This window comes from Aythya fuligula, chromosome 3 (genome assembly GCF_009819795.1).
Source record: "Aythya fuligula isolate bAytFul2 chromosome 3, bAytFul2.pri, whole genome shotgun sequence".
Taxonomy (NCBI): domain Eukaryota; kingdom Metazoa; phylum Chordata; class Aves; order Anseriformes; family Anatidae; genus Aythya; species Aythya fuligula.
The window spans coordinates 118,535,687-118,659,572 of NC_045561.1; the positions used below are offsets into that span (position 1 = coordinate 118,535,687).

A 123,886-nucleotide genomic window follows, 5' to 3' on the forward strand; every position below is an offset into this window, starting at 1 on the left:
CCTTTGGAGGATGCAGGCCTGAGCAGCTCCAGGAGAAGGACCTCAGCTCTGTGCTGATGTCCCAGGATCCCGGGACAGGAACAGCCGGACAGACTGCCACAATGCCCAGGACATCCCAAATCAACAGCCCCAGGAGGTCATACAGCAGCCAAGAAGAGGAAGCATTGAGTGAGCATCCTCTTGTGCATCCCTCTGGAGCCCATGGTGCTGCAGGAGGTTACCAGCGTGAAGGCAGGGGAGGCAAAGGAAGGGATGGGCAGCAGCTGGGGCACACCAGGAGATGTGCTGAAGAAATCCAGATTCTGAAGGAGCAGGGGCAACAGGACAGGGGACACACAGAGAGTGTCATCTGCCTGGATGTCCAGAACAGCCCCAACAGGATCCCTCACCACAATGGCTTAGAAAGGTAAGGCTGGGATAAGAGAGAGGGTCCTAACATGGAAAAGCAGTTACTGAAAAGGGAGAAAGAACAAATGGTGAATTGTCACCATGGAAGGAAGCCTCCAGGGAACACCCCCTGAACACTCAAGATGGGAGCTGTGGTGGTGGCACTGACCGGTGGTAAGGGGCTGCAAACACCGCGCACGGCTGTGGCAGGATGGAAGGAGACCGGCTGCTGAAAGGGCAGACTGCTCTGCAAAGTGATGCACACCCAAAAAGCAGGCTCAGCCTCATGCCTCCAGGGATGAATATGACGCCAGCTCCCCAGGCGAGACCTTGGGGTTGTAAGAAGCAGGTCCACAATGGCAAAGATGTTCGAGCCAGGGAGCTGGGAAGAAACGTGTCTGTGGGGCAGGGGAAAATGTGCACGTGGCAAGGGTTTGCTGGGCCAGGAGCACGCTTGCTGGAAGCATCCTGCTTTGTGAAGCCTGGAGCAGACGGAGCTTTCTCCCACCTGAGTGTGGGAGCAGAAAGGAGCCACCAGCACAAGGAGCTCCTGCCCCTGCAGCACCCCCACCACCAGCAGGAGCACTGATTCCCACGCTGGGCACTCACATCTTCAACACGTGCTGCTATATTGGCTGTGCCCTCTGCTAGGGTCTGCTGCCCTCAGACTGGAGACTTTGTTTATGCAACTTCTATTATGTTATTTCTATGCCAAAACCCGCTGGGCCCCAGCACCGCTGCTTACTCCTTGGGATCAGACACGTGGGTTTCATCCGGACTGCAGCCCACGGCTCCTTCAGAACAGCAAGCAATAAAACACACACCACACTTTGCTCCATTGCTGAGGGCATCCAGATGCTTTTTAAAGCCATAATTTCACCTGTCTTGTCTTTCTTTCTTTCTTTCTTTCTTTCTTTCTTTCTTTCTTTCTTTCTTTCTTTCTTTCTTTCTTTCTATCTTTCTTTCTTTTCCCCCCCTTTTTTTTAAGTGTATTAAAAGAGCCTCAATTAGATGACAAAACTGCAGGATATGCCAGTGGGCAGGGTTCGGTCTTGATGCTCCCCCAGCTCTCTCCTGTGGCTTTGCAGCCCCATACCCAAAATCTGGCCCTGGTGCTGCAGAGGTCACCTAGCACTGCAGGAAACAAACATGCACACATCGCTGTGAGTTTTGTCTTAAAAAGCCATCATCCTTCCAGCTCCCAAGGAAAACAGGAATAGGAAAAAAAAAAAAAAAAAAAAGAGATGAACAGAAGGGGAGGGAAAGGAAAACCACTACAAGCTGCAGCTCAGCTGGCTCAAATTGAAACTGGGGCCCTTAATCCACAAAGAAACATCTATACGCAAATCCCCCTGCTGCTATTTTTGCCTTCCTAAAACTAGTGTTAGCCCTAGAGTTGGCAGAGTCATTAGTCATTAAATAAGCAACCGGCTGCTGTGGCCACAGGGGTGTTTCAAGCAGCCTTCTGGCAGGGTGCTGCAGACCAGCAGGGACACGGTGGGGTGGCAGTGAATGGGGACGGGGATTGGGACACCCTTGGGCACCCATGCTCCAGCACAGCCTCCGTTACCATTGCCAGGCTGCTGATCACAAGTCAAAGTGGTGAGCAGGTGAATTTGTTCCCCAGTAGTATTTCTGGAGCAGAAGAGAAAAATATCAGTCTTATAAATAAACCCAATAAATGCTCCGAGTTGTACAAAGACATCAAAGGTGCTCCCAACAAGAAACTCACACCGAGAGCCCCCAGCTCCCCAGTGCCCTGAAGCTCCTGGAGTTTCCAGGGCTCAGGCAACCCCATGGATGCTCAGAAAAATCCAGGGGTGCTCAGGCAGCCCCAGGGATGTGTGGGCAATCGTAGGTTAGGGTGAAGCTCAGGCAGTCGTAGAGAGGCTCCAGAATCCTCCAGATGATGCTTGGACACAGGCTGCTTAGTGATGCTCAGGCAAATGCAGTGATGCTCAGGCAGCCTCGGGGATGCTCAGGAGCTCTGAGTGTTTGGGCAGCCGGAGAGAAGTGGGCACAGGCACGAGGGGAGCGCCCTGCTGCGGTACCATGCATGCAGACAGCACAGCTGGTGTTGCCTCTGCACGTCCTCCCAGGCTGTGCTCTCCAGCAGTTTCTGCGTTCTCCACCCTCCCACGGTGACCAAATCCACATTGCAGGGCAGCAGGGCTGTCCCCAGGGCAGGCAGACCCTCGGGGACATGCGGCCACCCTGCAGCTGCAGCAGTGCCCTGGTCGCTCCCATTGCTGCGAAAAGGAGCTGCCAGAGCTCCAAAACTGCAACTGCTGAGTTTGGGGCTTCTCCTGGGGGGGAGACAGCCCCAAAGGGAGCCTGGTGCTGCCCCCTGGTGAGATTTGGGATTAGGAGAGGTGAGGTTTGGGATTAGGGGAGGTGAGGTTTGGGATTAGGGGAGGTGAGATTTGGGATTTGGGGAGCCATGCCAGCAGGGACTACAGGAATAAAAGTACAAACGGGTGCAAAACCAGATGGCACAGCATGAAACAAGCTGTGGTCCACGCAGGGGAGCAGCAGGACCTGGCCCCAGCCAGTGCTCCACTGCCCTATAAACTCGGGGTCCCCAGCCCCCTGCAAGCCCCAGCCCCCTGCAAGCCCCGGCCCCCTACAAGCCCCAGACCCTGCTCCTTGCAGAACAGAATGGGCAAATTGGGAGCAAGCCCCCATCACCCAGTAACTCCCCTGTCACCCACCACGCTGGCACCCTCAGGCTGCCCTGGCTGTGCCCCAGACCCTCAGGGGATCCGAGCACACGAGGGGTGCCAGGACCCCATATGCAGCCGGGCTGCCGTGCGTGGGTACAACAGGCTCCCAGCAAGGAGTGGGAAGCCTTCTACCTCGTGCCCACAGCCAAGGCTGCCTCTCCTCGCTGTCTGGGAGGCAGCAGGTCCCTCAAGCACAGCCACTCCAGTGGTTTCACGGCTCCAGCCACGTTTATTGAGGCCCTCAGCCCTGCCCTGCTGCTCTGCACACCCTGCCAGCCCCGGGGTCGGAGGCAGAGGATGCCCCGGCACCTCCTTCGTGGGCTCCCCCATCAATGCGCTGCTCCTGGGCACAGCCAAGGAAGGTGTTGCACCTCTGTGTCCCCTCTCTGTATCCCTCACACCCTGGGCTTGCAGCAGGATCTGGTGGCTGGGTTATTGCCACAGGGCTCCCCACACCCTGCAGGGCGCAGTGGCACCTTGTGGGACCCGGTGTCACCCGGCAGCGGGTGGCTCAGGGGGCGAGGGGCGAGGACAGGCTCCTTCTCCTCGCACAGCCCTGCCTCTCCAGCCAGGTTTGGGTTTTTCTGGGGGACACGGTGGCCTCGGGACTCCTTCCAGCACCGCTTCCATGTCGTGTGCTTAATTCCAGCCGCCGCTTTGTCATCCCATGGCATCGCCTCCCTGCTCGCAAGCTCCTGTCCGCGTCACTCTGAGGACAGAGGTGACCACAGTCCATCTGGAGGCACCCCCGGCGTCCTCACGGCCGGTGCCCCCCGTGGATGCGCTAAGGGGGATGCTCACCCCCGGCGATGCTCAGCAGCTCCTCCAGCTCCTGCTGCAGCCGCAGCCCCAGCAGCTCCCGCAGCAGCTCCCGGCGCCGGCTGCGGGGGGCGACCCCCATGCGCCGCAGGGTCCCCTCGGTCATTCGCAGCAGGGCCCGGCCGCTGACCCCGTGCTCGGCCGCCAGCTGCACCAGGTCCCCGTCCCCGCACCGCGCATCCAGCCAGGCGCACACCTCCGGCACCGACCACTGTGCTGGGGGCCCCTCCGAGACCTGCACCGGGAAGAGAGGGGTGAGCTGGGGTGCCCCCTCGCACTCCCAGCCCGTCCCTCCAGCCCCGTGGGGGATACGGGGTCAGGCTGGCTGCTCCATGCCCAAATTCCACCCCTCCCCGAAATGGGACCCTTCTGCCATCCCCGTGCCCATGCTGGTGCCGGTGCTCACATCCCCGTGGGGTCTCCCGTTCACCCCCGGGGACACTCCAGCCCCCAGCCCCCAGCCCCCAGCCCCTGCCCTCGCTCACCTCAGCCAGCGAACATCCCTCCGACAGAACCTTGGCACCATCCTGCACCTCGGCACCATCCTGCGCCTTGGTGTCCATGTGGGGGTCCGGCAGGGCGTGGGGACAGCTGGGGCTCCCTACAGAGGGGGCTGCAAAAGCTGGGGTGAGCACAGCCCCCTGCACCCCTATTCCACACCATCCCCTGGGGTGTGGTGGCTGCCCTCCGCCAGTGCAGCCCCCTCCTGCCCACCCAATTCCCGTCCCCCCAGTTGGAACTGGGACAAGGCCCCAGCACCCATCCTGCCGCGTGGGCGCATGGAGCCGGGCACACCCGGGAAGCGAGACCAGCCCCAGCTCCCCACCACCTCCGCAAGCCCCGGGGGGCTCCGGCGTGCCCTGGCACCCCCAAGCCAGCCCGGACCCCTTCCCCAGCCCAACGTCCTCCTCCCCACTACCCTGCAGCTCACAGCTCTGCCCTGGGTCAAGCAGGAACACACCGCACGGGAAGCAGGAGAGCAAAAGGAACCTTTGCCCGGGCGCTCCCTCTGCAGGCACCCCAACAGCACCCAGGGCTGCCAGGGGCGCGGCGGCTGCTCTGCGAGCTCCAATCGTGCTCCCCCTTCCTCTTTGCCCTACCCCAGCCCTGGCCTCACCCTCCCCACACAGCTCAAGGGGTTGGCGAGACCCTGGCCAGATCCAGACACGAGGTTTTCCAGGGGTTGGAGGAGGGCAGAGCGGGGCAGCATCCTTACCACAACCAGGTGCAGGAGCTCTGCAAAGGCTCCCCCCTCTCCCGTCCCCGTTAGGTGCAGAAGGGGCCCATCGCAGCCCGTCCCACGGGGTAAAAGCCCACACACAGATTGACGCGGGGCGCACCGCAGCAGCCTCACCTCCAGCGCGAGCGCCAGAACAGGGCGAGCCCCGAGGATGAGTCACATCCCGAAGGGCTGCAGCCCTGCCCCTACCTGCAACAGCCCCCGCTGCCCGTGCCCCACTTCCACGCAGCCCCGGGGGGGTCCTGGGGCCAGCTCAGTGCCCACGCAGGCAGCTCCAGGCTTCGTAGCAAAGCGAGCACCCAGACATCGCTGTCGGGTGGCAAAATATCTTTAAAGGCTGCTGAACCCAACACATCCCGCGAAGTAGGAGTGCACCAAGCTATTAAGCAACTTCCAGGGGTGGGGAGAAAAAAGAAAAAAAAAAAAAAAAAAGTCTTGTGCATCCAGGTAGACGCAGAGCTGGCAGGACATTGACGGAGCCCTGGGAACGTGCTCCTACGTGTGTGGGAACGCCGGGGATTTCAGTGGTCCGCTTCACACCGTCCTACCCCAGTGGGCTGGGAGGCACAGAAAGGAGGGTGGGGATCAGTGCCTGGTCTCCATAGCACCTCTCCCCATCCCCAGACCCCAAAGGGACCTCTGCCCCTTGAAGCTCTTGGTGATGTGGACGCCCCCAGCTACCCAAATGTGGGCAGAGGGATGGATTTTCAGCCACTCTGGCTGCCCAGCATGCTCCGACCGCTGGGACACCAGGTCCACGAAGCACACGAGGTGTTTATAGAAAACCAAAGTGCTGCCCCTGCTCCTCAGCTTCCCTCCCACCCACAGGCAGCTCAGCACAGAGCAGCAGCATTGCACAAGATTTCCAGCCAGCACCAAGCAGGCAGCACCCGCCGTCCCACCCAGCTCTTATCTCAGCTTTGCCTCCACAATTGCAGGGCTGCTCAGCAGCAGGTGGCTTGCAGAGGCAAGGTTCCTTCCGTACAAGGGAGCTGAAGATTTTTGCAGGGTGTTTTGGAAGATTTCTGTAGTACCTGGCATAGCCCAAGCCACCATCATCGTAATAAAAGCGTGAAAAGATGAGGGAGGAAAATGACTCAGAACATTAACCAAAAGGGCAGGAACAACAATCTCATGTTCCCAAAATCCTGGGAGAATGAGTCTGCAGAACCGATGTTTGTTTGTCACCAGCTTGTTTCTGCCCAAGTGTGTTTAAAATTCAGAAACAGGGACAGGATAACACCAAAAATGTGGAATTAGGGTGCACAGAGAAGCAAGGGAGAGGGAAAAAAACAAACAAACAAACAAAAAAAAAAAAAAAAAAAAACACCAGCCAAACTTTTTTTTTCCTCCTGGTTTATTGTGGCAAACATCAGCGAGACTCAATTCTGAGGCAATTTGCTAGTTCCATGCTACGTTACCCCACATCTCAGCCTGCCGACATTCAGCACTTTGTGCATCTCCTCACCTCTGAGCTTCATTCTTTGTACAGCACTTGGGAATCATTCTTTTTTTCTTTTCCAGGGAAAAAGAAAATAATAAATCTTACTTCCTGAAGAATTACAGTAGAAATCAGACTGGTTACAAGGACCTCGGAGACACTAAGAGCCACATTAACTTTTATTTTCCTCGACCTGGAATACGTCTTAGAGTGCGTTTTTTAGCTGAAAATTACCAGCAGTGTAGCTAAAAGGTATTTACAAAGGCCACCAAAAATCCTTCCCAAGAAGGATTGTTTGTATCTTTTTATTAGTGCATTGAAATGGCATTGCCAGGCACAGAATACTCGTTGATGAATACTCGTTCAGCAGTCCCTTGTCCCATTACTGAGGGTAGAGCTCCACTAGCATCGCGTGCCCCTAGAAATGGAGAGAAAAAGAGAACAGGCACAGAAAGGACTGGGTATTACAGGCAGCAGTCAACAGGAGATGCCCACCTCCCGCCCATACTAAAATAAAGGTGAGGTGGGAGCCCAGAGCTGATTCACGATCAGATTTGCTCTGGCAGCTCCGTGCCAGCACAGGGCAGCTCCAGGTGCCGAGGCAGACCAGCACACCACGCTGCTCCCAAGGCAGCCCCTAAAGCACTCAGCGAGGGGCGAGCCAGGGCCAGGCCCTCGGGTTACCCACAGAACTACCCCCAGGCAGCACAACGCTCAACCAGGGCTCCCATCCCCAGCCTGATGGAAATCAGGAACATTCCATCTCCCACCCATTTTTCTTGTAGACATCTTTCTTCCCAAGATTGGAAGGATGAGCCTCGCAAGCTAAAATCTGGGAAGGTTTTGAGAGCCAGCACACAAACCCCTGAGGGCATGGCAGAAACCTCTCCTTCCCCTGTGTATCCCACAGGCAGCAACACGCTGCGTCCCCACTGCCCAGGGACGATTCTCCTGCTGGGCTGGAGGGACGAGCAAGCAATGGGGGAGGAGGGAGCTTTTAGGGGAACAGTGGCAGACCACACGGCATCGTTACCTGCCCTCCTGCAGCACAGGCAGCAATCAGGCCGTACTGCCCTCCCTCCTTCTTCAGCCTGTGGGCAGCAGTAATCGCAAGGCGGCAGCCAGTGGCACCGAAAGGATGTCCCAGCGAGAGGGAACCACCCCAGGTGTTGAATTTCTCCAGAGGAGGGGCTCCAACCTGCAGGGACACAGAGGGACACGCTTAATAATCGCCTGTCTGGAAGGAGGCTGCGATGATACCGAACCCCCAGAGCCAGCCTGGGCTGCTGGGAAGCGTTCCTTAGCACGTGCGTGGGCCTGATGATGGCACAAAACCACACCAAAAGTTTTCCTGCTTCACTCCCAGCCGGGCAGGTCCAGCCCGTGCTGTCAGAAGGAATAGAGGAGCTCTGAGCCCCAGCTGCTTTGATTCCTGTCTCACCAGCTGCTACAGCTCTAGGTCTCCACCTGCTGGCACTGGGAACGCCTCCACTCCCACAGAAACTTCTGATTCACTGACCCAGAAGCTCGGGAAACATTTCAGCCCCTCACAGAGCACAGCAGCAGCTCTAGCCACAGCGTGGAATCCAACAGTGCTGAGTGTAAACGAAATACAGACAGCCTGGCTGTGTGCTTACCTTTGACTTCCTGCCCATGTAGTTTTGTGCAAACCAGTCCGAATCCATAGCTTTCAAGTTAGCCAGTATCTGCCCCTGAAAGGGAAGGGAAGGCAGACTTTGAGGAAAATCCACAGATAAACAGGAGGTGCCCCAAGATCAGCTCCAGCCACAAAACACAGCCAACTGAAGAAAGCATTTTACAGGAGCAACTCTGCTAACCAGCATTAACTCAACCTTACAATCACAGACCTTAGAGATCACAGACCTTAAAGATCACCCAGTTCCAGCCCCCTGCAGGGGCACCTCCCAGCAGCCCAGGCTGCCCCCAGCCCCATCCAGCCTGGCCTTGGGCACTGCCAGGGATTGGGCACCCCCAGCTCCTGGGGCAGCCTGTGCCAGGGCCTCACCACACTCACAATAAAGAATTTCCTCCTTATATATAATCTAAACCTACCCTAATTAGTTTAAAGCCATTCCCCCTTGTTCCTTGACCTCACTCCCTGACACAGAGTCCCTCCCCAGCTCTCCTGCAGCCCCCTTTAGGCACTGACAGGCCGCTGTGAGGTTTCCCCAGAGCCTTCTCTTCTCCAGGCTGAACAACCCCAACTCCCTCAGCCCGTCTGTAGGAGAGGTGCTCCAGCCCCTGGATCATCTCTGTGGCCTCCTCTGGACTTGTTCTAATACTTCTGTGTCCTTCTGGTGCTGGGGGCCCCAGAGTTGAGCGCAGGGCTCCAGGTGGGGTCCCATGAGAGCAGAGCAGAGGGGGACAATCCCATCCCTTGCCCTGCTGCCCCACGCTGCTGTTGGTGCAGCCCAGGGTAATCCTCAGCCTGGATTTGTGCTTGGGATTGCCCCAGCCCTGGTGCAGGACTGGGCCTTGTTGACCCTCGTGAGGTTCACACAGCCCCACCTCTCGGCCTGTCCAGGTCCCTCTGCATGGCATCCCTCACCTCCAGCGTGTGGGCTGTGCCACACAGCTCGGTGTCATTTAGCTAGAAAGAGACACTGCCCAATTAACAAGCCACATCACCAAATTAACACATCCTAACCCACGTAGTCCATGACCTGCAGAAGTGGTTTCCTTCATACAAGGCTCTTGGTGACTTAAGATTTTTTTAACGTGGTTTCTTGAAGAACCTGTACTCCCTTGGTGACCTCAAGCAACATAAGCCATCCTTCCAATGGGTTGTGTCAGTGCATAAAATGTTGGTTATTAACTGTGTATACACACCACTTGCAGATCTACATTCAGGGGAGATCTTAACAAGTGCTTTCACCAACACAGAAGTGAAAAACCAGAAGTCTGTCTGCAGAATGGCATCGTACAGCTAGAGGGAGCCTTGGTGTTCAGAGATACTTACAGCAAAAGCTTCGTGGAATTCAAACACATCAATATCAGCCATGGTTAGGCCAGCCTTCTCCAGCACTTTGGGCGTAGCGTACGTTGGACTGAAAAAGAGAAGAAGAGTTTAGAACCAGGAGTCACACACGAATACATTTCCTCCCATCATCATTCCCGTTTTTCCACAGGAAGCCACATTACACTCCGTCTCCCTAGGGTGCACAATATGGCTCTCTGCCTTTCCCACTCTGAAACACAGCCCCAGGAACCACCCCCAGCACCAAGGAGCTGCGACACCCCCCAGCTAACCAGGGCGGATATTTGTGCCACAGCTGCCCTCCCGCGTTAGCCACATCCCCTGCCAAGTCACACCTACCACGCCAGCTCTCACACCTTCATGAGAAGGCACGAAGAGAAAAAACAAAACAAAACCAAACCCACAATGGCAAGTCAAGGCTGTTGTACAAGTACGGGCTGCTAGGGGAGGCCGTTCCTCTTCGCCACCTACCCCAGCAGCAGTTGGTCCTTCGGATCCTGGGACACGTACACAAAGTCCCTGCAGAGGAGAAATGCTGTTAGCAACAGAAGGAGGAGAAGGAAATGAGAACAGGCTTTAGAGCCCACACACAGCAGCCCCTCTGTTACCTTAGGTAGGCCTTTGGCTTGTAGCCCATCGCCAGAGCCTTCTCTTCAGACATGATCAGCATCGCCGAGGCGCCGTCTGTCTGCAACAGGCAGAAGAGCCCAGTGAGGTCTCTGCCCGATGAGCGGGCACACACCGGGCACAAAAAGAGCCTGGCAACCCTGTGGAGCAGCCCCTAAGAGACACCCAAACATAACCAGGGCCACCAGGCTCTGCCACAGCACTCCAAGATGTGCAAAGCTGGCTTTGCTGTTACAGAATCACAGAGTTGTAGGGGCTGGAAGGGACCTCTGGAGATCATCAAGTCCAAACCCCTGCTAACAGCAGGTTCCCTACAGTTGTTAGGGCAGGAAAACATCCAGGCCACTGCGTCCCCATTGCTCGCCTTGCCTAACTGAATCCCCAGCTTGCACTCCTGTTTGCCCGAGCAAAAATTGTTTTGAAAACAAAAACAATCCAGTCCCCAAGTTCACTACAAAAAAAATCTTAAAGCATCAGGTGATAGCACAAAGGAGACAGCTCATTCCCACAGATTACACCAGCTGAGTCCACGTGGCTGTGGAGGCAAAGGGCAAAGCAGAGTTTTCCCGGCTGGCTCACGAACACCTTACCAGGAAGGATGAGTTGGCAGCTGTGACAGTTCCATATGGTTTGACAAAAGCTGGCTTCAGCTTGCCCATCTGCTCCATCGAGGAAGGGCGGATCCCATTATCCTTGGTAACCGTATCTCTGCCTGTTGAAGTTTAAAAATAAAGTTCAGCAAACAAGAATTTGTGTGTCAGGACTTCAGAAAAAAAAAATCAGAAAATTCTGCTTTTTATGACACATTGGAGGAAGAAAAAGGGAAAATCCATTTGTGGTATCAATATAGTTAACATGGCTAAAAATATCACTTGAAGCTGCTTTACTTTCTCTCTAAAGACAAAAAAAAAAAAAAAAAAACATGAAGTGCTGCAGTCTATTTACAATAAGGAAAAAATACCACACAGAAAGCCCAGCTGATAAAAAGACCTTAAATAGAGATTATAAAGCCTAAATTGGAGAGCTGGATCTAAATCTGTATATGCTTATGTGCCAAGTTCTGAGGAAGTGAGAGCGCTGGCAAGAACCAAATACATGCATCTTCAGCTAAACTGACTGCTTAAACACACCAGCTAACAAAAAACACCAATTCTAGTACAAAGACAACACGAAACTCATTCAGAAATGAAGTACAGAGTGGAAGTGCCCCAAATTAAAGCACCCAGACCATGTCACATCCAAGCAATGACTGTGAGGCCTGGTGAACTGTGGTCTGGTAAGTGGATCATATTTGTGGTGTTCCTACCCAGCCCTGATTCATCAGACCAGGATGAATCTGTTGCTTATTTCTACTTGTTGTTGACAGCTTGGGGTATAAAAATCAGTTCTGATTTTCCTTGTTCTATCATCACATTAGCAAGGATACAAGATGGGTACTACAAAAGTGAGATATGCAAGGAGATGTTTATATATTCAGATAAGCATCTCTAGAAACACGCTCTTTTAGTAGCCTTCCAGGGAGCCAGAGAGGGCGTACCAAGGAGTTAAAATCCGTAACACACATAGAATGTTATGAACTGGTCCCCAGTGCTTCCTCTCCTCTTCTAAATAAAGCCCTTCCTTATTTAACTGGTGCATACTAGCAGTGAAATGCGTGTGCTTTTACCTGGCACTTTGAAGGGTACCACGTCGAGCAGCAAGCCTCCGTCCTGGGCTTTCTTGGCTAGCGTGTGCGAGCGCAGGGCGTACTCGTCTTGCTCCACACGGGACACGGCGAAGGCAGCAGCCAAGCGATCAGCAGAGTGCCCCATGGTCTCGCTGGTGGAGAACTCTGCCACAGCTGGGAGCTACAAAAATCAAATAAAAATAATGTCAGCACACAGAAACGCCTCTCACTGTAGCAGTTAAAGGCAGTTTATGAAAGACCACTGAGTTCAGAAGCTGGTTAAGACTCGCAGAGTCAGTGAACGAGGCCCTTCCACTCCTTCAGCAGAGCTGTCAATGTTAGAGCTCGAGAAGAATCCTCACTTTCAAAGCGTATGATTTCAGAAAAAAAAACAGATAAAGTGAGATCCAGGTTGCTGCTAAATCCAGGGGTTCAGGAACCACGCTGGATGTGCCCATGGTGCTCTGTGAATGTCACAAGGGCTCCCCAGGAGGGGTGACCGGACCTTTTGGGCCAAGATTAAACACCCCATCCTGGGCCCTTAAAGGTTTCTGTTAAACACCTCCACAAGCAAAGCCAGAAACAGCAGGTGAGTGCAGCTCAGCTTTTGTTCTTCCAGCAGCACCCAGGAAATCCCTGCGTGCCTCTAAGTCTGCAATTTTAATAAATTATTTAGACTTTGGATCTCATCTCTGCTAGGTGCACAATGAGCTTCCCTGCACTCCAGCTAAAGGAGCCCAGGAGAGAGACACACAGTTTTCTTGTGAAGAGTTTGGTGGTGTTGGAGAGAAATGCTCTTCCTTCCAACCTCCATCATGCCGTAATTCAGCTCCCTCACGACCTCAGAGAGAGGCAAGGGTGGCCCCCTCTACGGCAGGCTCCTGACATTAACCAGCAGGCTCCCCGTTCTCATCGGGGCCCAAACGTGGGAACTGAAGACATTCAGCACCTGGCAGGACGTGGCTGGGAACAGCACTCATAAGGCAATATTTAAGAGGTATTAATCAAACGGCAACTACGTTATTGTCCTAAGGATGCGCCTTTCCTGAGCATGTCACCTCATTATTTAGGAAACAAGAATTCCTCCGATGCTTCACAACAATGCCATGAGCTTTGCATTGATGGAAAAAAGCTTCCATTTTCCAGTCTCCAGTACACAGTTTGGCTAGGAGCCGCAGAAAGGAGGAGGAGGTTTGAAATGTTGAAGTAAATTAGGTTTCCTGAAGACCAACGTGTAAGAGGACAAAGTGAAAACAAAGAGGGGAGTCACAAATGCTACAAGCTGCAGCAGGCAACTGTAGCTTTAATGTAAATCACAGAGGATAAATAAAGGAGATAAAGAGGAGATAGAGGAGATAAAGGAGATAAAATAAATAAAAGAGAGCCACAGGAAGCCACCTTTGCCTTTTTTAAATCCACGTATGTTCTCCAGTGAAGCTAAAAACTTACCTGAGCCAACTTGATTCACACCTCCTTATAAAACAGTTTAAGTTTTAGATTAGTAAGTTTTAAGAGTTTCTAATAGTGTCTAAATGCCTGCAAAAAAGTACCTCAGGAGCAAAGTAGTCAGGGCGAATTTTGGAAATCAGAGCGAGCTTTTGGCCCAAGGTCTTGGCTCGGTTCAGAGTGAGCATAGTCTTCCTCATCTTCCTGCTGTGACGAATGGGAACATCCGACATGAGCTCCACACCCCCTGCTACGACCACGTCGCACTGTCCAGCTGCGATCAAACCCACACCTGCAGAAGGAGACAGACTTTGCCGTGAGGAGAAGCAACACTTACCTCATTAGTGCCTAGGACACCATATTTTATGTCCTTCTCCAGCCTCCGGCTTTGGCCAAGTGAGACAGCATGTGCTTAACTGAGACAGAGCAGGACAAACAGACATTTTATGAAGCACACTAGTTTTGTAAATTTGCTTCCTCTTTGCCACACACAGCATGGGAGAAGAGCACTCCCAGTGATGCAGGAGACCAATATTTTTTTCTCCTCTGTCCAGGCTTAATCAAAGATGACAGCAGCCTGAAAGGCAGCGAATTCCTCATCAAGATTTAGTCTTTACCTCCCAAGCTAACATGGATACTGAGCAGAGGCTGTGGCTGAATGCAAACAGAGCCAAGCTATCGCAGGTGCTCAATTTGTAGTGCATTTTGTTAGTTCAAAGTCCTCCTTCTGTTCCAGGATTTCTTTGCCTGCTTAGTGATGTTCACTAAGCAGCACGAGCTAGCTGAGGGACGGAGAGGAGTTACCAAGTCTGGTTTCAAACCACAGCTTGCTCTTCTAGTCAACATACCTGTGGTCATAGCCTGATTCGAAGATATGCAAGCCATGGTGACTGTATGGGCTGGAGTTTTGTCAGAGAAACCAGCTCCCAAGGCAGCCTACGAGCAAGAAAGAACGACTGTTAAAACCTGCACCTTTTGCTCCACAGGGTCAGATCTGCCTCCTGCCCAGCAGGACTAAGCTGAAAACAAGCACCTCAAGGACTTGTTAGTGTTAGGTCAGAGGCTGGACTAGGTGAACTTGGAGGTCTCTTCCAACCTAGATGCTTCTGTGATTCTGAGTTCCCACTCAGCCAACTACTGCAGCAGCAATTCCCCTCCCTGGACTCTGGAACCAGAGAAGGCAGCTGCCCCCCTCTCAGGGCTCTCAGGCTGTGCAGTCACCAGGGACAAACTAATCACACACCTCATCGCTTCGAGAGAGCTTTCAAGCACCTAAGGTTGTCTTTGCTTCACATTATTTGCAAAAGGTGGCACGTGAAGAGTTATTTCGAGCCCTCGGTACAAGGCGCCGCGAGTTCCTTCCAACAGGACAGAAAAACATCTGCAGTTCAGCCAGCAGTCTCGTTTGACCCAGCACAGGAAAACCGCTCGCAGCGAGACCTTCCCTAGTTGAGACGTGGCCAACTGGTTTAAAGTTCACCACTTGTTCCCAAGTTAAAATTAAACCGCGGCCTCATCTGACTGGCAGGTGACCAAAGCAAGTATTTGCATACACAAGGCTCAAACTGCCGATGGAGCTGGGGAGCCTCATCATCTCCTCAGCCCTTCCAGCTCTTTACGTAATCGTTTTGCCGGCTTGCAGAGAATAACAGAAAATCACATGCCACATCACATTCCTGTAGCAGACCGACCTCCTTCCGCGTACAACGCGTGAGTTGGGTTTTCTGCCTGCCAGAAGAAAGGGCAACTAAGCTGCTGCAAATCGTTCAAAGGCTGCCTCTGAGCAGGCAACTGAAATAAATAGGTACAAAGCAATCCATCACAGCATGCTCCGGGCCTCTCACCTACTTTGGCCATACCAGCCTTTGAGTCCAATCGGTAATTAGAGCTGAGTGATCAGCAGTCATCAAGAAAAGCTGCCCTTTCAGGCAAGAATCAAGCAGAGGCCTCGCAGCATTAAAAAATGCTTGATACTGAGCAGATTTCAACAAGGGGCAGGGCCCCATACGGTTATTTGTCTGCCAATATTGACCCAACTAGTTTATATTCCTAAAACTAAGTTACACTGGGCTTTTTTCTCAAGGGCTTGTAGTCTCCATTCTAGAAAAATGAAGAATGAGAAGAAACAGTGCACGCAACCCACCTCTCTGGCAACATTGCTCGTTTTCACTTCCTGGATCACCGTGCCGTACACAATGTAATCGACAACATCCTTCGGGACATTGGTCCGGTTCAGCAGGCCCCTAGGGAGAAGACAGAAGCAAGGAGAATTTGTACCGTGCAAGCAAAGGCGTTGTCACAAGCCCCCAAACGTCCATCTGCCACCAGCTTGGCTGGAGAACACGGCAACGACGGGGCTGTAGCTGCCAGAGGTCCAGAGGAAATGTTGTGTGCATGGATATTTAATGACAAGTGCCACTGACCACAGACTGCAAATAATCGTAGTGGTATCACGATGCTTTATTCCCTGATTTCATGAAACCAGTCACTGTCTCCCTCCAGGTGCAGCTGTCAGTACCCTCCCCAGTTTGGAGAATTGTGGCACCCAAATTGTAGGAAGAAGGCCCCAGAGAAAACAGAGCCCATTACACAGGTGTAGGAACACGTGAAGCTTCCATGGAGATGCAGAAAACGAGCAGTGCGTTTTCCCAGCTCATTGGGAAACACGTTGCATAATTTGCTACAACATCCTGGCAAATATGGCAAGACAGGAAATTCCACTGTAGTGATTAAGGACAGCGGGATTCAGACAGCTTCATGCACTGCAAACCACCAAATAAAAATGAAAATACAGGCACTTCCATCAGGAATTTCTCTCCAGCAGCACTGTAGCCTCCCCCCACCCCAAAGCCCAGGACACAGCCCCCAGGCAGCATTAGCACCCTGCCTGCCAACCACAGCAGCCTGCCCTGGCCAAATGTGGCACTGAAATTCAACGTGACTGCACCCAGCCTCCCAATCCTTCCTCAGGCCTTGAAATCTCCTTTTCTCCCCGGTAATGCCTTCTTTCTTCTCAACAGCACTTTGCCCTGCGCCTGAACAACAAAAATCCCAGTGCTAAGGACACGCAGCTCTTGTCAAATCGCTGCAGAATGCAAGGGACAGGAAGGTGGCGGAATGAGCTGGCTGCTCTTCTTGCCAGTTCTCTCTCAATTGCAGACGGTTTTTCCCTTGAATTTTAAGCGCACCTCAGGAGCAGCCCCTGTATTTAGAGAACTGTGCAGGTAGAATTCAAATGAACTAGTTGTTCAAGCGAGACAACAGTGAAACTCCCTGGAAGTTTTACTCACACCCATTGCAAACCCTGCTGCTCCAGCCACCTACAACGGCAGCAGCCGAGCAAGAAAAATTAAGTATTGCTAAGAGACAAGACCAGACAGCTCTGCGTGTGCCACTGTGCCAGCACCAGGACCTCAGCAGCTCTACGAGAGCTTTCTGGGCTCTTTTAGCATTCCGTGTACTTACTGCAGTGCTGCTCTGGCTAGGTCATGGGGCATGAGATCTGCGTATCTGGAAGATAAAGAAGAAAGGCAGAAAATTAAGGGCAATCTTCTTCAAACCATACTTTTTTCCATAAAGACAGGATAACCGCCAGCAACCTGTCATTTCTGGGCTTGTAGGCATAAAAAATAATTCCGTTAAGATGACAAGTAAGGCAACTTTTTTCAAAAAAAAAATGATTCTACTGTTAACCAAGGGAGCGGGCATTTCCTTATTTTGTACTTACGAGGTGCCAGACTGCAAAAACGGAATACGGACGCCCTCCACCACAACAATATTCTTCACACCACTTTTGGCTAAGGTCTTCTTACTCTTAGGCTGGACAGCTAAAAGAGAAGCATACCTAGCTGTTAATGAGAACACCATCAAGCTTCAAGCTGTTAAAATTGACAGAAAAGTACAGAAAATGTTGTCTTTTAGTGCATACGTCAAAAGCATTGTAGGTAGGACACCTGGGCTGTGATCTTTTCTCTGTCTGGTTGATTACATGGTCTGTAAAAGTGCTTTAACAACTCAGTATTTCCCTCGTCAGTTGAGGGATTCATCTGCAGCTACACCGAGGCAACAGCACAGCTGAGAATCGAGGCACAAACTCGTGGTCTCTGTTACCACCAGCAAGAGCAGTGCAAGAACAGACACCTCTGAAAAAGCTGCACAGCTTCCCAAACGAGTGAGGCAGACCACATTCAAAGCCCTGCAGCCAGAATAAGGCCTCACACAGCCTCTCGCTGGGGTGCAGTGAGCACAAACAACCCGCAGCTGCTTGCAGATGTGCTCTTACTGCACGGTGACAGGGAGATATTTCATGACCAGTCAGCACAGCTCAGGAAATAACCAGCTTGCACTTCCCTGGGAAGTACAGTCACTGCAGGTAACTTGCTGCTTTTCTTTAAGGCCTCCTGGGATTTTGGGGTCAAGATAAAGCGGTGTCCCGATGCACCACCATTCAACAGGCCGCTGCCAGAGCTCTTCCAAAGCAACGATTAAGAGAATTCAGTGAGAATTTCCTAACACAATCAGGCCTGCACGTCTTAGCAAGCATTTACAGCAACATGGGGCAGCTCCATTTAATCCATTAAAGCACAAAAACACATTAAAAAAAAAGCAATTAAATCCAGCTAAACACCGTGCTCAACGAAAGCACAAGTATGAAACTCCTGCATTGTTCATGGGTTTTACAAGGCTCTCTGTACAAAGCCAAGGAGATAAGGGGGAGCTACTGTCTAGGTTCATTTCCAAAATGCAGGCAGCTCAAAGACACAGAGCTAATAACCCGTGTAACGGTGCAATCAGCAGCTCCACTGAGACCTGAGCCTCTTACTGGTCTCACTGGACATCAGAGCTAATCTCACAAGCTTCCCCTACTCGGGGACAACCCCACCCCATCCTGGGCAAGAGGTCTGGTTAAACCTCAAAAGCCTGTAACCTCCTGGCTTAGCTTTTTGGTTTAGACACCAGAAATCGTAATCTATCAGGTGAGGACACGCTGGGAGCTCTGCAATGGGCACAGCCACTGGGGGCGAGGGGCTTTCAGGTGTTCGGGGGGCTCCACTGCAGTGCTCTGCCTGAAGTTTTACTTGGTGGCACCTTCTGGGGGGCACTCTCATTCTACTGCTGGCTGCACTGAGATCTGTGATCTACTGAGATCTGCTTCTGAGATCTGTGCAGGATGAGACAGGTCTGGAACAGGGAGGCAGCTTCCCGACCTGCCTGTTAGCACAGCCCCACACTGCGACGCCTGGTGCCATCACCTTACCTGCAGCCTGCAACTGTGGGGAGCAGCTGAGCGACCGAGCGACTGAAAAACAAGGAAAGGAAAAGGAGAATCAGGAGAATCTGTCAAATCTTAGGTGTTAAAAGCATTTCCAGCTTCTCTAAGAAATATTAAAAGTTAAAAAGATAACATCACAGTAAGACAACGGCATGCACCTACACGTCTGTGAGATATTTTTTATTTCACTCTGTTCATAACAGAGGCATAGTTCATACTGCCAGGCTAACACAAGATTCCTCCCACACTGCAAGACGTGGGCAGGACAAACATGTCAGCAACGGGATCAGCTGTTTAAAAAACAGATGACAGCGGAACAAAGATTCAGCTACAAGCATCCACTCCAACTCTAAAATGGAAAAAGGAACTTTGTGACCCCCCAGTTCAAGCTTTTAATAAATGCAAAGATACTTACAGACCCTGGCAGCCCATGCTGAGGAAGCAGGGAGGTTTCGGATGGCATGGGTCAGCATGGAAGTCATTTTGATATCTAGAGGTGGCAGAGACCGCTGTTAGTCCAATCTGACCTCTTCAGAACGACTCCAGAAGAAGCAGTCTGCCTGCTTCACGCAGCCAAAAAAGCCGAGAAAGGGAAGGTGATCCAAGGGCAGCTGAGAGCAGCAGCAGGGAGAACCTCTTGCTGTTACTTTCCGAGCAGCATCTAAGAGACGAGGAGACTGGCTTGTAACTGTGGCCTGCTACAAGGCAAATAAACACTGCTCTCCCCAATGACCCAGCCCGGCACTATCAGCAGCCAGGGCAGCTTTCGGCTCCCCCCTCGATAACCATTCCACCGCTTCCCCCTGGAAAATTGTCCCGGTGCCCAGCCCGTATCACTGTCAGCGTGACTCTCCTGACACCCTCCCCTTGGCACCATTTCTCACCACTGCCCCTAATTTTAACCACCGGCACTAACCCAGTAACTGGGTGAATCCTCGGAAAATGAGGGTTGGAAGAGCCCTCCAGGATCATATCATCCATCCATCCCCTACCACCAATGTCACCCACCAAGCCACGTCCCCAAGCACCACGTCCAACCTCTCCTCGAACACCCCCAGGGACGGGGACTCCCCCACCTCCCTGGGCAACCCGTCCCGGTGCCTGACTGCTCTTTCTGACAGAAATGTCTCCTCATTTCCCACCTGAACCTCCCCTGGCACAACTCGAGGCCATTCCCTCTGCTCCTATCACTATTTATCTGTGAAAAGAGGCAAACCCCCAGCTCCCTGCCCCTGCTGCCCCATTCCCTCATGCTATCAACACTCCCCCTCCCCAGAGACCCCCCAGAGACCCCCCTCAGCCCCTCACAGCCCCCTCATTTCCCCCCAAGCCCCCCACAACCCCCAGGGCACCCCCTAAAGAACCCCCCCACGCTCTGCCCCGCCCCTGCCCACCACCAAAGCTCCCAATATCCCCTCACGGACCCCCTCACAGACCCCGGAGCCCCCTCACGTACCCCAAATCCCCTCACGGAGCCGCCCCCTCCCCTCAGCAGCCCCGCAGCCCCCCCCTCTTCCCGGCCCCACCGCCCCCACCTGAGCCCCCTCACCCCAGCGCCGCCACCACCTCCCCTCAGCCAGGACCCCGCTCCCGCCCCGCCTTCAGGGCTGCCCCACCGCGCGCCTGATCACCGCGCCCCACCCCGCCCCTCTCCCGCCGCGCCCCCTCCCTTCCTACCGCTGCTCTCGGTAGCTCGGACGACGATCGGGGCGCGGCGGGGCTCGGAGGCGGAGAGAAAGCGGCGGGAGGCGGCGGTTTCTGCGGCTCCGGGGACAGGCGGCAGCGAGGGGCAGCCTCAAAGGAGGAGCAGGGCGGGGCGGCGGGCGCGAGGCCCCCGCGCGGCCTCTCCCTCATTCGACCTCGCGCGCAGGAAGATGGCGGCGGCGGTGCGCGCCATCGGCAGCCTCGGGCGCTTCGCGGCCGCCGCCAAGCACTGCCCGGCACCCAGACCGCCCCCCGACGGTCAGGGGGGGACCCGCGGGAGGCGTGGGGAGGGCTTGGGGGGGGCCGTGAGGGAGTTGTGAGGGGGCGGGGGGCGCGTGAGGGGCGTGGGGGGGGCGCCGTGAGGGGGTTGTGAGGTTCTGGGGGGGGGCCGTGAGGGAGTTGTGAGGGGTTGAGGGGGTCATGAGGGGCTGGGGGGGGCCGTGAGGGGATCGTGAGGGGTTGGGGGGTGTCGTGAGGGGCTGGGGGGGGTTGGGAGGGGGTCGTGAGGGGCTGGGGGGGTCGTGAGGGAGTTGTGAGGGGTTGTGGGGAGTGTAGGGGAGCCGTGAGGGGGTTGAAGGGGTGTGGGGGGGGTCGTGAGGTGCTGGGGGTGGCTGTAAGGGAGTTGTGAGGGGTTGGAGGGGGCGTGGGGGGGCCATGAGGGGTTGGGGGGGGTCGTGAGGGGTTGGGGGGCGTGGGGGGGGTCGTGAGGGGTTGGGGGGGATGTGGGAAGGGTGTTGGGGGGCTCAGATATGCGTGGGGGGGGGGGTCCCAGAGGAGCTGCGAGGGGAAACAGGGAGGGGTGGGCACGGGGGAGATATGGGGAGGGGGGCGTGGGGCTGTGCGGCCATGGGGAGTGCAAGGGGGGATGTGGGGAGGTGCCCCCATGGAAGAGGGGAGGGACACGGGGGGGTTGCTTGAAGGGGGGGGGAACACGCTCCTCGTATGCATGTCCGGGGGGGCTGCAAGGCTCTGAGGAAGGTGGGGCAGGGGGCGCCTGAGGAGCTGCTTGGGACCCCGTGGTTGTGTTCCCCCCCCCATGGTTCTGTGTCCGCTCACCTGTGGCCGTGTCCCCACCTGTGGCTGCGTCCCACGCTGGGGTGTGGTCTCTGTGTTCCCCTCAGGGAGGGTCTTTCACGCGTCCCCACCCACCCCCGGTTTGTCCTGGGGGGGCTGTGGTGTCCCCACGGGGCAGGGGTTGCTCCCTTGTGTGTTTTGGGGATCTTTGTATGGTTTTGGGGGGTTTCCGTGCTTGGGAGCAGTCACAAAACTGTAGGATCAGCCAGTCCCGACCCCACTGAGGGGGGAGGGCTGCGGGTGGGGCTGTCCCCAGCCCCCGAGCTGATCCACGGGGGGGGGGGGGGGAGGCTGTCCCCGTGTCCTTCCCCGTCCCCATGGGGGTGTCCCCGTGTCCTTGGGCTCCTGGTGCTGCTCTCCAGGCGTAGCCAGGGGAGGGGGCCGTGCGGCTGCCCCCCTGGGGGAAAACTTCATCCTCGGGGGCCCGTTTGTGTGCACCTGAGGGCAGGGGGTCCCTGCGTGGCCCCCAGGAGCGCTGTGCCTGCAGAGCCCCCAGGATCTGCTCCAATTTTGGTGTGCGAGCATCTCTGCTGGTCACCGATGCTCCCCCACCCTTTGGCACTGTCTTGGATTTACTCTGGGAGCTGGGACACGATTCCCTTGTCTGGGAGATGTGTGCGTGCAGGCTGCTCGTGTCTGCAGAGCTAATTAACATCGCTCGCCGTAATTAATGGTGTTTTTCTTGCGCGTTGTTCTGCCAGGCGGGGTGCGGACCTGGCTGCTGGAAAAAGGTTGGTTTTTAGGTCTGTGCTGCGTCTGAAGGTCTCTGATGCCAGGAGGGGTTTTCTGGAGCGTTGGGTGTCCCCTGCTCTAGGCGTGGAGTGAATGAAGCAGCAAGAATCAGGCCTTTATTCCTTTATTCACAGGTTTTAGTCCTAAAGCAGATGCCAGTGAAAGGGCAGAATCGTGCATCTGGCCCGCAGCCGTGCCGTTCACCTCACGATTACCAGGGAGGGTTTCCTGGCTCGTGGTTTGGGATAAGGAGGATGCCAGTTTGGGGTGTGGAAGGTGTTTTCCCCAAGTGTTCTGGGACCTAAAACAAAACTTTGTCACTCGGATATTGAGCAGCTCTACCCAAACACCACTGCTGCTCCCAGAGGAGCTTCTATCCAGAAGGTAGCGAGATTTTTCTCAGTCTCGCCCTTGATTTTCTCTTTCCTGCTTTGTATCTGTTTTGCTAAACCTGAAAGCAAAGTGGAATTCCAGGCTTAAGGCTTTTGTGGAAGCAGCCTGGTCAGAAGTGACTTGAAAAAGGGAAGCGTCCACTCACTTTTTTGTTTTGAGCTGGGTTTTTTTGTATAAAATGTCCCAGTAAGCACCCTGGTCAAGGTGGGAGCTGGGGAGAGCTGTCGCTGCTTCCCTTCCTCGTCCCAGCTTTTCCAGATCCTGGGTGTGGAAGGAGAACGTGATCAGCTCTCTGCAACCGAGCTTTGGCTGATCTCCTTCCCGTGCTGTGCAGCAACACAGGATTAAAGCGATTACAGCTCAAAAGAGGCCAAGTGCTTGTGTTCTCCCCAAAGCGGTGGAGCCGTGGGGCTTTTATTGGGCTAAAACACTGCCGTTGAGTTAAAGGAGCATTTTATTTTGCTGGGGAGCATCTCTCAGCAGGGGACCCGCTGTCAGGCCACGCTCAGCTCTGGGAAAAGGAGCGCCTGGGTTCAGAAACGCGTGACTTGAGCGCACCCAGAGCTCAGGGAGGTGCACGCTGAGCACAGGGGCTGCAGCTTGGGAGCAGAACCCAGCTCGCTCTGTGTTTATGCAGTGCACATGACACCCCGACCCACCTGCTGGGACCAACACAGAGTTTCCAGTCCCCGCGGCGTGGCACCGCGTCTGCTGGGCTGGGGGAATGGAGCACAAAGGTCGCTCCCCGCTGCCAGCGCTGGAGGCGAGTGGAAGGAGGGTCAAAGTGCAGAGGAGCCGGCCCCGGGGTTGTAGGGAGGGAAGGTGCCTGCTGGTGAGGCGTTTTAGGGTTTTTTTTTTTCCCCCTGCTGGACTTTCTGCCTCCTTGCTGGGACAGGGTGGGTTTATTCCTGAGCGTTATCAGCGCCGAGCAGCGAGCTGGGTTCTGGGTTCCAGTTGGCAGAGGAGCTGTGTGCTGGAGAAGTAGCATTCCTGCCACATTTCGTGTTCCATGCAGCTTTTGGCAGTGCTTCAGCCTGGGTCGGTGTCAGAGGATCCTCTCGGGCAGGATCAAGGTCACTTGAACAGGGCTGATCCGTTTGTGTAGTGGGAGGTCACCAGGAGAAACAGCTCCTCAGCAGAGCAAGGAGCTTTGGGATTTATGGGGCAGGACAGTGGGATTTATGGGGCAGGACAGTGGGATCTCACTCGTCCTGTGGTCTGAGTGCTCTGAAACAGGATGAGTTTCTCTGGGTGCTTCCATCTGTGGTCACTGGAGGTGGGTTTAGTGTCCAGCTGACAGCACCAGAGGAGAGGGTGAATATTTTGTGTGCCCCTTCTTTGTTGCTCACCAGCTCTTCCCTGGGGTGTCAGTGCCTGGGGTGGTGCCGTTTGCTGGCACAGGAGCGTGTTTTTGCACAGACATGGCACAGCAACCGTGTTGGATCTGCCGTGACCTTAACTTGTAGCCATGAAACTCCCCCAAGTGCAGCAGGGCCGTTGCTTTGTTGTGTTGGACTGCGTGCACTGGTGGCAGAAAACCCCCGTGTGCCGCCCACTCCGTCTCCTGTCGGCTCTTTGGGGAGCAAGCTTTGATTTCTGGCCTCGGTTTGGCATTGCTGCTGTTGGGAACTGCAGCGTGGAAGCCCTGAAGGTCACCTCAATAGCGTGGAGTCTGCTGAGCTCTGGTGGCGGGCACGGGTCGAGCCGTCAGAGGGAGCTGGCTGCTGCTCAGGGCTTCCTGTAGCACGTTCCTTGGCAGCCCAGGGGAGTTCAGAGGGGACGTTACCAAAGGACACGAACGCTGACATGGCTGAGGATTCCTTTAACATCTGCAACGTCTCTTCTTCAGGTTATGCTTGCCGCAACATCTCCACCTCCACCGCTCTTCAGGGTAAGCACAAAGTTTCTCTGTGCGAGTCCATCCCCTCCCTGGAAGCCGCTGGCCACCAGCTGATAACACCTTCCCCTTTGTTTCCAGCTAGAACCCACGTGAACTACGACATCAAGGGAGATGTGGCCGTTGTACGCTTCAACACGCCGAATTCCAAGGTACTGCTTGAATTGGCTGGAGGAACGGCAGGAGTTGTGGTAGGGCAGAGGGGGCACTGAAAATGCCATGTTCAGATTAAGGACCTTCCTAACCTGCAGCCGTCGAAGTTGTGAACAAAGAAATGGGAGCATGAGCGTTTGGGTGTTTAAAGAGGCACCTGAAAAATACCTGGTGGAAGGATTTTGTATGTACCAAGATAATTCGTTTTAGCAGCAAAAGGTAGCCCTGAATCTAATTAAGTTCTTGGACTCGAGGTGGTTAAGGAGATTGCTAGTTATACAGAAAAAAAATAAAAGAGCAGAAGTTTACAGAACCCGTGTTTGAGGTCACAAACCCGCTGCTGGTGAGGTTAAGGAGGGAATTCTTACTTGAGGACCTGCTTCAGGGTCTCATCTTGGAGGTTTTCCTGCCCTTATTCTGACACAGGATGAACTAAGTTCTTCTCCATCAGATCTGGGCTCCACGTGCGTGCCCCGGCAGCGTTAGAGTTGTGCCAAGCAGTGCTCTGGTGTTGGGTGAACTCCTGGGTGGGCTGTTCCTTTTGTCTGCAGAAAGCAAAAAGAAAAAGCTGCAGAGCTACTGTTCCTCCTAGCTTCAGACAGACGGGAATATGCATTCAGACTTGCAATTGGCTTTGGCTTTTTGTTGTTGGTCTGTCTTCCTGGCAAGCTTTCTGATAAGTTTCTTCATGCCAGTGCTTAATCAGAGGTTGAACTCCACCACAGGCTCCTTATTTACAGCGTGTGTTTGCTGCCTCCAGGTGAACACTCTGTCCAAGCAACTGAGCGCGGAGTTTACCGAAGTAATGAACGAGATCTGGGCCAATGAAGCCGTCAAAAGCGCTGTCCTCATCTCTTCAAAGCCAGGCTCCTTCATTGCTGGAGCAGATATCGAGTAAGTTTGTGGGTGTTACAGGTTATTCCCATGGAGCTCCCTCAGAAGCCCAAAACCTGGGGGCCGTGGCCTGGTGAGCTGCACACACCGAGCAGTTTGTCACGGCCACCTCCCCGGGGTGAGGCTGAGCGTGAGATCCATGCGCACAGCGTGTGCAGCTCGCTCAAATGAGGTTAGGGCCTTGACAAAGCAGAGTATGGCTGGTCAGGAACTCGGTTGGGTTGTAGCACTTGGGTCGCTCCTTCCTGCGTGCTGGGGTGCAGCCAAGGAAAGTTCCCTTCCTGGCTCCAGGGTTAGCATTGTGCTTCGGTCTGGGACGCAGCAAGAGCAGATAATTTACATGCAGAACTGCATTTAATCTGGGGCTGAGCAGCTGGCAGCCTGCCGGCACGGCCCCTTCGTTAGGCAGGATTTGGCTTTCTGCCACGCCGAGTATCTGAGCGGCCTCCGGGGCTGTTCAGCGTGGGTAACTCCCACAGGGTGTTGGGGACCCGTGTGGGTGCTCTCCCTGGGACCTGGAGTGCCACTGGCTGCTAGTCATGACCACAGGCAGGGCAGAAAAGTCGTTTAAAGACATAAAAAGCCAGAAAGCTCTCAGCAAGGTAAATTACAAATCAGCTTTTTAAAAACTTTACCTCTTCCTCTGCCCTGATAAAGGCCAGACACTTGATGCAGGTGGGAAGGAGGCGGTAGCAATAGCAGAGCAAAAGGACAGGCTGCGTGTAAGAGGTGCTGGGCAGCCTCAGTGCTACAAGCCTGCAAAATTGGGCCTGCCTGGCAAACACCATCAGCCTCCATGGGAATAATTGGCAGAGGGAGTATTTAATTGGCAGAGAGCAGCATCAGAGCCTCGGCCATCTGCTTCTCTAAAAAGTGATCCCGGGTTCCCCCTCCACCCTTCCTGGCAAATGCTTTGAGGCTTCCTATGACCCTTCCTCCTCTCCCCCCAAGGCTTTCAGAGCTCTGACACAAGGAAGCTCATTCACTGCCTGCAGGCACAGAGCAGTGTCAGCCTGCAGTGACTTAACCCACCGAATTTAGTAGTCTTCCTGTGTCGTTCATTAATGTGAGGCTGTGGGACTGAATAGCTCCCGCCTGTCTGTCAGTCGCTGGAGCTTTGTGGGAACAGGGGAGCAAACTCCTTACAGCACTCTCCGTTTCACTGCTGTTTTCTCAGTGCTTTTCCAGTTCTGATCAGCCTTTCTGCCTCACTGCAGCATGATTGAAGCCTGCAAGACTTCTCAGGAAGTGACTCAGCTCTCTCAGGACGGACAGAAGATGCTAGAAAAAATTGAGCAGTCTCCAAAGCCCGTAGTTGCTGCCATCAGTGGCTCCTGCCTGGGAGGAGGACTGGAGGTATTGAGCAATTCTGGGTCTGCCGGGCAGCAGTGAGAGTTGGTAGCACTGGTTCTCTAAACTATCCACGTGATGCCCAGAGGACTTCTGTGAGAGGGATTTGAGACCTGACGTGGATTCGTTACATCCATTCAAATGAGTTTGTGGCAAGTTAATGGGTTGGTTGTGCCTCAGAGCTCTGCGATGCTAATTTTCCTACTTCTGTTGAAAGAGCTAGTCACGTACAAATCCGTGTGGGCCAGGCTAATATTGAGGTGAGAGCATCCCAGGGCACACAGGCTGTTTCCAGCAGGCGTTGAATTGACATTGATGCTGCTGGCAGAGTATGTGCTGGAAATGATTTCTTTTTGAGTGAAAAGAGTCTCATATCCCAGCAGTTTCTGTTCTTTTAAAAGTTCTTGTGAGAGGGATGAGTGTGGGGAACCTGGCCAGGCTCCACCCTTGCCTGCATACCCTGCCCCATCACTTGCCACTTCAGCTGAGGGCAGCGTCTGCTTCGTAATCTCCACTCAGTGTTTTGTAAACTGGAAGGCTCTGTGGTAATCCCTGGAGCAAAGTTGTTGTTAAAATGGAATAACTTTATGGGAATGGAGTCTCTTCAGCTCCATTCTTATTTCTCAATCACTCGCAGCCTTTTATAAAATCACAGTGGTGATTGATCTGGACTTGGTGATCCAGTGATAAAGCAGTATCACAGCTGTAAATGGGACCCTGCCTTCAGTGCAGCAAATGACTCTAGCCTTTAGTAGTCTAGATGAGATTCAAATTAATTAATTAAAAATTCAAATTAAACCTAGATAAGGTTTGAAAATAGCTTGGCTCAGATTGCTACTTTCACATTCACATCAGTAGCTGCTTGTTGCTGTTGGCCCTGGGTGCGTGCCTCTTGCTAGAAGAAGCTTTGAGCACAGAGGGAATTCGGGCAGCTGAATTGGAGACTTGGGGTAGGATTAGGAGGAAAGCTGAAGCAGGGCGTACAAGAGACCTTTGTGATGGAAGCCCAGTTCTTCTGTGGTCTTTCACGGGAGAACCTTTAGTTTTCCCTCCCTTTTTTAAGGTTGCCATTGCCTGCCACTACAGAATAGCAACAAAGGACAAGAAAACGATCTTGGGAACACCTGAAGTCTTACTGGGACTCCTGCCAGGAGCAGGGGCTACTCAGCGGCTGCCAAAGATGGTAAGTAGGAGAAAAAATTTCCTCAGCAGTCCTTTCTGCTCATGGCGTACTTGTTTGTTTAAAAATCCCCTTTCTGCCCTTCCAGGTGGGACTTCCTGCTGCCTTTGACATGATGCTGACGGGGAGGAACATCCGTGCTGACAGAGCGAAGAAGATGGGCCTGGTTGACCAGCTGGTGGACCCGCTAGGTCAGACGTGATGCCCCTCAGTTGTTAGGAAGCCGATCTACTGCCTGTTGGTTAACCTCTCCGCCTTGGTGGGTGGAGAAGCCATTGATGCCACCCGCAGTCAAGGCAGGGCGTACGAGCTGTGAAGTCCTTGTGAAGTCCTTGCCGTGCTCTTCAGGGTTGTAACCTCCCTTCCCACCTCAGAAGCATGTGTGCAGGGACCTTGAGAAGTCAGGCTGAAGCTAAATTGAACAGGGAAAGGTTAGAGCAGAGGCGACGGGCCTGTTGGCTCCCTTGCATAAGCTAATTATACAGATTAGAACCTGCATTCCTCGTTTATCATGTCAGAGGGACAGATTGCGACCCATAATGAAAGAATAGATGACCAATGCCTACAATTACGCAGCCTGCAGATGTTAATCTCAGTGACAAGATCTTGAAAAGAAGCCAACCCCCACGGCTTTAGGCTGTCTGAATTGCTATAACTGCCTTTCAGTTGGATGGAGCAATTCCTTGCGGATTGCAAACCAAATCACACTTCCCAGTGCTTTTGAATTTAAAGAAAATAAATTTTAAAAATAAGTGCTGCTGTCTACCCTGAGAAATGCAAGGCAAGCTCTATTCTTGCTTATAAGATGGTTCCATCGTACCCAGGCTTGAGTTAAAATCTGCTGAGTAAGCTTTACTGCTGTATACTTGCTTAATTGTGAATTCATAGAACCATGAAGGTTGGAAAAGCCCTCCAAGATCATATCATTCATCCACCCCCTACCACCAATGTCACCACAAACCCATGTCTCCAAGCACCATGTCCAACCTCTCCTTGAACACTCCCAGGGACTGCAACCCGTCCCAACGCCTGACTGCTCTTCCTGAGCAGAAATGTCTCCTCATTTCCCACTTGAACCTCCCCGGCACAACTTGAGGCCGTTCCCTCTGCTCCTATCACTAATCACTAGTTACCTTTGAGCAGAGGCCGACCCCCAGCTCCCCACACCTTCCTTTTGGGTAGCAGCAGAGAGCAATAAGGTCTCCCCTGAGCCTCCTCTTCTCCAGACCAAACACCCCCAGTTCCCTCAGCCGCCCCTCGCAGGCCTTGTGCTCCAGGCCCTTCCCCAGCTTCGTAGCCCTGCTCCAGGGCCTCGATGTCCTTCTGGTAGTGAGGGGCCCAAAGCTGAACCCAGCACTCGAGGTTTGGCCTCACCAGAGCAGAGCCCAGGGGGACGATCACCGCCCTGTTCCTGCTGGCTGCACTGCTCCTGACACAACCAGGATGCCCTTGGCCTTCTTGGCCCCCTGGGCACACTGCTGGCTTGTGTTCAAGTGAGCATCGACCAACACCCCCAGATCCTTTTCCTCCGCACAGCTTTCCAGCCACTCTGCCCCAAGCCTGTAGTGTTGCATGGGGTGGTTGTGGCCAAAGTGCAGGACCTGGCACTGAGCCATGTTGAACCTCATCCCCTTGGCCTCTGCCCATCAACCCAACCCCTCCAGATCCCTCTCCAGGGCCTGAATTATATTTTAAGAGCCCGCAAATTTGACTTTTTATATCAGTGATCACTTTGGCTTGCCTAAAGGAAACCTGATGTCAATGTGTTACAAATCCTGACTCAAACCAGATGAGGACATAGGAGAAGCACAAAAATGATATGCAAGCATTAGAGGCATCTCTTGTTCATTCAGACAGCACCCAGTGCCAGAAGGCTTTCTGCTGAGTATTCTTATGTTCATTCTCAATGTCTGGGTGAAAGCAGCTTTAATTGAGGTGGTAATTTAGCTCGTTAGGGAAAGCTTTGAAGGAAAGAGACAGCATTAATCAGGAGGCAGTTCCATGAGGTTCAAGCGGTTCTCTTTCAGTAAGGGTATCCACAACATTGTCTTGTTTCACTTAATGGTGTGCCCAAATCTGGTTCTGCTTTATTTTATGCCAGGTATTAGTAGGCAGCTGGAAGCTCCCCTGGTAAGGTTTCTACAACAGTTACGGTGCTGAGTCTGGCTAGGTGTTAGTAGGTAAAGCAAGTGAGAGATTTCTTGTACCTGAGGTCAGAGGTTGAGGTTTTATTGACCATAATCTACAGAGCAGGTAATTTTCAAGGCCGTGGTGTTGGGTAACTGTGTCTGTATGTTTAATAGCAACAGCGTTGTCGCATCTCAGTTGTGCAGGTTTTTATACTATGCAGGGACGTAGAGGTGCAACAAGAGGGAGAGGTGGCTGAGCACTTTAGTTCTGTTAAGGTAGAAGTGGTGTTGGCAGTTACACATTTGGCATCTTGGTATTTGTGAATAACACCACGGATATTAAATGTCTTGTTCACCAGAGCCAAGAAAAGTCAAAGGGGGGTGAGGGGGAGTGGGAGCAGTTCAAAGGAGTGCCCTGTTGCTGACTCACCCTTGCTTCCCCACATGAGCTGTATCCATCAGCGATAGCTTCTGTGTTTCCTCAAGACTCTTCTTCTGTTCACAGGGCCAGGTGTGAAGACCCCAGAAGCACGAACAATTGAGTACTTGGAGGAGGTAGCCATTGGCTTTGCCAGAGGACTAGCCAACAGGACTGTGTCTGCCAAAAGATCAAAAGGGCTAGTACAGAGTAAGTCTGAGGGCACCACAGCCAAATCCCAGGGGACTGCAGTGGGTAGAATCCAGCTTTGCTTCTCGGGGATGTGGTCACGCTCCTACTTAACTCCATCATCAAAACAAAGTTATTTGATGGTGCAATTGCCTCTTGAGCCGGGTGGGCTGGTAGTTAAAACTATTGCAGATATGTAACGTTCACAGCTATACTCTTTAACTATTGGCTTAGTTATTTAAAAGCTGGTTGCTCATGTAGCACCGCACTGAGACATGTTTTGTCACGTCTTACAGAGATAACAGACTACGCTATGGCTCTTCCATTTGTGAGGAAGCAAGTCTACAAGACAGTGGAGAGCAAAGTTCAGAAGCAAACCAAAGGACTGTACCCTGCTCCGCTGAAAATCATTGAGGTAATGCCTGCTGTGAGGCATCAGAAACTGCAGAGGAGAAGGAGATGTGGGATAACAGGGCAACAGACAGGGGATGCTGTTTCCTTCCTCTGAGTCAAGCCACGCATAATGATCTTTACAGAAAATCAGTCTTGATGAGGCTAGCCATGTGGTCTGTCAAGCAAGCATGTTAAAATGCAGAATTCCCAGAGCTTGAACACCAATTTATGGTGTACTGGCACCAGTGAGGGGGAGATGGAGAATCCCAGCTGAGGGAAGGTTTAGCTGGAATACTTGGTCATAAAATTTTCAGTCTTCAGTTGCCTGTAAGGTTTCTAATGAGCCAGGTTAACCTGTTTGAAGCCAGGAAAATATCAATTGCTGTGCTCGTAGCACTAACCCCACAAAACTTTAAAACTTCGCTCTGTAAGTATCTCGGGCATTGTATTACTTTCAGACATTGTCCGTGGTTGGATTTTTTCAAATTTAAGTTTTTTAAGACAACAACTATTCAAGTTGTTGTCAAGTTGTTGTCAAGACTTCTCTAAAACCTGTGAGTGCCCCCCTCTGACTCTGAGAGCAGTGGCATTCCAGCACAGTCCTACTGAAACAATTCCTGAAACCACGAGGTAGGTGTAAAAATTAACCTGACAGAAAACTCAACTGTCCTGGCAGCTGCTCTGTGTCAGAAGGACAAGGAGATTCATGGCTCTGCTTTGAGCAGCATGGACAGGACCCAGCGAGTCTGAAGTCTCCCTTGAATTTTGGGGAGGGGTCACTGGTGCAAACTGGAGGTGCAGCTAAGCAAGCAATCTCTTTAAAGCACGGCTGTTGATGGACATGCCTTTAACAGTGGGGTATCTTTATTGCTGTTCTTTGACTAGGTTGTAAAGGCTGGTCTTGATCAGGGACGTGATACTGGATACCTCACCGAATCCCAGGTAAGCAGATTAGATCCCTGGTAGCAATAAATAAGCTGTATAGGTGTGTGCTAAATGAGTTCAACCATGCACAAAGGATAATATTCTTCACAGGCTGCTCAAAATACTGCCTGGATCCTTGCCTGCTCTTTTGGGAATGGGGCTGTAGAAAAGGCCCATCTTGAGCAATAGAACCGTTGTGTTTTGTTGTTTTTTTTGAGGTTCTTCATCTGTGAAAACAGTTCGTGCCTTTTCTCATTCCTGTCTATTTAGGCTTTTTGAGTTGGGAATGACCAGACCGAGTTCAGTGCTCCGGGTTTCACATAACAGGACTTTGTATTTGATTTCTCTGTGTGTCTGAGCTCTGTTTGTTTTTGTCTGATTGTCACGTGGGACTGGTAACCTGGAGGTGGAGGTATAGTGTTGTCGGTCTCATGAGTGTTTCCAGGTGGTTTGGTGCAAACAAGTAATTCTTTCCATGAACAAACTTTAATTTCAGTTTACTCTGGCACCTTTCTTGCCATCTTTTTTGTCAAGGGTGCTGAGTGCCCATTACTCATTTTGCCATTTGTCCAGTTTTCTAGTTTGCACTGGCCCTTTTTTGCCAATAGGTAACTTTCAGTACTCATGAAAATTAGATGCTTTTGTTGTGGTGATGGTTTTGGTTTTATTTTTATTTTTTTCAGCAGTGGTTTCTTACCCAGAACAGGATTTCTCTCTCCTTATCCCTCAGTGAAACTGACCCATTTGGTAACCACTGCAGTCAGAGTACTTGCTAGTGCTGCCCATTCAGAGGGGACCCCTCGACAGGCTGGAGAATGGGGCAGACAGGAACCTCGTGAAGGGAAATGTAAAGGAAATGCCAAATCCTGCCCCATGGGAGGAACAACTCCAGGCACCAGAACAGGCAGAGGGGCAGCTGCCTGGACTGAGTCCAGCACAGGGCCACAAAAATGATTGAAGGCCTAGAGCATCTGACACGTGAGGAGAGGCTGAGCGAGCTGGAACTCTTCAGCCTGGAGAAGAGAGAGCCAAGGGGGATCTTTTTGGGGTATATAAATACCAGAAGGGAAGCAGTAAGGAAGGCAGAGCTGCGTTCTGCTTGGTGGTATCCAGTGGCAGGATAGGAGGTGAAGGACACAACCTGAAACCTGAGACATTAAATTTATACATGAGAAAAAACTTTGTTACTTGTAAAAGTGACTCAATGCTGGCACAAGTTGGCAAAGGAGTCTCCCTCAGTGGCAATATTCAAAACCCAGCTGGACTCAGCAGCCTGCTCCAGGTGACCCTGCTTTGAGCAGTGGGGTTGGACAAGACAATCTCTACAGGTTTCTTCTGACCTCAGCCGTTCTGTGTTCCTTTGATTCTGTGAAATAAACCTCGGTGTAGCTCTTCCTTTGCCCTCAGTTCTTTAGTTCCCTGGTGCATAGGTTGAGTTTAAGACCAATAAGGACTGTTAAGGGAAGTTTAATCTTTAGCTGTTTAAGGCCTGGGAGGTTTCACCTCTTGGTGAGGTGTTTTTTCTCTGCTGATTTTTTCTGTTCATGGGTCTAGGGCTGGGCAGATGTTGCAGAGATGTCGATGATGTGCACACACAAACATTTTGTACGCACATAGCTGGTGTGTGGACTGCACAGTGCCTTTACAGGTGACACCCACGGACACACAAACCGTTCACACTGACGTGAGCAGCTGGGACAGTCAGGGCTGTTCCTCCTGTTTGGCTGGGCCAGGTTGAGCTTCAGTTGTGGTCCTGTGTGTGTGCTCACACACACAGCTTCAGTAGCTGGCCCGTACGAGTTTGTTCTACCGAGTAGCTGGCCCCTCAGGCCCCCTGTCTCCAGTTGCAGGCACCTAGACCTCATGTCCTAGACATTGTCCAGTCTTATTTGAAGTTTTCGGGGTACTAGAGAGACATGCAGAAAAATAGGAATCGAGTTTTATATGGAGGTAGGACATAGGTGCAGAGCTTAAGCAGATGAGCATGCTGGCCAGTGGCTTGTTTATGTGTGACCCTTTAATTCCCTTCATTTTTCAGTGTTTGTTCTTCCCCCAGGCATCTTGATCCCTTCCTTTTTCTACCCTTGTCTCCTCTGTATAAACAACTTGTCCTTAATTAGTTTTTCCTCTTGATCTCAATTTTGCTGTATCAGTACTCAGTCTTGGTATTTCTGATAGAGGAGATACGTGCTTACCTGAGCACTGCTGGCTTTGCACAACCCGAATCCCCATGTTATCCACAACACTCCCATCTGTTCGTCTGTTTGGGACATCTGTCCTGTCACTGCCTCTATGCCACCAGTGAAATCCAGCCATCTCTCAGCACAGCCTGCAGCCTTCACCAGCTTCTCACACTGCCAGGTCCAGCAGTTTCTCTTGCCATGTCTAGGAGATCCTTTTGTTCTCATCCAGTGATGATCCGGCTGTCTGCCCCTTACCTTAACGGTGACCTGGATATACCCTGCCTGTTCTAGTTCTTCATTCCACCCCCATTTGATCTGATGCTGAATGGGAGGCTCAGGATGCTCTGTTCCTTGCAGAAAAGAATGATTTTTATTTTTTTTTTCCTGAGAATAGCAGCATGATGGAGATCTTACCAGGATCCCCTAAAGAATAAGTGCCCATGTCATGCCTTTTCTAATGCCTCCTTTCTTCCCCTAGGATAGGAGACTTGCAGATTCTCTTCTGGTCTTCGTGTTTCTGATGTTTTAACAAGCCTCTAACTCACAGGACAGCAGTGAAGGAAGATACTGCCTGCTCTACACTGCATTGTATTAGTGGCTTTTCCTAGCTGATTTGGCTCACACAGCATCATTAGTTTGCTGTCGCCCTATGCTGTCTTTTATCTTCCTGTCTTCTTTCCCATTTCATGCCTAATGCTGAGAGGTTTTGCAGGCCTTTAATTCCGTAGCCTCTCCGTGATCCTCTGAAAATAGCATCAGAGCTATTTCCAGAGCTATCGGTGAAAATTGTCCCATTTTAAAGCTTTTCACAAAGTTTGGGTACAGGGTTCTTTTGCTTGGAAGTAGGTGGGGCGATGGCTGTGGCAAGAGCAGGATGCTCGTGGGAGAGAAGGGTCACTCCTCGCTCTAATCCCACGTCAGTGAGCTGCAGTCCTGTCGCTGGGAAGCAGAAGTGGCTCCTGCTTTGGTCTGCAGGACCCCACAGCTGCTGGTTGGCTGGGGCAGCAGGGTCACCTCTGGGTGACAAGCACAGCAGGGAGCTGCTGCTGAGTGCTCCTCCCCAGGGCTGTGCTGGGGGGTCCCAGGATGAGTGGAAATGAGCAAAGGGTGTGTTAGTGGGAGGGAAGGAGATGGACACAAATACAAGGGCTACTCTTGTTCCCTGGCAGACCTCTACCCCTGCAGACACTGTAGTGTGTTAGAGGTATTTGGATGCTTTAAATTATATTTTTTGTGGGCAAGGATGTTGAACAAGCAATTCTTCACTGCTTCTGGCTGCCCATCTGGGAGGTAATAGTGCAAAGCAGGCTGTGCCTAGCACAGAGGGTGCCCCCTGTGCAGAGAGGACACACACACCCCTGACTTTTCGTCCATTTCTACCCAAATGCCTGGTCTGTGCAGTTGCATGGGTGGCCATATCCTGTGCCATATCTTTGATCTGTGCGTGCTGGAGCTGTGACAGCTGTTAAAGGCCAACCTGTCTCCCTCCCCCTTCCCTTTTTTCAGAGCTTCGGCCACCTCGCAATGACGAAGGAATCCAAGGCACTGATAGGACTTTACCACGGGCAGGTGCGCTGCAAGAAGAACAAGTTTGGAACACCTCAGCGAGAGGTCAAGTAAGTACGAGTGGGAGGTGTCTGGAGGAGCAGTTGGAGGACCTCTGCTGACAGATTCCTGGCACTTTGTGGCCTAGAGTCCTGCAGTGTAGCAGAGCAGAGAGATTTCCTGCCTTGGGAACGCTAATCCTCTGCAGTTTGGAGGTCCCACCCACAAATGGAAGCTTTTTGCATGACCTCGCTAAAAATAGTGCCTGGATGGACAGGGTCTGTGTGAGTCTGACGACAACAATGGCAATTCAGCTATTTCGAGCCCTGACTGTCCTCCCCCCCTCACCACTTTCTGTGTAGGACCCTGGCAGTGCTGGGAGCAGGGCTCATGGGAGCTGGGATTGCACAGGTTTCCGTGGATAAGGGGCTGAAGACCATTCTGAAGGACACGACGCAGCAAGGCTTGGACAGAGGACAGCAGCAGGTCTTCAAGGGGTACGTGAGTTTGCAGGAATTCACTTGGGATGGGATGGAGCTTTCATCAAAATAATCTTTTGCTTGCAGGCAGTCAGGAACTCGTGACACCATAGTTTCTGTGGAGTGTTCTTTAAGGTTGCCCTGTGCAGTGTGCCAGGCTATTGCTCTGGAATAGGCTCAGTGTATTCAGCCCTAGCTCCTTAGGTAGGTAGACAATCACAGATTGCTTCATCTTTAGATTTAGCAGTAGCTTTTAGAGCTAAGGGGAGGGAGTAATTGTGGCTGCCTAGAGGCCCCTGTCAGGGGAAGCGTTGGGTCAGACTTCTGAAAAGTTGGACTTCTTTCCTCTGCCTCCTTGGCTCAGCGGTAACAGTGCTCACGTGTGATTGATCTTCAGACTGATGCACCAACGGAGTTGTGTGAACAGGGCTCTCATTTTTCCAGATGGCAGGGTGGGCCAGTGATAGTCCTGCTGAATTGCAGGTGGTGTTTTGGGTCCCTGTTCCAGGAGGGAGGGATAGCCCTGGTGTTGTGGTGCTCCTCCAGCGGTCTGGGCTGGCCTCTGACAGAGATTTCTTCCCTAGGCTGAATGGCAAGGTGAAGAAGAAGAGTCTGACATCGTTTGAGAGGGACTCTATTCTCAGCAACATGACGAGCCAGCTGGACTACAAGGGCTTTGATAAAGCAGACATGGTGATCGAGGCTGTGTTCGAGGACATTAACATCAAGCACAAAGTGCTGAAGGAAGTGGAGGCCGTGAGTAGCAGTTCTGGTCAGCTATGCTAGACAGGATCGCTGTACAATGGGTTTCTCACATTTCCTTATGCAGTAGTTTGATGCTTGGTGCAAATTATTCATTTCAGTACATGGATGAGCATCCAGGGCAGCTTTCCTGTCCTGTGATTAAGGAGTCGCTAGTTCTTAGCTGAACAGAGGCACTTCCAACACTCCCTGACTCCTGGGAGCCACCCAGAAAAAAATCTTGTTTTTCTGAGCACAGTGATATGACAAAAATGTATCTCCACAACATATCCTGTACCTGCTGTCCCTGGCTTGCTGCCTCTGCTCTTCTCTGTTCAGGAGCACACTTGAGGAAATAACTGGTAAAGCAGCTGGCCTGGGCTTCTTTCTGATGTAGCATCTAATGTGGCTGCAGTGGGCTGGCAGAATCGTGAGGGCTCTGAGACTGATCCCACAGACCTAGAGGGGGGTCAGTAGAAGCTGGGCCTGGCTGACTTGGGCTGCTGCTTTAGGATCAGTTTCTAACGCTGCTCTGACAGAGATCTGCTGGGAATGCCCTGTGCTAGCACTGCTCTCAGGTTCTGTACATCACCTCCGACTGGAGCCTGTGCCTCTAAACTGCCTCTTCCACCCCCTGCCACAGGTGATCCCTCCTCACTGTATCTTCGCCAGTAACACGTCCGCCCTCCCGATCAACCAAATTGCTGCTGTTAGCAAGAGGCCAGAGAAGGTGAGTACCCAGTGACAGAGAGCTTGGGAGTGTGCCGAGCTGCCTGTTAGTGGCAAAATGGTTTGCTGTAGGTGAGCATTGGGATCTTCTGCTTCTTCCTCAGAACAGGAAACAGCTCAGCCTCTGCCCCCAGAGCCAGCTTTGAACAAAGAGCTTGTGATCTTTGGGCAGGTAGGAAGGGGATGAAGGTGGATTCCCATCAAGTGTGACATTGGCGAGGCAGTGTGCGTTAGGGAGGTCAGCGTGCGTCAGGAAACATTGATGCACACGGGGCAGAGAAGCTATGGAAGGACTCGAGCTGAGAAAATTCCAGCCAGGGAGACTTCAGTCATTTTGGTAAGGTCATTAGACACAGGAGTGACTTGCCACAATGGGAACGTCTTCTCAGGGAGAAGGCACCAGTCAGCAGCAAAAAGGGAGGAAGAGCTGGTGGCTGGAAGCTGAACTCAAAAGTGCTGAAACTGAAGCCACGGTCAGCCATAGAATCAAACTCCTGAGGGGTGTGGGGGGTTTTCTGTCTGGCTCCAAGTTGTCCATGTGAACAGGGCACTGAGTGCAGCGATACAGCTCGTAGCAGAGCGTTTGGAACAGGACTTCATCTGTTTGCTTGTAGTCTAAACAGCTTTATCCATGCAACAGCTGCATCCTCATCCCTTAGCCCAGGCAAGTGCAGCCAGGTAGGAGCTGGGGAGGGGCCCTTTATCAGGGAGAGTAGGGCTGGGACAAGGGGGAATGGCTTTTAACTAAAAGAGGGGAGATTTAGAGTCAATCTAAGGAGGAAATTCTTTACTATGAGAGTGGCGAGGCACTGAACAGGCTGCCCACAGAAGCTGTGGATGCCCCATCTCTGGAAAGCCAGGCTCTGAGGTGTGTGAATGCAGGGAGGAGCAGCAGCAGGAGAGCAGACGTGGCAGTGACACGGCAGCATCTGAAGGAGCGTGAGGAACCTGTAACCAGCTGGAGTCACCTCCTGTGGGCTCAGCCTCAGTCTAGGGCGGCGTTGATATCAAAAGGGAGAAGTGTTTTCCCCTTCCTTGAGGCATTTGCTCTGCCCACGTGGGGCTGCAAAAAACACAGGGTGGAGCAAGCAGTTCCCCTGCAGGGTCATAACGCCATGGCAAGAGCCAGGTTCTCTCAGGTGGAATGTGAAGGCAGTAACCCCCAAGGAAAGGGAAGCTCTAGAGCTCATCTGGGGAGGATGATTACACAAATACAAAGGCAGAAGTGCCCGTGGCTGGTTTCCTGAACTCCTACGAGGGTCTCAGAGCTGCCCAGGGCAGTGCCTTGCCCCTGCTGCTTGTCTTACAGCACGAGTCGTGTACCGCTGTGCCTCCCTGCTGCTGGAGGTTCCTGTGACCCTGGAGAGCCTCTTCCTGCGTTGCTCTTCAGGCCTCAGTTGCATCAGAAATGCAAATTGTGTCTTACTTGTTCATGCTTGCAAATAACATCCTCTTGCTGAATAAATTGCCTGTGTAATGACTCTTTATGGGGAAACTAATAGGAAATCGGTTAACTAATTAATGTATTTTCTTAAATTAGTTTTGCAGACTGTAGATGCCCTTCAAGGTGCCTCTGAGCTGTGCAGAACTTAGTGCCAGGTGTAGCTTCCAGGAGGCACGAAGGTGACATCCTGATTACACGGCCGTGGTGGCAGGATGAGGCACACAGACGAATAATCTCCTCTTAAATGTTGCTCCCAGAGGGAGGCTGTGCTTCCCCCAGTAATTAGGTTCTGGAAACATGGAAACATGCCTTCTTGTCCTTAGATTCACTTCATCACCCCCCCAGAAAAAAAAAAAATCCAAGCAGAGCACAGGGATTCTGCTCAACAAGAGCTGTGGGACAGGGGCTGCTTCCTTGGGAAAGCCAAGGAGAGAACGGAGAAGTTAGAGAGGAGTACACGGCTGGAAATCAGTGCAGTATGGTGGTGGGTCTTGCAGCCCGTGCTGGCCTGCTCCCTTCTGCAGCTGGGACTTGATTTTCCCAGTAGTTTACTGGGGGAGACAGAATCTGTCTTAACCCTGAGCTCTTCTTCTGCCCAGGTGATCGGGATGCACTACTTCTCCCCCGTTGACAAAATGCAGCTGCTGGAAATCATCACCACGGACAAAACGTCCCAGGACACGGCTGCCTCTGCTGTTGCTGTTGGCCTCAAACAGGGCAAGGTCGTCATCGTGGTAAAGGTGAGGGAACGCTGCACAAAATGCAGGCTGGGATAATGAATAAAAGGGTGGGCTTGTGTACTGAGAGGAGGCTGAAACTTGGCTGATGAGATGGAATTAGCTGAGAATTAGTGTTTCTACTTCATGCTGAGAAGTAGAAACAGAGATTAGAAGAGGGCAGGTGCCCAGGTGATCCTTCAGGTGTCCCCTGGAGCAGCCATGAAGGGTCAGAAGGCACAGATGCTGGCATCCCTGCTCTAAGCAGCTTTCAGGAGGCTGCAGTCTGTAGTGGCATCCAAGATGGAACAGCCTTGGCAGGACTCCCACTGGCTCTTCTCCCAGGGGAAATGCAAGGACAGAGGGGCCTGGGAGCAGTAACTATCCCCTTTCTGGATATAAATCTTGTGCAAGGGGGAGGATACAAATATGTGTGCAAATGTAGAGGAAGAGTTGTGCAAAGCAGAGGGAGAAGAGAGGCAGGGGCTGAAAACAAACAGCTATGATCTCCAAGCACACTTTCACCCTGCCAGCCTGTTGGGCTTGGTGAAGCCAGGGGTCTTCTGCCGCCTGCTTGGGTCCTCCAGGCACTATTTGAAATAAAAGCACTCTCATGGGGATTTCCAGGCAGAAATTCTGAAGTCTTCAAACACTGCTGAGCCCTACAGGTAAAAGCTGTTCTAGGATTTGACTGCACAGCATTAAAAATGGAGTTAAATGTGTCTGAATTGCAGCCTGGGCTGTGAAATTCAGTTCTTGTGCTGCTGACAGGGGCTGTGTTCCTGCAGCTTGTTCTCACCTGCCTCCTGTCTCACTCTTCTCCCCTAGGACGGACCTGGTTTCTACACCACCAGGTGCCTGGGGCCGATGCTGGCAGAAGTGGTCCGAGTTCTCCAGGTGTGTATCCCGTGGGCTACTGAGTGTCCCCCAGCTCTGCTGCTTCCTCGCCCCGAGCCAGGCTGGCCCCAAGCCCTGGCCAAGGAGGGAAGTGGGTAAGGGAGCAGCCTGAGGGTGCAGCTGAGGCAGCTCGTGGAAATGCTGGTGTAAGTTACACCTGCAGAGTGGCTGTCTTCTCACTGCTTCTCACTGTTGTACAGGATCTAGATTCCAAAACATGTAAGGTACGTGTGAGGCAGGGCGTGCATGGCAGATGCCCTTTTATCAGCACCGTGCTCTGCTCTGTGCTGTGACAAGCCCCGTGGGGATTCCTGCATCGCCTGCAAGGCAGCTCTCCCAAAGCAGTGACCTGCTCCCCCTGGATCAGCCGCCCAGGGCTGTGGAGCAGAGGGCAGTGTTACCTGTACCACGTTCAAAACAGAGGCTGGGAGCAAGGCAGGGGTGCAGACACGTTTCTCTTGGCTCTGCAGCTGAGCAGAGCAGGCCTGAGAGAGCCTCTCTGGGCTAGGAGTCAGGCCGTCCTCATCAGGGCTTGGCACAGCACGCAGTGGCAGGTGGACCACGAGCAAGTGGGTTTGTCCTCTTTGCATAGTGCCAGGGGAGAGTCAGGAGTGCTGCAAGCACAGCTACGCTGCTCCTGCCTGTTCTCAAGCAGCCAGTGGGGCTGGTCGCCTCCTGCAGCCCCCAACGAGCCTTTCTGCCCCCGTGCTGGGTTCCCAGGGCCATCACCCAGAGATCTCACTGCTCCTCCTTCTGTTCCTGCAGGAGGGCGTTGACCCGAAGAAGATAGATGCCATCTCCACGGCCTTCGGCTTCCCGGTGGGCGCTGCCACGCTGATCGACGAGGTGGGTGTGGACGTGGCCACGCACGTGGCCGAGGACCTCGGCAAGGCCTTCGGCGAGCGCTTTGGAGGTGGCAGCATCGAGTTGTTCAAACTCATGGTGGAGAAAGGCTTCTTAGGTGAGGCACCGGGATGTTTTAACCCGACGTTTACCCTTTGTTCGAGGGCAGGTAATAGCAGCCAGCAGCCCCCAGTCAGAGGATGAACTTTTGGATGCAGCTGGACCTTCCTTTGCAGGTCCAGGCTGCAGCAGGGGGTGCTGTGCAGAGCAAAGGCAGCAGGCAGGAGGCCATGAAGTTCTCTCTAGCCCCTCCATTAAACCTGCATGTGCACTCTGGGAGGTAGGGAGCTGGAAACGAACGTGCTGAAGTGAAGCAAGCCCCGAACTGAGGTTTAGAAGCTCCACGTGAGGGAGGATGTTGCCTCTGAGCGTACCAGGACGGAGCAGTGAGCCCCAGTGGGCCCTGCACTTTGTCATTTCACCCCCCAAACACCACTTGCTGTGACCAGAAGCTGGCAGCGAGGGTTACTTGGATGTTGTCATCTCTGTCCCTTGCCCCCACGGCCGAAGGCTGTGTCTTTTTGCTGCTGTAGCCACAGGTTGTGACATTGACTGTCCTCCGGACCCAGCAAAGGCGCTGGGGCCTGGCACAGGCAGCAGCATTTTGCTGAGGAGCCAGCTGGACGTGGGCCCTTCCCTCCCTGCTTCACGAGGCAGGAAATGAAGTGCAGGGAAGCTGCCTGTGCTGGGAGGATGGCTCAGGCTAACGGGGCAGTCACGAGATCAGAGGCAAAGGTGTCACTGATGTAGGAGACACGTGGCAGGATGTGACTCTGTTTTTGTTTTTGTTTTTTTTTTTTTTTTCCCCTGGCAGGCCGCAAGGCAGGGAAGGGCTTTTACGTTTACCAGGAGGGGGTGAAGAACAGGAGCGTGAATTCTGGCATGGATGAGATCTTGACACGGTTCAAGGTGCCAGCCAAGCCTGAAGTGTAAGTACCTGTGGTGGCTCAGCCCCTGCCCAGCTCCTCCCAGCTCCGGGAGCCCAGCAGGACATTGTTGAGCTGGAGTCACCCCGGGTGGCATTTGGGTCCCCAAGCAGCGTGCAGGGGGCAGGCTGGTGGCTTTGGGGAGCTCGTGCTAGCAGGGGTGGCACACTTGCGGATTTAGCACCTTGCTTTAACACCTCTTGCAGGAAGCTTTCCCAAGGTGGGCTCTGACACAGCGGGGGGGTTGCGTTTGAGCAGCTGCCCTGACCTTCACGGGGCAGAGCTGTTGCACAGCCTGATGCTGAAATATCTCCTGGAGCAGTTCCCAGATGGACTCCTTGCCACCCCTACGTGCCTGCCCGGAGTCACAGCACAGAACTTGGCAGCCCTTGGCCTCACAAGGCTGGGGACCTTTCCAATGAGTTCCTCACCCCCCTCAAGGCCTGATCCCTGCCCTCCACCTCTGCTGGTCTCACGTACTCCTCCATCCAGCTGCTGGGTAAGCCGCACAGCCCTTACAGACTCTTTTTTCCTGGTAGCTGCACCGAGGAGGACATCCAGATGCGCCTGGTGACGAGGTTTGTCAACGAGGCAGCCATGTGCCTGCAGGAAGGGATCCTCAGCAACCCCGTGGAGGGAGACATTGGTGCTGTGTTTGGCCTGGGCTTCCCGCCGTGCCTGGGAGGTGAGTGTGGGAGCTGCAGGGGTGAGGCCTGCCTGATTTGACTCGAAAACTCCATCGTGGGCTTTTCTGGTGGGCTCTGAGGCCAGGTCTGAGGTGCTGCTTGAGTGTTCCTCTCCCACGTGAAGCCTGATCCAGGGAAGTTGCTTCAGCATTCCCACCCGAGAGCTTGCAAAGGGCCTGAGAGCTGCTTAAAGGAGTGCAGGGCATTTCTTCCAGGGCCTTGGGGAGTTCCTTTGCTGGTACAGCTGTTTCACAGAGGTGGTGAGGGTCAGGGGACAGGAACCAGGCCGCTTGCTGTCTTCAGGTTTGAGTAAGAAGGCAGAGCCATGCTGGCCCCAGCCTCATCAGCATTTTCCAGCACTCAAAAGAAAGCTTTTCTGCCCGATAGTCATGTGGGCAGGTGGACTGGGAGATTTGCAAAGGTCCTACGTTTTTAATTCCCTGGCTTTAGTGCAGCTGTATGGCCTTCAGTGAAAAATGAGGCTCTGGTACAGAATCCTAGAATGGTTAAGGTTGGAAAAGACCTTCAGGATCATCTGATCCAACCACGGCTCTCCTCTCTTGCCACTGTGACTGGCCTGGGCAGGCAGGCAGGCTTCTTGCAGCACTTCTGGAAACATCGTGGCCATGGGCATTGCACTGGGCAAGGCGTGAGCTGAGGCTTGGGTCACAACTCAAAGCTAGTGAGAGCTCTCAGCCACGTGGCAGTGCTTCTGCTGGGTCCCTGGTAATTCCCTCCTTGCAGCAAGCTCAAACTGGGAGAGGAATGAAAATAATTGGTCCCAGCCTGCAGTACTCCCAGCGTATTCTGTGGCACGCAGGGACCCTGACAGCTTTTCTGCCAGTTTTAGGATGGCCATTTCAGACCAAACAAAAGCACCAGCGAGGGCTGACACAAGGCACAGAGGTGGCAACATCTTTTTCCTCCCCTCCAAGCTGGGCTCACACGTGGGAAGGTCGGGATGCTGGCTGCACGTGTCAGCAGCCGGGGGGCTCTTCTGGAGGACAGATCTGCCCTACCCAGTGCTGTCACCCTTCTGGGACCTTTGTTGTGGTGTTTTTCCCTTCTTTACCACCCGTCCCCGTTTCCCCCTGTCCCCTGCAGGTCCCTTCAGGTACGCAGACTCCTACGGAGCCAAGCAGCTGGTGGACAAGCTGCGGAAGTACGAGGCCGTCTACGGCAGCCAGTTCACACCCTGCCAGCTGCTGCTGGACTACGCCAACAGCCCGGGCAAGAAATTCCACCAGTGAGCGTGGCCCCGGACGCACCGACAGCCTGAGCAGGGGGCAGCGGCGCCCCAGCAACACCCCATTCTCTATAGGTTAATCTGCAAAGCACCCGGGGGGGAGGCAGGGAAGAGGAAGGAGGGTGGCAGCAGATGATGGCCTTGTGGCTTGCAGTCATTTCAAGTGCCTTAATCAGCTACCGTGTGTCGGGCACATCCGTCCTGGGCCGGCGTGGGCCTGGGGGCTGCTTGCTGACACGACAGAGAGCACTGCTGCTGCGTCGGCTTTCGTATCGCACCCACCAGTGCTCCTGGGGCCTGGCAGGCAGCAGCACCCACACGGCTGGCCCTGCGGCCTCGCCTTTTCCGTACAGCACCAATAAATCCCCGTCTCCCGGGTTCGGACTCCATGCCTGCTTCTCATCCTGTCTCGCTGGGGCGCAGCCGCTTGGCACCGAGGGACGGAACCGCTCGGGGTGGAAATAAAGCGTTCAGGCAATCCTCCAGGGTCCTCTCGGTGTGTCGGGGGGCCGCCCACGCTTGGCTGGCAGCCTGCTGAGCTGTGAGACTTGACAAAAGGTTGGGGGGGGGGGACGCGCTGGTGGGGAGAGGCAGGGGAGGGCGGCAGAGCAGAACAAAGCCCTGCTCTGTCACCTCCGCCATCAATCAGTGCCTGCGAGGAGCCTCCGGCTCTTTTGTCTGGCCCCGAGCGCTGCCGCCGGGGTTATCCTGGCAGATGGACCCGCCTGTAATTGCAAATCAAGCAGCCAAAGGCCAGAAGGGTTCCCCCCGTGGGGAGAGCTCAATTTAAACTAAAAGGCTTTAAATCTCCGCGCACCTGTCGCTAATTTCAGAGCCAGCTCAGCCCCCACCTCCCTGCCTCGCTGCGCTGCCCTGCCCGGCCCCAACCACCAGCAGGGTGCTCGCAGGGCGACGCTGCTCTTTCCACGTCGGGTTTGTGCTCGTTTCTCAACGCCAGCAGCGCGAAACTTGGCCGAGGCGTCCTCTCAGCCTGCCTCTGCTGCCCTGGGGGAGGCGGCTGCCTGCTCGCAGGGCTGGCGAGTGCCCTTCAGCCCTTCCCGGGGGGGAGGCAGCGGCCCCCAGGACCTGAGCCCTGCTCTGAGCTGTGCTCCTGGGCTCTGAGCCTTGCCTGGACCAGCTCTGCTTTCCCTGCACAGCCCAGGAGGGGCTGGGGAGGGAGCTTCCCCTTGCTCCCTGCACCTCCGTGCGCCCCCCCTCAAGCCCCTGTCGCCCTCCTCCCCGAGCAAGGGGCTTCTCCGGCAGCTTGTTCTCTCCCGTCTGTTTATTACACTAATCCACAAGGATTAAGTTAAAGCAGTCAATGCAAACTCCGACATTTTCCAGCCCGGCGAGGCCAAAATTACTGTCCAGTGTTAAAACAGAAAGGGGGAGGAGGGGGGGGAGCCCCCGGCAGCGGGGCCGAGCTCCCGGGGAGGAGGGAACCCCGCAGCCGTAAGCGGGGAGAGGCACTGCGTGGCTGGGGCTTTGGGGTGCCCCCCAGCACCCGGCTAGATCTTGGGGCGCCAGCCCTTGATGAACTGCATGATTTTCTTCACCTGGAGCTTGGTGAGGCGGAAATCGTCGGCCAGGATCTCCTCGCTCAGCTGCACGAAGATGCTGCCGTCGATGCGCTCCCGGGCGAAGAAGCTGACGACGTCCTCGGAGAGGCCGATGAAGCGCAGGCACTTGGACACCTCCTCCACCGACAGGGCCGAGAGGTCGGCGGGGGGCAGCCAGGGCGAGCCGTCCCCGCTGGGACGGGGGGCAGCCGGCGGGGCCCCCCCTTCGCCCCGCGCCGCCGGCGGCACCTCGATGACGCCCTGCGCCAGGTAGAGGCGGGCGACGCCGCCTTCGGCCCCACGCAGGACGGCGGGTGACAGCGGGGCCGCCCCGCGGATGACGATGCTGTCCCCCTCGAAACCTTTTGGGGGCCGGGGGGGGGGCCGCCGGATCCAGCCCCTCGAAGGGGGCGAAGGGTTCGGGGGAGGAGGAGGAAGAGGGAGCAGCCGGGGCCGAAGGCGGCTTGGGCCACTCCGGGCTCTCCGGCCACTCGGCCGGGGCGGCGAAGGGGTTGAGAGCCCCGAAGGGGGCGAAGCGTTTTTGGGGGTGCGGGGGCTTGAGGCGGGGGCAGCTGCGGAAGGGTTTCAGGGGGGGCTCGGCCGCTGGCAGCGGGGTGGAGCGGCCGCTGCCCCCCCCGGCCCCTGCCTCGGCGTAGGCCCAGGGGTCCGACCAGGCGCTGGGGCCGGGCTGGGTGGCGGGGGGCAGCGGGCGGCCGGGGGGGTCCCCGGCTTTGCAGTCACCCCAGGCACAGGGGTAGCAGTACAGGGAGTAGGCGTCAGGTGAGGGTGAACCGCTGCCACTCCGCGGGACCGACCTGATGGAGGAAGGTGAGCGTCACCCCAGGGCCGTGCCGTGTCCCCCTCCCCAAAAAAAAAATCGTGGTGCAGGGGACATCCCGCCCCGGGGGGGGTTATCCCATGACCCCGAGCCACTCACCCGTCGTGGAGCCCCGAGGAGTAGTAGGAGAGGCTGGGGCTGGGCGAGGGAGCAGGAGCCAGCTTCGGGAAGCGCAGGGGGGCTGGGGGGCTGCGGGGGGCTGGGGGGCGGCCGCCCCGGGGTGGCACGGGGGGCGCGTTCAGCAGCCGGCACTCCTCCTTCACCTGCAATGGGGCGAGCACCGTCAGGGCCACATCATTGTGGGGCCGACGCTGCCCCGGGACCCCCCAACCAGGGGTGCAGGGGGGGAGAGGAGCAGAAATGGGGGCCCGGCCCCAGTGGCTCCCAGTTTTCCAGCTGGTCCCGACCAAGCCACGAGGCTCCGGTGAGCAACGGGGCTGGGGAGATGCCAGGAGCGGGGTTCCCCACGGCACGGGGGGGGGGGGCGCAGAGGATTTGGGCAACCAAACGGAGCTGGGTGGCGAGGAGCCCCACACCCTGTGGCGCAGCAGGTCACGGTGGGTGCCCCCCCATGCTCCCAGCATGGGGACACCGCTGGGTCCCCCCAGTCCCGGGGGCATCCCACAGCTCTTACCGCCTCTGATTTGGGTGGCACCGGGGGTGGCGCATCCCCCAGGGGCTCCTCCCTGGGCACACCGGGGCGGCGCGGGGACCCCAGCGGGGACGCGGCCCCGAAGGCGACGAGGTCGGGGCGCCCCGTGCCACCGGCCGAGGGGAAGCTCTCCAAGCCCTGGTTGCTCCAGAGCTCCTCGTAGGGGATCTCCAGCGGCTCCTGAGTCCTGAACTCGGGCTCGGCCCAGTCGGGCGTCATGTACTCCCTCTCGGGGTCGGCGAAGTCGGGCTGCTGGCGCGGCGTCCCCGTCCCGGCCCCCGGCGGGTCCTGGCAGCGTGCGGCCGCGTCCTGGGGGGCGCGGGGCAGCCCCCCACCATAGAAGCAGAGCGAGAGGCGCTGCAGGGGCTGGCTGAGCTCCTCGCGGGCGCAGCTCGGCAGGCAGAGCCGCAGGCGCCGGGGGCTGGCGCACTCCTCCGAAAAATCGGGCTTGGCCTCGCGCACCGCCCGCGAGTACTCGTCGGGGTTGAAGCGCTCGTGGCAGTACGCGGCGCTGTCCCGCAGCAGCTTCTCCAGCTGGGGGTCCCCCCCGAGCAGCCCCTCGGGCAGCTGGAAGCGCGGCATGTCGGCCAGCAGGAGGAAATGGAAAGGCACCAGCTGGTCCCGGCGGAGGATGCAGCACAGCACCACCGTCTTGGAGATGATGCTGACCAGCTTGTAGCAGTGCCCCTCGCGGATGGCGTGCAGGTCGTAGGGGTTGCGGGCCGGGCGGCTGGGCACGGCCACGTTGACGGGCAGCCGCACCTTCTCGATGATGCTGCGGATGGTGTGCTCGCCCTCCTGCAGCCGCAGCTCGAGGGGGCTGCGGGTGCTGAAGCGGCCCTTGCACTGGAAGGGCAGGCTGAGGCTCTCGTTGGTGCGGTGGTTCATGCAGATCAGGCAGGGCATCTTGCCCTTCACCTGCTTGGCCCCCGCCGCCGCTGCCGCCGCCGGCGCCGCCGCCTTGCCCAGCTTCCGCAGCAGGGTGTTGAAGCGCGACTTCTCCTTCACCGTCTTGGCGCAGAGGATCTCGGCCTGGCCCATCAGCGTCAGCTCGTCCCCGGCGTGCAGCGTGAAGTTGTACACCTCGCTGTCCTCGCTGAACTCCCCCGACACCACCTGCACGGGGGACAGCCGCCGGCTGAGCAGGCGCCCCGTGCCCCGTCACCGTCCCCTGGTGTCCTGCTGCCTTCCCCGTACCTCCCACCACCAACACTGAGGTCCTGAGGTCCCACCACCATCCTGTAGTGTTCTACCATCACTCCGTGATGTCCCACCAGCACCTCCTGATGTCCCACCATCACCTCCTGGTGTCCCATCACCACCTCCTGGTGTCCCACTGCCACCTTCTGATGTCCCATCACCATCTCCCAATGTCCCACCACCACCTCCTCATGTCCCATCACCATCTCCTGGTGTCTCACCGCCACCTCCTAATGTCCCACCACCACCTCCTCATGTCCCATCACCATCTCCTGGTGTCCCACCGTGACTCTGTGATGTCCCACCACCACCTCCTGATGTCCCACTGCCACCTCCTGGCGTCCCATCACCATATCCTGGTGTCTCACCACCATCTCCTGATGTTCCACCACCATCTCCTGATGTCTCATCACCTCCTCCCAATGTCCCACCATCACCTCCTGATGTCCCATCACATTCTCCTGGTGTCCCACCACCACCCCCCAATGTCCCACCATCACCTCCTGGTGTCCCACTGCCACCTCCTAATGTCCCACTGACACCTTCTGATGTCCCATCACCATCTCCCAATGTCCCATCACCTCCTTCTGATGTCCCACAGCCACCTCTGCCACCTCCTGATGTCCCACCACCACCTCTTTATGTCCCACCATCACCTCCTAATGTCCCATTACCATCTCCTGGTGTCCCACTGTCACCTCCTAGTGTCCTACCACTATCTCCTGGTGTCCCACCACCATTCCCTGATATTTGTCTGCTGCCCCACCACAGTCCCCCAGTGTCCCCCACCACTCCCTGCTGTCCCCCCACCCCACCCCACCGCCCCCAGGCCAACCTTCACGCTGAAGGTGATGGCCTCCATGACGAAGACGCGGTCGGGGAAGATGCTGGCCACCTCCTCCACGCTGTTGAAATATTGCACGGGCTCGCGGATGTCCCGGTCCTGATCCAGCAGCTTGAACTTCCCTGCAGGGGACACCCAGCCCCGGGGCGGTCAGAGGGGACCACGGGGAGACCCCCCCCAGCCCTGGCACAATTCATTGGGGTGGCTGCTGATGAGCCCAGCCTGGAGTCCCCGTCCCATTTGGGTTCATCCCAAGCTCTCCCCTCCCAAAGCACAACCCCCCGAGGGCACCAAGTTCCCCAATTCCCTGCAGCACCCCCAGAGGGGCAGAGAACGCCCCAAAACAACCCCAAAAAAATGCCCCAAGGATGGCTACTGAAGGCTTTCTGCCCCCCCAAACCCTACAGACAGCGGTGTACGGGGTTCAGGCACAGCCTGGGAGCCGGAGGGCTGCATTCAGGAGCTCTGCCTTCATTAGCACCAGCGTGGCGGGGACGGGACCTGATGGGAATATTAACTCGGCGCCGCCGCGCGGGGCTGCTCCGCTCGGGCCAGCTCGGAGGGGACACAAAAAGCTGGGGGAGAACGGGGACACGGAGCCCGAGCAAAGGGACGGGGACCGGGGCAGGAGCTGCCCTGTGCCCCAGCGAGGTGGTTAACACACTGTGTGCCCCCCCCACAATGCCCTGACCCCCTTGGGATGGGCGATCTGCCCCTCCCCCGCTGCCTTTCCCATGATTTATTTATTAGCAGGACTCGTTGCCGCCATGGCGAGCACTTAGAGAGGTCATTAAGGCTCTGGCTACGGCGGCCGCGGTGAGCTCAGCACCTTCAGCTGCTGCAGCAGCCCCGGCTCGTCCCTGTCCCTGTCCCTGTCCCCGTCCCGTCCCCGATCCTTACCGGTCCCCATCCCATCCCTGTCCCTGTCCCCATCCCAACCCGTCCCTGTCTCCATCCCCATCCTCATCGTCATCTGCAGCCCTGTCCCCATCCCCTCCCTGTTTCCATCCCCGTCCCTATTCCATCCCATCCCATCCCATCCCATCCCATCCCATCCCATCCCATCCCAGTCCCCATCCCATCCCATCCCATATCCCCATCCTATCCCATCCCCATCCCATCCCATCCCCATCCCCATCCCCTTCCCCAATCCCCATCCCAGTCTCCATCCCCATTCCTATTCCATTCCATCCCATCCCTGTCCCCATCCCCGTCCCCATCCCATCCCTGTCTCCATTCCCTTCTGCATCCCATCCCCATCCCCATCCATGTCCCAGTCTCCATCCCAGTGCCCCCCATCCCATCCCAGTCCCCCCAATCCCTCCTCGCCCCCGTTCCAGGCTGGGTGCCACCCACACCACCAGCAGCCCCCAGCTTCTCTCTCAGCTCACCCCACCTGGAGCCCCCCCAGCCCCAATTCCTCCTGATGGGGACCGAGCCCACCCTGCCCCTTCCCTCGCGGCCCCGTCCCCACCTGGGTACTGCAGGGGGATGTCGATTTTGGGGCCGATGACGTAGTGCCCTTCCTCCAGGCTGTGGGCCGTCACCGTCGTCCACTGGCGGCAGGAGTGGATCAGGAGCACGTCCTGGGCGCTCACCCCCTCCACCGACTCCCCTGGGTGGGGGGGGGGACGGACAGGGACAAGCTGACCCCCGGGGAGCCCACCCATGGGTGCCAGCCCCCCCCCCCCCCCCGGGACAGCAGCATCCCAATTGCCAGAGCCTGGGGAGCGCCTACCCCAAAATTAGGGGCTGAACCCCCGACCCCACAAGCCTTTCTCAACCCCCCCCCCAAACACTTTCCTAGGCATGAAACAGCCCCAAAAATACAAAGCGGTGATGCCAAGGGCTAAAACACACCCAGGGCACCCCCAATTTTGCTTTTGGGGGATGGAGGGGACAGCGTGGCCATGGGGACGGCCACGGGGGGAGCCCATGGGGGGGTGGGGGGGTGCGGGCGATGGGTGAGCAGGTGCCCGCTGCCAAGAGCCGCCAGTTGCCCTGGAAACAATTTTCTTTGTCCCTCTTGAAAGGCTGCAGCAGCGGCCGAACAACAAGTTTATTGACACGGGGTCCGGGCTGCGGGCCGGGGCGAGGCGGCTCGGGGAAGGGGATGGGGATGGGGATGGGGATGGGGATGGGGATGGGGATGGGGATGGGGATGGGGATGGGGGGGTCCCGGCACCCCCAGGCTGCAGCCGGATCCAAGGGGGATGCGTCCTGCTCCGGGGGGCTCAGCCTGACCCCAAACACCCTGCAGCAGGCCCCGACACTGTGCAATAGGGTTGGGTGCTCCTGGATGTGCCCCGTCCCTGTCCCCATCCTGTCCCCGTTCATGGTTGGGGTCAGCACAACCAGACACCCCCCCCAGCTCATTTTCAGCTCCTTGCATCCGCACATCCCCAGGCACTGACCTGAAGCTGCCCCCCCTGAGCACCCCCAAAGACCCCCAAAGACCCCCCGGGCACCCTCACCCCTTATAGCCCCCCCCCCCCCAGCTTGCAGGATAATGGGGCCAGGCTGGGGGGTGAGGAAAGCAGCCAAAAATGTGAGCAGGAGCTGGGGCCACCCCAGGGCAAAATAGGGGGGACCCGGGGCTGAGCCAGCTCCATGGCTGGGGACCACCAGGGATGGGTTTGGGGGGGGGGGGGGCTGAGGGGCTCTGCGCCTCCATCCCTGAGCATTTGGGGTGCAGGAGGGGGGGGGTCCGCGGCCGTGCCGGGCGCCTCCGTCCCGAAATCTCAGCAACAGTTACCAGGGCAATGGGCAAAGGCTGGTGCTGGCCCCACAGCCCCGCACAGGCGGCCCCTTTTTGCCCCCCCCCCCCCCCCAACCTCAGCCTGTGCCTTGGGGGGGGGGGAGCACTACAGGGACCCCCCCCAGCCCCCTGCCTGGCTCCCCAGCCCCTCCAGCTCCATCCCCGTCCCTCTGTCCGTCCCCATCCGCTGCAGTCCTCCCCCCCGCCAGCCCCTCTTTTTCCAGCCCCCCCAATTCCCCATCCCACTCTCCCTGCCCCCTCAGTCCCCCCCCCCGACCCCCCCATCCCTCCACTGCTCCCTGACCCCGTCCCTGTCCCCATCCCCCTGTCCCCATCCCCTGCACCCCCTGGCCCCTGGGCCCCTGTCCCTGTCCCTCTGTCCCTGTTGCTCTGTCCCCATCCCCATCCCTCTGTCCTTGCCCCTCTGTCCCCATCCCTGTCCCCCCCATGCCCCTTGTCCGCCATCCCTCTGTCCCTGTCCCTTCGTCCCCATCCCCTACCCCCCCCAGCCCCTCATCCCCCATCCCTCTGCCCCATCCCTCTGTCCCTGTCCCCATAGCTCTGTCCCTGTCCCTCTGTCCCTGTCCCTCCGTCCCTGTCCCTCCGTCCCTGTCCCTCCGACCCCATCCCCGTCCCCATCCCCTGCCCCCTCCCAGCTCCTCATCCCACATCCCTCTGTCCCCATCCCCTGCTCCCCCTGTCCCCTGTCCCCATCCCTCTGCCCCCATCCCTCTGTCCCTGTCCCTCTGTCCCCATCCCTGTCCCTTCATCCCCATCCCCATCCCCATCCCCTCTACCCCCCCAGCCCCTGTCCCTGTCCCTCTGCTCCCATCCCCTGTTCCCCCCGGCCCCTGTCCCCATTCCTCTGTCCCCATCCCCATCCCTCTGTCCCTGTCCCTCTGTCCCCATCCCTGTCCCCATCCCCTGCCCCCCCCAGCCCCTCGTCCCCCATCCCTCTACCCCATCCCTCTGTCCCCCTCTCCATCCCTCTGCCCCCATCCCCTGCTCCCCCTGTCCCCATCCCTCTGTCCCCATCCCTGTCCCTTCATCCCCATCCCCATCCCCATCCCCTACCCCCCCCCCACACCCCTCATCCCCCATCCCTCTACCCCCATCCCCTGCACCCCCCCGGCCCCTCTCCCCATCCCTCTGCCCCCACCCCTCATCCCCCACCCCTCATCCCCCATCCCCTGCTCCCCCACACCCCCCACCCCCCCAATCACCCCCCCACCCCCCCAATAACCCCCCCCAGCCCTCACCCTGCCCCAGGCAGACGAGCGTGGGCAGGCGGCACTTGCTGACGATGGCGTCGAGGGGCAGCGCCGCGGGGCTCCAGCGGAGCCGGGCCAGCCCCGCCGCCAGCTGCTCCATGGCCCCCGCATCGCCCCCCCGACCCCCACCCCCGTCACCGAGCCCCCGGGACGCGATGGGGGGGACCCGGGGGGGGGGCAGAGGCAGCGCCGGGCTCCATCGCCACCAAGAGCGGGGAAAAAAAAAAAAAAAAAAAAAAAAAAAAAAAAAAAAGGAGAAAAAGGGGGGGGGGAGAAGAAGCCGGGAGCCGCCCCCGCGGCGGGGCTCTCAGCCTTTGGCCGGCCCCTGAGGGCTCCCCCGGGGGGCTGCGGAGCCCCCCCCCGCCTCTGTAATTTCTCACCCCCCCTATATACGGACGGGCTGCTCGCCCCTCGGATTTGGGGTACGTGAAGGATGGGTTTTTGGGGGATGTGAAGGGGTGAAGCCCCCCCACACACACCCCCGCTAAGCTGGGTGAGGGGGTGTGGGAGGAACGGGGGGAGCTCCAGGCTCGGATATTCATTTATTTATTTATTTAATCATTCATTTATTTATTCATTCATTCATTTATTAATTATTTTATTATTTTATTTTATTTTATTTTATTTTATTTTATTTTATTTTATTTTATTTTATTTTATTTTATTTTATTTTATTTTATCTTATCTTATCTTATCTTATTTTATCTTATTTATTCATTTATTTTATTTTATTTTATTATTTATTCATTATTTTATTTTATTTTATTTTATTTATTTTATTATTTTATTTTATTTTATTTTATTTTATTTTATTTTATTTTATTTTATTTTATTTTATTTTATCTTATCTTATTTTATCTTATCTTATTTTATCTTATTTATTCATTTATTTTATTTTATTTTATTATTTATTCATTATTTTATTTTATTTTATTTTATTTTATTTTATTTTATTTATTTATTTATTTATTTTATTTATTTTATTTTATATTTTATTTTATTTTATTTTATTTTATTTTATTTTATTTTATTTTATTTTATTTTATTTATTTACTGGGGGGGGGGGTCAGGTCATACCCCTCCCGGTGCCCCCGCAGCTGCAGGGGGGGGGCTCACAGAGGGGTTTGGGCTGGTGGGGTCCTCCTCAGATCCCCCCCTCCTTTACCAGTGCCACCCCCTGCCATGGGCACGACCCCAGCCCCCCCCCAGCCCCATCCAGCCTGGCCTTGGGCACCCCCAGGGATGGGGGCACCCCCAGCTCCTTGGGGTGCTGCGTCCCGCTGGGGATGTCCCAGAAAGCCCAAAAATGGGCTTTTTGGGGATGTCACCCCAAAAAGCCACAGGAGCACCCCCCTGGTGCTGTGTCCCCCCCCCACACTGGGCCCCTCTCCCTTGGCCACGCATGGACGGCACCGACACCGAGCGGTGGCTCGAGGCCACCCCAGCTGGGGGGCACCAGGGGAAGGTCCCCGGGTGCTGGGGACGTGCTCGTGGCCGACGTGGGGCAGGGGGGGCTCCTGCAGCACCTCAGTGCCCCCCCCCAGCCCTTACCCTTGGGGATTTGGGATGGGGAACCCAAAGGAGCAGAGGGAGCCCGGTGCTGGGGCCAGGCTGGGAGCTGCCACCTCCCGTGGGTGGCACCGTGGTGGTGGCACCGATGGGGACACGAGGCTGTGGCCCCGACAGCAGCACAAAACCCCTCCGGGTACCGACACCACGGCAGTGGGAAGCAACAAGACCCCCCCCCGTGCCAGGGGGATGGGGACAGGGACAGGCAATGATGTCCCCAAGCTGGGCATGGCCCAAAGCGCACGCAGGGGGCTTGGGGAACCCGCTCCCCGCTGCTCGGGGGACACGGAGCTGATCCGTGCTCTGGGATGTGGCTGGCGAGCACAAAAAATCATAAAATCAGAGAATATCCCAAGTTGGAAGGGACCCCTGAGGATCATCGAGTCCAACTCTTGGCGTCACACCACATTTTGGGTCTACCCAAAATTTTAGACCACGAGCACGGCCAGCGGGCCCCGGGGTGCCTCCAGCAGGACAGGGGCCGTGGGTTGGTGGCGGTGGTGACACGGAGCACGGAGGAGCACGCGTGGCTCCCCCGAGGTGGAAACCCACCCAGGAGGCTGCCCCCGTCCCAGGGGTTTCCAAAATCTCCCCCCACCGCCTCGCCGAGGAGCTGGGGGCACAAGCTCACCCCCAGGACAGCCCCCGCAGCCCGTCCCCAGCCCTGAGAAGCGGCTGCCACTTTCTCGGTGAAAAACCAAGAAATGGCTGTGCCAAAATTGGGTTCCTGACAGCAAGGAGCAGCTCTGAAGGGTTGGGTAACGCAGCCGGGGGGGCACGACCAGCACAGGGGATGGGGGAAGGCGCCGGTCAGGGGCCCAGGAAGTAACCAGTGCAAGTTTATAAAAGCTTTTATTTGCTCTTGGTATGACCAAGAATGGGACAGTGATCTTTTATACAATTTGATACAGTAAGTGGTACAAAAGAATGTGTTTTAAATAAAAAGCCAGAGTGGAGTAGCAAAAATATTAAAAGATTAAGTAAAAAAATTGTAGGCATGGGAATTAATCCTAGACCTGAAGTCGATGCTGTTTTTGTTTTTCCACCATCCAAGTCCGGCCGGACGAAGCGCGGCTCTCACCTCACCTCGCCCCGCGCCGCCCCGGCCACGCCACGTCCAGAGCAGGGAACGCGCTCATACAATAGACCCAACCTCGGGGTTTAGTTCATCATTACCAATTTAATTAAGTTACATTTTTGCCATGACAAAAAGGTAGCACTGGGGTTGTTCCACTGCCGGCCGGGGACGCGAGAGCCCGCGGCTGCTGGCACGGCCGGATCCAGCGCAGCGGCGGCGCCCGGGGAGGCTCGAGGGGCTCCGGGGGGGGGGTCCGGGCAGATTTCGGCTTCAATCCCCACCCGGGGCCGGGGGGGTTTCCACACGCAGGTGCCAGAAGCAGTTAGTTGGCTAGCGAGCGGTAAATTTAGATACCGGCAGAAATAAAGTTACTGCGAATTCCTCCAACACGATTATTATTACTTTTTTTTTTTTTTTTTTTTTTTTTAGCATCAGAATCGACTCTTGGTGCTCACTCCTCCTCAGCTGGGCCTTTGCACTCCCAAAACAAAACAAAACCAAGCCACATGGTTAAAATTCATGTTTTTATAGAAGAGGACCACCTAGACCTGTCTGCGTGTGCTGCGGGGGTAGGGAGGGGGCTGCGCTCCCCTGGCCCGGGCACCACGAGCGCAGCGCCTAGGGACGACCCCGACAGATTTATACAGGAGCCAAGCCCCCCAGAAGCAAATAAAAAGCTCATGTTTAAAACAAAGATTATACAAAAAAAAAAAAATGATGTCTATTCTCCATTTTCCCTTTTTGATCATGTTGAAAAGTGCAGGTTTCACCAGAAGGTAGCCGGACGCTATTTACAGTGCTGGCCACCGCGGGCACAGCGCGGGGGGGACCGACCTGTGCCGTCTGCCCACGGGGGTCCCAGGCCCGCCTGGCCACACGGCTGGGAAGGGCTGACACAGAGACAAAATGCCAACACACGGGGAAAAGGGAGACACGCCGGCCGAGTTACTACACGGGAAGCGGGTTTAAAAACTAGAATTTCCGTGTTAAAACACTGTCATTTCATGAAAATTAAATCAGCGTTAGTTACTACTTTATTGACTGGAGAAAGTCCAAAACCCAAGCGGGCAAGAGGGAGGCGCGAGGCTTGTCCAGCTTCAGGGACCGCGGGGCCGGGGGCAGGCGGCTGTTTGGAGCATCTCTGTGTCCTTGGCTGGAGCAGCTCTCCTGCGCCGTGATCTAAAGGCAAGGCAAGTGAACGCACGACTGCTCCTGCAGCCCGGACACCCAGCTCAGCGGGAGCAGCCCAAGAATTGGGGCTGGCAGTCGTTAACCCCCTTCCTTTCACTTCACACCCGAAGCCACCGCAGGGCACGAGTGCCTGAGGGGGGACGCGGCGGCGCAGCCCGCCTGCCCGTGCCCCGGGAGCGAGCCAAGAGTGACCGCAGCACGAAGGACTCGGAGCTTCTAACACTGGAAAGTGGAAAAGTTTTCAGGGAGGTAATAAATTAAACTGCCGACTTTTTTTTCTTCCTTTTTCTTTTTTTTTTTTTCCTTTTTTTTTTTTTTTAAATCTAGTTGTACTCAGCCTCTTGCTAGGCTACCGAACATCTCGTTGGAGCGGCTAACAGTGAGAGACAGAACTGAAAAGTTCATGTTAACTGCTGTCAGTTTGGGAATCGCATGTTATATTCATACACATAAAGTAGACAACCACATCACCCTCCATAGAAAACTAGTGCATGCAAATAACTCTTCCATATCATAAAACCCAATGGCTATGCAGGAGGAGAGAAGATATACTAGTGAACTGACATTGGCTAGAGGGAAATTAGTAGGTATCGTCAACATTTTACCTTGAAAGCTAAATCAGTGCTTTGTATTAAATTTTTGGCAAACATACCACGTTGCCATCCTTTTAATTAACACATCACACCATGAAGGAAAGCAAATAAAAGCAGCATGCAGGCAAAAGGAAAGAGCTGCGAGTGAGGAAAAAAAATGGCAGCAGGAACAGTTCCGAATGGGGAGATCACCAAAAAGGAGACAGAGCAGATTAAATGCAGTATTTTTTGCACCACCCTTTGTCCTCGATGCATTACACCAACAATTACAGAAAGCAACCACAAAAGAGTTCAGTATTTTAAAACGATCGGGAATGGATGGTATGTCTCCTGCACATGCTTCCACCAGAAGAGAAACAAAAAGTGAAAATAAAAGTTCCTTTCCACATAAGGCACAGGACAAAATAAACCCCATTCACATACTCAAGGCGAAAATGAGTGTTTTCCTGGCTCTTTTGCTGATGCTTCTAGAGAACATGGTGACTCAAAGCACATTATCCATGACAGAAAATTCCACTGTTGTACAAAATAAATTGTTAATTCTAACTTTTATTCTTATACAATTTGCAGAGTAGAGTTGAATATGATTGCTATATGTTTTAATGTCAGGAGGAACGGGACTATAATACAACCAAAACGTAGTGGTAAGTTGAGCAGGTACATTAAAAAAATGAAGTCACGGAGATGATTTTCCTATACATGTCGAGGAAATTATAGTACGCAAGCTGTCCTAAACAGAAAAACAAAGGGAGACAGGAGCTTGTTAAGATGAGGAACAAAACATCGGTTTAAGGTTAAAAACGGGCAGAGTGGTTTGTTTTGCAGCGAGAAAAAAGGAGCGGTGGATGGCGATTGGTGATATAGGAGAACGTTCAGCAACACTTGCTCTTCCAGCCTGTCACCCCACCTCCACTGCTGATATCTACATTTTCACTGTTGGGCTCTTTTACAGGGGTCTGCAACGAAACAAGCAAGAAGGTTAGAGAAGTCCCGAGACATTCTGAAAAAGAGCATTCAGAGCTGGAGAGGCAGAGGCTTACAGAAGGACTGACACCACCAAATACCATCCCGAATAAACCACAGACAGAGAGCTCGACAGAAATGTAGGGAATCCTCCTTCCCTCGCCAGCAGAAGCGTGCAGAACCAGCCTCAGGATTTTTTTTTTTTTTTTGTGGCTGTTGTTTTAAATCAACAGCGAGCAGAAATCTGGGAAAAGCTTTCAAACTCGGACTGCTCCAAAGTAAACACGAATTATTTCCAGATCCCACTTTTAGAACTGACGCTCGGACTTTGGGGGAGTAAATCACAGCGTGCGACGTACACGAGCTGAAGTTAAATCATGTGCACTAATGACCTTAAAAATGACAGAGTAATTTTATTTATGGGTAAAGAAAAAAAAAAAAAGGCAAAGCAAAAGCATCTGCCTTCCAGTTAGTCAGGACACCAGATTCCGAGGCAGCGCACAAAACATCTCATCTGCACCATGGGATGTAAACTCGGTCTGACCAAAACAAAACTTGAAGTCCCCTGGTTTTGATCAGATGCTGGCATCTATTTTCAGCTGTTTAGAAACTAATCTAAACATCCATGAGAATACGAATACAGCGCTTCAGTCCCTGCATTCCTTCTCTTATTCTCTACTCCGCAGCCTTGCAACAAACTGCAAGCCATCGCCCACCCTGCCCCTTCTTCAGACAAATGCCCTGAGTGAAAATGTAAAGGTCAGGAGGTGCAGCAGGACCCATTAAGGCTAGGAATCCTCCTGTTCACCAGAGGCCAACGATTTTCAGTCACTTCCTCACATACAGCTTGTCAAAAACTGATGAAGAAACAACTCCAAACTCCAGCTGTGCCCACAGGGCACGTTGAGCAGAGCCGTATTCAGAAGGGCTGAGGAAAGATTCAGCGGTGACCTTGCACTAAATTCCCAACCAATTAACCCGGACGACGTTACTGATAGCATTCACGTGGGGGAAGATGATCCCGTCCCTACTGCTAACCTGGAGCACAGCAAAAATATGTAAACGTTTCGGAACAAAGCACACGTGCTGGAGCTGGCCAACCCACGCCTCTCGAGCTCGCAGAGTTTCAGTGCTGGAGACGTGAGCTGATGGCACGCAGGGACACGCCAGCACGGGGTTTAATCAAGTCCTTGGTAGAGGAGAACACAAACTAACTGAAAATCAGCCCTGCAGCCACCTGCACGTCTACTCAGCTCGATTCAGCAACAAAACAGTGGCAGCTGTTGGAAACCGATGCTTTTCCCAGTTCTGACAGACACCAGGGATCCAAGGACAGCGATATCTCGTAGCTCTGGGCACACAAAGCTTTGGGTACATGACTCAGCAATGACAGCCCTCTTCACGGTGTATTTCAGGAGAGAGAAGCAGCCACCAGGAAGCCCTGGTGATCCACGTTCTTCTCTCAGCTGCAATTTAACCTGCCCATCAAGGCTCCCAATGAAACGTGGAGGCTTGGAGGGGCAATCACTGAGACGAGGTAGAAGTGATGGGTCTAGGCATTCAGTGGCCTGGCAGAAACTTCAGACTTTTGAGACAACCCTGGGTACTGACAGAAATGGCTAAAGGCAAAACTGACAAAAAAAGGCAAATGCTAATATGGCAGGGCAGGAGAGGGGAAAAGACAGGATTCCTTTATTTGAGGAAAAAGGCCCTCACAGGAGTCAACAACTATACTGAGAACTGCATTCTGAAATAAAGCCCATGTTTAAAGCAGGAAGTTTTGAAGTACGGCCACCAGAAGAGCCTACTGAGGTTCTGATGGATTCTCTGTTGCTGGGAGTTGTCAAATCTTTTGGCTGTATTTTACAGAGGGACAACGCTGGCTATTTAGAAGAGAAATCTGAGGACACCGTGTGGCCCACCTCACACAGACTGGAAAGACAGAACAGAAAAGCAACACCAGGGCTCATCCCTGAGTTCCAGTGACTTCAGTCTCCTCAGGATTAAAATAACTCCAGGCATCAGAGAGGAAGTGATGAACATTCACGTTCCTTCTCCACAAAGCAGCAAAGAATGAGGGTGGCAGGGAAAGGACAATTCTCCTCCAAATTAATTCGAACGTTTTAACTGCAAGCACGCGTGTGATACCACCGAGTTTAAGGACCAAGCAACCAGGAGTTCCTTGGTGCTTTGATGTATGCTACTCCCTCTAGATAGCACCAGTACAATAATGAAACATCAAACAAGCTTCAGAAGCTTTAGATGTACAATAGTCTTCCTTCAGGGACTTGTTTGTCTTAGCATACCAAAGTAAAAAGCCACAACAATTCAGGTGAACATCAAAAGAAACAGACGTTGACATTTTAGGATTTTTTTTCCCCAAACAAATCCTGTGATCACCTACCTTTCGAAGAATGTCTTCTGCTAATGTGAGGAATGCCTTCTCAATGTTTATATTTGCTTTTGCACTAGTTTCGAAAAACCTAATACCATGCTCCCTAGCAATCTAAACCAAAAAAAGAAAAAAGAAGGTTAGAGTTATTGTGGTGTTATTCAACTGATGCTGCTGTAACTTTGGGATTAGTAACATTTAAGAGCATGTAATACTTTCAGTGTGGCAGGCATCAGAAGTACTAGCTAAGCAAAATGTCACAAAAGATTCAGAATTTAAATCAGAAACAGCAGTCACAGTGTATTAAGTTACACGCTGATGCCTGAACACGAGGACAGATACCGCTCAAATCAGTCACACGACAAGCAGCTTAACAAAGGTTGCTTGCAGAATTTTAGCTCTCCAAAAAAGAAGGAACTGCAGCTGAACTCACTCCGTTCAGGGCAGTTGTTCACAACGCAACTTCCAGGAAACATTCCTTACGCTCACAAGGCAGCAAACCCTTGTTTGTTCCCTGGCATGCCCCGCGTGGCACTTAAACCACCCGACAATGGCAGGAAGTCCTGGCACTGATTTGCTTACTTGGATAAATAAGTTTTTGTCCACACCTACCTGTTCACCTTTTGCTTTAGGAACAACTCTTTTATCTTCCATGTCACACTTGTTTCCTAACAGCATCCTCTCCACATCTTCATTGGCATGCTACAACGAGATAACAGACAGGATTACACATCTCCCCCAGCACGCAGCAAGCAGCTGCTCTACTTTTGGATCTCCACACCGCTCAAAGTCCAGGCGAACGCTTACACACGCCTAGCTGACCAGCTCTTTCCTGAGTCCTAACAAAGACTGGCAGAAATCATTCTTCAGACCCTACCCTGAAAATAAAGAGCTCGCGTATCCAGGAAGTGGAATTAGACGACGGCACGGAGACAGGACTGCCACCATCCCAACGTCAGTTATTCTTCCCCTTCCTTTTTATTTGTGTAGTCTAAGTGTGAGGTCTTCCTTTCTGAAAAGGATTAAGTGCTGTTTTGCGACACAGATTCTCCCAGCTCCCAGCATTCGCCGAGCAAACCCTGGTTGGGCTGCATTCAGTGACATGGGAAACGAAGCAGCTTCCTGCCTGGCGCTTAGAAGCCTGAGGTTTTTCGTGCTCTAGACACACACACTTACAGAAACAATGCTACAGAGGCCAAAACACTGGAGGACAAAATGAATCCCAAAACTACAGCTGCCAACAATCAAGCTCCACGCACTGCAGTGGCTCCAGCTGACACTATTACTTTTTTGGGATTTAAGGGATTGTCTGCATAGTTTTGCTCCAGACAGGTAAGTCACAGCAGTGTTTTCAACCACCACAAAGCTAAACGACAGAAAAGTTGTTTCTAAGTTACAAAAAAAAAAAAAAAAAACAACACTCTTTTGTTGTTTGTTTGTTTTTGAGGAGTTCCTGGGTTAAATAACAAAGGCAAATTGAAGCTCTCCAGCATCGTGCTATCATCGGAGCACGACTGCACGTCAGTTTTGTGCTTTAGCTCTACCTGCTAAGTGTTTCACCCAGAAGCTGGCAAACTCATGTAGAGAAAGGGCACTGACTCTGTACTGAGTGCACCTAAACTTGTCCATCACAACGGGAAAACTGAAGTGAGCACTGGGATAACACTCGAGATCCAACAAAAAGCAGGACCCCATACACAGGGAATGAGCCTCCTAAGGCAAAACCAATACCAAGGGGTTTCTCCAGGAGTGCTGTATGAACAGGAACACCTCAAGTACTGCCCATATCCACCATAACGAGGCACGAACACGCCAGGGATACCCATCAGACCAGCAGAGGAGCTCCAGCACGAAGCATCGCTTAAGTGGATAACTGAGGTACTTTGCAGCCTGACATGAGAAGCTTCTTGGAAAGTCTAATCTGAAGTTACTTTCACTCCAGCAGCCTTAATGCTGTTTTACAGCAGAATTACTAACACAACGACACAGGCAAGAGCCTCATGCATCCAGCACTCCTGCTCACAGTAATGACCCATTTCACGTTCCTCAGGAGAATCGCCCCCAGTTTTTTCCCTCCAGGTCATAAGGAGTAAGAACAACCAGATGGCAAAGACGCCGTGCAGATTAAGACACCAGAAATGTTGATTTTTCGTGCCCCGAGAACTGCTCACACAGCGGCAGACCTCTCAAATACAGCCAGCCCCCGTGCATAAAACTGAGCACTTGAACACCTCAATGAACTCCCGCTGGCCTGCAGCAGAAGTGCTCGGCGTGGGGCACCTCTGCAGAGCTGGCAGCCTTTAAATACTTAATATTTAGCAAGGATGAAGGTGTGACAGTTACACGTTTCTAGCTTTCCCAATTATTTCAGAATCAGGGCTTACGTATCCTGTAGAAGCGCCTCTTTGTGCTGAACTGCAACTCCGAACGGCAGCTTTCTGATCCAAACTTCTCATTATTGAGAGAATATCTTTGACAGCATTAGGTCCTTGTCAAACAGAAGCACTTGACTGCTTCGTTTGCTGCTGTCACCAGCAGTAATCCTGCACATGAGGGGACAGCACCCGGCAGTTTCAGGGAGCAGCCTGAGTGCTGGAGCTGAACCTCGGGGTTCGGACACACCTGAAGTCAGCTGCAGGGCTTGTGCTACCCGGCTCTGAGAGCACAGTGGCACGGCTGACAGCCTTACTCAGCAGCCTGGACACTGACTTTTTATTAAACAAAGCAACAAGTCTAAAGGCCTTGGCTTCCAGCTCACATTCGGCTCCTTGCTGAGTCTCCTTCTGTCCTACCCCACTCTTTCCCTTCTTCTTGCTTCCACGCCCACCTCAATCTTTGCCTTTCCGTATCCGTGTAATTTCCCATGTCTCTGCTAGGAAAATTACAGCCCCAACATAACATATTTGCCTTAAGAGCCTTTCACCAGCCTCAGAGCTTCAAGCAGCAGTGCCTGACAGCACCCACCTGCCGACACTCAGTTGTGCGGGGCCATCTTTGTGCTTTCTAAAAAGTAACGAAGCTGGAAGCCCCAACGTTTATTCCATCAGAAGACACCATAACAGAAGTAAAAACCAACAGTCGTGCTGCTCTCTAACATTTTGGCATTCCCTGAGAGCAAACTTTTAGGGGTCCAGGCACTGAATGCTTCCACACCAGTTTTTTTCTCGTTCACTTGACCTCTCTTGAAATTTTACCAACTTTGCGTGGTGAAACGAGATAAAACCACTTTACCTTGTTCAGTACTCCCCTAAAAAACAAACAACTGGCTACACACGTTTGAGTAATTTGCTGGAATTCAACAAGAGCAGTTTGCAATACTACCTGTAAGAGCAGTGATAAACCTGCAAATGCATCAGGACATCAGTTTTGGTGGAGACAACAGAGTGGAGGTGATCAGATTTAATCATCTTTGAGGACAACACAGCCACACAAATAAAATGAGTCCGTATCAGAGGTGGCAAACCATTCCACAGCTGCTCTCCAGCTCATGGCTTAGCGCAGCTCCTTCGCACACCACCTTGTGGTGGCAGCTCCTCCTGGAAACAGCCCTGCCCAGCTGCCAAAAGCTGCGTTCCCTACCTCCAAGTGTTCTCCAGCACAGGCACAAAGTTTGTTCGTGCATGGATTTAACACATCTGGACACTGCCAGCCCCCTGGGTAGTGCTGCAACCCTCCCTGCTGCTGCGGGGAGAGCTGAGGGGGGGAAGGCAGGAGATGGCCAGGTTCAGGACAGCCTGAAATGTTATTCAGTTGATGGGCCAGGTTCAGGACAGCACCCAAACCCCACGTTAAGTGGTGCACCACACCTCGTGCCAGTACAGAAGCGTAAGGTAAGCTCTGGGGGACTCACGAGATGCTCTGCAGGTCACCACAAACAGCTCGGGGCCGGGATCATACAGATGCCACTCACCTCGTCTATGTTTCTGAGCCACTTGCTGATGTTTTCAAAGCTCTTGGCGTTGGTGATGTCGTACACCAGCATGATTCCCATGGCACCTCTGTAGTAGGAGGTGGTGATGGTGTGAAATCGCTCCTGCCCTGCTGTGTCCCTGCAAAGAGAGCGCGTGTCAGAGGCAAGATCTACAGAAACACTTTTTCAGAAAAAAAATATGACAGAGGAAAGACATTGGACTGCTTAACGGGGCTTACATAGCTTTGCTTTCTGCCTTCTTTCTCAGCTGTCAAACAGCAAAGCAGTAAGTCACAGCAGCCTGGTGTCTTACCCCAATAAATAAACCCGGTATCAAACCACGGTAGGAATTTGTTAATTTTAAACTTTGTATTTTTACTGACAACTCCAAACTTTTGTCCAAAAGAAGCTTTTATTTCCAAGTCTCTCGTCTCAGGGCAGCATCCCAAAGACTTCTGAGCCCCAGTGGTGTGCAGAGACTGGGAGCAAGAAACGTTCCCACAGCACCTCGCCGGGACCGTGAGCGACGGCAGCAGTGCCCCAACAACACCGGGTCCCAAGCACTCGCTCCTTTTACTGAATTCTTCCAAAATAAACAAAAATATAACTCAGTCCTCCAGTTTGTGCAAGGTTCCCACCAGCTGCATGCTGGCTGGTGGAGCTGGGAGCAGCGCTAACAGAACTGGCTTCTGGGGTGGTGCTCCTGGAGAAAATCCCCTCCTGTTTCAGCGGCTGCTGAGCAGCCACGAAGACAATCACACAACTTTTTTTTTTTTCCAGAATCATAGAGTGGCTTGGGTGAAAAGGGACCCCAAAGCCCCCCCAGTGCCACCCCTGCCATGGGCACGACCCCTGCCCCCAGCCCAGGCTGCCCCCAGCCCCATCCAGCCTGGCCTTGGGCACCCCCAGCTCCTGGGGCAGCCTGCACCAAACCTCACTGCCCTCAGAGGGAAGGATTTCCTCCTTATATCTAACGTAGATCTCCTCTCTTGTAGTTTAAAGCCAGTTTCTGGAACTCAGAACTGAGAATAACTTTGTTTTCTGATCAGTTTTAGGAAGTTTTAACTTGATCTTGCAGACTTTGATGTAATGTTTCAGGACTATAAGTGATCGAGAAATAAATCAGAGATGTACTATAACATAAAGTATCTGAGGTGTACCATAACGTTGAGTTGTCTGTTTCTGTACGGAAGATGCTGAAAAGGGATGGTGAAAGCTCACTGAAGGCGTCTACTTTCCCAGCTAATTGTGAAATCTTCAGTGGGATGCACGAGATTTGGCTAAACAAACTTGCACACCATTAAAGCGAGAATTAGGACGTAACTGCACGTTCTGCAAGTGTCTTCCAGAGGACACCAACCTGGCAGACGACGTGTTTGCAGACATTTTGAGCAACACTATTCGTGATTGCCTTGGTGGAAGGTGGGTGCCGCCAGCCCCAAGCCTGGTGAAGACCCAGGCGCTGGCTGTGGCTGCCCTCAGCTTGTTTGTTTAAGGACACGTCAGATTTCTCTGATTTCTCTCATTTCCACGTGTCAGCTGACGGACAGGGAGGCAACCAAAAGCCCCCACATCGCACAAAACCAGTGAAGAAAAGCTCCTGAGCTGCAGGGCCTGCCAAGTTCCTCCTGAGTCTCATCGGCCCCGTTGGGCTCGGAGCCCTGGCCCCAGGTCCAGCAGTCCCTGAGATGGCTGCTGTGAGCTCCTGTCCCCTCCTGGCAGGTGACAGCAGCAGGAAGAGGGCAAAGAGCAGAGCAGAAGGCTGAGGGGCAGGCCCTGCGCTGAGCAGCTTTGCTCAGGAGCATTTCACAGCCCCACAGGAGCCCCGGTGTTGCAGAACCTCGGGGGTCCCACACAGAGATACCTGGTGCTTCACGGCTGGCTGTAACGGTGCTGAATCCCTCTCAGTTCCTTTCTGTCCCATTTTTTGACTCCTGATGTCCTGAAGTTCCTCCTGATGCCATCCTGAGGCCACTCCAAGCTCTCCAGACTTTATTTGCTGGCCAAAGGTCTAAACCACCCAGCCTCACCTACCACCCTGAACTACCCCAATTTACCTGCACGTAACCGGGGTGCAGAAGCCGGGCCAGCACCACACAGGAAGAGTTTCTAGGAGACTTCAGCGTGCCTGGTCCTGCACCCCACTGCATTGCCTTGTCATTAAGCAGGTTTTTCTGACATCTGGGTCACTGGTCACACACACTGAACTTCAGAGCTTTGCTTCTGTCTCTCCCGAACTTCACTTTTTGCCATGACATTTCTCCAATGGGTCAGGAGCAACACGAGTTACAAGCCAGCCCTCTCTCCTATTTACACTTTCATCTCGTCCTGCCTAGCTTTAAGACAATATCCATGCTCTCCTTCCCTCATCGAGCCCGCTAAAGAAAACACTGCCTAGCAGGGGACTCGGGACGGCCTCCTGCAAAACATCTCAAGAGAATTCTCGCTTACACGCAGTTTATTTTCTCTCCTCGCCTTCCCCCAGTCCAGTCCTCTGCAGCTTGCTTTTACCAGGCAGGGCAGCCTCAGCAGAGCCGTACCCAAACTACCAGGATTTATGGCATCTGCAGTTTCTCCCCGGCTGACGAGGCCGGTAGGCACCCCACGAAGAACGCCGATTGATTTTTACACAGCTTGGCTTTGGCAGCGCTCAGCTGTTACTCACTGCTTGTCAAGTCCCACACACCTACAACTCACTCGCTTCGCTACCTCCTACAGGATTTTTTCTGGCAATTGAAGCTAAGCTAATGGGTGAAAAGCGAGCTGGGGAGGGGAAATGCAAAGAACCTGGCTTTTTTTTTATTATTATCATTATTATATTTAAGTACTATCTTTGCCCTTTCCCCTCCTTAATGGATCTCTCCATTCATTATTCAAAGATAACTCTTAATGGATGTGAGATTAGAGACCTGACTGAGGCAAACAGAGGAAGTGAGTGATGGTTTTCAGACCCGTCTCGGCCTGATGAATCCACCCTGAGTAAATGGCACGACGCAATCTGACCGCGCGCCTCGCTCGCTGCCCTGGTTTCCATTCTGTTGCTCATACCTCCAGGACGTAAGAACATGCTCCGAAACGCTGGGGGTGCATTAAATCCTCGGTGGAGGTAAAATATTTGTGGAAGCCAGCTAGCTCTCCGAGCTAAAACAAATGCAGACAAGGATTATGGAGACGGCCAAAGAAAATGAGGCCCTACTGCGCAAGAGGGGACGGAGAACCGGGGTTTGTCGAGCTGCAAAAGGAAGACAAAGAGGCTGTCCTGGGGGAGCTGGGAGAGGAGAAGCACGAGGAAAGGGAAAAATCTATTGAAATTAGTCTCATGCCAACGTGAAAGTATGCAGAAACTGGATCGTATTGGAAGCCTAACCAACGGAGAAAGGAATTTCTGGGCCAGCTTTCCAGCTGACCTAGCAGAGACTAAGGGAGCCTTAAAATGCACTATGATTTGTTTACCCGAGCTTTACGCGGATGCAGCAACGAGAGATTGGATCTGATGATCTGTGAAGATCCCTCTCATCGGCACAGCTTGAAAGCCTGGTCCTCGACGTTCCGATTTCCCGCAGGATAATCCTAAAAATTTTATTACTGTACAAAATACTGCAAGAAGAGAAGGGGGAAGCTACGCAGCAGAGTACTGCATCGAGCAAACCATACCGCTGCTATCAGCCTCAGCAACTGGGTCAAAGGCTTTCCTTCACGAGGGAAATCCTGTAAGACACCCCCTTACTGGAAATTTTGGGGTTTCTGAAGTAGTATTCAGCCAGGAAAAAAAACGTAGTTAATGAAGTATCAGGTTGTTTTACAGGGAGTCAGACAAATGCCAAAATACGCTCTTCCACCTTGAGCTCTGCACATGGTGAACGGCCTCAAAAGCTGTCAGCAGCCAGAGTTAACCTTTAGATGTTCCCTGGGTAATTGCAAGAATTAATGAGACTGATCGTGCACCAGCTAGTGGAGCTGTCTGCAGCTTCGGCCGGCCACCCCCGTCCCCGTTAGATGCAAATTCCTGTGTTTAATAGGGAATTTCCACATGGGACTATTTCGGTTAGCCCTGCTGGTGCACATTTCCTTCACTTGAGAGGTGTTCCAAGCTGGGCGGTTATTTTTGCAACGAGCTCGTTCCTGAACAAAACAAAACCCTGCAGAAACTTCCCTCGCCGTAAACGTGTTCCCAGTGAAGATGCACGGATGGAAAAAAAAATATTTTATGCTCTAAACAATTAAGAACTGCACGTTAAGAAAATATGGCTACTTCTAAAATAGGGAATGGGACAAAATCCTGTAGGAAAGCCCAGTGGTGGGCAAGTTTTAGGTCAAGACTAGAGGGGTCTGAGGAGCCTCTACCTAAATACTGTGTTGTCTTGAACCCCATCCCTCCAGCACCCCACGCCGTCAGCATCAGGGTGTTTGCTCTGCTGCTTTTTGAGTTCACTCTCCCAATGTCACCATCCTGTAAATCCACGCTTAGGATCAGCTCTTACAACACACAGTTGTTTTCCCAGACTCTGGAGTCTGAAGAGAGAGACCAGAAAGCGGTTGTATTTTCTGCAAGCAGTTTTCTCAGAATATTCTTGAATAACTGGAAAGAGGGCTCCTGGGCAAAGTTCTTCTGCCACAGCAGAACTGGGTACATCACGATCCGCTTATTTATCGAGTTCTGTTCTGAAATACCTGGTGGCTCTGGGTTTTTTTCCCCTCCACGTTCTCCTTTCTCTACCTTCTCCCTGCTATGCTGAACAGGATCTTCTCCAAGTCTCTCGCTCCTGCTGGTGAATTTCCAGCAACTTTGATTTCCAGCGCCCTTGACCTTAAAGAGTCCTTCCTTCTCTTCAGTGTCTATCACTCAGTATTTTTGGATGACACCAGTATTTCCTTTCAGCCTTCGCTTCCTTCATTTCACCAGGATGAAAGACGCAGATCTGGCCTGTGGTGTCCTTACAGGTGCCACCCCTGGCCAAGCCAGAGCTCTGCCAGCATCCAGTCCTCTGTAGATCAAGGAATTCCGGAGCCAGAGATGACATTTGTGCACGTAACAGTTGAAAACGAGCTGTTCCTTCGTGAATTCCCTTGTGAGCTCGTGCACATCTGCAGCTACCACAACACCTTGTGATGAGCTTACCTTCCCTTCTGATGGTTTGCCCGTGCCACCTTCCAGCCTTATGCTAGAAGTAAAACTTCTCTATTGGCAAAGGCGCTGAGTTAGCGCAGTCTCAACCTACCTCTTCCAGCATACCTAAAATTTTAAAATTGTGTTTTGGTCGCTCCTCTTACAGCCCAAAGAATCCCAATTTTTCCCAGTTCTTAAAACACCTGTAACACCCCCCTGTAACCCCACTTGCCTCTTTCTAAAGCATGCTGATCAAAACCATACCTTACGTTATGCTGTGACGCCTCCTTCCCTGCCCACTGGGAACCACCTCACCCATTGGGGCAGGAAAACCACATTTAATTTTTCAATTGCTACGCCCTGCTAATAAGTGTAGTTAATTACAGCACACCTCAGCCTTGCACTTTCCATTTCAAAGCGATTCTACCTGCGTCCGGGTGAGCAGGACATTGCATTCTTAAAAGCTGAACTTTTTAGCTCTGCTGCTCCGTTCCTCAAAAGCGTTTTTATCTCCTCTGCAACTTTTTCTTTTCCTTTTTCACCTTTCTCAGTCCCAAGAGCCCTGTCCCACCCTCCTTGCTCGCAGCCCAAGCTCTCCTCCAGGTCTTCCCAGCCAAACCAGGGCTGCCCAGAGGCTCCCAGCACACAGAGATATCCCTCCCCAGGCCCACCATCTCCTGCCTCCCCTTGTCCCCACCTCCTCATTTCAATGCTGTTTTGCAACAAAGACATTTTCATTTGGAGCAACGTGGATACACTTTAATCCTAGCTTGATCCTTACCGAACAGCAGCCTCCCTTTTAATAGCAGCGAGCTATCACGTTACTTATCACCTCTGGCAAGGTTTAGCTCAGCTTGACCTTGCTATTCCTGCTTTCCTCCTGTATACGTATTTTAGAGGTCAAGGCATGGCTGAGATACTGCCATGTCTGCTCGTTTTCCATCCCCGAGGCGATGAAGGCAGCCAGCCTGCCTCGTAGGAAAAGGCCCCGAGTTGTTTTAGAAAAATGCCATTTTTATCTGTGTGCTGTAAAACTAATTGCCCATTGAGACCGCACCTCTACCCCAAGGAGTCCAAAAGCCAGCATTAGTCACCGGTACTCCGAAGTGGCAAGGGCTCTGAAGACACTGCAGGGCAGTAAAACACAACGGCCCCGCGCTGCAGGCAGGCAGAGAACAGCACAAGGAAGATTTAGTACATGGGTGATGAAGGATTACGGGCATCACTGAGAGACAGGTTGATAATGGTAATTCTGAACTGAGGAACAGCCTATTTCTGGTGTTTTCTGCATGGGAAAATGCAGTCCCCCAAACCTGGGAAGCAGCTGGCATATCCTAAGCTCTCTAAGGAACAAGATGCTGTCACCGTCGTCATTCTGCAAGCAGCTCAGCATCACTGTCCTGAGACAAACCTCGCACTAGGTGCCGGTCTGAACAAGCACCATGAGTAATAACCATGATGAAAATAGGAGTAATAAATATAAAGAGCAGCCAAAGCTGCCTTTGCTACCCAAGATGTTTAAGAATAAAACAAGCAGTCAGCAAGCAGAGCTGGTGGCGCCTTGGAGAGCCACGGCCAGGCCAATGGCACCAAACCCAGCAGCTCCGTGCAGATGAGAAACAGGGGAAAGGGGGCAGCCACACAACGGGACAGCAGTTTGCAGGGAGGGGGAGAAGTCACAAATGACAGTGGTTGTTCCTCCTCTGAGGATGGGCACGCTGCATTAATCGTGCCTGATGCAGAAGCACGTCTGCAACATAACCTGAAAGCCTCCAGGTGCTGAGTTTTGTTTCTCCTGCCCCTAACTGAAGCCGACTGCTTTCCTTTTCATGGTCAGTTCCTGATCTTCTGATGAGCTTATCGAAGCACAGATCCCAGCAGAAGTTCCAGCTATGGCTCAAAGACAAGTTTTGTTTTGTTTTCATTCAGCTCCATCAGCTCCTGTGCCCTTACTCCAGGTACAAAAGCACGGCCGTGCTCTGGGCAGAAGAAAAGCTCCGGGTACAGCCTCAAGCTCACGTGGGCAACGTTTGCATCCCCTGCAAACTACGGCAGCGGGAGCGAGGTGTAGTTCTGCAAACGTTACAGCACTCCTACAAGCACAGGGCGAGTTTAAGGACAGGAAGCCGTGGTTAAATATAGATGTGCTGCACAAAAAAGCCTCCTCGCCAGAGCTCGAGGCTGCTCCAGCCAAATGAGCAGCGGGCAGAACTCAGAGAGGCAAGGCTGGGCTGCGGTGTCTCAGGCAGAGCCCCGATGCCCTGCTGCTGGTTGTTTATGTCGGTTTGGGATCGTTAAATGCATGCTACAGGAGTTTTATTTCCTGCTTTCCAAGCTTCATTTCCAACGTGAGATTTTAAACCAGCAGGAGCGAGAAGCTTGCCTCTGGAGGCTCAGACGACACCCTCCCGTCTCTGCGACGTGGAAAGGTGGCAATTTCCTACAACTTGGCTCAACCAAAGCCCTCTTTTCCTTTCCCTAAGCCCCTGAAGCCCGCAGTGCTCACAGCTGCGTTACAGTTTTGCTTCTGTCTGTCCACACCTTCCACATCCCCAGCGTTCTGTATTTTCTGTTTCTCCGTTTCGTAACGACCCCGTCCAACGCTGAGTTTGAGGCTTCCTTTCAAGTCATTCCAACGCTTGGCTCTACCCACAGCAAAGCCGTGGAATTCGCAGCACCTAGGCTGCTGTGGGAAAAAGGAAGGCACGGTAATTGTTAGAAGCTGGGCTTTGATCTGGGCTGGAGATCTGAATGCAGCCTAATGAGCTGCTATCAGAGCGAGATGCCCAGCGAGTCGATCGATGCAGCTCTATTACACCTGAACGCCTCTTTAGCTAATGCTCTCAGCCCCTTCCTTCTCGCTGCTCTGCTTTCAGTTCCCAGTTGATCTATACCCATCTTCCTGCAGACATCTCCCTCTGAAACGCTGCCCTCCTGGAGCTGGTGACCCCTTGGGGCTCCCTGATGCAGAGCTGCTTCACCATCCACTGCTTCTTCATCGACCCGCTGGGCAGTTCCTGCAGCAAAATCAACTTGGGGAACTCCTCCTTGCAGGATACAAAGCAAAATAACTAAGTTGTCTGATTTCTTGCAGGACTGGGATACGAGAAACAACTCAGAGAAAGTGTAATGAGATAAATCCCAGGTCGCTGAACGATCATCCTTCCCGAGGAACTGTCCTTGGGTGCTCAGCCAGAGGAAGGACAGAGCCAGAGCACCAGGATCTCTGCACCTACAGACAGCCACACCATCAGGAGAACAGGATTTCTTATTAGTGGGGGACAAAAGGAGCAAGTTCTGGACTCAGTGCAGCAGGAGAACACACCAGCAATACACATACTCGGCTGAAGAGGGAGTTTCAATAAACGCACAGGCTGGGAGCAGCCATTAGGTTCCTGACCTGACCTGTCGCAGGGCTATTAAAATGGGACAAAAGAAAATCACCAGTTGGACAGGCACGACAAGAAGGAAAGCAGTGCGAGTCTCGCTTCGTGTTAGACGTTCCTACAGGACAGCAGTCACATTTTCAGCCAGCTGAGAGGCTCTCTGGTTTAGTACGGAAAAATATGAAGCAAATGCTGAGTGACTGCACTTTCCTGCCGACGCAGAGGAAGGCTACCAGTCAATTTGAAATCCAAGATTTGAGGCGACTCCTAATTTAAGATTTCCAGTTTTAAACACGTCCCACTAAATCACAGACTAGGAGGATCCTGACTTGCCAACAGCCTGCCCAACAGAGCAGCCTGTAGCAGTGACTGTGAGTGCAACACGCAGATCTCTTCCCCACTTCTCGAACAAAACAGAGCTTGACCACTTCTGAAAATACTCGACACCAACACAGTTACAGTCCCAAATGTAATCCCCAAAAAAGCAAACCCTTCTCCCAAAAACCTGCTGAAGGAGGCCGCCCAGCAGGACGCCACTGCGCAGCTTCTTGGGCCTGTTACTCACCAGATCTGCAGCTTGATCTTCTTTCCTTGTAATTCAACGGTTTTAATCTTGAAGTCTATCCCTAAAACAAACAAAGAAAGAAAAAAGTTAGTATTTCTTTACAAAAAAAGCAATCGCCCATCAGCTCAGAACGGCTCCAGACACAAGAAGAGCTTTGTTCTCCTGCTGGCCCTCCTGGTGAACGCAGGGTGCCCGCGAAGCTGGACACAGGCAGGTGCCCTCCAACGCCCCCAGCCCCAAGGGACACCACCAGGGAACGCTTCTAAGGCAATGTGGTTTGCAAAAGCTTTTACATTTCTTGATTTTTTTTTGCAATAAAAAAAAAAAGTTGATTTTCTGCAAGTTTTTGGAGTACTTTTTTTTTTTTTTTTTTTGAGTACTTCCTAACGAACGGGTGAGGGACCAGAGGGTCCCCATCTGGGCCTAGGACCCCGGCAGCTCCTGCACAGCAGGAGGGCACAGCTCCCTGCTCCAGGGATATAGGGCTGCACGGTGATTAACAGCAGGAGCTGATCACCAGCCCTAGGACATCAGCCAGGGGCCCCCACACCTCACTTCTGGGTACGTGTGCCATTTCCTTCCCCGTCAGCCAGGCAGCACGGCGTTACTCACACTAAGCTCCAACTCCGAAGCAGCACAGCTGCTATTAAACACGGCTGGCTTGGGGAACAAACCCTCTGGATGACCAGGAGCACCGTTTAGCCCGAGTTTTGCCATCCCCACACGGTGCCACGTGGTGCCGCGCAGCGCTCCGCAGCGACGCCATCGGCAGTAGCGAACCAACGCCCAGGGCATTCACCAAAAGCCCTGAAATGAAGGGATTTTAGGCAGCGACACCTGCTCTCAGGTCCTGCCCAGATAAAGCAGGATGTTTGGCAGCCACTGGGTGAGTGCGTTGAGATAAGGCGAGCTGCTGACCTACCCAAACACACCGATTCTCCTCCTCACCGAGGGATTTCGCTAGCTCTAACACCTGGGGATAAAACAAACCCCTCGTTCCACGTCAGACGCAGCTCTCACCGCAATCCCAAGGTGATACCAGCTCAGCCCCCGAAGCAGAGGAGATGCTACCAGAGGGCTGCCCGCCTCCAGCTGCCTTCCCAGTTTCCCAGTGGCTCTGGCAGACTGGAAGTGCTCGCCCCCCCAGCAAAGCGCCCTGGTGCTGCAGGAACGGAGGCTTCGGAGAAAGCTCCTCACAGGCACAGAGCTTCCAGGAACAGCCAAGTTCAGGAGAGAGTTCAAGATGGCAACAGGCATAAAAATTGAATGGTGTATTGCTAGCACAGGAGGGTAATGCCAGACCTACTGAATTAAAGATGAGCCTGAAATTAGCTCCTCATCAACTGCTGGTAAGATATTCATCAGATTCACCAGGGCAAGCCGGAGCCCACAGAGAAACCTGGACGTACGCAGCCAGGTTTAAGAAGACAGAAGCTGTACCTGGATTCTTCTTATTCCTGGCCCTGCAGCACCACGGCCTGAGCACCACCGCCAGGACCTCGCGGGACGCAAAGATCCAAAGATCGCTCTCCCCTCGCTAAATCACAACCCAATTGTTCTTGAAAAGGGAAAGGGAAAGTTATTTTGCAGCCCAGAGCAGCAGCCGACGAGCTGGCCCTCTGCAGGCAGCAGGGGCTGTGCGGGCATCCCCTGCCAACAAAGCCAGCATTGAGCCGGAGGCCGGGCAGCAGCAAGCGCAGCGCGGGGATGCTGCGGCACCAGGATGCTGCTGGTGAACCTGCAGGGCGAGCACCGTCAGCTTCCCATCACCAGCACCCTTATTTTGTTATTTTATTTCTGTATTTAGCTCATGGCTATGCTTTAACGCTATCGTGTAATCGCAACGGGAAGAAGAAAAGCAAGCGTGTGCCACTTGGTGCCCCGGTGCGTCCACGCCACCCACCGCTGTGCTCGCAGGCTCTGGCACCAAGGGTTTTTCTTACTTGAACTCCAGCCACGCTCAAATTTTCCAACAAAGACCACATGGCTCTTGTGCTCGGATCCTTTTCCAGCTGGCAGCACCACTGCAGCCCCCAGCCCGAGCCACAGCATCTTCCCCAGAGGCTCAGGGGTGCACCAAAACCCACCTCAAACAGCCAGAGCACGGAGAGCTCCGCCAAACGCCTTCACAGCTGCAGGAGGATGTAAAGCTCACCTGCACTGCCGAGGTTTTGAGCATCCCAGCATGAGCAAAGCCGGGGTGGCCACACAGAAAGGCACCTACCCACTATACCTCCTTGGGACACTTCTGAATGCACGAAGGAAGGAGGAAGCGCGGCCCTGCAGCACTAAAATATTCTTATTTAAATACAAAAACAAGCAGTAAAAGACGGCTCAGCAGCAGCATGGAAATAGAGCAGTGACAAAGCCTGCAAGTTTTTTAACTCAGGAAATTAGCTCTGGGCAGAGACCTTTGCAGAGCTTGGCCTGGCTCTTTTACACAGAAGTTTTTGGTTATGAGAGCCCGGGATCCTCAAGGCCGGCTTGATATAAGGTGGTTGTAAGCAGATGACTTCTGGAACAATCTCCAGAGCCAGACACTACTCTGAATTCATTAACCTCTACAGCATAACACAAACAAGAAGTGGCTCCTCCAACATCCCAGCAAGAAACCTCCTGAGTAGAGTTGAGAACTATAAACTCCGAGGTCAATCCAAGCCTTGCGTACGAGCCTTAATACTGCAGAATGCTATTTTATTAAGAATATACAGACACTGGCATTTGTTATCAGTTTGTTATCGTACTTCAGATCAAATACCTCATAAGAAAGCTTCAGATGCAGATAGGCCTCCTCCTCCCAAAGAAAGCCCAACACAGGCATGTTGGACAAGACGCAGGGGCTCTGGTTTTAGTTGAACTCTTTAAAACTAAAACGCTGGTTTTAGTTGATCTCAGGTACTGCTCAGGTCTTTGAAAAGCTTTCCTCTACAAGGCAGAGCACTCTGCCTACACAGGATGAGCACACCGGGACTGTGCTGCAACAGCGCTGCACGTTTGGTGCAGAAACGGGTGTTCTGGGCACAGGATTGAGATAAAAAACTAGCTGAAAGGGACAAGAGCTCACAGCACGCCGATGGTCGCTGCATGCCTGGGTACACACGCAGCACCCAGCTCCAGCTCAGCAGAGACCCCTGAAAATGCACGCAGCAATTTCTTGTAAACAGCTTTATATCCAAAGACTTATTTAAAAATAATATTTTTAGATGTTTCTCAGTAAAAGTTCAATTGAACTCTGCTTTGATACAAAAGCAAGAGAACAAGCACCCACCACGCAGTGCCCCCGGTCAGATCCGCAGCTTTTGAACCGAGTGGGCAGGAATCCTTAGCAGGGCTGCACGCTGCTCGTGACTCAGACCCTTCGGGAAGGGAAACTCAAGGTGTTCAGCCTCATCCCTTGGCAAAAGCTTGAGTGAAAGCAAAGTTTTATCATCGAGAGCAAAATTCAGCTGACAAGGTAAGCAAGAGGCAGCTCTAGGCCAGCTGGGACAAGCCTCACAGCAAGTCTTCGTGGAGCACGGATCTGCCACCTCTGGCAGAAAGCACGGCGCTTGGCTGCAGGGGAGAGGAGAGAAAGCTCTCGTAACCAGTCTCTAAGCAGAGCTGGGACCCACGTCCTCCTCCCCTGCTGCTCACAGCTTGCATGGACTTCACTCTCCAGCAGGTAAATCTCCTCAGCTCTCAATTCTTCGTGAAGTCTTCTCTCCCAGGAGATGGTGGGAATGGCACAATGAGAGGCTTCACTACACGGAGTCTCGAGCTCCTGCTCGCTCCGAGTCTGAATGAGATCACCGGAGACAATGCAGAAACCTGAGCGTCAGGATGACTTTCAGGATGACTTTCAGGATGACTCGGTTGCTTTTGGGCAGTATTGGGAAACTGCAGGTCCACGTAAGGAGCTTGGGCTTTAGGTCACATCAAGTTTGTCTAGCGAGACATTTATTCAGCAGGAATCGAGACCTCTCTTGAATTTGAGCTGCTTCTCTTTGCCCCGATCACACCGAACACGTTCAGCCACGTGGGGAAGGGGCAGCGTGGCCACGACAGAAGGCTGGCTGCCTCTTCCAAGGGAGAGCTCGCTCCATACCGGGTGGTCCTCACCCCTGCTGGTTTTATTTTGTGTATGTGTGTACCTACCGACAGCACGGGCAGCTCCCAGGTACACTTTTCTATGCTCAAACATGGCAATGAAGCCTTTGAAGCAGCAGAAGCCCTGGTATTGCTTAACACAAACCCACCAGCAGCACAAACCTTGATTTGGAAAGGTGAAAACCAATCACTGAATGCACGTGTTGCAAAAAATACTGGCCCTTAGTGCCACGGCCCTACCAAGCACTGCTGTGAGTCTCAAGGAGCACTGCAGGTCCTCATGGATCACCTGCCGCAGGACACAAATAAATCAGGCAGCCCTCGTGGGCTGGAGGCCTCGGGACAGGGCTGTCTTGATGTGGCTGGCTTCAGAAGGAGGAAGAGGAACGAGGCACCTCTGGTTTCACGTGGTGCTGGCCCGGGCTGCGCTCCCTGCCTGCAGCTGGGGGAGCTGGGGAAGGATCAAAGGAAGGAGCTGCACAGAAGAAAAGCTCCACGCAGACAAAAGCTCTGGTTAGTACAGTTACAAGCACAATCCCAGTTCCCCTCTTTGAAGAGATCGGTGCAAGTTACATCTCAAATCACCTTTGACATCTTCATTTCAATATAAACAGCTACAGCACCGAGACTAACGCACGGAGGAAGCCACGATCCCTGGCAAGATTTCTCTTGGCCTCCCACTAAAACCCTGCAAGCGCACCAAGCACTGCGGCACCTCCGAAAGGAGGAAGCAAAAATGAGGCACCTATGTAAAAGAAAGGCAGCAATACATTTAATAATCGATGGGAATTTCATGGCACAGTTCTGAACTTCTTTCAAAAGAAATCAAGGATTTCTGAACTTGCCTGCTTTGCTTAGGGGATAGAGCGGGTTGGGAGGAAAAAAGGGAAAAGGAGAAGGAGACCCCAGCAGGCAGCAGCCAGGCAGTGCCTGAATGCCATGGGTTTCCCTGGGGTAGTTAATTTTCGTTGCAGGGGCTCCTACGAAGCTGTGCTCTGGGTTTTTGATGAAAATAGTGGTGGTAACACACGGATGGATCGGTTGCTGCAGGGAGCCAAGTGAGGAGCCCGGGGGGCACAAGGAGCCGGGAGGGGACAGAGCCAGGACAGCTGACCCCAAGGGACTTGTTCTGCTCACGAGATAATTTTAGTTTCTCTGAAAAAAAAAAAAAGAGACTTTTAAGCCTTAACACAGCAAGCAGCTTACTGTGCAATCAGAGCAATGCAGCTGGAGGTGGATGGAGCACAGAGCAGGCCAGCACGGATCTCACCAGCTGAATACCCGGGGTCCAGCGGGCTGAGTTCTGCTGTTAGCCTGTGACAACTCCCAACAAACCGCTGCAAAGCCAAATCTGCTATAAATAACCTGGTGTACCCACCGCACACCCTGTTAGCACAGCAGCACTCGATAACTGAACTTTACCCACTGCCAGCCCCGCTCCCTGTGCCAGCACCACGAGCGCCCGTCCCGAATTCACCCCGGGGAGCTGTCAGCAGGGCTCACAGGGCCCACGGGACGGAGCTCACGCTGCAGCCTCCCAGCTCTCCTCGCACCCAGGGATCCAGCTGGTTCAGCACAGATGACAATTCGGATGGTGAAGCATGACTGCCCTGTCACCTCGGCCTTCGCAAGCTCAGAAAACCACCAGAAGCCACCTCTTGTGGGCTGAGAAGGGTCCTTGTACCCCTCGGCTGTCTTTGCTGCCCTTCCCTAAATCTTTAATCCCAAGATTTTTGATATTCGGTGACCACAGATGAGGACTTAAGGATAGGACTTAAGATACAAGCAGACTGTTTCATAAAATCCCGGAAAGGTTTGGGCTTCAAGGTCCCTTCCAAGCCATCTCATTTCAGCCCCCAGCCCCATCCAGCCTGGCCCTGGGCACTGCCAGGGCTGGGGCACCCCCAGCTCCTGGGGGCAGTTTCTGTGCAGCCCCACAGCAGATCGGGGAATTCACCAGTTTCACCCGCGCTGCACCGAGGCTTTGCAGTGTGGAGCACAAAGCAGCAGAGCAGCAAGGACTGCCTGGGCCTGCTCTGCCAGCTTTCGAGTCGTGACAACTTCACACTTAACCAGGAGTCCCAGCTGAACACAGCAACACCTCTCTGGTATGAAATCCCCGGAGAGGTACAGCTGGTTAACTCCAGGAGTCTCAGAAAGCCCCACACCAACGGGGCCCAGCAGCAGCCTTCTGCTTGAGGGATGTGTTCCTGAGGGACACGTGAGAACAGCACCAGGAGGAAGCAGCCGGGTGGCTCAAACCATGACTCAATCAGTTTAATTCCACCGATGACGAGATTAGTTTCACCCTTCTCCGCTCCTCCTTGCCCGTACATCCAGTCACTGCTGTCAGTCCTCCCGTCCTCGGGTGGGATCTGGACCTCTGAGGCTTCTCCTTTCAGGAAGGGCCTCCCCTACGAGCTCCTCAAACCACCCGCTCATTAAGCAAGACCTTATTTGCATAACCAGCAAGTGCCCTGCCTTGGTTCCCTCGTCAGGGAGCATTCACTCCTTTGCTATTTGGAAGAAGCACAGAAGTTTGGAGGAGAGCAGCTGTACCTCCAACTGCTGAGGACCCACAGGAGAGCCTTGGGTTTGTCTCAAAGCATCCCCCAAACCAGTATTTCTGTAGAGCAGCGATCAAGAAGAGTCATCACGACCAGACACTTCTCCTGCTGCGCATCTTAAACCACTCACTCACTCATTATATACTTACTCCTTCGAGGAATGCAGTAGGATTGTCAAAATCCAAACAATCGACTTACCTTTAATGTTTAAAACTAGATCTGCTAAACCAGAGATCCTTAAAAAAAAGCAGAAGAAGTCAAAGCTTGCTGCCTTTCTCAGTAGGCTGATGAAGTCCAAGAGGACCTGAAACTCAGGCAGGAGTTGGGCTGGATGTCAGGTTTCCGTAAATCTCCCTTGCAGCAGATTTTCAGTCCCTCTAAATCATTCATGGCTCTTTCCTGAACTTTCTTTTTTTCAGTATGATTCTGTACTATCTTTCTAGAGCTCTTTGCAGCCCGATTTCCACCATTCCTGCATCAACCCATTCCCAGCTCTGGAATGTACCCGTAAGGGAGGCCGCAGGCCAGCAGCAGCAGCAGTGCTGCTGCCAGATCATCCCCTCCCAGTTATTAATTCTTAACGAAGCAGATGACAATCCTGTGAGGCAGCAACTCCAGCGTGACCTACATTCTTCCAGTCCAGATGCCTGCACTCGCTGTGCTCTCAGATGCTGGCTCACATTACAAGCAAAGAAGTGACTGAAACAAGAGCGGCGTTGCCGGGATGCTGGATTTATGCAAATCCTCTCGACCTGCTGATAAGGGGGACCCGGCTGAATATTCATTTGGGTGACAAACTCGCCCAAATGGCTTTTTTATCACCCCCAAAACCTCTTATCTGAGGCCGGCCGCATTCTTTGGATGCTCTCAGGACGGGGATCTTCGCTCTGCTGCGGCTTCCCCAGAGCTTTCCACGCAGGCTGCCCCACGCTGCGGCCACAGCCCAGAGAGAAGCAGCAAAGTTCAGGTTTCCAGGAGCCACAACGACACTTCCCTACCCTGAAAGGGTTTTTGAAGTGCTCCCACTTCCCCTCAGAGCAGCAGACAAGCTGTAAGCATGCGAGCTTCCTTTGTGCAGCACTCAGTTCAAGGCTGAGTATTAAATCTAGGTCAAGACGACAGCCTTCCAGCGCACCAAAAGCTCTCCTCCCTCCTCCTAGCCTCTCTTGAAGCCTCCTCGAAGACTTGTATGAAGATGTAGGTGTTAACCAGTGGTCTGAATTCTGGAGTAACCCACCACCAAAGTCAGCATCCCCACCAGGAACTCCGTAAGAGCACCTGAGGGCAACATTCAAGTGAGAAACATCAAATAGGGACAGAGGCAGAGGTGCTGTGAACTTATAGGTTATTCCCTATTTACCAGCCTTTTTTAAAATACAGATTGTATTCAAAAATTGGCACTTGTCCACACGTCTGGGACTCAGAAGGCTCCAAGGAAGCAAACGGTGCTGAGAAATCGGGAATTCCACGAGGCTGCCTCTCCTGAAGCGGCACTGTTGGGATGTTTAACCATCCCAACAAGGGAAGTGCTGCTCTGCCCCGTACCTGGGGTTAAAGCAGCCAACCCAAGCAAGCAGCAGGTCAGACAGGAGCGTTATCGCTCGGCTCACAGCTGTAGCTGAGGTCCCATCCCGTGCATCTGCTTGTTTTAAAGCATCACCACCACGCTCAGCAGCAAAAGGGACGGCGACTCCTAGGAACTCGACGCACCTCAGCTCCCGTACTGCATCCACTGCACACACCCAAGCACTGACCTGCAAACCAGAAGCTAATAATGAAGCTAATAATGAAGCAAAGACCAAAACACACCATTCCTGGGAAATCCAGATAATGACACCTCCAAGGGAGGAAGGAAGATAGATGAGCCTAAAAATATCAATTAGGGGTTCCTCGCTGCAGGTTTGTAGGGAAGGTACCTGAATGAAGCCAGGCTCCATCCACAGGAGCTCCAAACCAGCCCGATCGCAGCGCCGGGAGGTGGGAGGTGTGCTTGAAGCTGACAGAGACAGCTGAGGTGTGGAAGCAGCAGCTCCTGGGCAAAGCAACCTGGGGGAGCTCTCAGCTGCTGCAGCCGTACCCACCAGCGCCTCCAGAGCACGAAGCAGCCAGCTGGGGGATGGCAAAGTTCACGGGGCCACAACCGCAAGCAGCTGGGTGGTGGTGGCACAGTTCTGATCTCAGAGCCTGGGCAAGGTTCAGAAGATAACCGGGGCAAGGGGCTTTCCTGAAACAGATGCAGACGCCAGGCCCCGGGCATCAATCCCAGAATCAACGAGGTTGGAAGAGAGCTCCGAGATAAACCCAGCCCAAACCCTGACCTAACTCTAAGCCATATCACTGAGCTCTACATCGAAACGGCTTGTGAAGACCTCCAGGGGTGGTGACTGAACCAAGTCCTGCCCTAACCCACATCACTAAGAAGTGGCAGCACTTGAAACCCGGCCCATTTAACTTGTAAGCACGACCCCCATGAATTTCGGGTGCAGCAAGCCTCCCTTACGCTCACACCCAGCACACTGAGATCCCAGAAAATGGTTCAGTCCCACCTTGGTGCCAGTCACCAGAGCAGATGGGGACAGAAGCCATTTTCAAGGCAGGACGGGTTACGAAGCCTCTGAGAACCTCTCCTCCCCCCCATTTATAAGCATTAATTCAATTTTTGCCTATCAGAGACCAACCATACACAGCCTCTAACTCTCAGGGCTGGCCCTTGGTGGGGCACACAGTGGAGGAGTGCTGGAGGGGGGCCCAGGAGGCAGGCGGCTCAGCAGCGAGGGTCCCAGAGGCCAGCATTCACTGCAGCGTTTTCCTCCTGGGGACGGAGTTCCAAGAAGTCACGTGGAAGTACAGCTCCAATGCCCATGGAAAAAAAAAAATCTCTGCTCAGAAAGAAAACTGAAGCTTCCTGTTGACACCACCTACACTGCCGCTTAGGTCCGTGAAACCCCAAAGAGTTTCGGTTTCAGCACAAGCCACGGCTTCTTCCAGAAGAAAGAAACTTTCTCATTTTGTTATTCCAGAGGCTGAACCTTACACAGGGCTCCCACAACCAAAACAAAAGAAAATGAACAAAGGAGCTATTTCAGTGATCTTTTATGCATACCAAGAGACAAGGGAGACAATAAGGTTTTTATTCGCAAGGTAGTAAGGGAAAAAAAAAGGCAAAGCTCCAGCAAGAAATACAACTGCAGAGCTGCTCCCCTGCAGCAGTAACCTCTGCTGCGTGTCCCTAAATTCCAGGTTTGGGGGCTGATTGCCCCCGCAGGATGTGGAAACCACGGGAAATTCTGTCCTAAACCACCAGGCACGTGTGTGAGGGATGCTCAAGTCCGATTGCATCTGCTTAAACCACTTCTCCTGGGCGCCTCAGCCCACTTACGCTTTCTTCGTCAGCCCGAAAATAACCACGGCGCACGGAGCCGCTCTCACGCACGCCGCTGCTATTTGTGAAGCAGAAAATTTGTCACTACTCGCTGGAGCAGCGATTCTGGCCTCGAGTTACATAAAAAAAAAAAAGAACCCTCAAGTCGACACCCACCCTGGCTGCTTTCTGCTCACCAGCTTGAGGAGAAGGCGAGCACAGAAAGGTGGCGCTGGGTCCATGCTGTCTGCTCGAGCAGCGCCAGGGCAGTGGATTCAGCCCCTGGATGAGAGGGAAACACCTCGAAGCTCCCTGCAGCTCCTGCAGCCACTCATGGCCGTGCCCAAGCTAAGACCGGTTATTTTTTGGGGGAATTAAGGCTCCGTAGGGCTAACCTCACAGAGGAGAGGCCATCGCTGCTGCTTCCAGCCCAGGCAGGGTGCTGGGACGCGCCTCCACCCGCGTTTCATCGGCTCAGCCGTGCCAGCAGCTGAAGGCACCGAGCACCAAGCACGGGACTGAGCAACCACCTCCAGCTTCCAGCAGCACAACTCAAGGGTCAGAAACTCCTCCGTCATTTCCAAACGGGTTTAGGAGCCTGTCTGTGTGCCACAGTCATCACCAGTATCTGAGACCTGAATCCACGATGCTTCACGGGATGGCTCAAGTTTTCAGAAGTGCATTTTTTTGAGCACCAGGCCATTACCGCACTGCATTTGAAATTTTATATATTTTCTCTGGTCAAACAGTCCGGGAAGCTGCCTTTTCCAGCTCACTAGGAGGAGCACGTGTACTTGTAAGCGACATATTGCTGGAAAAACAGGTTTCTTTCCCCAGAAGCAGTGACTGCTGCCACTATTCACAAACTCACCCTGAGTGCAGCTGCCTGGAGCACGCCGCGGGGTCTCACTGCTGCCAGGAGCGGCGGCCCCGTCCCCAAGGGCTGGCGACGTGACCCCGGCCTTTCTGCCAGAGGCTCTCAGCACAGAGCTGCTGGTGAAGGACACGCCTGTGATTTCCCACCCTGAGTGCAGAGAATGGCATCGTGCTCGCTGTTAAATATAGCGTGTGCAGACCCGAGCTTTGTTGCTCTACGACGTGGGCACAGTTGGGTTTGTACGGACCTGAAGCAGCCGCCGCGTGATTGAGGATGCTCTCCGGTACTGAACACCAGCAGGTATTTACTCCGATGTCCAGATTTCAGAAAAAGCTTCAATTTATGAACATTTCAGCACCAAGAACCAGAAGCCTTCACAGAGGCGAAGCACTGCAGGTATTTACCTCTGGTTTAAACCAATTCCCAGGAATCTAAGATCATTTCCACGCTGCGAGCAGCTGGTGCCGCCACCTCGCTCACCCCACGGAGACCAAGTTCTACGCCAGCAGACGTCTCCACCCAACCTCCCGAAGTTCTCCAGTGAGCAGCAACGCTCCCAGGCTATTTAGCAGGAAACCTGAAGCAAGGAAGGAAAAAAAAACCGCCCACTGCTGCAGTATTGCCCAGAAGCACCCCGTTTGTCAGGTTTTTATCGCCGTAATTGTTACTGATCCTGCTACACTCAAATTGAACTCATGGAAAGAGCCTGAGAAATGGGGATCCCGTACCTCTGAGGGTGGAAAGACCTGGAAGAACGCCACCAGCACTGCCTCGAATCACAGGTTACCCCAAAATCAGCTCCCGGCAGCACCCACCCTGCAGCTCAGCGTCCCACTGCAACACCGAGTGGGGCTGCGTTGGGAATCGACGCCAGGACAGACCCGAAGAATTCAGGTTAAAGGAGAGTTACACTGACAGCTGGACCGGCAGCACCACAAGTCCCGGGGGCTGAAACCGAGGGTGACGACAGCGCTGGACACACAGGGAATGCTGGAACTGCCCCAAAAACTGGGTGAGGAGCACCCGAAGGGGCTCTGAGCAAGACGTTGCTGCCTTCTTCATCCGTCGGCTCTTCCACCTCTTAAACTTTGTCAGGAGCTCTTCACAAGGCTGGGGCTGTCACCTAATCCCTGAAGACCAGAGGGAGCTCTTCAGACCTCCAAGGGGAACCTCTCCAGCCCACAGCACTCCTGGTGGCAGCCTGCAGCACCTCGAACACTGAGTTCAGCCCCCAGCAGGGTCCTGGCAGCCAGGACTGATGGCCACAGGCGTGGAGCACAAAACAAGAGCTTCTGATGCACAGCCTCAAGCAGGGACACGTTAACTCCATGCTGAACATCCCCTCTGGAGAGATCTTCAGGGAAGTTCCTGAGACGCCTCTGTGTGAGCCACCAGCCCCAGTCACCAAACCAGGAACGGGAAGAGAAGTGCAGATGTTCCAGAGCTCACAGCCGGGCCGTGTACATCAGCAGTAAGCACAGAGCCCGAGGAGCCAGCAGCACCATCTCTGTTGTTGCCAGAAACTTGAGCAGTTTTAAAAAAAAAAGTGTTTTGTTGTTTACTAGCAAGATCAAAAAGTGAGACGGAGATGAAAGCAGCTCACAGCATGCCGAACGGAACAGCGGTGGTGCTGGGATTCAGTGCAGCAGCAATCAGCTGGGTTGGCAGCACGCTTCTGAGCTTCCCTTAATGTGATGGAGAGGTGTGTGTGCTGCCACGGTCACAGCAATGGGATTTCTGAGCTTGCCTTGCCCCGACAGCCAGCCCGTGCTGACTGCTCAGCCTGAACAAGCCACCACACCATAAGAAACCCACCTCAGAAACTGGAGAGGGTAAGGTGCAGGCTGCAGCAGGCTTTGGGGACACCGAAAATTAAGACTGCTACCCCAGGAACTGGTAGTGCCTCAGAACTGCTGCCAGCACGGGCAGCTTCTTCCTTAAATGTGGAAGTTCAGACCTTTATTGTAGAAACCAACGGTGGGCAAGGAGCTCGCCCTGACCTCGAGCAGAGGAACAGGGCCGCCCATCTGGGGGGTGACTGGTAGGCTGGGTGATCACAGTAGAGGTCGGTGCAGGCATTCTGCCCGCAGCAGCAGCAGGGAGGCAGGCAGCCCTCTCTCGGGCAGCGAGGAGTCCCACTGAGGAAACACAAGGCACCAACGGGCATTTCTCCACACAACAACAGCCCCGGTCCCGCTGGGAAAAAGCCTGGAGTTGTTTGAACTCCAGAAAGGAACAAAAAACACGCAGAGACTTCAACTGCAACCCACGCAAGACTTCTGGTTCCGCCCACGCGGAGCAGCAAACCCCACAGGGTTACACGGTCCTGGAGCACTGGGGGTGAGCACAGCTCTGGGTGCAGCAGCCCCGGCCCCGCTGCAGCCCCTGCACCACCACAGGGAACTCCCCAGACACCGGGGGCTGGTGGGCTCCAGCACCCTGAGTTACACAGACCTGACACTGCCACGTGCCATCGGGTCCCCCCCGGGCAGGATGAGGCTCCCCCAGGCCCCCAGGAAGGAGGCCAAGCAGGAGCTGCTGCCAGGGCGAAGCCCCCGTGCTGCTGCCTCGGCACTCGGGGCAGCAGGGGCTATAGCAGAGATCCTCCAAGGCAGGATTTCTTTTTCCCTCTCCCCTGGTTACGTATTTAGCAATGGACTCTCAATTAGTGCTCTAATTAAATAGCAATACTAACTTCGAGGACAGAAAAAGATGCAGGATAACAACAGGAGTGCTGCTTTCTTTGGAGAAGAGGCAGGTCGAGAAGCCACGAGGGAAGCACTCCCCTGAACCCCCAGGTTGTGCCCATCACCAAGCAAGGAGCTACAAAACAGCCTTGGTTTGGAGGTCACAGAAGGGATGCTGGAGATCACCCAGCCCAAACAGAAGCACCTACATCCCCGCCTACCTGTTCCTGAGCAAGTTCCCTTCCAATTTCATCAGGCATTGCACTCGGTCTTGTAAAACCCAAAAGCAGACTACGGACTGTGAAGGCAGCCTGTCAAACTCAGCCCGCTCTCTGAATTTGAAACAGGCTTTTCCCCCAGGCAACATCACTGACTCCGCTCACTCTTCAGCTACACCTCGGTGCCAAAGTCACCGTTGGGCCTGGACACGCTCACAGCCCCCTTCCCAATCCTGCCCCCGTCTCCTGGCACTCCGCACAGCCACGAACCAGCCTCCTGCAGGCCAGCACAAGCAGCTGTGGGCGCAAGGACGGCCAGAAGAGGAGCAGCAGGGCTGCATGTGTGTGACCGAGGAGCTGAGCAGCAGTCTCACCCTTCGGCCTGGGACAGGGACAGCAGCAGCACAGGAAAGCAGCAGGCACAGCCGAGGGCTTCGTCCTGTTTCATACCAGGGGCTGGGAGGGGAAGGGCGCAGGGAACGTGCTGGCACTGCCACCAGAGGCCATCAATCACACGCCAGCTGCCATAAAAATCAATTTGCACAAATAACCTCTCGCTGTGACTCCCACCCCGGTGTCCCCACGCCCCCAGCACACCTCAGGGGACGGCTGCAGCCCAGCAGAACAGCGAGGGCACAAAGCTTCCAGCCAGCTCCGTCCCTCGGCTACTCCCCACAGAGATGTCCCCGTGTCCCTGATCAGGGACAAGGCACCACCAGCAGAGCTGCTGCTTGTTATTCCTGGCCCCAGGTGAGGAGCCAGCCACCCCGTATCCCACCCGGAGCCCCCCCAGGAGGAGCAGCCCCACAGTAGGTGCGTGGCAGCCAGCACCCCAAAACATCCACTGGCACCTTCTGCACCCATCCACCTCCTGCCCTCCACGGGCTGCCGTGGCAGCGAGCTCCAGCATCCAGCTCCACCTGCAAAAGTGACACCTGCATCTCTCGCTGGGTGCTGACTGCTCCACCCCAGGCCATGGAAGAGACCAGAGAGAAGTTTGGGGCATGGGGGTGCTTGCTTTGGGGCTGCTGTTTGCTTTCAGTGCCCTTTGGGTTTTGTTTTTTTTGCTTTGAGGGTTTTTTTCTTGAGTCACCCGCTGCACGTGAGGAGTGGGGCACGGCCTGAGCACAGCCCTGGCCCCGTATGCACAGAACCCGAGGCTGGTCACTGCCAGCAGCTACAGAGAGCAGGCAGAGAGGGACACAGGGCAGAAGCAGCCAGAGCTTCTGACGGCTGTAGAAATACCATGACCTTTTTTTGGACCCTAAAAGTTTGGAACACAGGTGGGTTCATCACAGCCACCACGGAGCTAAAAGCGCTTTGACAATCCAAAACAATTTCTGACCAGTTTGTTTTCCTACCACGTTCTTCCCCCGTTTGCTATCTGTGTCTCCTTCCAAATATTCATTTGTTACAACAACGGGCAAACAAACCTCCCAGGGTACATACAGAAACTCGTTAGTTGTATGTCTGATATCCCAGGACTTGCTTTAAGTGTGACTATCTAAACACACCATTATACAACGATCCCAAAGCAAACACTCAAAATCACTTCTAACAAAGGCCAAAGAAATTAAAAAAAATAAAAACAAGCTGAGAAAAAAAATGATTTCATCAGCAAGCAGTTTGCATATACCTTTGCCCTTAAAAGAAGGCCGTGCTGCACGCTGCTAGCACAGCTCCAGCACCGAGCCCTTCCCGCGTTCAGGATAAAACACTCAGTGACCAAACCTCAAAACCTTGCTGCTTTTTCTCCATCCCTCTATTTGTAGAGTCGCCTAAGCACGGAGTTGCAGCGGTTGCAAGTAAAGAACAGGCCCGGAGAGCACCTGGATCTCAGCGTGGGTTACGACCCATGGAAGTTGCACCAAAGCCGATGGTTTCAGCGGGGCTCTCAGGAGGACTGCACGCTCTTTGTTCTCCGGAGCACATTACTGGAAGCATTCAGGTTCCATGGGAAAACATTGCTTGTGACTCACCTTCATTTGCATTTTACTTCGTCAAACAATAGCAATTATGTGCTTGAGCTCGTTCTGCCATTCAAATCCTGAGGCCGCCAGCCCTCCCCACCCAGCGGCCCAGGCGCTGCTTTACCTGCTGACCCCGCACGGCCTCGCGGCGCGGACCCTCCTCAACCGCTCGCTTCCAGCCTTGTCACGCCGGGTGCCAAAACAAATCGACAGCAGGAAATTAAGGAAATATCGATTGGAAGCTACTCACACTGCTGGTCCTAGAGTAAAGGACCTCAGGAGGTCCTGGGGACAGGGGCAGGCAGCGGGGGCGCCCCTACATCGCAGGAGCGGCTTCCAGCGACAGACCCGACCCGCGCCCTGAAGCGGAACTGCACCGTCACCACGACTGCTTAAAAAGAAAGCTCAAAGCCATTTTTGCACCCCAAAATCGCTGCTTTTTTTTGCCAGGGCCAGAAGTGGCTCAGCCAGGCCCAGCCCTCTCTCTCTCCTTCGGTCGCTCTCCACCTGCGCGCGGCGGCGCTGGAGGGCAAGGGCCCTGCTCCCCGCGGGGAGGCTGCGATGACTTAGGGATTCTCGCCGAGGAGCCACGGGGAGTATTTATAGCACCTCTGGACGGGGTAACGAAACCATTCACACACGCACCCCGTCGCACCAGAAGCTTAGCTGCTGTTTTGGCAGGAAGTACGGCATCGAAGCGACTCGAAGTCAAATGTTAAGCAGAGCCCCCCAGCAAGCACCCGAACCGTCACCCCGCAGCGTGCTCAACCCGCTCCTGAAAGGTATGAAGATGAAATAAAGGCACGCAGGTTGCTAACGTGGAGTAGGAACACACATCACATCTGCGTTTACACACACAGACAAGCCTTTGCTTTACAGAACCGGACGCCTCCCCCCACCACACACCCTTTACGCACACGGACGGGCTCCAATAGTCCCCGAGAGCCATCCCCAGCACTGCCCGCAGCCACCCGTGCTGCAGCACCTCTGACGTGCTGCGCTATCTCCGGCTCTTGGTGGAGCTCTGGGTAAACACAGAAGCAGGAATCAGAGCTAACCAGCTCCTAAGGTGGTTTCTCTCCTTTTTTTTTTTTTTCTTTTTGATATAAGGAGAGGTTCAGCCAATGAGCCAGGCGCCTTCAATGTCACCTGCTGTGTACACAAGCGATTTGGAAACGGCGTTTCCTCGTTGCTCCGGGTCAAAGACTCATCCAGGTTCTTTCCTCAACGCCTCCTCTTGGGCTGCAAAACCCACCCAGCTGCTGCAGCAGGGGCCAGGTTATCACAGCAGTCACCTCCACGGGCTGCGTGGCCCTCCTGGGCCGCCGGTATTCCTGCTACTGCCGCAGGGAAAACCTGAGAGCGTTTGAGAAAACCCAATTTCAGGCAGATTGCTGGATTGGCGTGAGGATGCCAACGACGACTGGGCAGGTGTTTGAGCTCTCTGCAAAAGCCGAGGATTTTTCCCTCGTGGCTGCATTTGAAGGTGTTTATGTCCAGTCTCCATTTCGCTTGGCACTGCTTGCCCACACACACACACCTTCCCACCTCGTCTCCTCACTAAGCCATTGCAGACAAATAACCACATGAAGGCGGCTTCAGTGTAAGGTGAAATAACAGCACCACGTGGAAAACCCACTTGTGCCCCCAAACCTGCCAAATTCCCCTGTGAAGACGGAAGCCTGACACCCTCTGACCCAGCCACCCACCTCGAGCGGTGCCTGCTGCTGCCACACCTCGACGTTCGGCTCAAAATTTGGGAAAGAAAACTTGCCTTTTAGTGTATAAGCACTACAGTTTATCCACTCCAGAAATGCCCACTGCTCCAGCTCGGTCCAAGCACTCGGAGACGCTCTCAGCCTCGTGCACGTTTGCTGCTAAACCTGGCGATGCTCTGCCGGAAACCTCAAAACCTGCCCAGCGATGAACCCTGGGAGCTCATTATTAAAATCACTGGTCCCCAAAACGCCAGCCCTCTGGAGCAAGAACCACCTATATATTTTTTTATATATATATATCTCCACCTGCTGCCTCCTGAAGCCAGATGTTGGCTGTTTGTAACTCTGCGAGCGGCCAGGAGCCTTCGAGCACCCTCCGACAGCGACCAACGCCGCGTGCCCCACGGCACAACTCGCCCAGCAGCACAGAACCACGGCAGCAAAAACAAACACAGCCGCCAGGAGCCCAGGCACGGGATGGTAAAAGCTGGCATTAAGCAACCTTCACTGCCCCCATCCCCCCCCGACCAGCAGAACCACGAGCTGAAGCCCCAGCAGCTCTCAGGGCACTGCCCCCTGGCACTTCGCTGCCCTCCAAGCCCGAACAGATTCCCTTTGGCTTCAGGTTACCAAGGTCCTTGCTTGCGAGCCCCTGTTTTACGTCTCAAGTTCTGAGCTATGATTTTTAGGGTGACGCTGGGGCACTGAGGAGGAAGCACAAGGCGTGTGCTCACTGGCACAGCGTTCTCCCACCCTTGGTCAACACCTGCACGGCCAGGCGTTTCAGGGATTTCCATCAGCCACAAAAAGCCGAGATCCAACCCATTTTTTTCCCCCCTTGACGTGCGGCTGGTGCCCGCACACGTTAGTTACACCACAAGGCACGGCGGAAGCCTTAATTCCCTTAAATCGCCACCAAAGCCCGTCGCAGAGAGGGTTTGAGGCTTGGCACCCGAGCTGCAAAACGAGGCGGCGGCGGGGAGGGGGAAAAAAATAAATAAATAAAATGTGGGGAGCCACAGAGAGAGGGTGGGGGGGGTGAGGCAGCAGGGACTGGGGCTGGAGCTGGGGAGGGGACATGGGGGGGAGATCCAGCCCATGGGGACACGGCTGGGGGTGGAAGGGGGGTGACAGGGGGACATGGGGACAGGGGGATGTGGAGACTGGGGAGATTTTGGGGTGAGAGGGACCTGGGGATATGGGGACAGGGGGACACGGGGACCTGGGGATGTGGAGACTGGGGAGATTTTGGGGTGAGAGGGACCTGGGGATATGGGGACAGGGGGACACGGGGACCTGGGGATGTGGAGACTGGGGAGATTTTGGGGTCAGAGGGACACAGGGATATTTTGGGGTCAGGGGGGCACGGGGATGTGGAGACTGGGGACCTGGGATACAGGGACAGGGGGACACGGGGACATTTTGGGGCCAGGGGGACCTGGGGATATGGAGACTGGGGACATGGGGACCTGGGGATATAGGGACAGGGGGACATGGGATATTTTAGGGCCAGGTGGACCTGGCGATATGGGGCCAGGGGGACCTGGGGATATGGGGCCAGGGGACACGAGGATATTTTGGGGTCAGGGGGACACAGGGATATGGCGACCGGGGATGTAGGGCCAGGGGGCCAAGGGGACATGGGGACATTTTGTGGGGGGTGTCCGGCGGGCACTGACCGATGGTGGAGATGAAGGTGGTGTTAAAGGCATCGTCGGAGAAGCGGAAGAGCACGCAGGTCTTGCCGACGCCCGAGTCGCCGATGAGCAGCAGCTTGAAGAGCAGGTCGTACGTTTTCTTCGCCATGGGGAGGCGCAGGCGGCCCCCGCCGCCCCCACCGCCACCACCACCACCACCACCGCCGCCCGCTGCAGGCCCCTCGCCGCCCTCAGCACCGGGCCCGGACGAGGAGGATGAAGAGAAGGAGGAGGAGGAGGAGGAGGAGGAGGAAGGAGGAGGCCGAAGAGGAGGAGGAAGGAGGAGGAGGAGGAGGGGGGGGGAGGAGGAGGCCCACAAAATGGCTGCCCCGCCGCGCTCCCCGCGCCGCCGCGGGCCTCGGCTGCTCCTCAGCGGGACGCAGCGGCGGAGCCCGGCCTCATAACCCCGGCCCCGCTCGCTTCAGCCCCGCTTGGGCTCCGGCTTGGGCTCGGTTTGGGCCCGGCCCGGCCGTGCCCCGGCGCTCCCGGCTCGGTAACGGCGGAGGCCGCCAGGAGGAGGGGGAGGGGGGGGGGGAGGCGGTGGCACTGAGGGGAGGAGGCGGCGCGCACGCGGTGACGTCATCGCGCACAGGCGGGCCCGCGGCGACGTCGCGCGGAGGGGTGAAACGCTGAAGTCCCGCCCTCTCGCTCCGTTCCGCTGCGCTGATTGGGTGCGGCCGCTGTCTGTTTGTCTCCGGGGGGGTGACGTCGCGCGGGGAGCCCCTAGGGAGGGGGAGGGGCTGCGGCCGTGAGGTGATCGCGGGGCTCGGCCCCCTCACGGCTCCCCCATCCCGCGCAGTTTGTGCCTCTTTTTAATAAAAATTAACCAATAAAGGTTGCTTTTCGGTGCTTTGCTGGGTGTCCCGCCGTGGGAGGGGCCGTCCTTGAGGTCGCCTCCTCCACACGGGGGTTAACCCGTAGGTCTAACAGCACACCCACCCCCAGCCGTTACACCACATATTTTGTTGTCCCTCAATTTTAGGACATTTTCCGGACATTTTATGAATCCCAAACAGCTTCTGGGCCGTGCCCACCTCCCCAAGGAGCTCATCCCATCTCTCCATGAGCCTCCCCTCAGTGACAAACCCCAGCCCGAGCTTCCCCTGACTCAGCTTTAAGCCCTTCCCTCCTCTCCTGCCACCCGTCACCGCGTAATTCACCCAATTCCAAAGATTCAGTAGAAAAAAAATGTGAATTGTGCCTCAAAAGTAGCCTCTCTTCACTGTCAGAGAGGCAAATTGGAACAATTACAAAACATTTTTACCTCTTCCCTATGTACAAGCCCACCTCACAAGTCTTTATTGAAAATGTCTCCTAGATATGAATGAAAAATATTTTCTTATAAATGAAAAAAATGAGTATTTAAACCTTGGCAGGTAAATATTTAGGTCATGGAATAAATGTAACTGCCTCACCCTCTGTAAAATATTTGTCTGAAACTGAAATGTTTGGGGGGGAAATGCCGGTGCCAATGGACAGCTCCACGGTGCAGAGACCACCACAGGTTGCCAATGGGGTCTGCAGTCCCCAAAAGATTCATCAGCACAGACACATCACTAGAGGTTTTCATAGATTTTTGTAATAAATGTTGGTCCTAGAGAGCTTCATCTGCAATGGAGTCCAAAGAAACTTATATTTTAGGCTCCTGGAGAGGAAGTAACAGGAAATCTTGCATATTGCTCTAAAAACCAGGAGGATTTTTTGCCTGGGTTTTGCCCTGAGTCCCACAGAAGATGCCCTGCCGAGGCCAAGGACACAGCCGTGCCCTGCGGTCCTGCTCCAGAGGCCGTCCCCACAAAGCTGCACATTTGGGACGTCCAGTGAGGTGCCCAGCAGTTCTCACAGCCCTCCCCACCACATCTTCCCAAGGATCTTCCTTCCTGGTGTCAGGAGGGCACCGATCCCCTGTGCCGAGGGCTAATTAGGACTCAATTAGGAGGAAGAGAGGCAGCGAGGACCCGCGGGCCCCTCCTTGGCTGAACTGCTGGGGTTGCAACACCAGGCTGAAGATGCATGCCCTTCAGATCTTGCAGCGGGGAGGGAAAAAGTGAATCACGAGCCCGTTGTGCAACAGTGTTTGAGTTTGGGGAGGTTTGCTCCAGGAGAGCTGCAACGCGCTGGGTTTGCTGGTTACTCAAAGCCTCTCACAAAGCAGGGCCCGGCCCTGGGTGTACGCAGGGCTGGGAAAGGTTTTTGTCATCTGGGAGGCATCCCCAGCCCCACGGCCTCAGCAAACAGCTTTGTTTTTTGGCAGGCAGGGCAGGGACGTGACCTGGACCCGCGCTGCTCTGCCCCAGGCATGGGTTGGGCTGGCAGAGGGGGGAGCTGGCTCCTGGCCCCGCTCCTCACCCCAGGGGACGAGCTCTGGGAGCCCTCTGGGACAGGCTCCACGGCCCCACAGTCGCCTGCAGCTCCCACCATTTCGGGAACTGCTGGGACCCGAAACCTCGGCAAGGACGGGGTCCCTTATGGGGCTGGTGGTACGGCCCTAGATGTTCAGCACGTTGTCTGGGAGGGACAGGAGAGGAGCTGAAAGGACTCTGCATGCTGCTCTTCTCAGAGGTTGCTGCAGCACAGCTGTGCTGCTGAGCACCCCGGGCCCTGAGCACCAAACTCCAGCCTGTGGGTGCCAGGAACCCCTGGCAATAAATACCAAACTATGATATGATAAATATCAAACTATGGGAACTGGTCAAGGGTCTCAAAATAAATCAGTGTTGAACTATACCTAGGAGCTGGTCGAATGTTTTGAGACACTCTTGTGTTGCAAAATGTAAGAAATGAAAGGAGTGAGCTTTATCAGCAAAATGAATTCCTGGGAAGAGAAAGTAAAAGTGATACAAAGTCCAGGAGGGTCCCCACACTGCTTTTCTTTTGCAAGCACTTGCAGGCGTTGCATGAGGGTTCAGTGGCCTTCCCAGCCACCCTTCAGCCTTCGGGGGATCTGAGCAGCAAGACATGAGCAAGCCTCCTAAAAGCGCAGCCTGGAGGATGGGTCAGCATCTGGAGAGGCTCCTACCACAGCTTCTGGCAGGGCTGTGGGTTCTCCAGCTCGGTTTTTGCTTCCCTGCCTCTTCCTACATCTGTCCCCCAGCCCAGCTGGAGTGCAAAGCCAGGGACTAAGAGGAACAAGAAAGGCAGCTCCACGCCTCGGAAGCAGGGCCCGTCTCTTCCCAGATCCTGTCCTTGCCGCCACCCTGGCATCGAGAGCAGAAGTACAGAAATACTTCATCAGCACTTGAAGGCGGCAGGAAGGTCACGCAGAGCCCAGCCAGCCTTCAGCAGAGGGGCTCGGCGTGCCAGGGACGTATTTAGCCCCGCGTGCTCGCAGCTCGGCCGCCGGCGCTCGGCATGGGAGGCTCGGCCAGGCTCAGCCCTGCGGCAGGCAGCAAGGAGCTTTCTGCCCTCTTGTCTGCCCACACATGGGGCCCTTCCCCAAACTGAAGGCTTCGGGGTCTTGTTTCTCAGCGCCCCGACCTGTTCCAGGCATTCTCCCCCTTTCTGCTGCCCAAGCTCCTGCCCTCTCCTCGCAGCACCGCTCGCCTGCGGTGGTGCTGGGTCACGATCCCGCGCTGCCCGCGAGCGGAGGAGAAAGGCCGGCATTGTTGTCAGCAGTGCTTTGCAGAGCCAGTCACCGCCTTGTTTTCGGGGCTTTTCACCAGGGAGGGGAGCAGCGAGGAGAACAAGGGGCTGCGCGGCGCTGGGGTCGGTGCCATGAGGGGCAGCTCGTGAGGAAAAAGCTCTGCGGGAGCACGGTAACATTTAAAAACATTTAATCATCGCTCACCCAAACAGGAGGATAGTTAAAAGGAGGATGTTAGCCCCCGGGGCAGTGTAGAGAAGCCCCCCAGCCCTGCAGCTGGAGGTTTGTTCTGTTTGAAGGGACGTTTGGGTGGGTTTGGGGAAGGCTGGGAACTCCTCGCTGCGTATTCAGCGCTGTCAAACCAGAGCTCTGCCTCCTTAAATTACATCTTGCCAGCAGATTATTAAATCCTTTAATCTCTGAGCATCGACGCTGATCTGGTTGCCTTACAGACATTGCTCACACCACATCTGTTGAAACCCCGTTCCCAGATAAACGCCCAGCGCCTCCCACCTGGCTGCCAGCACTCCCTCAGCCCCTCTCTCCGCTCCCCCTGGGTGACAGCAGAGATGGGAAGAGGGACGTGGGGCACAGCCCGGGCTCTTTGCTTGCTTTTCCTGCAGGAATCCCACTGGGACAAGGCCACTGAGAGTGGTCTCGGTGCGAATCGGGGCAGAGCTGAGACCCTTTTTACCCCGTGTCCCGGTGATTTTCCATCTGGGGGGTCCTGGTGGAGCCCAACGGGGCCACCCCCGAGGGCTTTCTCCTCTGAGCACACCCGAGGCCAAGAAACCCCACTCTGCAGGGGTTTTGCAGCTCATTTCCCCTTCCCCAGCTCCTCACCCCGCTGCCGTGAGCATCTGGGGTCACGCTGGGACCGGGCGCTTGCCTTTAATGCGCCTGCGGGCTGGAAGGGGCTGGAGCTCGGCGCTCCAAGTTGGCTCCCTCACCGAAGCCGCCGTCTAATTATAGCAGAGTCAGCTGCCAGCAAACTGATCCGGCCTAAATCCAGGCTCCGGTTAAGCCGCACTTGCCCCTCCGACTGCCCCCATCCCTTGGGATATGGGGTAAATCTACCCCAACAATCCCCTCGTGGCCCCCCGGGGTGGGCTGCGGGAGCCCTGCTCTCCCTGCCCGGCCTCGCTGCCTGCTGGTGCCCTGCTGCAGTGGGAAAAATCCCCCAAAAGAAGTGATCTCAGCCCAACGGGGTGGGCTGGTGCACCAGGAGCCCACCCCACAGCCCCAGAGGCTGGCGGAGGAGATCCAGGGGCAGAAATTCATGGGAGCTCAGCCTGGGAGCTCGGTGGGATGCCCTTGGGCTGCCAGGAGCATGGGGAGGTCTCGGGGTTGCTCTTTCAGCAGCTTCTGCACCTTGCCCGCGGGGCGAGGGGCGTTTATGGCACAGTCAGAAGGACTTGGCAGTAACCCGAGACTCATGCCCCAGGTACCTTGTGCAGAAACGGCGTGGACAGACAGCATCTGACACCCGGCCGGGAGCTGCCCCCTGTCCTCTGCGGGACAAGGACAGCAGGCGGGGCTGGGCTGCTGCCCACATGAGATTTGGGATCCCAGGATCCCCCCCCAGCTCCCCCCGCAGAGGGCTGAGGCCACCCCAGGGACCTCGCTGGCTGCAGAGGGTGCTCTTGGTGCCTGGGAGCGCCGCCGGGGCAGCGGGAAAATTCTCCGATTTTCCCACTTATTTCTCCAGATTATTTTCCGGCCACGTCCCTGGTGGGGCTCTGCGGGGCACTGGGGGGCCTCAGGGGCCATAAAAGCACCAGGGGGGGAGGGAACCAAAGGGAAACCCTCCCTAGAGCCCTGGCCAGGATGGGGCAGAGTGGGGACAGGCAGGGGTGAGCGTGGTGTCCAGGGGTGCCCGCAGTGTCCTGGGGGTGCCGAGGTGGCTGTGGTGTCCCTGGGGTGACCATGACGTCCCAAATGTGTCCTAGAGATGACAGAGGTGTCCTGGGGCTGGCCGTGGTACCCAAACCCAGCCAGATTTCTCAGGGCTGGGAACACCCCAGCAGCAGCAATGATGCCCCGTGGGTGGCTGCGGTGTCCCAGGGTGGCCGTGACACATTGGGGACACTTTTATGACACAAGGGAATGGTCTCAAGGAGCACCAGGACAGGTCTAGGGGGGACATCCAGCAGATTTTCTTCATGGAGAGGGTGGCGAGGCCCAGGGCAGCAGTGAAGTCCCCGTCCCTGGAGGCATTTGAGTGATCTCCCCGTCCTCACCCCAAGCCCCGAGCCCTTTCCATGGGTTTTTTTCCCCATTTTTAGTCTGAGGAGGGGGAGTGAGAGCGGCTGTGGTGGAGCTCAGGGTGAAATCACCCCAGGAGGGCCCTGTCCCCATTGCCTTGGGGACAACCCCGAGCACGGCCACCAGCCGGCCTCCTGCTGACACCTGCGGGCGAGCGAGTGTCCCTGCATGTCACCCTGTCCCTTAATGTCACCCTGCCCCTTAATGTCACCCTGCCCCTTGATGTCACCCTGTCCCTCTGTGTCACCCTGTCCCTTAATGTCACCCTGTCCCTGCGTGTCACCCTGTCCCTCTGTGTCACCCTGTCCCCGTGTCCCCTTCCTAAACACCACTCCCTCCCGCATGTCGCCCTCCCACACGTCCCCACAGCCTTGGGGACACCTTGGGGACACTGGAGACCAGGCTCCCTGCCCCATGGCACAGGGGACACGCAGCCTGTGCCACCCTATAGGGCTGACCCCGCCTGGCTGCTGTGCCCCCAGGGGTGGACCCCTGCCCCGGGCCTGGTGTGGGACGGTGACATCCCAGTGTTGTCCCCATCCATGTCCCTATTACTGTCCCCAGAGCCCATGGCGGTGCCACTGAGCCAGGAGCTGCTGGGGGTTGAGACGAGGGGGCTGGAGCTGGTGGGCAGCGGGGGGGGGACCCCAACCCAGGGGCACCCCAGACCCCAGCTACCGCCCCCTCCACCTCCCCAGCATCCCCTCCATCCCTCAACCCCCCCTGCAACCCCAAAACCATCTCCCCATCCCCATCCCTCCCTCCACCCCCTCCCCACTCCCTGCTGTGCCCCCCCAGCCCCTCCAGTCCCCCCCCATCCCTGCTCCTTCCCCTCTCCCCCACCTCCAAGCCCCCCCCCCCCCCGGGGACCGTCCCCCTCCCCAGGAATTGGGGTGGCACCGGGCAGCCCTACAGGGCAGCAAATGCCCTCATTAGCTAATTAGGGGATAAGCTCTGCTTCCGGCCCCATTAACCTCCAGCACGGTTCAGCCCCCACCCAGCCGCTGACCTGGGGGGGCCGGGACCAAGGGGGTCGCTGTGGGGTGTGGGGGGAGCGCAGTGACCCCGGGTAGAGGGTGAGGGTCCCTGCAGGGGCTGGGGGGCCTCCCACAGCCCCGTCCTGCATCTCCTGTCCCTAATCCTGCTCCTTGTGTCCCATGCCCTGCATCCCACATCCCAGTCCCATACCCTGCACCCCATACCCAGCACCTCATCCCAATCCTGCGCCACGTCCTGCATCCCATGTCCTACATAATGTGCCCTGCAACCTGCATCCCATATCCTGAATCACGTCCCACACCCCCTACACCTTGGATCCTAGTCCTGCATCCCACGACCTGCATCCCGTAACCCAAATCCTGCACCTGGCATCCTGCATCCCAGTCCTACATTCTGCATCCCACATCGGGTACCCAGCATCCTGCATCCCACAGCCTGCACCCCATATCCCGAATCCCGCACCTTGCATCCCAGTCCTACTTCTTGCATCTCACACCAGGAACCCTGCACCCCACATCACATCCCAATCCTGCATCCCATACCCCAAATCCTGCATCATGCCCTGCACCCCACAACCCACATCCCATACCCTGCACCCCGCATCACATTCCCAGCACCCTGCATCCCAATCTAACACCATGCCTGCATCCTATACCCTGAATCCTGCACCCCACATCAGGCACACTGAGCCCAAATCCCAATCCCGCATCCCACTCCCAATTCATGTCCCACATCCCAATCCTGCATCCCAATCTTGAACCCAGTCCTGCATCCCAATCCTGAGTCATGTCCCACATCCCAATCCTGGATTTCATCCCAGGTCCCAATCCTGCATCCCAGTCCTGAATCCCATTCTACATCCCACTTCTACATCCCAATCCTGAGTCATGCCCCGTATCCCAATCCTGAATCTTATCCTGCATCCCAATCCTGAGTCATGTCCCACATCCCAATCCCAAATTCTGTCCAGCATCCCAATTCTGCATCCCAATCCCAAATCCCATCCTGCATCCCAATCCTGATTTATGTCCCACATCCCAATCCCGAATCCTGTCCTGCATCCCAATCCCAAATCTTGTCCCACATCCCACTCCTGCATCCCAATCCTGAGTCATACCCCACATCCTGATCCCAAATTTCATCCCACATCCCAATCCTGTATCCCAGTCCTGAATCCCACCCTACATCCCACTTCTACATCCCAATCCTGAGTCATGCCCCGTATCCCAATCCTGAATCTTAACCTGCATCCCAATCCTGAGTCATGTCCCACATCCCAATCCCAAATTCTGTCCAGCATCCCAATTCTGCATCCCAATCCCAAATCCCATCCTACATCCCAATCCTGATTTATGTCCCACATCCCTATCCCGAATCCTGTCCTGCATCCCAATCTCAAATCTTGTCCCACATCCCACTCCTGCATCCAATCCTGAGTCATGTCCCACATTCCAATCCCAAATTCTGTCCTGCATCCCACTCCTGCATCCAAATCCTGAGTCATGCCCCATGTCCCCATCCTAAATCATGTCCTGCATCCCAATCCCAAATTCTGTCCCACATCCTAATCCTGCATCCCAGTCCCAAATCCCATCCTACATCCCACTCCTGCATTGGAATCCTGAGTCACATCCCACATTGCGATCCCAAATCCCATCCTGCATCCCAATCCCACATCCCAGTCCTGAATCCCATCCCACATCCCAATTCTGCATCCAATCCTGAGTCATGCCCCTCATCCCAATCCTGAATCCTGTCCTGCATCCCAATCCCAAATTCCATCCCACATCCCACTCCTGCATCCCAATCCCAAATCCCATCCTGCATCCCAATCCTGAGTCATGCCTCACATCCCAGTCCTGAATCCTGTCCTGCATCCCAGTCCCAAATCTTGTCCCACATCCCACTCCTGCATCCCAATCCTGAGTCATACCTCACATCCTGATCCCAAATTTCATCCCACATCCCAATCCTGCATCCCAGTCCCAAATCCTGATCCCAAATCCCACTCCTGCATCCCAATCCTGAGTCATGCCCCACATCCTGATCCCGAATCCTGTCCTGCATCCCAATCCTGCATCCCAATCCCAAATCCCATCCCACATCCCAATCCTGCATCCCAATCCTGAGTCATGTCCCACATCCCAATCCCAAATTCTGTCCTGCATCCCAATTCTGCATCCCAATCCTGAATCCCATCCCACATCCCAATCCTGATTTATGCCCCACATCCCAATCCCAAATCCCATCCTGCATCCCACTCCTGCATCCAACCCTGAGTCATGCCCTGCATCCCGATCCCGCATCCCATCCCGCATCCAGTCCTGAGTCATGCCCCACGTCCCCATCCTAAATCCCGTCCTGCATCCCGATCCCAAATTCCATCCCGCATCCCATCCTGCACCCCACTCCTGAGTCACGCCCCGCATCCCGACCCCAAATCCCACCCCCCCATCCCATCCCCTCCCCTCCCCCATCCCCCATCCCACCCCCCAAATCCCCCAAATCCCCCAAATCCCCCTTTTCCCCCCCATTCCCCCCCTCCCCTCCCCGCAGGGCGTCCCCCCCCCAGCGCGCCCCCGCACCTGCGCGCCCCCGCTCCCGCTCCGCCAATGAGCCGCGCGCCCTCCCCCTTCCCCCCCCCATCCCCTCCCCCTTCCCCTCCCCATCCCCTCCCCCTTTTTTCCCTTCCCTTCCCCACCTCCCGGCCCCGCCCGGCCCCGCGCCGCCGCCGCCGCCGCCGCCGCCGCCGCCCCTCGCCCGCCCCCGGCCCCGGGGCCGCGGCTGGCAGCGGCTGGGGCGGGCAGCGGCGGGGCTGAACGGGGCCAAACGGGGCCAAACGGGGCTGAACGCCACCAAACGGGGCCCAACGGGGCCGAACGGGGCCGAACGCGGACAAACGGGGCCGAACGGGAGCTGAACGGGACCGAACGGCACCGAACGGGGCTGAACGCAGCCAAACGGGGCCAAACGTCACCAAACGGGGCTGAACGCGGCCAAACGGGGCTGAACGCGGCCGAACGGGGCTGAACGGGGCCGAACGGGGCCGAACGGGGCGCCATGGCCGGCAGGACCCGCGGTGGTGGCGGCGGTGGTGGCGGTGGTGGCGGCGGTGGCGGCGAGGCGCTGCGGGTGGTGGCGCGGTGCCGTCCGCTGAGCCGCCGGGAGGAGGCTGCGGGCTGCGAGCGCATCGTGGAGCTGGAGCCCGGCTTGGGCCGCGTGAGCATCCGCAACCCGCGCGCGGCGCCCGGCGAGCCGCCCAAGACCTTCACGTTCGACGCCGTCTACGACGCCGGGGCGCGGCAGGCCGAGCTGTACGACGAGAGCGTGCGGCCGCTGGTGGACGCGGTGCTGCGGGGCTTCAACGGCACCGTGCTGGCCTACGGGCAGACGGGCACCGGTAAGACCTACACCATGCAGGGCTCGTGGGCCGAGCCGGAGAAGCGCGGCGTCATCCCCAGCGCCTTCGAGCACATCTTCACGCACATCTCGCGCTCGCAGAACCAGCAGTACCTGGTGCGCGCCTCCTACCTGGAGATCTACCAGGAGGAGATCCGCGACCTGCTGGCCAAGGACCCCGGCAAGAAGCTGGAGCTGAAGGAGAGCCCCGAGACGGGGGTGTACATCAAGGACCTCTCCTCCTTCGTCACCAAGAACGTCAAGGAGATCGAGCACGTGATGAACCTGGGCAGCCAGGCGCGCGCCGTGGGCAGCACCAACATGAACGAGTACAGCTCGCGCTCCCACGCCATCTTCCTCATCACCGTGGAGTGCAGCGAGACGGGGCCGGACGGCGAGGAGCACATCCGCGTGGGCAAGCTCAACCTGGTGGACCTGGCCGGCAGCGAGCGCCAGGGCAAAATGGGAGCCCACGGCGAGCGCCCCAAGGAGGCCTCCAAGATCAACCTCTCCCTCTCCGCCCTGGGCAACGTCATCTCCGCTCTCGTGGACGGCCGCAGCACGCACATCCCCTACAGGGACTCCAAGCTCACCCGCCTGCTGCAGGACTCCCTGGGGGGCAACGCCAAGACCATCATGGTGGCCACCCTGGGCCCGGCCTCGCACAGCTACGACGAGAGCCTCTCCACCCTCAGGTTCGCCAACAGGGCCAAGAACATCAAGAACAAGCCCCGGGTGAACGAGGACCCCAAGGACACGTTGCTGCGGGAGTTTCAGGAGGAGATCGTCCGGCTGAAGGCCCAGCTGGAGAAGCGCGGCATGTTGGGCAAGAAGAGGAGAAGGAGCAGCCGGAGGAAGAAGGCGGTGGACGGAGAAAGCGCCACGGAGAACGAAGGGGAGGACGAGAACGAGGACGGCCTGGAGAAGAACATGGAGAACTACCTGAAGGAGCAGAAGGAGAGGCTGGAGGAGGAGAAGGCCGCCATCCAGGACGACCACAGCCTGGTGAGCGAGGAGAAGCAGAAGCTGTTGGAGGAGAAGGAGAAGATGATAGAGGACCTGCGGAAGGAGCAGGAGGCCACGGAGCTGCTGGCCACCAAGTACAAGGTACGGGGTCGCCACGTGGGGGGCGCGCGTGAGCGGTGCTGGGCTGCGGCCGGCGTTGCTTGTGGGCATTTGTGGGGTGTCCAAGTTGGGTGTCCCAAGCTGGGTGTCCAAGCTGGGTGTCCCAAGCTGGGTGTCCCAAGTTGGGTGTCCAAGTTGGGTGTCCAAGTTGGGTGTCCCAAGCTGTGTGTCCATTCTGGGTGTCCAAGCTGGGTTCCCCAGCAATGTGCCCAAACTGGGTGCCCAAGCGAGGTGCCCAAGGGGACCCCGATGCCCCTGGGGCGGTGGTGGGCAGGGGTTGCCCTCAGGCACGGACCCCCATGGGACCATTTTGTGGGTGCTGCTGGGGGCGCGGGGCCACCCGTCCGGGCCCGCTGGTGGCACGAGCGCGCCGTGCTCCGCGCCGACCCTCGGCACAACAAAGCAGCTCGTGGCGGGTGGGGGAGATGCTGCAGATCCGTACCCACCACCCTGAGGTGGCCCCAGGAACGTGCCCAGGGCTGGGGCTGGGGCTCTGCCAGCTTGGGGATGCTCAGGGATTTAGGGCTGAGCGTGAAAGGGGTGGCAGCAGCCCCAGCCCAGCCCCGTGGCCGTGCTGCAGCGCCGGCAGCACCCCTGGGTCCCCCTCCTGCTCCTGCTCCCGGCCCTGCCGTGGTGCTGCCGGCACCACTGGCCCTGTCTCAGCCTCTCGGGGCTGCTGCGGGCCCCGCCTGGGTGCAGGGATGGGATGAAGGCAGCCCCTGGATGCGGGTGCCGAGGCTGGGAAGGAGCCTGGGTGCTGAGCCACGGCACCACCGCCCTGTGTCAACAGCGTCACGCCTGGCTGGGGATCCGGGGGATTTGGGGAGGGGCTGTCCCCGTTGTCCCCGTGCCACCCCTGTGCCCAGCTCAGCGCCTGCTGCAACCCCAGCGCTCGGTGCTGAGCCCTCGGGGCTGCTTGTGGCAGGTTCCCGGGGTGGCTTTGATGTCTGCTCCTCCACGACCTGTGGGACACGGGTGTGCTGGGGGGCTCACAGGAGCCGGGGGGAGCCCCTTCCCTTGTTCCCTGCTGGGGCAGAGCTCTGGGCAGGTGCTGGGCTCCCCGTTACACCCCGGTGCCAGAGGGGTCCCTGCCATGCAGGGACAGGCACCCCGGTGTCACCGGGGGCACACGGCCGTGCGCATGGGTGTGTGACATGGCCAGCACTGCCCGGTCACCTGCAGGGCACGGGGACCCACGGGCTCACACAGGGGGGGTCAGAGCTTTTAGGGCCATCCTGGCGCTGGCCGTGGCCCTCTCGGGGCTGGGGGCTCACGGGGCTGGGTGCCGGGCACGGGGGCTGCGTCCTGCAGCGGTGCCGTGCCGCAGGCTCCCTCTGGCAGCCTCCCCGTGGTGTCTCCTTGTCCGGCGTGGTGCAGTGGGGTCTGGCTCGGGGCCACGGCGTGCCCTGTAATTGCTGAGTAACGAGGCAGGGCCTGAGGCCAGGATGATGCTGCAGCCCCTTCGGTGGCCTCCGCAGCCTCCAGCCTGGGGTGGGGGGGGGGGACCCAATTCAGCATCACCCCGCGGGGGAAAAACCGTCCCTGGCTGGCAGCGGAGGGGCAGAGCCTCCTGCGGTGCCCTCCCCGATGGGCTCGGGGGGGGTTTCCTGGTTTCAGTGGTGTGGAAAGATGCAGTGGGCAGCACGGCACAGCCCCTCGTGGGCGCTTTGTCCCCGCAGCTGCAGCGGGGTTGGCACAAAGGCAGCCCCTGTGCTTTGGGGGTGGGGGGGGACACTGGCACACGTGGGAGCGAGCACGGGGCACGCAGGGCACCCTGCCCACCCGTGGGCGACGCAGCCAGCCTCTCCCCTCCCCAGGTTTTGGGGTCAGGGAAGCAGTTGCCAGCACGGATGAGCCAAGGGCTTGAGCCACGGGGGGGGGTGTCAGAGCCACGCAGCACGTGGGGAGGTGCGGGTGCCCCGCGGCGAGCTCAGGTGCTGCAAATTTGAGCAATAACAGGGAAATTCCCACATATAAAGCAGGGCACATCCACCAGGTGAATCCTGCAGCCACGGGGCAGTGGGGTCAGCACTGCGATCCCACTCAGGGCATGGAGTTATCCGGGGGCAGGAGCAGGCTGCAGCGAGAGGCTTAGAGTTCAGCCGTATTAAGGAAGAGTCCTCCCTGCTGCAGTAAATAAACACTTTGGGGACACAGCACCGGGACTGAAACACCCTTTTGTGCAGCAGCAGCAGGGAATAAACCCTGGCAGGGGGGACAGGAGCACCCCTGGCAGCAAGGACCTGCGATGCGTCGTGCCTGGTCCCAGTCTCTCCACCCCGGGGGCTCCCCAGCGTCCCCGTGGCGCGGTGTCGGGTGCCGCAGGAGCCCGTGCAATGCTGGGAAATGAAAAAAATAGGGAAAAAAAACAGGGATTGAGCGGTCCTGCCCCAGAAACCTGTGTGCCCGGGGAGATGCCGGTCCCCTTCGCGCGGCGTCACCGCCCTCGTGCCTCGCAGTTGCTTGGAGACGGCGGCGAGGGGGGTCCCCGGGGGCCGGGGGGGCGCAGCCTTTGTCACGGCCGCTCACACGAGTGTGCAAATGTTGTGCGGGGGGGTAAACGGGAGGGCACGCGTGCACAAGCGCCGGCACACGTGGGTGTGTGTAGGAGAGTGTGCAAAGGGTGTGTGTGTGTGTGCACAGCGTGGTGATGGGGAGCCCCTGGCCCTGGGGAGGTGATGGGAAGCACAACTGGGATGGGATGGGATGGGATAAATGGGATGGGATAAATGGAATGGGATGGGATGGGATAGATGGGATGGAAGGGGATGGGGTGGGGTTGAAGGGATAGGATGGGATGGGATGGGGATATGGGATGGGATGGGGTGAGGTGAGGTGGGATGGGATGGATGGAATAGGATGGCATGGATGGGGTGGGGTGGGTTTGGAGGGTTAGGATGGGATGGGATGGACAGAATAGGATGGGATGGGTTGGGTGGGTTTGGAGGGATGGGGTGTGTGGGATGGGGTAGGATAGGATGGAAGGGATAAGATGGGATGGAGTGGATGGGATGGATAGGGTTTGGGGGTCAGGATGAGACTATCCCAAGGGAAACGGAGCTGGATGCCCAGCTCTGTGCCTGGAGCGGGGAGCTCGGATCCTGCCCCGGGACCCGCAGCACCCCCGTGTTTCCAGCAGCTCCGAGCACTGCAGGACCCAAACTGTGCTCGTGGTGCTCGGCTCAACCCGGCCAGCACATCCACAGCACCCCAGGGCTCGCAGCTGGGCAGAAGGAAGCGGGATTGAAGCAGCCCTGGCCTCGTGCCCGTCCCCTCCCCGTGTCCCTGCATCCCGTGGACGGGCACCGCTGCGGCTGGGCACCCTGGGGATGGGTGCCAGGGGTGCCGAGCTCCTTCCCCAGGGTGCTCGGGCTGCAGGTGGCCCAGTTTTGTTTAACGAGGGTCAGCCCAATTAGCAGCACGTGGCAGGGCAGGTCACGGAGCCACGAAATGCCATGGGTTGGAGGAGTCCGCGCAGCACCACCCCAAAACCAGACCCTACATCTGAGAGCATTGTCCCAGCACTGCTCGAACCCCGGCTGCTCCGTGCCGTGCCCATGTCCCTGGGGAGCCCACCCCTGGGTGCAGAACCTCTCCCCAACCCCCCCGACCCTCCCCTGTCCCAGCTCCGTGCCGTCCCCTCGGGTCCTGGCGCTGTCCCCGGAGCACAAAGCTCAGCCCCTCCCGGAGATCCGCTGACCCCCACCCCATTTTGTGCCCCCCCAGGCCATGGAGAGCAAGCTGCTGATCGGCGGCAGGACCATCATGGACCACACCAACGAGCAGCAGAAGATGCTGGAGCTGAAGCGGCAGGAGATCGCCGAGCAGGTACCGCAGGACCCGTGTGGGGACCGGCCCTGGGGCTGTGGGGGCACCGTGCCCATGAAGGGGGGGGGTTTGGGGCCGTGCCCGAGCCAGCCCTCAGCCTCTCTCCCCCCCTCCCCGGCCGCAGAAACGCCGCGAGAGGGAGATGCAGCAGGAGATGGTGCTGCGGGACGAGGAGACCATGGAGCTGCGGGAGACGTACACGTCGCTGCAGCAGGAGGTGGAGATCAAAACCAAGAAGCTGAAGAAGGTGAGAAACCTTCGGGGGGGGGGGACACCCAGCCGTGCCCTCGGTCCTTATCTCAAGGGGGGTGCATCCTATAGCCACCCTGCCCTGTCTGTGTCCCCCCCCCGGGACCTGCTGGCCTGGAGGAGGCTCTGAGCATGGTCCCTGGGGGGGAATCACTGTGCCAGGGGTTGGGGGCTGATGGTGTCCCCCCCCCAACCCAGCTGTACGCCAAGCTGCAGGCGGTGAAGGCGGAGATCCAGGACCAGCACGACGAGTACATCCGCGTGCGGCAGGACCTGGAGGAGGCGCAGAACGAGCAGACGCGGGAGCTGAAGCTCAAGTAGGTGGCCCCAAGCCCATGGGGGGCACAGAACACAGCCCCCCCCACTAGCAGCAGCAGTTTGGGTGTGCACGGTGACAGGACTGGGTGTCACGGGCACCCCTGGGTGCCACCCCCCTGCGCTCCACTCGTGCCCCCGGGTGGGTGCAACGAGGTGCAGGGGCCCCCGGTTCCCTCCCGAGCACCTCGGAAGCACAGGTCCAGCCCCCAGCACCCCCGGTGGGTCTGTTTTCACTGCAAGCAATTATTTGATTCAATATCTTAAAATAACAGCCCAGACACGTATAAATATTTTAGCGTTTTCATGATGAAATATTCAGGGTTTTACTCCGAGCAGAATCTCATTTCAGTTTTACCACCCGGCCTTTTGAAGGTGATTAAAACATTTTAAGAGCCTGCAGACTCGCGTCGGCGATTCATCTACTCGGAACGGCCTTGTGCAGCTTCCCAATTTACCCCAAAACCAATGTGGGAAAACAAAAATTCCCTCTGGGGTCAATTGGATGCAGTTTCAGCCTGCATCTCGCCTGGGGAAGCTTCGCTGCTGTGACAGCGTGGCCGCTTCGGCTTCCCATCCTCTGAAGGGATTTTCAAAATGAATTAAGGCTTTAAAAAAAAAAAAAAAGGAAAAAAAAAAAAAAAAGCGACAAGAATAATCCGGGGCTGAGAGGAAATGCTCTTAGCGGGGCTGGCGGGACGCCGGCAGGGGGCTGTAATCCCGACCTGCCCCACAGCCGGGGGGGTGCAGGGGGCAGCGAGTGCTGCGAGAGGGCCCGAGGGTTGGGCAGAGGGGTTGGGGGGGGGGAGCAGCTGGCTCCTGGGTGGGTTTGGGGAGCCCCCGGGGGGTTTCTGGTGCATCCATAAGCTGCAGGAGCTCAGCAGTGGGGGCTGCGCTGCAGACTGCGTGTTGCAAACTGCACGGTGCAGGCTGCTTTGCACATTGTGCACTGCAAGCTGCACGGTGCAAACTGCACGGTGCAGACTGCTTTGCAAATTGCATGTTGCAAACTGTGTGTTGCAAGTTGAACCTTGCAGACTGCACTCAACATGGGCATTGCAAATCGTGCGTTGCAGGCTGCACGTTGCAAACTGCGTGTTGCAGGCTGCCTTGCAAACTGTGCATCACAACCTGCATCGCAACCTGCACATTGCAGGCTGCCTTGCAAATCTGTGCTGCCAACTGCACGTTGCAGACCGTGCGTTGCAAACTGCACATTGCAGGCTTCCTTGTAAATGGTGCATTGCAAATTGCACGATGCAATCTGCACATCACGGGCTGCATTGCAAATGGTGCGTTGCAAACTGCACATTGCAGACTGTGCATTGCAGACCGTGCCTGGGGACCCGCAGGGGAGCAGGCGGTGGGGTTTTGGCCCCGAGGCAGCGCTCAGAGCTGACGATGTTTCCTCCACTCCTCTCTGAATGACAGTCTTCCTCTGCCCTTTCTCTCCTGCCTCGCCCACCCCTGCTGGATCCAACCCTGGCGGACCCTCTCTGCCCCCCTGTGCCCCCCGTGTCCTCCCCTGCCCTGCTCCCCTTGCTCCCCATCTCTGCTCTCCCTCCTGTCCCCGTAACCCCTTCCTCTCCTTCTCCTCCTGCCCTGTGCCTCGTGCAGGTACCTGATCATCGAGAACTTCATCCCTCCGGAGGAGAAGAACAAGATCGTCAACCGCCTCTACTTCGACTGCGAGGAGGACCAGTGGAAGTTCCAGCCGCTGGTGCCGGCCGGCGGGTGCGTGCGGCTCCCCGCCAGCTGGGGCGAGGAGCGGGGGTGAGCTGGGCCCGGCGGTGCCACCGCTGTGGGTCGGGGACACGGGGACACGACGGAGGCGCCGCGGGTGGGAGCCTCCCCTCCGCCCGCTGGGGTCCGTCCTGCGCTCGGGGCCGTGCCCGGCGCGGTTCTGGCAGCGTTTGTGCTGTGTGAGGGACCCTCCTCGCCTGGTTTCCCTTTTCAGAAGCAGCAGCCAGATGAAGAAGAGGCCCACGTCTGCCGTGGGGTACAAGAGGCCCATCAGCCAGTACGCCCGCGTGGCCATGGCCATGGGCTCGCATCCGCGCTACCGGGTAAGGGGGGAAACGGGGGGCGAAGGGGGGAGAGGGCATCCATGGGTGGGTGGGGGGATGGATGGATGGATAAAGGGATGGGTGGATGGGTGGATGGGTTGAAAAATTGGGTGTGTCAGTGGATGGATGGGTGGATGGATGGGTGGATGGATGGATGGATGGATGGAGCAATGGATGGATAGGAGGAGAGAGGGAGGGAGGAAAGGAGAGATGGATGGAGAGATGGACAGATGGATGGATGGATGAAGGGAAGGAAGGAAGGAAGGATGGAATGGCACTGGGATAGATGGACAGAGAGACAGACCTATGTAGAAGTGGACGGATGGAGGGATGAATGGAAAGAATTGCACTGACAGATGAATGGAAAGACGTTCAATGAGATGGATGGATTTTAGTGAGATGGATCAATGGACAGATGGAGAAAATAACATTAGGATGAGGTGGTGGCTAGTAAGAACTGTATTGGAGTGGATGGATGGATGGACAGACAGACGGATGGCTGGCTGACAGCTCCAGACACCTGGAGAGAGGATGGAGTAAATAAGACTTGATGACGTGAGGTACTTGAGAGCTCCCAGCTTTGAGAGCCTTGGCCCCAGTTTTCTGGGTCGGTGGCCGTGCCTGTCAGCCAGTCCTTGAGCTCCTGGCTCACTGCCTCTGCTGGCTCCTGCCACTAGGGCACAGCAGCAGCCAGGAGAGGGTCCCTGTTCCCCGTGGGCATTCAAGTTTGCTCAGCAATTCGGACCTCCCCGAGGTGCTGCCTCGCTGCTTTGCCACGCGGTGACTCCCTGCGTTGTCTCTCCCTCCTCCCTGTCCTGCTGCAGGCTGAGAACATCATGTTCTTGGAGCTGGACGTCTCCCCTCCGGCCGTGTTCGAGTTTGAGCGGAGCAGGGACCCGGCCGAGCAGGACCCGAGGGCTCTGCACCTGGAGAGGCTGATGCACCTCGACAGCCTCCTGGAGAGGCCGGCGGCCTCCCGCGTGAGGAAATCCCGCTCCTGGTGAGTGCAGGGGATGCGCCGAGTGGGGCAGCACTGGCTGAGAGGGAGCTGCAAAGCCGAGGGCACGGGGCAGCCTGGAAATGTTTCCTGTCTCCTGTTGGAGGCAGGTTTTGGGGGGTCCAAGGGGAGCCCAACACCCAATCCACCTCCACCCTGCTGCCCCGCGGGGCTTCCTAGGCTCCCTGTTGCTTTGGGGCTTAAAACTAGCTGTGAATTGGTGGTGTGTAATAATATTTAACAATATTTTGTGATGGGTGTTAAATGAGTGCTAAATGGGAAGGCTCTGGGAGACCTCACAGTGGCCTGCCCGTGCCTGAAGGGGCTGCAGGAGAGACAGGGAGGGACTCTGTAAGGGGTGTAGGGACAGGACAAGGGGGAATGGGCTTTAAACTCAAAGAAGGCAGGGTTAGGTTAGACATTAGGAGGAAATCCTTCCCTCTGAGGGTGGTGAGGCCCTGGTGCAGGCTGCCCCAGGAGCTGGGGGTGCCCAAGGCCAGGCTGGATGGGGCTGGGGGCAGCCTGGGCTGGGGGCAGGGGTCGTGCCCATGGCAGGGGTGGCATCGGGGGGCTCTGAGGGCCCTGCCAGCCCGAACTATTCCAGGACTCTGTGAATCTATGAAAAAAATAGGATGATGACAGCAACACATCATCGCGCACACACCCCCAGGATGACCACAGTGCTGTCCAGCGCTGGGTGTCCTCGGGCGCTGCCCACATGGGAAATCGCAGAGAAAACAGCAGGGTCTGGGGGAGGAGACGGGGGAAGAGGAAGCAGAAGGGAGATGGTTTTCAGCTCGTGCCACCCCCTCCAGGTGCCAGACGCCGCGGTCGCTGCCGTCCTCCACCACGCACGTCGCCCTCGCCGCCGGGTCCCCGCGCGCCTCCACGACGCCGGCGCAGGAGTGACCGCCCCGAGCCCCTGCCCCGCGAGGACTGAGCCCGTCGGTGGCTGCCTCCAGCGCCGGGGCCAAGGAATGGCCCCGCCGGCAGCACCTCCACCGCCGGCAGCACCTCCACCGCTCCCCGTTCGTCTTTTGTCTTCAGCTACTTCGGTGTGCGCCTGTGTTTGTGTGAGACGCTCAGTGAGCAGCCCCCCCCCCGGGGCGATGGGAGCTGCCCCCTTCCTTTTTTCCTTCCTCCCCCTCACCCCCCCGCCTTCCCTAGTCTGGATCTGTCACTTTATTTATTTAACGTATTTATTTATGGAGTGGTTGGTGAGCAGAGTCAGGAGGCGCGGTGGCGCTGCGGGACGCCCGAGGCTGGCACCGCGCGGGTCCCTTCGCTGGGACGTGGGGCCCTGAGCCCCCTGAGCCCCCCACCCCACAGCCCCTGAAGGCTTTGGCACGGGGCAAGGCAGCTCCGGACCCTCCCTGCTGCGCTCACCAGATCCCACGGAGCTTGCCCTACGGTCTGTGCTGCGGCTCGTGGCAACGTCTGCAAGGTTTTGGAGACATCCCGGTGGCAGACCCTTACCCTGGGCTTGCTGGAGACCACGGGGGACTCACTGGTGGCAGTGACGATGTCTCGCTGACTTCTGCACGTGGCTGTCCCTCCACGCTGCCAGCTCCATCCACCACGAGGACCTGCGAGCTGCCCAAAGGGCCTCTGGAGGTGGCTGCCCCGGTCCTGCGTGGCCGTCTGACACCCGGCTTGCTCCAGGCCCTGACCGTGCACGTGTGTAGCTGCAGAGCAAGGACAGGAGGTGGGGAGCTCCGTCCCCTTCCACCCAAGGAGCCACGTAGTCTGAGGAGCAGTTATTGCCTGAGTGAAACCCACACTACAATTTCCATCTTTTCTGACAACGAAAGGCAACGCGGCACAAAATGGTGATGCCTGGAGGAGTGACCTCAGCACAGCTCTCCTCTGGGCTGGAAACGCTGCGCTGGGGGCTGGGGAACGCTTCTGGTCGCCCTGTGGGTGGTGGAGGGAGAGCTGATGGATGTGAGATGGGTAATGGGTGTGAGCAGCAAGCAGCAGGGCTCTTCTGCCCGGCACAGCAATCAGAAACCCATCCCAGGCAGCAGCACACGGCATTGCCAGGGTGTCACTCGGTGTCCCCAAATGGTTCAGCTTGGTGTGGAGGTGAACCCTCAGCTACAGCTGCTTGGGACCAAGTGCCACCTCTCGGGAGAGGCCCCACAGCCGCTCGGCCAGGCTGGGGTGCACGAACCTTCGTGCTCTTCCCCTGACCCATCCTCTGCTGTGGGGCCTTCTCCCGCTCCCCCGTGGCACTGTCCTGCTTTGTGTCAACTGCTCCGTGCTTCTGCTGCCATCCTCCCTTCTCCACCTGTGTCCCATGGAGCCCCTCAGGGGTCTTGGCCCCTCTCTGCCAGCCCGCAGGGTTGTTTTTGGGGAAGCTGAGAAGGGTGGCGAGTCCTGGCTCCTGCAGATGCCCGTGGTATTCAGAAGAGCCACACGATGCTGCGTGGGGCAGGGTGAAATGCCTGCTTTCTGCCTGAATACAAACTTGACCTGAAAGTTCGGATAGGAATTGAGCAGCAAAGGCTGCACCATTGGGTAGGGAAAAAAATCCCAGGGAGGGGAGCGAGCGCGTGGTGCTGCTGAGCGCAGGGCAGGGCGCACAAGGAAGGGGCTCTGGTGGTGGAGGATGGGTCCCTGGGTCCCTCCCGTGGCTGGTGGCGAGTTCTTCAGCCCGCCGACAGCACCGTGGCGGGGTGGAGAAGCAGTGGATGGAGCCCCAGCTCCACCTTCCATTTCCAGGATGGCCTCGGGGAGCACAAAGGTCGGGAAGCAGAGACCCAAGAAAGGAAGAAGCTGTCTGCACGGCATCCTGCGGGGATGTTTTCTCTTCCCTTCTTCCTTGCCTTCCAGCTGCCCCAAGTTCATATTCAGCCAGGTCGGTGGCTCCTTGAGACCCGAGGTGGGGAACCAGGGCACAGCAGGCGAGGTCGGGGGCTGCCGGCTCATTGCTGACCCCAACCATGGCACATCGTGAGGCCGGTGGGAAGCCTGAGGAGCATCTTCCTTGGGGGGCTGACCCGTGGGCTCCCCCTGCACCCCAGGGCCTCCCACGGCACCCACTGGGCCTCGGCAGGATGGGTCCGGTGGGACGGGGCTCACCGTGGGCTCTGCCCGGAGACCCCCAGCATCCCGGCGAGCTGGTGGCAGGGGCCAGCAACGTGTTGCCACCCACGGGCTCCATCACCTGGCCTGGCTTGGCTCCTGGCGTGGCTTCTGGAGCGTATCTGTCATGGGACAGTCCCCGTGTCCCCATCCAGGGCTGCCGGCCCCATGGCTGGTCGCCAAAACGCCTCCAGGCCGCGGGCCGTGGGCCGTGGACGCCGCTGCCCCTGCCTTGCAAGGCCGGGCCGGGCCGCTCGCAGCCTCCCTGCATCGCTGCAACAAGCTGGGGTGTATATTTGTACCGTTCCTTGTTCTTTGTACGTCGGTGCGTGTGTATTTACATAGGGATGTGTGTAGGCGTGTGTGGGTGCGCGCGTGTGTAGCCAAGGGATCTCTTCACCTTCGATGTGCGTGTGAGTACAGGGGCAAGTTCCAGAGGGGGGCAGTGGGCTGGGGTGGGGCCCTTTTTTTTTTTTTTTTTTTAATTTTAATTGGTTATTTAGTTATTTTCGGTTTCAGGTTTGGACTTTATTTTTTTGCAAGGGGTGGGCTGGGGTCTGTTTCGGATTGATTGACAAGGTGAGGGCCTTGATTAGGACCAAATTTTTGTGCCTGTTGCTATGGTGACCTATTTAGAAATCAAAAGTTTACTGTACGGTGGCCCATCCTTGTCACTCTATACATAATGAATATACGGGACATATTATAAATATATATATATTATACATACTGTATGGAGAGAGGTCACAGATCTCACACCCCCTCTGGCTTTGGATGGACACCTCTTCAATATTCTGTAATGTAGCTTTGACTCAGTGCTGGACGTGCTCAGAAGGCGCCGGCACTCCTCAAAAACTGGCAATGACACCAATAAAGGAATGAGCATCATCGCGCAGAGCCTCCCTCGCCTCCTTCAACGCGGTGCCTGGGCTCCCCGCAGGGGTTTGGGGTCGGGGCTGCTGCTGCTGCTGCACGAGCCGGGGCTTTGTTACTTGCTGCCCTTCATTTCTCCGCGTATTTTTCCTGTTTAAGACAGCATTTGCACCAAAACAGCTGTTTTGCAGGAAGCCTCAGCAGGACGAGAGCTGGGAGCTGGCCTCGGTGAGCCGTGTGGGTCCCTTCTGAGGGGAGATGTGCTGCGATCTAAGCAGCAAAACTATGGTTTTGCTACCTACGAGCCCTCTGTAAAAAGCTAAGCATAAGCTCTAAGGGTAAAGAGAAGTGCATGTAAGTCAGAACATTGATTTTGAGGGATTTCGTTTTACATGCCCAGCTCCTTCCAGCTCTGCGATGATGACTTGAGCAGGTCTGAGCCCTTCCTCACAAGCTGCTGCTGGGAGCTCTCCCCAGGGCTGCCCAGGAAAGGGATGGGGCAAAATCAAGGACAAGACACACACTGAGATGGGAAAGAAAGGGGAGCGAGGAGGCAGTCCGTCGGTGCATGAGGAGTAAGGGAAAGATGAAAGAAAGATGGCTCACTGTACACCAGGGAACAAATTACAACATCAGAGGAAAAAAAAAAAAAAAAAAGCATGTGATGACTTTTATTAATTTATTTATTTATCGCTTCGCTCTTCTTTCAAAGGTCAGCTACGATCAGGTGGCTCAAAAGAAATGTCAGTGAAGAAGGGCTGAGGACTCGGGCTAAATCAAGGAAACGGGGGGTTAAAGACAACTTACGGAGGCTGGGTGCTTCCCAGTCAGCTGGGGATGGGTAAAGTCAGGCTGAGGTATGGGGAGGAGCTGGTAAGGAAACCTCTGAGCTGCCAGTGAGGATTTTAGAGACCTTGTAAAGAACAGGGAAAGTGTCCAAACAGGGGAAGGACAAACATCAAGAATATCTTTTAAATAGGGGATGGGACAACTCAGGGAGTTACATTCCCAACCAACTTGAACTCCTGAAAATTTATTGAAGAGGTGAACAAAATCCACTTGGAGGCATCCACAAGGTGCAGAGTAACAGCCAACATGGTTTGGTGCAAATCACACCAAACCAGCTTAGTTTTCTTCTGCTTAGAGACTTCAGTAAAACTTCTGAGACTGGCCAACGTGGCACGCTGAAAAGTGAGAAGAGAAACATGTCCTCTGCCAGCAGTTGTCAAACGATTGAGTTTTCTGCAGATTTGGTACAACTCCGTGTTTTCACTGGCAATTTGAGTGCGAGAACAGAAAGGATGCTTACTGTGTTTGCAGAAAACACCCCATGAAAAGATCAAAATAAGGTTCAGAAAGATTGCAGCAAGGTTAGGGACTCGTGGGTGAGCTGCAGTGGTCCCAGCACCAGCCCCGGGTGGCACAAAGCACCACGCTGTCGGGAGGTGAGCACATCTCAGCCCCCGCTCAGGGGGAGCAGGGGCAGGTTTTTACCAAAAGAAAAGGTTTTTCTATCACGGAGATACAGAGACAGAAATGTGATCTGCAGCCCTCCCAGAAATCACAGAGCCTTTGCTTCCTGCATGGGCGATGCTGAGCGTCGATTTCCAAGCACGGACAGGACTCTTTGGAGAGATTTTGCAGAAAATCAATGGGAACGGTGTGGAAACAGGAAAGGTTGAAAGAAAAAGTGTGGGTTCCATCCAGGGCTGTGGGGAGAGGTAATAGTGATCTTCAGATATTGAAGGACTGCTGCAAAGGGAGGGGACTGGCCTGTTTTATACAGCGAAAGGAGGTAGGATGAGAATTTCTGGTCCTAAAACAACAATAAAGATTTAGATTAGAACTTCGCAAAGCCATTGTAAGACCTCGAGGACAATAAGGCACTAGGATGATTTATGTGTGTATGATACAGAATTGCTTCCGCCGGAGATCTCTGAGAACAGATGAGTGCAACATCTGCCCAGAGCAGCTTACGAGCGGTTAATCACGCAGAGAGGAGCCCCTGACCACCTCTTCCCGAGCTGTTTGCTGTCATCCTGTGGGCTGAAATTCCTGCAGGGCCAGAGCCTGAGCCCTGGGAGGGAAGATGAGGAAGAGGCAGGGTCCGGGCTCACCGGGCTCCATTTCTCTCTGCACTGCTGCCCGTGAGCAGACCAGGAGGGCAGAGTGCCTGGAGAAAATAAAAGGGGAAAATGATCAACTGTAGGCATTGCCATGCTTCATTTGCTCCAAACGGTTTCGGAAATCATGTGTGAAAAAGGTGCAGAGAAGGTCAAAGGAGTTTTCCATACCAAGCATAACTGCCAAAAATACCCTGAAACGTCAGGTTTGGCAACGCACAGCCATGTATCCCACGGGACAAGAAAAAACAAACGTGACTTGAGGCAGGAAAAAAGTGCTCCAGTCACCAAGAGCATTCTTCCCTTGCAAATTCTGCACTGCCTGATTAAAACAAAGTCCCAGGGAAGTTTGATTTTCCCTGCAGCAGAGCGCAGGCCAGAGGAGCAGCTGCTGCTTTGGCTTAACGGAGACGAACGCTTCCTGAGCCTTTGTTTCCCTTCCCTGTCCCACCCCTTCCACACACGCGATGGCAGCGGGACCCGGAGAGCTCAGCGAGGTTTTGTGCAGCATGGGGATGCCCTCAGCTATCGCGCTTCATAAATATTGATGCTTCCAGTCTGCACCATTTGCAATGCAGGAAACACCCAGGAGTGTCTGCTGTGTTCTCTGGCTTAGCTGATTCTGTTTGGGGATTTGTTTGCTGCTTGTTGTTTTTTTTTTTTTTTTTTTTTTTTTTTTTTTTTTTTAATTATTATTATTATTAGTTTTATTTTATTTTTATTTTTTATTTTTACAATTGTCTACTGCTGTTTATTTGACAACATGCAGTGGATTTAGCAGCAAAGAAAATCTTCTTTCGGATTCAAGGTCTCTTCCCTTCCCTGGAACCATCCCCTATAGCCCTACAGGGTCACACAGCCCCATGCAGCATTTACACGAATAACGACCAGGTTATAGAGACATCGTTTTAAAGAGCTAGATCCCTTCCACTGGCAGTCCAAATGAAATTTTATTTGTTCACAAGTCTATACAGTTTAGGGCAAATTCAATATAACAATTTTGGTTTCTTTCTTATTACATTTTGTAGGCCTTTTTTTGTCATAAACCTAAAATTGATTCCTAGGGTTTGCAGGGCTCTATGCTCAGGCACTTAACATTTCCAACAACAAGTAGAATTTCCTATAAAGGAAAATTTTTCGAAGGGGCCAAACATCTGCAGCCCACCTGTGAGGACAAAGGCCCTCAGGTCTCTGTGACTGCCGTGGCCATACACCGAGGAAAATTTCAAATACCACAGAAGTGTGGTGGCTGCGTGTAACTCAAAATAAAACCCCAGAATGGTGAAGGTTGGATGGGGCCTCTGGGGGTGCAGCCCCACCACCAGCACCTCTCTGGACAGAGGCTGCTCCTGGGAGAGCTCCCCGAGCCCAGGGCCGTGGGTTTGGGCACCCTGCTGGGGTATAGGAGGGGACAGAGCACCCAGGGGTGCCCCCAGCCAGCTGTGGGGGCTGGGATTTACAGGCATTAGAGGCACTTCTGCGCTGCTGTGGGTCCGTGACCTTCACCACCACAAGCGGCCACCCATGTGTAGGCCATGTGTGTGCCTTTGCGCAGTCAGCTCTCATTAAATCCTGCCTCAGATTCTCTCAGATTCTCCCCTGCAACAACCGCCCCTCCCTGGGGAGCCTCCGGCGCTGCTCTCAGGCTCTTACGAGCTGCTTCTAGTGTCCACGGCCCAGGCCCCTGACCAGGCACAAGAGCATCAGCCCCTGGGCAGGGATAATTGCTCACAGAGCCGTAGCTAATGCCTGCGGTGCAGGAGGTGGTGAGATGCCGGTGAGATGACAGTGACGGGGCAGTTTCAGCCTGGAGAAGAGAGGCTTGAGAGGGGATCTCATCAATGTGTATAAATACCTGAGGGGTGGGAGGCAGAGGGATGTGGCCAACGTCTTTTCAGTGTTTGTGGGGACAGGACCAGGGGTAATGGGCACAAAATGGAGCCCAGGGAGGCTGTGGGGTCTCCTTCTCTGGAGATATCCAAGGCCCGTCTGGACGCCTCCCTGGGCAGCCTGCTCTGGGGAACTGCTTTGGCAGGAGGTGGTGGAGCTGCTGCTGCTCTCATGGGGGCCCCAGGAGCACTCAGAGGGCACGGAGGGCACAGAGCTCCTCTGGTGCCGTCCCTGAGTCACCATGAGCTGGCTGCTCTGTGTCCTGAGTCACCATGAGCAAGCTGCTCTCCGTCCCAGCTTGCCCGCCGCTAAAATAGCACCGAGGCTTATTGTCATCGTTGGGAAGTACCTCGAGATCTGCTTTTCATAAGGGACTGCAAGAGCTAAAAGGTTTTTACTGCTTGGTGGATGTTGAAGCATTTCAGCACAAAGGTGGCTGCAGCTGCTGTGAAGACCGAGCGTGGCCTTCCCAGGACAAAAGCTGTGCACAAAACCTGGATATCGGAGAGGTTTGGGAGGGTTTGGTTTTGTTTCTTCTTTCCTGTTCCTTGATGCTCTGATGACACCCTGTGGACTGTTCCCTGCACTACGGTAGCTGCGCAAAGACCCAAAAACTTCCTTTTTCTCCCCGATGGCTTTCCTAATCTTTCCCTACACCTTTCTCTAGTGACCACCTTTTCTTCAGGCTGCTAACTCACTCGTTAATGGCTTTTAGCAAGGAAGCCGTGTCACTAATTATTATTATTATTATATTATTTGGCATGTGCTGTTCTATGCATCGCTCTCTTGCTGACATTATTTGGTTTGGAAATAGATGGAGCAGTGACTTGGACCTCTCCATGAGCCAGTGTGCCCATCCTGACATGGAGCTGTGGCCTTCAGATGTGCCACATGAGCTGTCCCCGGGGACCGTGGTGCTTTGTGACCTCCTCCACAGTGACATTTCCCCAACTCTCCGCTCCGTCTGGCAGGATATGCTTCTCCCTCATCCCTTCAGTCCCAACTTCTGTGCCAGCAGAAGGATATATAAATTATTTATGACTGTTCTGCCTCAAAATGCGTCGCCTGTTTGCTCGTTTGCTTTGTGGGTACATCCGCAACCAAGCGCCGATTCTTGCAGAGCGGCGTAGGCGGGGGCCAGCCCCAGCCACTGGCCTCCTACGCCATTCCACACTCATCTGGAGCTGGGACGTGCTTCCCCTCGTAGCAGTCTCCAAAGAAATGTTAGGAGCAGGAAAGAAGCAGGAAAAAAAATAATTCTTTCTCCTCTGAGCGCCCCGGGTGCTTTCCTCCATTTGGTTTCACACTGAATGCAAGCAGAGCCACCCCAAAACAGCTCGATGACAGCCCTGGAGGTTTCAGTGGCAAAGTATCAGGAGCTTTCTGCCAGCAGCAGCAATATTCCTGGAGACCTCCTGAATGGCATTAGGTTGGTTAGCATGTGGATGGAGTTTGGGGTGGCCGTGCTACAGAACGGTGACAACACCCGCAGGGCTTATGGGGAAAACGCCAGACCTAGGAGTGCTCAGTTTGGGGAAAAAAAGCACAGTCAGTATCCTCACAAGGTGATATTGAGGCAAAATCTTGGTTTAAAATGTAGGGTGAATTTCATTAGTGATAGTGCGATAAGTATAGCAAAAAATAGCTTTGGATTACCCCCTTCATCTGTCCTTACTGGGAGATGGAGACGGTGGGTGGAGAGCCAAAGGTTTGGGTGACAGCTCCACGAGGAGGTGAGGCTGGACTCAGCCACCACCCAGGAGTTTTATGTCTGCAGAGGGGAAACCTTGGAAGGCACATCAAATGTGTAGGCATGGAAGAAAGAGCTAATTAGCAGTAATTAATATAAAACATTATGTGGGATACAACGAATGGAGGCCACTGGGGGGGCTGTTCATCGGGAAATAAACCCAGCCCCTTGGCTGCATGTCCACCCGAATGTTTTCTGCCCCGCTGCGAGCTGTCGGAAGGCATTGCTGGGTGTGATGGGCTGAGCTGGGCACGGGGCTGGAGCTCTGCCACAAAGCTCAGCGGCGTGTCGGGGCCAGCGAGGGCTTCAGACCAACAGGGCCCAAAAGGATGGCTCACGTTGCTCACAGCCTTATCCTTCAGCTAAGTTCGGGACAGAAGAGAAAAGCACTGCGGCGACTTCCCCTAAAAAGGGAGAAACAATACCTGGGAGGCCTGGGGGCTCTGCAGGCTGCCCTTCCTCTTTCTGTGCACGGCGAGGGCACGGGAGGAGAACTGCAGCTGCTGGAGAGCAGCCCCGTGGTGCAGCTGCACAGAAAGGCTCATTGCTCTCGTGGTCTGGGATCCGGACCCATCGGCTGCAGAAACTCACACCTGGCGCTTCGTGCATCACGTCCCAAGGAAAGGGAAATGGAGTTCGCATCCTTTCTGTGGAAACAGAACAAAGCGGTCTTATTGTTCGCCGTTATCGTGCACGGCAATCTCGTATGCATGAACGAAAAGCCAGAGCTGCTCTCGTCACTCCCTGATTTCTAGGGTGCTGGTGCAAGTCGTGGTACAGGTGGGATCGCCGCTCTGAGCTTTACCTTGGAAATGAACTCACACCCAGGGCGTCCTTCTCTGTCCTTTTGGATAGCAGAAGTACACTGAAAGTCGTCTCAGTGCTTATCTTGCTCTGGGCTTGTGCTCAGCAAAGACTGCTGTGATTGCTGAGAGGAACGTGATATTCAGGCTATTTTACTAAACAGAGTGAAACACGGAGATTTCAGGTAAAGCCTCTCATGAGGAGTCATACGGCCACAGCCAGTTCAGTGACTCTGCACTTCCAAGCAGCCTTTGTCACTTAGAGCCTGCCAGACACCAGCACTCTCTGAACAGGGTCTCACATTTTGGTTTTTGATGTTTAATGCCAAATTTACTTATTGGAAGATAATCATTATTGCATGGGCTTTTAACTAAGTAGAGTGGTGCAGCAATGAACCAAAATCACTGCATGGCCAGATATCTTCAAGGTAAAGGGAGGATCCCAAGGGATCGTAAGGCAGCTGGAGAGTTCAAAGCTGAGTTAACAAACCCTCCCTTGTCTGTACTAAACATCAAGTCCTTCCTTCAAAGGGAATGTTCTCCTTTTCTCTGCACCTATCTCCAGGAAAACATGAGGACTGAAGCCAAAAAAAGCCGCTGACAGCCTCATGAGGCAACGTATGGTGCTGAGATCCCGCTGTAGGCACTCCTCAGGGGAGACAGCAAGTAGCTGCCTGAGCAGCTGCTGAGGCAGAAGAACTGGTGGAAAACCACTGCAGTTTTTGTGTGTCTTTGTCCTGAATTCTCTGCAGTACTGCAAGCTTCAGGAGTGCGTCGTGCACCGAGGACACCGGAGCTTCCCCAGCGTCTCACCCCACAGAAAAGGAGGGGAATCTACCAGGAAAAAAGACAACAGAGACAACAGGCTGGGATTCACCGAGCAAAGCCAATGTGGGGTGAAGGTCCAGGCTTCAGCAGCTCGTCTTTTGCTCT

The 123,886-nt window shown here is 55.1% G+C and overlaps 5 protein-coding genes across 8 annotated transcripts; 2 read left to right on the forward strand and 3 right to left on the reverse strand.

Annotated features, from left to right (window-relative positions):
- Positions 1 to 6,826: 6,826 nt before the first annotated feature.
- On the reverse strand, positions 6,827 to 20,206 carry HADHB (hydroxyacyl-CoA dehydrogenase trifunctional multienzyme complex subunit beta). 3 transcript variants are annotated; one of them, XM_032185440.1, is made up of 16 exons: positions 20,169 to 20,206; positions 19,035 to 19,280; positions 18,605 to 18,646; positions 17,075 to 17,174; positions 16,813 to 16,857; positions 15,491 to 15,590; positions 14,196 to 14,283; positions 13,452 to 13,639; positions 11,902 to 12,082; positions 10,826 to 10,947; positions 10,217 to 10,296; positions 10,080 to 10,127; positions 9,591 to 9,678; positions 8,248 to 8,322; positions 7,644 to 7,808; positions 6,827 to 7,028 (listed from the first exon to the last, which is right to left on the reverse strand). In XM_032185440.1, the coding sequence occupies exons 2-16, from the start codon at positions 19,099 to 19,101 to the stop codon at positions 6,993 to 6,995; spliced, it is 1,425 nt and encodes a 474-aa protein (XP_032041331.1). In that variant the 5' UTR covers positions 19,102 to 19,280; positions 20,169 to 20,206; the 3' UTR covers positions 6,827 to 6,992. The 3 variants fall into 3 exon arrangements, with proteins under 3 accessions (XP_032041331.1, XP_032041332.1, XP_032041333.1); XM_032185441.1 differs by having other exon boundaries at positions 20,155 to 20,183; XM_032185442.1 differs by lacking the exon at positions 20,169 to 20,206 and adding an exon at positions 19,536 to 19,600.
- A 274-nt stretch (positions 20,207 to 20,480) lies between these two features.
- Positions 20,481 to 45,025, forward strand: HADHA (hydroxyacyl-CoA dehydrogenase trifunctional multienzyme complex subunit alpha). The gene is made up of 20 exons (XM_032185188.1): positions 20,481 to 20,581; positions 24,372 to 24,413; positions 24,501 to 24,571; positions 25,333 to 25,466; positions 26,684 to 26,822; positions 27,880 to 27,999; positions 28,085 to 28,187; positions 30,631 to 30,753; positions 31,029 to 31,147; positions 32,011 to 32,067; positions 35,739 to 35,848; positions 36,140 to 36,274; positions 36,841 to 37,012; positions 37,641 to 37,727; positions 39,770 to 39,910; positions 40,715 to 40,783; positions 41,549 to 41,744; positions 42,501 to 42,615; positions 43,152 to 43,297; positions 44,403 to 45,025. Exons 1-20 carry the CDS (start codon positions 20,494 to 20,496, stop codon positions 44,546 to 44,548), a joined length of 2,313 nt encoding a protein of 770 aa, XP_032041079.1. The 5' UTR covers positions 20,481 to 20,493; the 3' UTR covers positions 44,549 to 45,025.
- An 856-nt stretch (positions 45,026 to 45,881) lies between these two features.
- Positions 45,882 to 53,766, reverse strand: GAREM2 (GRB2 associated regulator of MAPK1 subtype 2). The gene is given in 7 exon segments (XM_032185280.1): positions 45,882 to 46,484; positions 46,486 to 46,918; positions 47,041 to 47,204; positions 47,576 to 48,709; positions 49,629 to 49,759; positions 51,112 to 51,252; positions 53,655 to 53,766. Coding segments are annotated over 7 exon segments (2,547 nt in total). The 3' UTR covers positions 45,882 to 46,052.
- A 2,302-nt stretch (positions 53,767 to 56,068) lies between these two features.
- Positions 56,069 to 93,739, reverse strand: RAB10 (RAB10, member RAS oncogene family). Its single transcript, XM_032184126.1, has 6 exons — positions 93,584 to 93,739; positions 74,421 to 74,481; positions 65,363 to 65,501; positions 62,065 to 62,154; positions 61,465 to 61,566; positions 56,069 to 59,053 (listed from the first exon to the last, which is right to left on the reverse strand). The coding sequence occupies exons 1-6, from the start codon at positions 93,708 to 93,710 to the stop codon at positions 58,970 to 58,972; spliced, it is 603 nt and encodes a 200-aa protein (XP_032040017.1). The 5' UTR covers positions 93,711 to 93,739; the 3' UTR covers positions 56,069 to 58,969.
- Positions 93,740 to 103,272: 9,533 nt separating this feature from the next.
- KIF3C (kinesin family member 3C) lies at positions 103,273 to 115,957 on the forward strand. Of its 2 annotated transcripts, XM_032184064.1 has the most exons (9): positions 103,273 to 103,446; positions 103,477 to 104,954; positions 108,699 to 108,800; positions 108,925 to 109,047; positions 109,248 to 109,366; positions 110,982 to 111,137; positions 111,322 to 111,430; positions 112,255 to 112,430; positions 113,243 to 115,957. In XM_032184064.1, exons 2-9 carry the CDS (start codon positions 103,509 to 103,511, stop codon positions 113,334 to 113,336), a joined length of 2,325 nt encoding a protein of 774 aa, XP_032039955.1. In that variant the 5' UTR covers positions 103,273 to 103,446; positions 103,477 to 103,508; the 3' UTR covers positions 113,337 to 115,957. The 2 variants fall into 2 exon arrangements, with proteins under 2 accessions (XP_032039955.1, XP_032039956.1); XM_032184065.1 differs by having other exon boundaries at positions 103,273 to 104,954; positions 110,982 to 111,098.
- The last annotated feature ends 7,929 nt before the right edge of the window (positions 115,958 to 123,886 follow it).

Excerpts from the sequence above, each read along its gene's own strand:
- HADHB (XM_032185440.1), bottom strand. The coding sequence starts at position 19,101 with ATGACTTCCATGCTGACCCATGCCATCCGAAACCTCCCTGCTTCCTCA. Across the intron at positions 18,647-19,034 it reads AGCATGGGCTGCCAGGGTCT|TCGCTCGGTCGCTCAGCTGC; the intron begins GTAAGTATCTTT and ends CTTGTTTTTCAG. Across the intron at positions 10,128-10,216 it reads AAGCCAAAGGCCTACCTAAG|GGACTTTGTGTACGTGTCCC; the intron begins GTAACAGAGGGG and ends TCTCCTCTGCAG.
- HADHA (XM_032185188.1), top strand. The coding sequence starts at position 20,494 with ATGGCGGCGGCGGTGCGCGCCATCGGCAGCCTCGGGCGCTTCGCGGCC. Across the intron at positions 24,572-25,332 it reads TCAACACGCCGAATTCCAAG|GTGAACACTCTGTCCAAGCA; the intron begins GTACTGCTTGAA and ends TGCTGCCTCCAG. Across the intron at positions 36,275-36,840 it reads CAGCAGCAGGTCTTCAAGGG|GCTGAATGGCAAGGTGAAGA; the intron begins GTACGTGAGTTT and ends TTTCTTCCCTAG.
- RAB10 (XM_032184126.1), bottom strand. The coding sequence starts at position 93,710 with ATGGCGAAGAAAACGTACGACCTGCTCTTCAAGCTGCTGCTCATCGGC. Across the intron at positions 74,482-93,583 it reads CACCTTCATCTCCACCATCG|GGATAGACTTCAAGATTAAA; the intron begins GTCAGTGCCCGC and ends TGTTTGTTTTAG. Across the intron at positions 62,155-65,362 it reads GGCTCAGAAACATAGACGAG|CATGCCAATGAAGATGTGGA; the intron begins GTGAGTGGCATC and ends ATCTCGTTGTAG.
- KIF3C (XM_032184064.1), top strand. The coding sequence starts at position 103,509 with ATGGCCGGCAGGACCCGCGGTGGTGGCGGCGGTGGTGGCGGTGGTGGC. Across the intron at positions 108,801-108,924 it reads GGCAGGAGATCGCCGAGCAG|AAACGCCGCGAGAGGGAGAT; the intron begins GTACCGCAGGAC and ends CCCCGGCCGCAG. Across the intron at positions 111,431-112,254 it reads GCTCGCATCCGCGCTACCGG|GCTGAGAACATCATGTTCTT; the intron begins GTAAGGGGGGAA and ends GTCCTGCTGCAG.